The following is a 104,799-nucleotide window of genomic DNA, read 5'->3' on the forward strand; positions in this document are numbered from 1 at the left end:
AAGTGGTGTGTCACACTTACACGGGGGAATGGAGCTCCTGGTGGCGGGCATGGCAGGTATTAAGGCTGGGTGGCAAGGGCAACCTTGGCATATTCCAAAGTGGTTGGTTGTTAAGCTGTAGAAAGACAGACTTAAAGGGCTTCCATCCCAGCCAGCCTCTTCTGTGATGAAGGAGGAAAGACCCTCCAAGAGGGGAAGGCATTGCCCCAGCATGCCAGTGGCAGGGCAGGAAGCAGAACCAGGAGTCCTGGCCTTTGAGCCCCTGCTGCTGTGCCCATCCTCAACTGCTCCTGGTCTGGGGCCAGAAGTACCCTCAAGGACCACTTCAGGCTGGAATCACCCAACAGGAAAGCAGGTGGGGCCTCCCGGAGCCTGCACAGCCTCAAACCCTCATTGTGCAGGTGAGAAGACTGAGAACCAGAGAGAGGGGAGTCATTCCCCAAGCCTCTCAGAACGCCCAGCCAGCACCATTTCCAAACACCAGACCCATCCTCTTAGAAGCATAGCAAGACACGGAGTAGGGGGCTGCATCGAAGGCTGCTGGATGAAGCCATGAATGAAGGCCCCGGGCTAAGGGGAGATGCAATGAGTCGGATGCGCTGTCTCTATGTTGTATGCGCTAGTTCCCTGTGGCGATGATCAAATCAATATTAATGAATGTTTATTCAATTTACCATGTGTCAGGCACTGTGCTGACTTAACTGCATTGCCTCTAAATTTAATCCTTGCAATTAGCATATGAGGTGGCAACCAATCCTCCTACTTTACAGGGAAGGAGACTGAGACTTAGGGAGCCAGGTAACTGAACTAAGGAAGCCAGGAGAAAGGGTGAGTTCATGAGAGAACCTTGGAGATGGAGAGGGTTGGGGGGCTGAGCTAGGGCACGTCTAATTAGCAGAGTCAGTAGAAAAGCTGTCATTGCAGTAAGTCTGCCCAGCTCATGGGAGAGGATGGGAGAGCAGTCCAGGACTGAGAGGAAATCTTCTGATCTGTGCATGGGGTTTCAAGTGGGAAGGCCCCTTCATACCACCTCCTACCTTATTTGGGTCTCACAGGAACCTGGTTGGGTTCTTTTCCTTGTCTTACCATGAGGAGGAATGAGGCCAGGAAGGGGAGTGCCCAGGGTCACACTGGGAGCTGAAGCAGGTGTCCTCATGCCCCAGCCAAAGCTCCCCACTCTCCTGCGTCCCAGTTTCTGTGGTCTCATGGGAAAAGTCAGAGGCCAAGAGGCCATGTCTCCCGACTCCTGGCATTTCTGGTTGAATCACATTCCCCAAAAGATATGTTGGCGTCCTGACCTCAGTACCTGTGAAAGTGGCCTGGTTTGGAAACAGTCTTGCAGATGAAATCAAGTAAAAATGAGGTCATATTGGTTTGGGAGGGTAGGCTAATCCAATAGGACTGGTGTCCTCTATAAACAAAGGAGAGGCAAACACAAGGACAACAGCCTGTGAAGATACAACTCACAAGGAGAATGCCATGTGACATAACGGGGACAGAGATTAGCGTGATGCTCCTGCTCTCGAAGAAAGGTCAAGGTCCGATGGCCACCATCAGAAGCTAGGAAGAGGTAAGGATTCTACCCAGAATCTCAGAAGGAGCATGGCCCTGTGGACACCTTGATTTTGAATATCTAGTCTCCAGAACTGTGTGAGAATAAATTTTTGTTGCTTTAAGCCACCTCAGTTTGCGGTACTTTGTTATGAGAGCCTTGGCAAACTCTTGTACTTGGTGTCCAGTTTTTCCACCTAGTATTCAAAAGAACCCTCAGAAATAAGGAGGAGGGTCCCCAGGCCTTTTATGCACAAGCCAGAAGCAAGGCCAAGGCAGGATTCCAATGAAGAGGGAACATACTGATAGCTTGGTGCTTATAAATATCTTCTTATGTACCAGGCATTGTTCTTTGTGTTTTACATATATTACCATTTTGAATCCTCACAACAGTTATGCAAATAGAAGAGTTCTGTTGCCATCTCTGTGTTATAGATGAGGAAACACCCCCAGGGAGGTAAAGTGATGAGTCTAGATCACACAGCTGACGATCAGCAAAGCCTGGATCCAGATACAGGCAGTCTGTCTCTTTACCATGACACTGATTGGGGCAGAAGTGGAGGTGTGCATCATTCCTGCCAGACACAAATAGACAAGCAAAGTCCTGGGAGGAGGAGAGTCAAGGGCACTTTGCACAAAAGTATGTTTTCACTAGTTTCCTAAAGTAATGCACCCAGGGAGGGAGATCTGGTAAGGGTAAGAGCCTTCCATAAGGAAGACCAAGGCATGGGTCTGGCCAGTGTCAGTACCACATGGGAATTAAGGCTGTGGGCTCTGAAAAGAAGCCCACACGGCATCTTCAGTGTGCTTCTGGGTGACATGCTGCATTAGTCAGGATAGTTAGGCGGTGCTGTGTTAAATAAACAACCCGAAAGCCTTAATGGCTTGTTTCTTGCCTATGTTACCTATTCACCGCCGTTCTGCCAGGTGTTCACTTTCCTTGGTTTGGTCCTCACCTCAGGAACCTAGGCTGTGAGGCAACCACTTTCTGGAAAAGAGAGTATTGGAGGATCGTTTAATCAGCAATTAAATGTTCCATCCTCAAATAATGTACAATTCAGGACCAGAACTGGTCATGTGGCCCATCCAACCACAATACAACCAGGAGATGCCATCCTTCCTTGAGCCCGGAAGGCAAAAATCCAGAAATGTTTGGTGAACGGCACTAATGAGGGACACACAGCCAAGCTGCGTTAAAGGACTGGGAAGCACACGTGAAAACCTGGCTTCCTTTTCCCTCTCATTTTAGCTTTCAGATTCTTTCAAAGAGAAAGCCTCCGTTCAGCGCTAGTGTGTCACAGACACCTACCTGACACGTGTTAATGTCTCTCCTTTTCAACATTTGAGAGCAACTCTCAGGTTCAGATCTCTGGACTGCAACAGTATTTAGCTAGACTTTACTCACGTTATTTGCTTTTCTTAATATTTAATTAATTTATTTATTAATTTAAGCTGTGTCGAGTGCAGCACATGGGATCTTTAGTTGTGGCATGTGGACTCTTAGTTGCAGTATGTGGGATCTACTTACCTGACCAGGGATCTAACCCAGGCACCTTGCATTGGGTGTGCAGAGTCTTACCCACTGGACCACCAGGGAAATCCCTGCATATTATTCGATTTTCATTGCATTTATTTTTCTTTCTTTCTTTATTTTAATTTCTGGCCATGCCACAGAGCATGCAGAATCCTGGTTCCCTGACCAGGGATCGAAGCCATGCCCCTTGCAATGGAAGCATGGAGTTTTAGCCACTGGGGCCAGGGAAGGCCCTCATTGCATTTTTGACCTTTGCCTGAGATGGGTTTTTCATTAATAGTAGTAATAAGAAGTTTCCTTGGAGAAAAAAAGATTGATTTAAGTAAATAAAACAAGACCAGGAGAAAAAGAAAAAAAAATCCCAGAGGGAGCTTTAGAGTCAGAAGGCCTAGATTCAGATCCAGATTCCTCCACTTAATAATTCCTTGACATCAGGCATGTAATGGGATCCCTCTAAGGCTCAGTTTCCCCATCTGTAAAATGTCAGCAATAGGAGGCACCTCGTCACAGAGCTGTTGGGAAATGTTGGTCAAGCTCTTATCACAACGCGGCTTGTAATAAGTTCTCAACATGAACAATTATGATCCAACTGAGTGACCTCAGCTTCCCTGTCTCTAAAGTGGGTTCAGGGGAGTATCTACAGCAGGCTGTCATCCCTGGTGAGGACAGTCACATAGATGCCAGTGGGACTCAACTGGGTAGGCGAGTCTGGCAGCCCCCTCCCATCTTCTAGCCTGGGTCCTTCCTTGCAGGTGTTGTGCTGGGCCTCTGGCTGACAGCTGTGTTTTCTCTGCTCGGCAAAGGTCTTAACCATAAACAGCAGAAATTCAGTGACCTCCAGCCCCTGGAAAGCCTCATTCCAGGGGCCTGTGCGAGAAAAGACTCCTGTGTCTGGGGTAGGGGTGGTTCTGCATTCCTCAGGCCCAACCATTCGGGCAGATCTGCTCCAGGAATGCAGCTGCAGGGCCCAGGCGCCCCCCTCCCCCGCCAGAAATAGCCAGTGCTGGGCAGCTTTGCTGTGGTCTCCCTGGTCCAGGGAGGCCCCGGCTGGTACTGGGAGGGCTGAGGGTCACCGTATCCTGGACAGGACATGGGCTGTCCCCTGGGGAAAATGGTCAAGCCCTCCCAGCTGAGTTCTGATTCAGGCATTCGGGAGTCTTGCCCTGGAACCCTAGTCCACAGTCATCGAATTGAGTTTAGAAATAAAAGAACATGTTTTAACACAGTGTGAAAGGTCCTGCCACGCTGGCAACCTCATCCACATCCTCGCCCTTCCTGCCCCAGCAGACCTTCACTGGGTGCTGGGGCTCACCCTTGCCTTTGCCCTGGCAGAAGCACTCCCCTTCCTGCCTCTTAAGAAAGCTGGCCCTTCACAATTCAACCCTCTCATCTAGGTAAACGTCACCCCCTTAGAGGGGCCACCCCTGATTACTCCATCTAAGTGGCCTCCCTAAATCACCGTCAACCATATCTGTCACTTTCTTATTTGTTATATGTTTGCCTACTTATGATGTCAGTTTTTCCCATTAGAATGTAAGTTCCGTGATGGTGGAGACCACGCCTACTGTCAACATCTGCGTTTTCTTTGTTCAGCCAAGGTCTCAACCATGAACATCAGCAACAAGATGACTTCTATTCTCTGCAAAGCCCTGTTCTCAGCTCTGTAAGTGTTCAGTAAATATTGGCTAAGTGAATGGGTGAACGAGTAAAAGAAGAATGCCAGAAAACAGCCTGGATAATATTTACTCTCCTTTTAATAAGAGCATTCAGTTCTTCAGTGCTTTCTCTCTGCCCTGCACTGCGTTGAGTGCATTATATACAGTATTTCATTTAGTCCTGTTGCAGCTCTGTGAGGTGGGTACTGGTCTTCCCATTTCCAGAGGCCCAGAGAGGTTAAGGAACTTGCCTGGGTCACATGCGAATAAGAGGCAGAATTGCAGCCTCAGCTGCAAACCGGGTTTGTCTAACGGCAAATTCTGGGCTCTTAACATCCTCCATTCCCTCTGTACCGAGGTGGGGAGTGACCTGACCGAAGAGGAGTGGAGGGGGTGTCAGAGAATCTTCTCACTGCCTCCCACCTCATCTCCCAGCCTAGACCGTTGCCAGGCCCCTCCAGCCAGGCCCCTTCCCTGAGAGCACACAGGGTCAGTGTCTAGCTTCCGGGCAGCACCGAGGCAGCTGAGGTTTCTCTGAGTCATCCAAATCCCTGAGGGCCCCCCCAACAGGTCAGCTCCCAGGCCATCAGGCTGTGACCCAAGGCCACTCACCCGGCTGGCTCTCACACCCGGGCTAGCCAGAGGATGCGCGAGGCTCGCCCCGAGTTACAGGGCAGGGCCTGTGGCTGAGCTGCCGTGCGCTCAGCCCTGAAGAATGCTGCTGACTCACGCACAGCAGGCGGGCTGGCCGCTGTGACTCAGGGGCGGTACAGGCATGACTCCAAGAGGAGCAGGCAGGGGTCTCCAAGTGGAGTGCAGGCCAAGCCCCAGCCCCGGGAATGACATGCCACGAGGGCTGTTACCCCGATACCCTCCAGTTCCATGACCTCAGACAGCCCTAGCCTCAGTGGGCCTTGAACTTCCCTGTCTGCGCAAAAAGCAAAGCATGATCCATGACCCATGGTCATCTGCCATGAAGATAATAAAGTGCATGAGAGCCAGGTGATGTGGGGCCTTGAGTGTCAATGTGAGGAGGCTGGACAGGACTTGGCAGGGGCCAGAGCCCTGAGTTGGGAGCTGGGAGTCCTGGGTTCGTTGGCCCCTTCACACTAACTCATTGCATGACCTTGGTAAAATTACCTCCCCTCTCTGTCTCCCTCATCAAAGGCCCGCTTTTAGTGGGCAGAATAGATGGTCACTGACTTGAATTTGTCCATACGGTTCCCTCTGCTGAGCAACCCCTGGCTGCTGTGTCTGCCTCCTGATCATTCAATGGCCTGTTCAAATGCCACTTCATCAAAGGAGCCTTTCAGAAACTTCCACTAAAAAGTCATGGCTCACGGATATTAAAATGATGGGAAATGATGGCATGAATCTACATTTGATGACATTTTAAAAAGTCCAAAATAGATTAAGTGAAAAAAAAACAGGAGACAGAATAAAAAGCATTAAAGGCATTTTTATCTATATATGTGTGTTTACAGCTAGAAATGCATTTAAAAAAGATCTGGAGGATATCTATATCTATTTATCTATAGTATATATATAAAACGTTAACCATGATAATCTCTGAGTCATGACAGTTATGGTGATATTTATTTTTTCTTAATATTTTTCAAAGTTTTCTAAAGTATATGCGATGAGCATGTTACTTTTATAAACAGACTTTAAGCTTCTTTCCAATTCTCTTTTAGCTTTGATCTTTAAAGGTTCTTTTATTTATTAAACTAAAGTATCATTTTCTCAGAAGAGCACCCAGACTCCCACCTCTTTAGGAAGTGTCACTTCTCCAGACTGCAACTATGTGACAAGCAATGGGAGCTGCCCTCTTTCTGCAGGTCTAACCCTAGTCCCTGTTGATTGGCCAGGGTGGGCACGTGATTCCAAGCTAAGCCAATCAGAGCTCTTCTCTGGGACTTTTAAATTTCACTGTGGTAAAATTCACATAATCTACAATTATAAGAGTTAACAATTCAATTCAATGTTGTACAACCACCACCTCTATCTAGTCCCAAAACCCTTTATCACCTCCAAAGGAAACCCTAAACAATTACTTCTGATTTCCCCCTTCCAATTCCCCTAACAATCACTAATCTACATTCTGTCTATGGATTTACCTCTTCTAGATATTTCACATAGATGGAGTCATATAATATGTGAAGTTTTGTGTCTGGATTCTTTCACTTGGAATATTAGTTTTGAGGTTCATTCACGTTGTACCATGTATCAGAACTCCCTTCCTTTAACGTCTGAGTACTATTCCATTGTACATGTTTATTACAATTTGTTTATCCATTCATCCCTTGAAGGCTATTTGGGCTGTTTCCACTTTTTGGCTACTGTGAATAGTGCTGCTATGAACATTCGTGTACAAGTATATGTTTGTGTTCCTGTTTTTAGTTCTTTTGAGTATATAACTAGGAATGAAATTGCTAGGTCATATGGTGATTCTGTTTAACTTTTTGATTTCCACAGTGGCTGAACCATTTTACACTCCAATCCATGATATAGCCACAAAGTCTCCAGGATTTTTTAAAATTGACCCAAGAAAGAGCAGCTATGAGTCTCTTCCTGGTGAGTCTGGGGATGTGAAAATGACACCCACAGAAGGGAAAAGGTAGAAGATGGAAAGACTGCAAGTCATCCCCAAAGCTTCCTTCTGTCCCACCTCCATTCTCACGGTTACACAAGCCTTGCCTGCATTGGCAGGTTGGGTTTCTGTTCCCCCAAGTGTCCTGACGGATCCCCTCTTCTCAGTGCTGTGTTCAGAATCTTAATATCTCAAGCTGTGTTTGAGGGTGCCCCAGACCCAGCCCTCTACACGGGGAGCCAATGCATACCACCTGAACCCTGAAGCCAAACGGCTCAACCAAAGTCTCCTCCTGCTGCTCCCCAGGTCTTCAGCCAAGAGCCCAGACAGACTCTAAGGAAACATGACCCTGGCTGGTCCTATAATGAGAGTCAGTGAAGAAGCCTGGTGGTAAGGGCGGGTGGGAGGTGGATTAGAGGGGAGAAGAGGGCAGGGGTTCTCCTGAGGACACCGTGAAGCTGGGAAAACTGAAGGCAGGCTGGAGGCCAGACCGGGGATGGGAGGGTGCGGGGGGTGGTGGTAGGAGGAGGAAAAGGTGGAAAGAAAAACCCAGCAGAATTGCCAATGTTTAGATGGCCTTTCACAGAGTAATTGAGACAGTGCGTCCATGGCCAAACATGAAGGTAATGTTCCTTCAGGTTCTGAGGGCAATAACTCTGATTTTGTTTTCTGGGTGGGAAAAAGGGATGAAGAGTGATGGGGAAAGGTGGTTTTGGAGGTAGGATCCATGCCATTCTGAAGCCTTCATTCTCCAGAGTCTCAAATCTGTGATCTGGGAACAGAGCCCACCAGCTTGCTTTTCTAAATAGGATCTGGGGAACATGCACTGGCCCCAGGAAGAGGGCCTCTGGGATATGTCCTAGTTGTGGACAATGGGAGAATGTTCTGGATGGCTTGAGTGGTATAGTATTTAGGGGATGAGGGCAGGCCACAGGGACAATCTTAGGTAAAATTAGGAAATCACTTAGGTAATCTTAGGAAAATGACTTTGTCACCGTTTTCTATAGAGAAAATGAAAAGGTAATCACTCTTTCCTCTTTCATGGTTAGTTGCATTTTTCTTTCTTTCTTCTTCTTTTTTAATATTTACTTATTTGGCTGTATTGGGTCCTGGTTTCGTCATGTGGGATCTTTCATTGCTTTTTGTTTTCCACAGTTGCTGTGCTATTTTACATTCCCATTCATAATATAGCCAAAAGTCTACAAGACTTTTTAACTTGAACCAAGAAAGAGTGGCTCTGTAATTCTGGCTCAGTAATTGTGGCACATGGGCTTAGTTGCCCCTTGACCTGTGGGATCTTAATTCTCCACCAGGGATCAAACCTGCGTCTCCTGCAGTGGAAGGTGGATTCTTAACCACTGAATCACCGGGGAAGTCCCCCGCATTTTTCTTTTCAATTTCTGATAGTTGGAATGCATAAAACGCAGGACTTCACACAGGATGTCCTCACTGATTGTGGTACTGCTCCAGGTTGGTGGCCTAGAGACACAGGTCTTCTGGCCAACTCTATTCCATGTGTGTCTTAGTTCACGTGACACCTGGGCTGCCATCACAAAGCACCACAAACTGGGTGGCTTAAATGCCAGAAGTGTATTATTGCCTCCCATTTCCTGAGGCTGGAAGTCTGAATCAAGGTGTTGTCAGGTTTGAGCCTGCTGAGGGCCATGAAGGAGATTCTGCCCAGGCTTCTCTCTTGGCTCCTGCCACTCTGCTGACAATTTTCTGCGTTCATTGTCTTGCAGATGCTTCACTCCAATCTCTGCCTTCATCTTTACATGGGGTCTTCCCTTTGTGTCTCTGTATCCAACTTCCCCTTTGTATAAGAACACTGGTCATACTGGGGTAGGTCCCACCCTACTGACCTAATTTTAACTTGAGAACCCCTATAAAGACCCCTTTTCCAAATTAGGTGACATTCTGAGGTACTGGGGATTAGGACTTCAACATATCCTTTTGGAGGAACACCATTTGACTCATTGACAACAGGATAATCATCAGAAGGAAATAAAAGGTCCATCCACATCTCTGCAAATGGCACAATTTTGTTCCTTTTTATTCATGGCTGAGTAACATTCCATTGTATATATGTGCCACATCTTCATCCATTCCTCTGTTCATGGACTTTTAGGTTGCTTTCATGTCCTTGCTATTGTAAATAAGGCTGCAATAAACACTGGGGTGCATGTCTTTTAGAATTATGGTTTTCTCTGGGTGTATGCCACAGTGGGATTGCTGGGTCATATGGTAGTTCTATTTTTAGCTTTTTTTTTTTTAGTTTTCTAAATGTTGAGTTTTTTTGTTTTTTTATTGGAGGCTAATTATTTTACAATATTATATTGGTTGGTTTTGCCATACATTGACATGAATCCGCCCCGGGTGTACATGAGTTCCCCTTCCTGTACCCCCCCTCCCACCTCCCTCCTCCCCATATCCTCCCTCCAGGTCATCCCTGTGCACCAGTCCCAAGCATCCTGTATCATGTGTCGAACCTGGACTGGTGATTCATTTCACATATGATAATATACATGTTTCAATGCCATTCTCCCAGATCATCCCACCGTCACCCTCTCCTGCTGCTGCTGCTGCTGCTAAGTCACTTCAGTCGTGTCCGACTCTGTGTGACCCCATAGACGGAAGCCCACCAGGCTCCCCCGTCCCTGGGATTCTCCAGGCAAGAACAATGGAGTGGGTTGCCATTTCCTTCTCCAATGTGTGAAAGGGAAAAGTGAAAGTGAAGTCGCTCAGTCGTGTCCGACCCTTAGCGACCCCACGGACTGCAGCCTACCAGGCTCCTCCATCCATGGGATTTTCTAGGCAAGAGTACTACAGAGTCCCAAAGACTATTCTATACACCTGTGTCTCTTTGCTGTCTCCTATACAGGGTTATCATCTTTCTAAATTCCATATATATGTGTTAGTATACTGTATTGGTGTTTATAATAGCAAGGACATGGAAGCAACCTAGATGTCCATCTGCAGACGAATGGATAAGAAAGCTTTGGTACATTTACACAATGGAGTATTACTCAGCCATTAAAAAGAATACATTTGAATCAGTTCTAATGAGGTGGATGAAACTGGAGCCTATTATACAGAGTGAAGTAAGCAAGAAAGAAAAACACCAATACAGTGTATTTTTAGCTTTTTAAGGAACATCCATACTATTCTTCATATGAGAACTTATTGTATAGCACAGGGAACTCTACTCAGTGTTCTGTGGTGACCTAAATGGGAATGAAATCCAAAAAAAAAGAGGAAATATGTATACCTATTGCTAATTCACTTTGCTGTACAGCAGAAACTGACACAACCTTGTAAAACAACTATGCTCCAATAAAATTATTTTAAAAGGAAATAAAAGTTTATGGTACATTTCTAATTGCATGAACTGTATTACAAAGAATATTGCTGACAAGAAGTAATTTCCATTTTGTCTAAGTATCTCTGAGCACTAAATCCTCTGCTTACAATTGGCCAGGCAGGCCTGGTAATTGGAAGAATTTTCCACAGCCTAGTTTCTGGCCCTTTAGATTTCAAACTGTTTCTCTTCTCTAAGATATAGTTTCGTGTCCAGATGCTGGGGGACACGTTCACATCACTGTGTGAGGTCTGAGCCTGTACATCTGGATAGGTGAATGACCTCCATGGACAGAAAGAGGGTCCCAAAGACATTTCAATACCAACACAGCTGACTTAACTGTACATGGAACCTATACAGCCACTCGATGCAGACTAAATATTTCCCCAATTTACCCTCCCTTTAGCCAGACCCCAAAACACCATGGCCATCCTGACACGAGGAAAATATGACAGCGAGGAAGGAGGTCAGTGTGGAGTCAGTGATCTCAACCCATTGCAGTTAAAATGACTTGTGCAAATTTCACAGAAGCACATGACCATGTGAACACATGGCCAGGGCCCCTCCTGGGGATTAGGGAAGGGCTCATGCCAGCAAGGGATCCTGAAGCTTATGCTGTACTAGTTTTATGGTCCATCTGCTTCAGAACGGGCACTCTCTCAGCCTTAAAAAAATCCCACAAACATTCATTTGAGAAAAACTTATTCACCTACTATGTGCCAGACCCCATGTCAGACACAGATGAGCCAGAGACAGATAAAACAGTGCAAATTAAGCATCTAGACATGGAAGTCTCCCAGAGGGGCCCAGCCCTGGAGAGACTGGGTTTTCCCAGGCGTGAGTCATCAAATAAAGTAGAAAAACTAGCCTCAGCTTCGGCTGGAAAGTGGGGCCCTTCCCTTTGAAAAGTGTGGTGAAAACTCCTGGGAGAAGAGGCCTCCTTCCAGATTTATCCTACCAAGACAGTCTTGATGCTGGAGTACCTTTAACAATCAGAGTTCCAGCTCAAAAGGAGAGGTTGTCATTAAACCAAGAGCGTGGGAGTCAAATGCCCCCAACTCAGACCTCAGAGCCACACTACTCCCAGGAAACTGCCCCCTGCCTGGATGTCTGAACACAGGGGACTAGAACTTCAGCTTCTACATTCAACTTGAGGTCTGGCACAGAACCTTCCTGCTTTGAACCAGGATAAGCAGAAAGTCATGACTCCCTAAACCAGTCCTGCTGGTAACTGACTGGTCCCAGCTGCCTGCCTCAGCCCCTGCCCAGCTTCACCCAGGACCCTGGCCCTCTAAGTCATCTTGAATGGCACATACTTTAGGGCATCCCCCTCTCTGAGCCTCAGTCATATGTGAAGTGGGATGGCAATAGACTATTTACTACCAGAGGGCCAGGTAGTTTGTTCTGTCCACCCCTGTAGCCTCAGGCCAATTGAGTGAATGGCACACAGCTGGTGCTCAATAAGTGTTCAAGTGAATGAATGGGATGAAGAGATCCTTGACTTCTGTGTGGAGGAGCAGTAGCCGGTACTTGTTCAGATGCAAGTGACAGACATCAACGCAAACTGGCACCAGGAAGACCGTATGGGTTCACATCACTCACATCCAAGGGTGGTTCTAGCTTCAGGATTCATGTGCTCGGATGCTGTTATTATGGATCCATCTGCCTCCGCCTCTGCACTTTGCTTTCCTCTCTGTTAGGGTTAGCCCCAGGCAGGTCCAGGCTTACAGTCCAGAAGAAAAGAGACTATCTTCTTCTCAAAAATTCAAATAAAAATCTAAAAATCAAGTCTCGCTGGACTGGATCCCTTGTCCATCCCTGTGGCAGGGGGACATCTGATGCTCCAATTATCCAAGCCTGCCCCTGGAGTTTACCCACCAGTGGGGAAGAGTAGTTCTTCTTCTTTTTTTTAACCTTAAAATTTTTTGCGGGGGGAGGAGATGCTGTGTTGGGTCTCAGGTGCCACACACAGGATCTTCATTGTGGTGCAGGGGCTTCTTGCCAGTTGTGGCCCCGGGGCTTTAGAGCCCATGGGCTCTGTAGTTATGGCTCATGGGCTTAGTTGTCCCATGGCATGTCTTAGTTCCTCGATCAGAGATTGAACCTGAGTCCCCTGCTCTGGAAGAAAGATTCTTAACCACTGGACCACCAAGGAAGTCATCTTTTAAAAAAAATAAATAATTTTTTTTTTTTTTTTTGAGGATCAGTTGTGCAGAGGAAAATCTGGGTTCTGGCTCCAGGAGAGGGGAAAATGGCTCCAAGGCAGGCAGCGGGTGCCTCGACGGATGTCTGAACATTTGGGCAACTCTTTCCCTCTGAGACTCAGTCTTTTTGTGTGTTCTTCCTAGTGCTTTTGTGGGGTCCAAATGAGACCACAAAAATAATAATAGCTAACATTTATTGAAGCATCACTAGGCCCTGTGCTAAGTAAACCTTTTACATGTTTACTTTAATATTTACAACAATCCATTTTACTGATGGTTGAGAGCTGTTCCAAGGCTTGTACGCTGTCACAGAACTAGCTAGCAAGGGTGGGGTTGGGGTTTAAAGCAGTGCCCTCAAGCATGAAGCTATATATAAACTGTAAATAATTTTACAAGCATAAGGGATTATTAGTAATGGCCTGTACTGTTAATAATAGTAATTTTTTAAAAACCCTGAAAGGGAAATTCAAATAAATTCAAACAAATGTTTGTTTAGCACCTACTATGGGCTGATCACTCACCAGGGGCTCAGAAGGAGACACATAAATAACTGTGAAACAGGCAGGCTGTGATCTAATAAAGCCATGAACATGCCCCCGGGGAGTGTGGGGAGCAAGAGATTGACTCCACATGGGGAAGGGAGGGGTGTGGGGATCCAGAAAGTTCTCTTAGAAGAGGTGGGATTTGAAGCTGAGCTTTAAAGATGAAAGGACTTCAACAAAGGGAGGAAAGAGAAAATCAACTTTATAAGGGACCTGGAAGGATCTGAAGACCCAAAGCAAAGTTCCTGGATAAGAGTTAAGCATTTCTTTGCAAAATAACTTCACACCAGCAGGAGCTTCAAAAAGTGATTGACTAAGTAGAGCGCAGCAGTTGCCATGGGAACAGAGGCAAGCCTTGTCCCTGTCATTAGTGAGCATTCCTGCCTTCGAGCTGTCTAGCCGAGGCCAAGAGGCAGCGGGGGCTGTGCTGTGCTGTCCCCGAAAAGAAAAAGCCCAGCAAGATTGCTGCCCTGAGAGGCTGACTCTTGTTTCACAGGGAAGCAGAGCTGACAGGTGACATCTGGGTCTGAGAAGATAGACAGCCAGGGGAAGCCTGTGCCTTGAAGGGCTTTGGGACATCCTGAAGCTACTGGAGCTGGCAGTGGGGCCTCAAAGACAGGGGTTTGAGGGCAGGGAACGGGGTTTGAGGGCAGGGAACAGGCTTGGGAGCAGGCTTGCCAGGTGGTTCCCTTCTCCCTCGAGGCCTGAGGGGTGAAGTCCTTCAGGAGCCAGACCCACCTAGGATGCTGGTGTGAGGGAGCCTCCTAGAGTATGTATCTGTGACATTTCCAGGCCCATTCAGACCTCCCAGAGCCCTTGGGACCACCAGAGCGTTCCAGTACATTGGGAGAGATGGCATTTAATCACTCAAGTGCAAAGGAAAAAATGGTAGTAAAGACACTATAGATGGACCTGGTGTCTTTAACGGGAGGGAAAATGGACAGCAGTCATTAGATTTTAGACCTAGCTTTGAATCCTGGCACTGACACTACCCAGCTGTGTGACCCTGAGCAAAAGACTTGTGCTGTGCTGTGCTTAGTCACTCAGTCAAGTCCGGCTCTTTGTGACCCAAAGGAAGGTAGCCCTCCAGGCTCTTCCGTCCATGGGATTCTCCAGGCAAGAATACCAGAATGGGTTGCCATGCCCTCCTCCAGGGGCTCTTCCCAACCCAGGGATGGAACCCAGGTCTCCCGCATTGCAGGAGAATTCTGTACTGTCTGAGCCACTCTTTCTTTCCTTCTCAAGTTTCTCCATCTGTAAGGCGATGGTGATAATTTTACCTACACCATAGGACTGCATGGGAAGATCTCCTGGAGAAGGAAATGGCAACCCACTCCAGTATTCTTGCCTGGAAAACCCTATGGATGGTGGAATCTGGTAGGCTATAGTCCACGGGATGGCAAAGAGTCCAACACGATTGAGCGACGCGACTTCACTTCACTTAGGACTGCCTGAGAACTGTGAGATAATGGATGTAAAGTGTCAGGCATGGTACCAGGCACATAGCAGATGTTTAATAAATGCAAGCTATTATTATTATAACTTCTGAACTTCAAATTGGTAATCATTTAGGGTTTTCTCCCCCCAGACAGAGTCTCCTTATAAATTTGGGCTAAAAGCTAGTTTCTCCAAGTAGTGCAATAGATAATGACAACTGAAATATGGTGATCGTACTCATTTACCTTCCATGTATCCGGTGACTATGATGTAGGAGGAAATCAAAGTTCTTCCCCTGAGTGTTGGACTAAGGGGCTGGATTTTTTTTTTTTTTTTACTGCAGTTAGTGGGTAGCTATTGAATGTTTTGGAGGAGAGGAATGACTTGACTTAGAATGTGGATTTTTGTCCCTGAGGCTGTACACTTGTAGGAATAAACTCTAAATATAATGACAATAGAATCTAAATATAGTAACAATAATAACAATAGCCATCCATTCTCGAGAGCTTATTATACACCAGGCATTGTGCTAAGAGTTTCGCTTTCCTTGTCTGTTATAATCCTGACAGTAACCTTATGAGGTGCATACTATTATTATTTCCATTTTACACATAAGAAAATTGGGGTACTGAGAGGTTAACTCAGATAACTAAGTCACACAGCTCGCAAATGGCAGCACTGGGCTGGAACACAGGCAACCTGGCTCTGGCATCTTAACCTTTAACCCGAATGCTCTTGCCTTTCCTGAACCTGCAAGGAACGTGGAGCCCTGGGGTGGGAGGAGGTGGCGGCAGCGCTGGTGGGCAACCTGGCATCCTCTGTTTCAGGAACCCCCCAATTTGACTGGGTCTCAGTGGCCCCTACTCTCTACTGATTCTCTGAGACTTCACCTCTTTCTTGGAAAGTCCTAGCTGGTGTGTGCATATGTGTGTGCACACGCGCATATCTGTGTGTGTATGTGACAGAAAGAGAGAAACTTCAGCTGATCAGTGAGGACGGAAGCCTCTGGACATCAAAGTGGAAGAAACCCCAGATAGACAGATGGATGGATGGGCTGGAGGCAGACCTGGGACCCGTTAGACTAATTTCTCCCCAGGCTGGCAGATGCCATGGCGGGAACTTCTGAGAAGGCGGAGAACAAGTCCTTTCATATGGCCTCCCTCTGAGCTGGCCTCGAGGTGGGGCCGGGGTCAGGTGGGTGGAGGGTGGGGAGTGTGCGGAGAGGCAAGGCCACAGTTGGGCTGGGCAAACAGATTGGGCAGCGACTGTGAGCACAGAGCGCCCATTGTGTACCCAGAGCTCTGCTTTCAATAATCTGCTTGGAAGAATGTTTCATTGAGCGCCAGAGAAAGGAGCCATTGAAATGCCCTGGGCTGGGGCCCTGTGAAGGGTTAAAAGCAAGGGGCTTTGGGTGAGTGGGCTCTTGCCACTCCAGGCTCAGATGTCTAACACAGGATCCTGACAGGCAAGGGGCGCTCAGCGAGACCACCAGGAGGCCCTGGAAGCAGGGGTTGGGGGAATGTATCTCCCCCGGAAATGCTAAAGGGGGTGCCCTAGCATGAAGAAGGAAAGCACTTTTCCTCCCAGAACCATTTTGCCCCAATACAGTAACATCCAGCAAGAACCGGGCCTCAGCTGCCCCTCAGCTTGCCCACCGGGGAGACTGGCTCACATGGGCAGGCTAGTCTTTACCTGAACTCCTTACACACACACTTCACTGGGGCCCTGGCAATACATTTTCCTATGGTAGCCAGCTTGGCTTTCTTAGACACCTCTGACCTTACCATTAATCACTAATGAATTATAGTTAATGATGCACTAGTTGACAGCATAGGGGTTAAAGCAAGAACCAGTGGTCATTGAACAATGAAAACAAGGGCACCTATGGAATTTTCTCCTGTGGAGGTCTTCTCTCCTCAGTAGGAGGATATAGCCTATCAGAAACGGCTCCTGGAGTGGAATTCCGTGCTCCCACTGGCTTCTTGTCTGAGTGCCACGCACCCTCTCAAGCTGCAGAGGCTTATGGGGCTCGAAGTGCAGGGATCATAATGCTGGCATCTGAGAGCTGCGAGGATGAGGCGGGAGGTGGATGAGCTATACTGGCCCCTGGTTGCTGAGCCTGACCTCCAGCATCACAGCTGTGCAGCACCCTCATCACCATGGAACCACTACAGAAGGCGGTGCCTCCTGAGCCTGCAACTTCCGGGAGGATCCTCTACAAACTGAAGCTGAGCTTACACCATGAGCTTGTCATAGTAACCATTTTGGATGGGAAAAAATAGTTGCTGCCTTCCCTAGCTTTCTTGAAAAGAGGCTCCTGAACGGGATTGACACTCTGAGGACAACCCATCAGTACTTCTGTGCTCAGTTGTGATTTGGTGATGCCCTTGACTCTGTTTGGGTGGATGTGGCTCTTTGTTTCTGCATCAAATGGCTCCAAACTCTCAGGCTTGTGGAATTTATCAGGCTGATTTTATGTGTATTCCTTTATTTCTCTTTAATATTTTCACTATGAAGCTGTATTACTATGAAACAGGCAGGTGTCTCTTGCCACCTTCTTATGTATTCCCTCCGAGCTGCTCCCAATATACTTGGGCTGACAAGTGAAATCATTAGCCTTGTAAGAATTGTGTGTGAAGTAAGAGTCAGCGGGCTTGGAGTGAGGAAGGCCTGAGGAGCTCGTCACTAAGTTAAAGGATTGAACTCTGTGACATTTTTGTCTATCCAGAGGCCTTCTATGTTTTCTTTTAGATCCTTGATTTGGTCCAGCATAGACAAACAGTTCCAGAGGATGACAGCATGCATAATCTGTGCATAAGATCTTTGCCAAGGTCAATTAAATCAGAAGGAAATAATATCTGTACTAAGGTAATTTTAGTTCAAAGATGGCTAAACATAACATACACACCTACCCACATGCACACATCCCCCCTACAGTAATACACACACACACACCTACGCACATACACACACCCCTGCAGAAATGCGCACACACACACACACACCACGCACAGCAGTGAAAGACAGAGCCACAAAAAAAAGACTCACCTGTTTTTCACCTTTATATCTTGACATCATAAATTTTCTGGGGACAAAGAGTTAGAAGTATAACAATTTCAAATTGGAAAGAACTTCCAGAATCCTTCAGTTTTGCTCCCCATTTTACTCCAGGAATCTTTCCTATTACCTCCTGGACAGATGGGCACCTTCCCCCCCTGTTGGGTGGTTCCAATAATGAGGAGCTCAGAGCTTTTTGAAGTCTGATTTTATCAATGGAAATCTCCAACACAAGTAACACCACTACACCCCTGCCACATCTGATCTGCATTTCGTGTGCGGGTGTTAGGCTTCTGGTAGGGTTTTCATATAGCTGTCCTTTGGGGTTGATGGGGTAGGTGTGCTCCTATAGGAATGGGGGAGCAGATTTCCCCTGTGAATATTTCTGCTGTCAATCATCTTATCTTCTCAACTAGAAACTGCAAAAGCTGGTTTAGCTGGAGAGGGAACTTCTGTTTCTCTGAGCCTTACTTCTTGGGTCTGAACTTGAGACATCGTGGAGTTCTTGAGAGTCTACCTGGATGGGGGTAGGGCTGATGGACATTTTCCTAGGGAAGAGGGCAGGTAGGCGCATGGTAGAGAACACAAAGAGAAGAGTGAGCCACCTTTTGAAAGTGACACGACCCGGATTCACATTACTCTGTGTATTAAGCTCCCTCCTTGTCATCCCTGAGCCTTTAGAAATGTCTAGTTTCAACACTGCACCCTGACCCAGTTGTATAATGGCATTAAAGGAAGAGTTTGAGGGTCAGGATTTATTTCTCTAGAATATCAGAGGCAAGGATGGAACCCTCTGAAGCCACTGTGGGTTTCAGTGATTACTAAGGGACTCTTAAAAGAAATGTGAATATTGGGGAACAAGAGTCCACCCACTCCTCTTCACATGGTGATTCACCCATCACTGCCATCCTTTTATTAAGCAAGCTGCCAGATTTCCTACAAAAGTAATCCCTTAAATTGGCCTGAAATCTGTTTTCCAGTAACTTGCACCCACAGGACTCAGTCTATTCTCTCAGAAGCAGAGAGAACAATCATCAGAACCACTGACATTCATCGGGTGCTTACTGTGTGCGAGGCATTTACTAAGCACTGTGCTGTATTGTGTTTATATTATCATCCCATTTTACAGATGAAGAAATCGAGGCTGAGGGAGGCCAAGTAATTCACTCAAGGCCTAGCCCCAAATAAGTGTCAGGATTTGAACTCAAGCAGCGTGATATCAGAGTCCATGGTCTTGAACTCTCAGAAATTCTGCTTGCCTTGTCCCAATGGCAACCCCACAGAGATCCGCAGCCTGTGAGCTGGCCTCCCGCGATCTGTAACTTCAAGGTTGCATCCCCACCCCATCCCCGTTGCTGTTTTTCCTTGTGCCATTTCTCAGGGGGAACTTGGCCAGTTCAGAAACCAAGAACCCAGGTCTGGGACAGACAATGCAAAGAATGCAAAACCCAAGTCCATCTGACCTCCTGTGACCTGTCCCACTTTGACATCCTGGATAGCCTCAGGCTGAAGCCTCCGGAAGCACCATTTTAGCAGCATTCCCCTCAGGAGGCTGTATTTTTCCTGTCTGTCCTCAACATTTCTTCTGCCAGAACAACAGGCTCAGTTTTCCCTTCTGATAAATCTGGTCATCCTAAATATGGGGCTTTGAGCAAACAGGAGTGGCCAGCCCCACGCAGCCCTCATTTCGAAATGCAGATTCACTTTGGGCTGCTATTTTGGTGGTCTGGTTTCTTTCCCCACACACAGTGGTTTTAAAGAAAAGGGAAGGTATCACAGCAGAATATTGGCAGGGGAAAGATGCTGGGAGAGAAGACCCACCTGGGCAGTCTTTGTATGTCAAAGTTCCTAAAACACTGGCTCTTAGAGGAGCTCTGTGAAAAAGACGGTCCTGGGTTACATAAAATTGGGAAATACAGCTTTTGGAGATCAGCATATTAAAAGACTGAAGTTCCAGTAGTAAAATGAAAAAAAAACCCAAAAACCAAACACTAACTAGTTTTGTTTAATTCAGTTCTCCCACTAAAAAATACAGCCTCGTTAAAATTTGGAAAACAATGATGCAGAGCGGAAGTTGCAAACAGGCACCCGATGGCCTAAAATATTCCTGATACTTTTTTTTTTTTAACTGATGGGAGCCAGTCCTTGAAGAGCTGGAAGTAGCTTTAGACAGCAGTATGCAAATCTTTTCTTTCTCTTTTTTAAATAATTAATTAATTATTTCTGACTGTTCTAGGTATTTGTTGCTGTTCCCAGATTTTCTCTAGTTTCAGCGAGCGGGTGCTACTCTTCTTTGTGGTTCCTGGGCTTCTCATTGTGGAATCTTCTCTTCTTGCAGCTTGTGGGCTCTAGAGCACAGGCTCATTAGTTGTGGCACAAGGGCTTAGTTTTCCTACAGCATGTGGGATCTTAGTTCCTGAGCAAGGGATTGAACCCATGTCCCCTGCATTGGCAGGCAGGCTCCCAACCACTGGACCACCAGGGCAGTCCCTCCTGATAGGTTTGATTTGGCCTGTACAGTGCTTTGATTTGGCTTTAAATGCGTTACTAGCTCTTAACAATCGGAATATTTCTCATAACAATCTAGATTTTGGTGTTCTTGGAAAATCAGAAGATCTGGAAACACTGGTCCACATTCTTGCATAACGAAAGTCAGCTGGATTCAAGGCTGAGGTCCTTTGCCCCATGCGGCCCCTGCCTTCCTCTGGCAACAGAGCAGCCTCTCTGCTTGACTCATGTGTGATACTTGCCTGGCCCAGGAGTCCCCCAAGCTTGCCTTCCCTCGTACAGAGATTTTCTTGAGTGGGTTTGGCCTGGGTGACCCTCGAGGCCCATTTATCTGTTCATCCCAGCGATACCTGTACCAATGGAGCTTCTGGAGCCTGGGATAATGAGATGTATTCCTGTCCTCTGGATACTAGCGCTGCCAGTCTAGCTGTCAACTGAAGAATGAGAAGGGGGAGAGGTTGAGGAGAAGGTAAGCCTGCAAGGCCAGTACCTAGTTCCCCGATTTCCAGACCCTGGTAAGTGGCAAAGCCTTCCTTATTCTCCACTGCTACTTCAGACAGCCACTGTGAGCCGCGGGGAAGAAGCCACCAATTTGCTTGTGATTTAGATGAGTTTCTGGCCATGTCCAGGCCTCAGTGTCTCCAGTGGTGGAATGACCGGGTTGGAATTGAAAATGATGCGCATCTCTTCCAGGACTGGCGCTCGGATAAGCTGAGACTCCATGATCTAGGAATGTCTGATCAGGCCATTCCAGAGCTATTCCATCGAATTCCAAGCAGCCCCCCTCCCTCCTTTCCCCGGTCTGGGCCAGGGCGGAGGCTGGAGCCAGAGGGCCCAGCCGGCCTGGGCTTCCCGCCCGGGGGCGGAGCCGCCGCTGGACGCCCCGCCCCTCCACCTGGGGCTCGGCCCCGGCAGATGTTACAACTTTTTCTCATTCTCTCCCGCGGTGTCCCCCACAGACCCGCCCAACCCGTGCCGCCCTCCCCTTCTCCTCTGGGGTCCTGCCCACCTCCCTAAGGGGAGCCGACAGTTCTCCCGACTCCGGGCGGGGCGAGAGGCCGGGCCGGGGGCTGGAGGGTCGGGAGGAGGAGAAAGGGAAAGCAGAGGCGAGAGAAATTAGGAGGCGGGAGAAATCAAGGGCTAGAACGAAGAGGGGAGTCAGAGGATGGTCGAGAGCACTTTTTGGAAGCCGCCACACCGTGTCTCGGGCTGGCCTGGCTGAACTAGGGGAGAGGAACACGGGCGGCGCGGGGCGGCCGCTGGGGCGGCGGGAGGCTGCTGGTCGCGGGCCTGACCTCCTCAGAGCGCCCCGCTGCGGCCGCGCAGGTTCGGCCTCATTGTCCAGCCAGTCCGGGACCGGCCGCTGGGTCGCCCCCCAGGGACTCTGAGCGCTCTCGCAGCGCTCGGGCCAGCCGGCCGGCGGGCGTGCGGGCCGTGCGCCCTGGGCGCGCGAGGCGGTGAGGCCCTGGGAGCCCTGCGCGCCGGGACGCACGGGCCGGCATGGCGATGCACACCCTCACCGGCTTCTCTCTAGTCGGCCTGCTCGGCTTCGGCTACCTGTCCTGGGACTGGGCCAAGCCGAGCTTGGTGGCCGACGCGCCCGCGGAGGCCGGCGTGGAGCACCCCTCGGCTGCTCCACCACAGCCTCCCCACATCATATTCATCCTCACCGACGACCAGGGCTACCACGACGTGGGCTACCATGGCTCAGATATCGAAACCCCCACGCTGGACCGCCTGGCAGCCGAGGGTGTCAAGTTGGAGAATTATTATATCCAGCCCATCTGCACGCCTTCACGGAGCCAACTTCTCACCGGCAGGTAAGCATGACCCAAGCCACTGATGCTGGTCCAAGCCCCAAATAAACCCAGCTGTAGGTTTCACTTGTCCTGACATTAACACCACTGGGAGCTGGGAAGCATCGGCTCACAGCCAATTTTGGCTCCAGTTGACTGTGTGATCATTAGTAAAGACCTTTGCCCTTTCCGGACCTCTGTTTCCCTACCTGTACACTGAATGGGTTGGATCATCTCTGGGGATCTTCTCCCTCTGATGTTCTAGGACATTCAGACTCCACACCATGTGAAGGAGACATCTGATCATCTCTTTGTTAGAGGAACACGGAAGCCTCTGACACCTCGGTTTGAATGTTGCTTCTATTACTATTTGCATACCCTGAGGCCCTGAACAGGGTATGTAACTTCTCTAAGCCTCAGTTTTCTTGTCCATAAAATGGGGTGAAGAACAGTTTTTAATCTTGAAAAAGAGTGGTGAGGATGGAACCAGTTGCATATAGGCTGGTTGCTTATCAATAAATGGCAGCCTCTATGTTACTGGAAGGATTAGGGCCTCCAAATTGTTTAATGATGACATTGGGAGGAAGCCAAGGAATGGATAGGTGGAGGAGAAAGGCACACACAGGATGCCTGACCTGTGTAGCCTTAGGCTAGTTACTTCATTTCTCAAAGCCTCTGTTTTTTCATCTGCAAAATCCTCCCAAGTTGGCTGGGAGCCCCAAGGAGACGTGCTGCTTTCTCCATAAGGAGTTGTCCACAGGCAAGGTGGTAGGATTACAGGATTAATAGAGCAGGGAAACAGGAGGTGGGGGTGTGGAAGGCAAACTCTGGCCACTTAGGAGAAAATCCTTTGGCAAGGCTGAAGCTAATCCTCCTTGGATGGGGTCCAAGGCGTGCTTTCTCCCAAATTCCATCCAGAAGCCACTAGCGTGATCTCAGAAACCAGAGCCACAGTCTTCCTGTTTCCTGGATGGGAGAAACTGAGTCACAGAGTCAGGGAGGGCCAAACTCGGTGCCCGTGCCCAGCTTCGGAATGGGTAGGAGAGAAGGCTGAGAAGCCAGGTGCTTAGAGGGGCCCTGGAGCTGGGAATCAAATCGGTGCCTTTTCTTTCTTCAGTCTGGCACTTAGCATTTAGCTCGAGGAACTGAGAGAGAGAACCGGAAAGAGGAAGGGGCGCGAGTGTGTGAGTTGAGGGTGAGGGCCGACAGTTAAGACCAAATGTTAGCCGGCTTCCAGGAGAGGGGGAGGAATCTGCGTTCCCAAGAGCAGTGCACAAGTTAGCATTTCTCTCCGAGAGATGACTTTTGGTTTAAGCAGGGGAATGAGCAGCATGCAGGGCAGCGTTCCAGCCCTGCCACCTCCCCACCCCCCCATCTGCAGAGTTAGCTGAGCATGGCCGGGCAGTGTCTGCCCTCCGCCCCCTGCAGCTAGCTGGCTCCATCTGACTGATGCTGACTACTCTCATTAGTGTTTGTTAGTGCATCCAGTCGTGTTTGGTAAAGCTGGAGAGAGCCAGTTTCCCATGTTACTCACTTGCAGACAGACTAGTGACTCTTAGCTGGCCCACCCACTTTACCAAGCAGGGTTCTATGGTGTCCAGCCCCTGCGAAAAATAGGCCTGCTGCCACTTGGGGCCCTTGGGTACTTCTTGTATCAAATCTAATCGTTCATTAGCTTGACCCAGGGTCTGCAGAGGCCACATCAATGATAGGTTTTGAGTGTGAGTTACAGAGACCTGGGCTCAAAGCTCAGCGCTCCTGCTTGCCAGCTGTCTTGAACTTGGGCCTGTTACTGTACTCTTGGGAGCCTCAGTTTTATCATCAGTGAAATGGAGGTAATAACAGTCTTCACTGTAGGTTACTTAGGCAAAGTAAGTGAAATAGTGTGTGCAGCCTATAGTGTTAAAAATGGCAGTAGTAGTTAATGATAGCTAACAACCAAAACAGCTTTAAGATAAGGAAACCAAAACAAAAATGCACCCCAGTGTGTGGCTTAAAGGTATCAGGAATTTAGGTCATGACTGGCTTAACTTGGATGCCTGGGAGTGAGAAAAAGGTGTGGGGTTCTAATACACTTGTTAAGTTCCAGGCTTCTTACTTAGTCTGGGGCTTGTAAGCTTGAGTGAGGGTGACACTCTAAGCAGATAACATGGGCGCCTTGACCACAGAAGAAGAAATGGGATAGAAATGAATAAATGGGGAATGAAGAGTTCTGCTTACCCTTTGCTTCTGCCTCAGGGTGTTAGCCTGTGTGAGTGACCTGGATCTCAGGGCCACGTAAACTTGCAGGCAGGCACCTGAGAACTGGTCTCGTAACATTTAGGAGCTGGAAGGTTTTCACATGTGTCCCATTCCAACCAGCTCACTCCTCACATGAGCTAACTGGGGCCTCCATGGGGGGAAAGAAGTGGCAGCCTAATTTACCAGAAAAGGGTCTGTGTTTGGGGACTCTGATTGGCTTTATGTTCAAGTCCTGGCTCTGCTCCTGACCACCGAGTGAACTTAAGCGAAGTCTTTCCCTTCCTCTGAACCTTAATTTCTTTTTAAGTCGAGATGAATAAGCTAGAAAATGATTTGAGTCCCTTCTGGTTCTGAAATCCTTTGAGTGTCATTCTTCATTCATTCGTTTCATAAGTAGTTGAGTGTCCTTGAAACATCTCCGGAGAGCTAGGAATGCAAAGAGGAGTAAGGGGTGGTCTCATTAAATATCACTGGACCCAAGAACATGTATGTACACCAAGTAGAATCCTATGGTGAAGTTGGACCAGTGAAGGTTTGTACTAAATGCTGTAAGAACCCAGAAGCAAAAGTGGCTCATTCTTTGAGTGAGAAACTTTATAGTGGTGGTGACATTTGGGCTGGACTTTTAAGAGTGAATAGGAGTTTTCTTAGGAGAGTAGGACTTGCTCTAGACCCCATGACAAGTTAGTGGCTTAGAATGTAGGGACTCTGAAATCTGGAGTCAAACTGTTGGGGATACAAATCCCAATTCTAATGACTAATTGTGTGACTCACTGGTTAAATGGTTTAATTTACTGAGCCTCTGTTTTCTTATTTGGGAGATGGGAATAATAATAACGATAGGCACCCCTAGGTTAAAGTGAGGATTTAGTGAGATAATTCCTACAAAGGGCGTAGCACCGTAATACTGAGCATATTGAGCGCTTGGCATCAGCCTTTGTTACTGTTGTTGTCATGATTAGCCTGGGTTCAACTCTTAACTCCCCAACTTCCTAGCTGTGTGATACTGCTTGAGTGGCTTAACCACTCTGGGCTCTAACCTCCTCATCTGTAAGATGACAAATATTTGCTTCAGTTGATTTTGAGGATTCAGTGAGCTAATGCATTTGAAGTGCTGGGCACATTTGATAACACCTACTGTGCTTCCCTGGTAGCTCAGCTGGTAAAGAATCCTCCTGCAATGCAGGAGACCCTGGTTCAGTTCCTGGGTTGGGAAGATCCCCTGGAGAAGGGATAGGCTACCCATCCCAGTATTGTTGGGCTTCCCTGGTGGCTCAGTTGGTAAAGAATCCGCCTGCAATGTGAGAGACCTGGGTTCGATTCCTGGGTTGGGAAGATCCCCTGGAGGAGGGCATGGCAACCCATTCCGGTATTCTTGCCTGCAAATACCCATGGACAGAGGAGCCTGGCAGGCTACAGTCCATGGAGTTGCAAAGAGTCAGACATGACTGAGCGACTAAGCACAGCACTGGTTACTTTACTTTTCTTGCTGGTAGTGCTGGGACCTAAGCCCACCTCGGAGTGAGTGTTGGAGGTTGGGGAGCCAGAACAGTGGTTTCTGCCTCACTAGTGATTTCTGTGTCCTCCCCTCTTCCCGCCAGATACCAGATCCACACAGGACTTCAGCACTCCATCATCCGCCCTCGGCAGCCCAACTGCCTGCCCCTGGACCAGGTGACACTGCCCCAGAAGCTTCAGGAGTTGGGCTACTCTACCCATATGGTGGGCAAGTGGCACCTGGGCTTCTACAGGAAGGAGTGCCTGCCCACACGCCGGGGCTTTGACACCTTCCTGGGCTCGCTCACAGGCAACGTGGACTACTACACCTATGACAACTGCGATGGCCCGGGGGTGTGCGGCTTCGACCTGCACGAGGGTGAGAACGTGGCCTGGGGGCTCAGCGGCCAGTACTCCACGCTGCTCTACGCCCAGCGCGTCAGCCACATCCTAGCCAACCACAGCCCCCAGCGGCCCCTCTTCCTCTACGTGGCCTTCCAGGCGGTCCACACGCCTCTGCAGTCCCCGCGCGAGTACCTGTACCGCTACCGCACCATGGGCAATGTGGCGCGGAGGAAGTACGCGGCCATGGTGACCTGCATGGACGAGGCCGTGCGCAACATCACCTGGGCCCTCAAGCGCCATGGTTTCTACAACAACAGCGTCATCATCTTCTCCAGTGACAACGGCGGCCAGACCTTCTCGGGGGGCAGCAACTGGCCACTGCGGGGACGCAAGGGCACTTACTGGGAAGGGGGTGTGCGGGGCCTGGGCTTTGTCCACAGCCCCCTGCTCAAGAGAAAGCGACGGACAAGCCGGGCACTGGTGCACATCACTGACTGGTACCCGACCCTGGTGGCTCTGGCAGGGGGCACTGCCTCGGCGGCTGATGGGCTGGACGGTTATGATGTGTGGCCAGCCATCAGTGAGGGCCGGGCCTCACCACGGACAGAGATTCTGCACAACATTGACCCACTCTACAACCATGCCCGGCACGGCTCCCTGGAGGGTGGCTTCGGTATCTGGAATACCGCCGTGCAGGCCGCCATCCGCGTAGGTGAGTGGAAGCTGCTCACAGGAGACCCTGGCTATGGCGACTGGATTCCACCCCAGACGCTGGCCGCCTTCCCTGGCAGTTGGTGGAACCTGGAGCGGATGGCCAGTGCCCGCCAGGCCGTGTGGCTGTTCAACATCAGTGCTGACCCCTACGAACGGGAGGACCTCGCTGGGCAGCGGCCGGATGTGGTCCGAGCCCTGCTCACCCGGTTGGTGGACTATAACCGCACAGCTATCCCTGTGCGATACCCAGCTGAGAATCCCCGGGCCCATCCTGACTTTAATGGGGGTGCATGGGGACCTTGGGCCAGTGATGAGGAAGAAGATGAAGAGGAGGAGGAAGGCAGGGCTCAAAGCCAGTCCAGGGGGCGACGCAAGAAAAAATGCAAGATTTGCAAGCTGAGATCCTTTTTCCGTAAACTCAACACCAGACTGATGTCCCATCGGATCTGATGGGCGGGGCTGAGATACTTTCCCACACAAACTGGCCCTGTTCCTCACCAGGGAGGGGCTTCCAGTCAAGTCCTCCTCTTCAGGGAAATGGGGGCCATAGAGTCTCTCAGTTGAAGGGTGGGCAGCTTGGTTTGGAGCTTGGGGGAGAATAAACAAGACTGGGATGCCCGGGGTCCCAGTCCTGCCTCTCTGTTGACTTGCTCTGTGACCTTGGGTGACCTGCACGAGCTCTCTGAGCCTCATTTTCCTCATCTGGAGAATGAGCTCTAATGACTTTGTCGCTCTGTGGTGTGGATCTGGTGCCTGGGACCACGGTGAAGTTCCCACCACCTTTGTTACCACCTAGCTCACTTAAGGCCTTACTCTTGAACCCTGAACCTTTGTGGTACTTCCTGGGTGAGGAGCCACCCGGAGGCAGCTCCAGGCCTGGACCCGAGCTGAGGCATGATGATCTTAACCTCTGTCTGAAGCCATGCCCTGAGTACTGAGGTTGGAGGTACAGGGACCTGGGACCTTCCTGGATCCTCACGAGGCCTGGGCCAGTCCTGGGGACAGACTGGTGGTGGTGAGCTCCCCTTCCTGGGAGGGAAGGGGAGGACTGGGCCTGGCTGTTAGCTGCTGCAGGATCAAAAGTAGTGGAAACAACTGTGCAAAGAGCCCTGCGCCAACCATCAGAGAATCTGGGTTCTGCTCTGTTGGGCCCAGTTCCCTTTCCTGGGCCTTGAATTCCACACCTGCACAAGGGGATGCTAGCCCTGGCTCTGCCTACCTCACAGGCCTGCAGAGAACCGGCCGCAGTAATGGTTGTAGAGGAACCCGTGAACTTGATTAAAACACAGGAATGCAGAAGCAAGGGCTGCAGTGCTGTTGTGAGCTGGTGTGTGTGTGTGCGCTTGCGTCCTGGGCCAGGTGTGAGCTCACCATTGGTCCTGGGTATGATCCAGGGGACAGAACATGTGGGTTCTGGCCCAGTCTTGCCCCAGATCCTCTGTGTGGCCTCGGGCCCCCTCTGGACCTCACTGTCCCTGTGTACAGTGAATGAACTGAGAACCCTCCCCCTAGGTGTTCTGGGCACCACTGGGCATGCGTGTACGTTGGGGGACACAGGCTGGGCGGTGGGGAGGAGGGCGTGGGGGTTTCAGGGCTCGCTGGCTGGGTAGCGGCCTCTATCCGCACACTGCGTTCTGCATATCTCCCCTCAGCTTCCAGTCCGTGCAGCGTGTGTAGGCGAAAGCCCTGCTGTGAATTTTGAAAATAGTTATTTTTGTCTCTGGCAAAGGAGGCCTGTTAGGACTCGTCAGCATGTGGATGAGCGGGATGGGTTGGGTGGGGTGGGGTGGGGTGGGTGCGGTGCAGTGAGGGGGGTTCAAGACTTGGTGGCGGAGCGGCAGTCCTACTGCAGAGTGTGGCTGAGCCCAGGAGTGACGGTCTGGCTGGGGCTGCACAGTGGAGGTGACCTCCATGTTCTGGGCCCCTTCCCCCTAGCCCTGCTCTCGTTTCCCTATTCTGGCTTCCCTCAACCAGAACCCTTCTCTGTCTCCAGAATGTCAATACCTGGGTCGTGATGAGTCAGGGGCCACGACCAGCTGAGGCCTCCGGGTTCTGGCCACCCTTAGCATTTCTGCCTGCTCTGGAGGGGAACTCTGCGATCCCAGGTCCAGCATACCCCAGGGCTGGCTCATCTCTGGTCTGCCACTTACCTGAGATATCGCAGCTCTGCAGGACCCTTGTCTCAGTTGTGTGGGCTGGGCCCTTCCAGAGTGGTATGGAGCCAGGACTCCCCTGCTGCCCCAGACTCACACCAGCTGAGCAGAGGCCTCTTATGTGTGCTGAGTTGGCTCTGTCTGAGCAGCCCCGCCTCCAGCTTCAGCCAGCCCTACTTCTCTGCCTTTGGGGGCCACGAGTGCAGGACCATAAAAGTCCCATTTCTGCTTGTTCCTAGGCACCAAGGCATCCCCTCTGTGGCGCACTGGGCCCTAAACATGGAGAGCCCACCTGGGACGGTGGCTTGAGGCTGGTGCCCTCTCCTGCTGCCCTGAGAAGGAGGCCCGATCTTATCTTCAACCCAGCCTAGAGCTCATCAGCCTCAGTCTCCTGCCCGACCCAGAAACCAGCAAACAGGCCAGGAGCCCCACTCAGGTTCAGCCTGTGACCCTGACCATGGCCCAGCAGACACCAAGCCTACCTAACCAGGGTGCTGGTAGCTGACTGGGGCCTGGGACTGGTAGAGGGTCTCAGGATAAGGAGCAGCTCAGGGCTCAGAGCAATGTGATGAGAGGCTCAACCTGCTTGCCATGGCTTCTGCTCCGCTCAGCAAGGAGCATGTTGCCCAGTCCCCTTCCTCCCACTGCCTATGGCTCCTACCTTCCCCTGCAGCCAGGGCACCTGGGTCTGGACTCTGCATCAGGCCTCTGAATGGCATTCCCAGGCAGATGCTTGCAGCATCTATGGCGTGGAGGGGTAGAAGGGTGGGCAGAACAGAGGCAGCTCTGGCCCCTGGTCATAGATCTGGGGGGAGCGGGGCCCGGAGATGCCAGACAGTTCCCCTCTTTTCCCCTTGACTGGACCAAACAGCCAGAGATCTGCCAGCCAGATGGTTTACAGCCAGGGGTGGCCCTGTCCGAGCTGCACCCTGTCTGTGGCATCCTGGGCAGGGATGACCGGGCCCCTCGGAGAACCCCAACCTGGTTGGAGGAGCAGGGCTCTAGGCACATCCCCTGCTGGGCCTTGGCACCATGTCCTCCTTTCTGTTGGTGCCTATTGGGCACCTTGGGACCTAGGCAAGTAGCCCTGACTGTAGGAAAGAGACGGGCAGAGGAGGATAAGGGAAGGAGCACTGTGGTGGGAGTCAGGTATTTTAGATTGTCATCCTGACAGCCCCTGACTTCAGCGACTGCATGAGGGCGGCTTCCTCTCTGGGCCTTAGTCCCCTGTCCATAAGGGGATGGGGCTGACTCTGGGCCTGTCCAGCCCTAGTGGAGTCCTACAAACAGGGCAGGGGTGCTGAAGCCAAACAGATCCTCGACTAGTGGGTCTTGCCACATCTCTGCAAAGCAGGCGATGATTGTACCAATCTCACGGACATTTGTTGTGAGGTATAAAAATAGTGCAATATGTAAAGTGCTTAGCACAGGGCTTGGCTCTAAAGTGGAAAGAACTATTTTTCATGTCCTTGGAGTCAGTGAAGGAACATCTTGTCTTTACATTTCTCAGGAAGAAACGGAGGCCTCAGTGGGAAAGAACTGCCATAAGCACTCACCGCCAACGGCAGGACTTGAACTTGGGTCCTCAAGCCGCAGGTTGTGCCGTGCAAACCTGGGCCCAGTAGCTGTTGTCCTCTGTCTCTTGGTTCCCTGCTTCCCTCTCCCCTGCAAGGAGTGACACCTCTGTGGGACACCTCAAGGCACTTGGCCTGACCCCTGCATCCTCTCCCTTCTGAGTGTGAGGCTGGCATTACTCACTGCAGTTAACGAACCAGATCACTCTCCACCCAGACCCTCCGTAGGCTCATTGCTCTCTTGGCCCACTTTCCACTGATTCTGCCCCCATGCTTACTGCCCTTAATGGGACAGGCCTCATGGGGACCGTGTGGATGGCACGTTTTCTATGGTGCCTGCCCAGGCCCTGCAGGACCCTGAGGCACTCGGGCATGTGCATGTGAGCTTGTGTAGGGGCTCTGGAAGGTGGCACATGAGTCAGCTGTCACCCACTGCTGTGACCCAGGAATTTGGCCCTGCTCCCCGTTTGTCCCTCCCCAGGTCCATGGCATACAGCCTGTGTTCCTGTTCCCTGTCCTAGCATGTAGAAGCCAAGCTCAGCACCATCCAGAGCATCCACCTCTGGCCACCAGGCTGTGGCAAGCAGGCCTGCTCTTGTGTACTGCATTCAAGTTGCAGCTGGGGGGGCGCGCATGTGGGCTCTCCTGCCTGCCGCTTCCCTGGGGAATGGGGAGTCTGGCAGAAACAGTCCCCCTGATGCAATCAGAGTCTTGTGCGCTCAGCACCATGCAGGCAGGGCTGGCTCCTCGCTGTCCGCCACCACTGGGCACAGCTACCAGCCTCTCGGGCACGGGGGAAGCAGTGAATTAGCAGTCGTGCCTCCTTGGCAGGGTGGCAGTTACAGTCAGGATAGGGGTTGCCTGTCTGAGGCAGTGCCCACACCCCTGTGCGAGGCCTTTGAAAGTTCGGAGGGGTGTGTGTGTGTGTGTGTGTGTGTATAACAAGGAGTTGCCAAGAAGATCTTTTCCTCTTCTCCATTTTCTTCCTCCCTCTCCATCCTCTCCAGTCATCTCTGCAACATCAGGACCCTACAGCCTGGGTCCTGCCCATCCCCTAGGACTGTGTGCACAGGGTCTAGGCCAGCACGGGGAGGAAGAAGACGAATGAAACTGACAGAGAGGAATGGAGACAGAAACTTGGGAAAGGGATAGAAAGGAAAGGAAAGACAGGGATACCTGAGAAGGAAGGGCTCAAGGGGAGCAAGGAAGGAGTGAGGAGAGGGGAGAGGCTCAGGCCAGCTCCAAGCCAAGCTGGACTATCACCTCCTTTATTCAGAACATTATATCCCCATTAATACAACCTCGGGGCACAATTCCCTTTTGTCCTCTTTGTTCATTTCTAAAGCAGCGTTAAGTTAGTTAGTACCTGACATGCTGGGCCTGTTCTCCTGCCCCAGTCCTTTGTTCTGCAGGAATGCTGCAAACCAGGACAGGCAAGGTGATGTCCAAACCTGAGCTCAGCTCCAGTGGGAACTCAGAGAATGGCACCTGGGAGTGATGTGTCCTTCCATGATTCAGAGGGAGCAGTATGAAGAGGGAGTGACTTTTGAATTTCTTACTAAGAATCATTTCCCATCTTTTGAGCATTTACATCATGTCAGACACTGTGCTCATCTCATTTAATCCTTAGAACAGCCTTGGAGCTAGGGAATGTTAGCTCTGTTTTGCAGATTAAGAAATCAAGGCACAGAGAAGCTAGGATACTCATCCCCAGTCACACAGCCTGTAGGTCATGGAGTCACTCTAACCACTGCCCAATGCTGCCTCCTCTCCTCTGGGCAATGACTCAGGTGCCCTCAATGGTCGCTAAGCACGGTTCCAGTGCTTTCATGTGTGGAAGCAGTCTCCTCCTGGGGACAGGCTAGCAGGTCTGGGATACGGGGGTGGCGGTGCAGCCTTTCCTCAGCTCGCCTGCGATCGCCTCTAGCCTTTAGATGTATATTCTGTGCCCTGCCCGCTACCCACCAGCTGTGCAGCCCCTGTGCAAAGGCCTCTCTTCTCTGCCTCTGAATTGCAACGTTGGCGTCAAAGCGGGAAGCATATTGTGCACAGAAACAAAACTGAGTGGCTTTTCCTTTTTCTGAAGGTGGTAATGGTGCAATTAGTGGCTAAGCCATTTACCCCCTCCTCCTTGACTCTCCTCCCCTCCTTCCCTCTGCCTCCCTCCTGTTTCTCTCCTGGGAAGAAGTGGCTGCATCAGAGTCAATTCCATCATTCTCTCCCACTCCTGACTCGCCCAGGAAGAGGGACAGAACTGGAGAGTACCCAGATTTCCCCAGGGACCCTAGGGGACCTAAGGTTGTACAGTCAGGGATCTGCTGGGGTTGGGGATTACCAACAAGCAGATAATGTGTCTACTATGTGAGGTGACCAGTAAGGTGATCTGGAGATTCTGAAGGGCTGGGCTAGAAACCCAAGAGAGTTGGGATCCTGGATCCTTTTATTGTGTGGTCGTTGTCGGCGAGTGCTGGCATGGAGGGCTGCAAAGGGAGCTTGAATGGAGGAGGTGGGTGTGAGGGTCTGAGATTCTGACTTCAAGCTGCAGTGATGGGAGCAGTCGTTGTCTCACTTTAGATCTTCTTTTTGCCGCTAAACGGAGAAGGCAATGGCAAGCCACTCCAGAACTATTGCCTGGAAAATCCCATGGATGGAGGAGCCTGGTAGGCTGCAGTCCGCGGGTCGCTAGGGGTCGGACACGACTGAGCGATTTCACTTTCACTTTTCACTTTCACACATTGGAGAGGGAAATGGCAACCCACTCCAGTGTTCTTGCCTGGAGAATCCCAGGGATGGGGAAGCCTGGTGGGCTTCCATCTATGGGGTCACACAGAGTCGGACACGACTGAAGTGACATAGCAGCAGCAGCAGCAGAAACTGAAAAGAGGCCTCATGTTTACATGCTTCACAAAGGCCTCCGCAGCTCTCACCTACTCTGTCTTCACAGCCTTCCTTTCCAGAGGCAGCTAAGAGGAGCGAGAGGCTCAGAGAGGGGCTGTGACTTTCCCAGCATCACACAGTCAATATGTTAAGACTGGAATTGAACTCAGATCTTTAAATGCCAGTTCTTTTTCTTCTTAACCCCCAGGTCTTGGGGTGAGATCTTGGGGCCAGAGATGTGGTTACCGCCCTGAAGAATTGAAATTGGCAGGGAACGTGCCCACAAAATTTGGGAATGAGAATTTTAGGGCAGGTCCATGGCCACTCCCCTCCAAGCCAGGCCATGCTCCCCTCCCCACTGCTGCTTCCGCCTCTTTCACCTTGACGTGGAGCACAAGCAGAAACTGGGACATGAGCCCCAGGAGACCAGATCTCCATGGCCCCTCCGGGGGCCTGGGCTAAGAGCGTGGCTAAGGAAGAGACTTCAGGAGGGACAGCTGACTGTGTTAGCTGAGAGCGGCTGGGATGAATGGGCTGCCGGGGATGTTCCCTCCAGAACCCCAATAGCTCCTCTGCACTTCTGCCCCTAGCTAGAGTGCCAGCGTGATGGACAAGGTGGTAAAGAACAGAGAAAGAGAGAGCAAAATAAGAAAGACAGAGGCAGAGGCAAAACAAATTAGAAGGGAGCAGAGAGATAGTTACAGAGGCTACAGTGATCTACTGAGAGAGAGAGATCCCAATGAATTAGCCATCGTTTCCCTGTAAACCTTAGAACCTGGCAGTTGCCAGGGCAACGGGGCAATACCTGTCTCTCCAGAGGAGATGAAGTTGCCAGGGTAACTGCTTCCTGTCTTTTTTGGGGACCATCCGGAATGTGGCACCCACTGGCCGTTACCATGGTAACTGCCTTTTGCCCCACTTAATCCCATCCTGTCTGTTACAAGGGCCCCACAGTTAGAAGTGGGGGTGGCGGGAAGACTGAAGATCACTTGTGGACTAAGTTTGTTCTCCTCCCCTTCTGCCAGCCCCTCCGTAAGTCCATCACCTTGGGGGTGCTGGGTCCACCCACCCCCGGGCCCCCACAGGCCTGCAGTATTGTGTGTGGTGGGGCCAGAGTGTCCGGGAGCAGGTTTTGCAGTGGAAGGAAGGCAGGTGTTGGGGAGGCAGTTACCGGGGCAACGGGAACAGGGCGTTTCGGAGGTGGTTGCCATGGGGACCTGGATGCTGACGAAGGCTCGCGAGGCTGTGAGCAGCCACAGTGCTCTGCTCAGAAGCCCGGGGCTCGTCAGTCAAGCCGGTTCTCAGTTCGCACTTGGCAGCACGGGCAGGCGAGTGGCCCCTAGTTCTGGGGGCAGTTGCGTTCCGGCCCTGGTCCTGCAGCCCCGAGCCTCGCCTGCCCGCCCAGCGCCAGCATGGCCACCATCACCTGCACCCGCTTCACGGAAGAGTACCAGCTCTTCGAGGAACTGGGAAAGTGAGTCGCACCTCAGAGCGTCCTGGAGGGCTCAGGGGGCTCAGCGCCATGGGTGGGGGCGTGCATCCGCACAGCAACCCGTGCACATATGGGAAGGAAGGCTGAGTGTGCTTGGAGGTGCTTGCATGTGCAGAGCGCCTAGAGTTGGGCACAGGCATGTTTGCCAAGATGTGCCAAGGCTAGCTGCATGAGTGTGTGTGTAGAGAAGAAGGGTTGACAGTGCGTGGCAGTGTCTGCATGCAAACACAAACACATACACACACAACTGCACATGACCTGGGCACACACAGATGCTTAGAAATTCAGGATTTAAAAGGGTTCTTCCCAGTCAGCTGAGTCCAAGGCTGGGATCCCCTGTTGAGTTTTTTTCTTGAGGTGGCCATCTGGCCTCAACTTGGTTACTTCTGGTGACAGAGAGCTCATCATCTCCTGGGTAGTTCCTCCTGCCTTTAGGCACCTACAGCGGCTGTGCAGAGTGGTCGACTTCTCCTTATAAGCACAGCCCCTCCCCACCTTCCCCCTGCCCGCTCTGCCGAGGGTGAGAGCAATGGTACAGCAGGGGTTAATAACTGAGCCACTGTTGAGACTTCTTGGGTGTTGGGAGGAGGGGAGAGACAGTCACTGAGCTGTGGGAGGGGGGATTCTGCTAATGCAGAGGCTCATGATGTGAGGGTGCACCAGCTCTGGGCCCTTGGCAAAGTTGTCCAGCCTCAGAGCTCATTTCCTGCCTTTGATGCCTGGTGTGGAGAGAAAGCTGGGGGGAGGTGGGGCAGGGAGAGGAGAGCCCCTTGGGATAGCCCCATGGATTTTGGAGTGTCCGGGGAGCACTCCAGGTGCCGCCAGCTAGGTTTGTGAAGCATCTGGAGATAGAGCCACAGTAGGGGTACAGTTTGGAGGCAGAGTTTGCCCTGTGGGCACTGCAGCTCTGATGCCCTGGGTGGCCCCTGATATAGTAGCAGGAGTGCAGGGGAGAGGCACCCTGCAAGCAGGTATGTGCTGCTGTAAGGTCTGAATATGCACACGCAAGGGTGCATTCTGATGTGTGTTGCTGTGTAAGCACTGACTCTGTGGTACACTTGCGTGCACTGAAAAGGTGTGCAAGTGTTCTTGTGTATGTGCCCTGGGGGAAGGTACTGGTGTGTGCTTTATGTGGAAGTCCTGAAAATGCAAGTGTGCCCTGAAGGGGTGGATGGATGCAAGTGGCACAAGGAGGTCCGTTGGCTGATTTGCATGAGAACGAAGGTGCATACATGCGTCACTTGTGTACACATGTATGGCCGGTCAGAGCTGTGTGCACACCAGCTGTATGTAAATATGTGTCTGTGTAAGGACGCGCAGGTGGGGCTTGGGCTGGCTGGCGTCCCTGTGAGTCTGGGTATGGACATCTGTGTGGACTGGGGGCCATATCCATGGGAAGGTTTATGTGTGTGTGTCTGAGGCCTGGGCCCATGGACTCGGGTGGGAGTGTGGGTGCTGAAGGCATGCGCAAGCTCAGGCTGGTGTCTGCATGTGTGTGGGAGGTGGGCCCGTGACTGTGTACAAGTAGGCTGCCCGCATACACGCATGCACACACACACTTGCACACCAGGCTATCCTGACACCAACAGGCACACACCAGACCCTTGTACAGACACACACCCTGTGCAGACGTGTGCTCACTCCTGTCTTTCTGAGTATGTTTTGGTCCTGGGGGTGGGGTGTGGACAGCAGGAATGAAATGTTTAGGGCTGCTCTGGAGGACCCAGGCTGTCTGCCGCACTTGTGCAGGGACCCCCTCACAGCTGGATTCCGGCATCCACCGGAGCCAAGGATTCCCTGATGAGCTGGGTGCTGCCTTTCAGGGCGCCCCCAAGGCTCAGTTCTGGGAGGACGGCGTCATAGAGTGCAGTGAAATGGAGTGGAGACGTGACCCAGGCGCTTACAAACCTGCTCCCTTGCCCTCAGAGGGGATGGGCGCCATGGAGACTGGGTGGTCTGGGGGTGACTTGGCAGGGAGAGCCTGCTTGAGCCTTCTCGGCCCCACGGTCTGCCAGGGCTCTTGCAGGGATCAGGGCATGGGCAGAATTTCTGGCGACAGAGAGCCCTTTTGTGACCATGGCAGAAAGACTGAGGGTGGCAGGCATGGCCAGGCCTAATCTGATCAATTTCCTTCCACAATGACCAGTGCTGTTAACCTTTTCAAGGTCACGTATTCCTCCAGGAATCTGATGAAAGTCTATCTTCCCTAGAAAAATGCTTGAACTGACGAAATGGTGCGGGCAAGGTCAAGACTCGCCAGACGTCAGGAAGCCTAAGGATGGGGCCTGAGGATGCTTGTATTGGAAAAAAAGGAGATGAGGCGCTACCCCTCTGATGCCTGGGTTTAAAAGGCCAGGGTGCATCACTGGGGAGGCAGGGCTTTCCCGATTCACTCGAAGCTTCAATCCAAATGACCAGGTAGTGGCAGCACCCAGCACAGGGCACAAGGCCTGGTCCTTACCACCCATAGCGCTGTGACACTGGGCAGGCTATGGCACCTGTTTCCCACAGCCTGTAACCTGGAGACAAAGAGGCACTGCGAGGATGAAGTGAGATGGTTCTCATGAAGACACAGTGATGCTTGTGGCACCATGAGATCACCACTGCCCTCAAATGGGGGCTGGCACCTGCCAGGGCTTTGCTTTTTGACAGAAGTTTGCCCAGCTTGGCAGAAGGGGTTGACCAAGCCTTGCCCTTCACCCACCAGCCTGGCTGGGATGGGACAGCTCCTCTTCTGTCGGGATGAACAGTGCAGATGCCTACGGGAACCATCCTTCAAGGGGTGACCCAAGGTCCCAGCCAGCCAGGACCCTGCTGTTTCTACCTGTAAGCTGAGCTTCCATTTCCAGGAGCCCACTTCAGATCAGCAGCATGATGACTGCCAGAGGCAGCTAGGGTGGCCCTCCAAGGGGCCATGGGGGTCTTTGACCTCCTTTTGCAGGGCCCTGGCCTCCCAGCTGCAGAGAAGGACAGGAGGAGGACACAAGCCTCTTGAGGGATTCCTGGCGCCCTGCCCAGTGAGGCCTGGCTCCTGACTGCAGGCCTTCGAGGACCCCAGGGTAGGGCTGGCTGAGGATGTCAGAGGAGGGGCTCCTGCCCCTCCTAGGGGGCAGCCAGCTGAGGGGGTTGAGGGGTCGGGATCAGAATTAGTGCTCTGGGGCCTCTTGATGCTACTGGATGGAGTTCCCGCTGCAGCATACGATTCACATAAGCCAGGAACTTGATTCCAGTTTCCCTAGAGGGTTGGGGTGGGACTGTCTCTGGGGACCCAGAGACTAGCTCACTTCCTCCTCCCTTGACCCCTCCAGTCCTCCTTCCTCCCAAGGGAGAGGGAAACAGAAGCCCAGACCTTAGGAGCACAGAGGCTTGTTTGGAGGCAGAAGGCAGGTTGCAGCACCCCCAGCTCCAGGGTCAGAGTGGGCCTGGGTGCTAGGGCCAGAGTTCCATGCAGACCCAACCTTCTGGAAGATCAGGACCTGGGGTGGGTGGCGCAGCAGGGGGAGGAAGGGGTGAATTCCAGGAGATAGAGAAGGAGGATGCCTCCTCTAGCCCTTGACATTCTCTGGGCTTTGAATCCTAGTCCCAAGAGAGGTTAGTTAGGGAGTCAGAATTACCCTGCAGCCTGTGTAATCACTGGGCTGTACAGAGAGAGCCTGGGAAGGAGATTTTACTTGAGAGAGGGAGGGAGAAGGGAGGGAGGCTGGAGAGAACACAACCCAGTCTTTTCTCTCTAGAAACAGGGATCTGAAATTGACTCAAGGGTGGTGTTGGAGCTGGGGGAAGGGCTGCAGGGGCCAGCAAAATTGCCCGAGGGAGAGGGGAGAGCTGGCTCTGGAGCCCCCATGGTTTTGCATCATGAACAAGGCTCAGGCTGGGCTGATCAGTGCGGTACACTGGAGACGAGAGGCATCTCCCTGTTTCGGGATGGGGTGGAGCGGGGAAGCCCAGGGTCCTGGATGCTTAGGTTCCTTCACTCTTGGACACAAGCTCTGACACCTGCAGGATGCATTTCTCAATCCCACTCTCTTCCTGGAAGGGCTTTTAGGATCCTCGGTCTAATACTGGAGAAGAGAAAATACCTGTGCAATGAGGCACTACCCCCGGCAAAGACAGGACAGTGCTTTTATTTTGCTTCTGACAACCTGTCACCCTCACAGTGCTTTGGGGCCAGTGTGGCACTTCTCCACCCACTAGCTCATCTCTGAGAGAGGGAGAGGACTTACTCGCCCATCTTACAGATGAGCAGGCTGAGGCTTGAGAAGGTGAAATGACTTGGCTCAGGGACTGGCAGTACTCAGGCTTGCACGTAGGTCCCCAGCACTGCGCATACGGAGAGAAGACTAATAAGGGGAACCCCTTGTGGTGCCCTGCCTGGGGAACACTTCCAGGGAAGAAGGGTGTGCCCTTGAAGGTGAGGGAACTCTGACCTGTCACTTATTTTCCCATCATGATTCTGCCTCTAATTGACTGCGCCAGTTTCCTTGTCCTTGGTGTACCTCAGCTTTACCATCTGTGAATTGGGGATCAGAGCACTTCTGCAGAGGCTGGAAGGCACCGTTAGAGTTGCTACCCTCTTTAGCCTCTGTCTGTGAAAGGCACCTGTGGGAAATTTCAGGTTTCCCAAACACCAGAGCTGGGAGGACCATAGACATTGTCTCCTCACAGCATCAATGGTGGAGCCAATGCCCAGAGAGACACAGTTTGCCCAAGGCCTCAGGAAGAGCCTGTGGCAACGGTAGCCAGGGTAGGGGGCCAGGTGATGTTCAGGGGCCGGCAGCTAAGGATGGGAAGTTGGTGGGCAAGTGGGACAAGGGAAGGGGACAGCCTTCCCCCACTCTTCTTCCAGGCCACCAGAGCGGAAGGCACGCACATGTTCTGGTGCTTGCCGCAGCCCTCCGCCCCCACGCGGCCGCCCCCACACAGGCTGAGACACACTGACACTGCTGAGCCCTGCTCCCGCCTGCCCGCCTCCCCGCACAGGCACGCGGCGACTGCTGCCAGCATCCCTGCAGTCTGAGGCCCCGGCCCTACCAGAGGGTGAGGGCACAGCCTTGCAACGCAGTGCCTGCATCCTGTTGCTAGTGCACGCGAGCACACACACACACACACACACACTCGGGTGCATATGGATGTGTGTGTGCAGACACACTGGCTCCAACGGCATCAAGCGAGAGCCGTGCCTCCCAGGGCAGGGAGAGCAAGATGACGCCGGGTGGGCTTCTGGGTTGCCCCCTGCCGCCGCCATCTCTGTCTCACTCTCCCTTGCTCTCGCCCTCTTGCTCCTGCCTTCTTTCTCTCTCTGCCCTTCCCTGTCTTACTCCCCACATCTCTCTGGGCCCTGTTTTTCTCTCTCCTTCCCTCTTTCATGTGCTGGCCCCTTGGCCACAGTCCACCCCTCCTGCATACACGCTGATGTGTCACGGTCTCTTCCGAGCCTCTCTGCGGTGCGGTAGGAAGCTTCCCAGCCCAAGCCAACCTGGCGCAACCTCTGCCCCACCACCCGGCATGGCACAGGCTGCTGAGGCCCAGCCCGGCACTAGATCGAGGTCCCTGTAGGACTTGGCTGCCCACCAAGATGTCAGGTGGGACTGTGAGGCTGGTGGGACCTTCTCTGCTAGAAAACACTGACGGCCTTGATGTCTCAGCGTCACATAAAAGGAGGAACAAGTCTGTGACCCTTGCATCCACTCAACAAGTATTTCCTGAGCACAGACTCTGTTCCTGGCCCTGGGCTGAGCCCAGCAGGTACCATGTGCCAGACTTATGTCATCTCTGCCCATTTGGGGCTCACAGTCTAGTGGAAATCTGGTTTTAACTAAGTCACTTCAGATATTGTTATTTAAATGCAACTGGATAAAGGCTATGAGCACAAACATGGGGTTATAAGCTACAAAGAGACCTCAACTGGTTGGGGTGATGGAGAAATCAGGGAAGACTCCCCCGAGGCAGTGACATTGGGGAGTGAAAGCTGAGTAAGAGCTGGTCAGAGGGAAGAGGGTGGAAGAGTGTTTCTCAGAGTGGAAACAGCACAGGCAAAGTCTCTGAGGTGTGTATTTTGATGGCGCATGTCAGCTCCAGGGGGATTGGTGGTCTTACTCTTCTTAGGCACGCTCTGTTGCTTTCAACTTTTTTTTTTTTGGCGGCACCATGGGGCATGCAGGATTTTAGTTTTCTGAGCAGGGATTGAACCTGTGCTCCCTGAAGTGGAAGCATGGAGTCTTAGCCACTGGACCACCAAGGAAGTCCTTGCCTTCGATTTTTGGATACCTAGGGGCTATAAGGAATATTAAAAAACCTGTAGCATGTCTAGAAGGGGTGGGAGGTGGGCCGGGTGGCCAAGGTCTGGAAGCCAAATCAGGTGAGAGAGGGCCAAGAAGCTGGGGACTTTAGCAGGGAAAAGAGACCCCTCAGGGGTATGGTCTCTCCCCTTATCCCTACAGGGACATCTTGGGCCCCAGAGATGAGAAAAGACTGCTCTGTATGGCTCTGGAGGGCAGAGCAGGGCCACATGTCTAGAGTAACAGGGAGGTAGATTTCAGCTTAACCTAAAGACATTTCTCATTGTCAGAACTGACCCTCTAACCCCAGATGAACATGTTCCTTGGGAAATATTGAGCATGTGGGAGCCCTCTTCTCACTGCTGTGTCTTGTTTCCCTCCTTGCCTGCATCCCTGTCCTTGTCTGGTAAGATGCTCTGCTACAAGTACAAAGTGGGAGATGGTTTAGGGGTCAGAATAGCCTCAATTGCATACAAATATTGGAATGAAGAGTGTTCCCTTGTCTTAGGGATGGGGAAATAAGGTCCATAGAGGGTCAGGGGCTTGGCTGAGGTCACACAAGTTAGTGACACATGAGATCTGGGCCCTTCAGCCTCTTTCCATTTCAATTCTTGGCTTTTCACCCCTTGGAGCCTTTCTCTCTGAAAGTCTTTGGGGTATACATGTGATTGGAGCCAGGCCAGGAGGCTCCCTGAAGCTGGAAGAAAGCAGCCCCTCACCATTTTCCGCTATTTTGCCTGCTATGATCCTGTCACCAAGCTCTGTGGATATATATTTTTTAATTTTCCTTTTTGTAACCCGTTCAAGAAAACCTAGGCACAGCCCAAACAAGGAACATGTTGGAACTTCTGTTGGTTCAATGTTCTCTGCAGCAAACAGACTCTTCTGGTTCCCAGGCCTTCTGTGTCCCCAGCAAGACTTCTGCTGGGTTGGCGTGGGGCAGGCCTGGGAGTGAGGGACGGCTTGAAGACACGGTGTGCTTGCAGCATCTTTTGGAGTCTGGAAGTGGGCGGCAGCAGCTGGGGTGGAGAAGAGGAGGGATATGTGGTTTCAGGAAAAGGTCCTAGGATTTTCTGGCTCTCAAATGCTAGTTTGTGGCGTTTGGGGAAGAGCTGCTATGCTAAGCTGGGGAGAAGAGAGAGAAGACCAAGCAAAGGGGATCCTGAGCCCCCAGCCCCTGCCACCTCTGCTCTGTTTGCCATCTGGGGCCCTGCATAGCTGTGTTTGTTTGTTATTGAGAAAGGATACTATTGCTTCAAAAGAAAAAAAAGAGAAGGCTTACAAATGATCAACAGTTGATTTCACAGATGGATAAACTGAAGCCCCCACAAAGTGAAGGGATTTGCTTAAAGTATATAGAGGTGGGTGTTATGGAAACAGGGGCTTCCCAGGTGGCTCTAGCGGTAAAGAACCCACCCGCCAATGCAGGAGACATAAGAGAAATGGGTTCGACCCCTGGGTTGGGAAGATCCCCTGGAGGAGGGCATAGCAACCCACTCCAGGATTCTTGCCTGGAGAATCCCATGGACAGAGGAGCCTTTGCAGTCCATAGGGTCGCAAAGAGTCAGACATGACTGAAGTGACTTAACACAAACACACACACATTATGCAAACAGGATGTTCCTTTCATTTCTGAATAAATCTGATCCCAGCTTTTTAACTGTTTGAGGAATCTAGACACCCTCAGAGAATCTCACTTGAGCCACAGTTGCCCCTCAAACCACATACTCATTCTGACTCACAGGATGTTGCATATAATTTCCCACAAATCCCCCACCCTAATACCCATCTGTGGACCCCAAGTTAAGGGAGTCTGAGAGTTTAGGGTATTGGAAAGAGCAAAGGATGATGATTCAGGACTCCTGGGTTCAAGGTCTTGGCCTCAGTTTCTTTACCTGTAGAATGGGGAGACAGTAGACCTCAATGGCAAGATATTACTGCAGTGTCTGCTGCAGCCACTTGTGGCCCACACTCTGGCCCCTCAGCTGGGGCTGCTCCAGTGACCAACCCCAGCTCTGTGCCTTCCCCCAGACTTTCAAACCCCATCTGCTCTGGGTTCCATGCCCCCAGGCCTTGCTCTGTGCCAAGTGATCAGACCAGCTAACCTGGACTGTGAGTTACTGACCACCAAGAAGTATTACAAGTTAATCCTCTCACAGGTAACAGGTCTGTCTACCTTTGAGCAGAAATTTTCTGAAATTACCCCAGCTCATTTCAGAGAGGTAGAATGCTTAGGCATATTAACCTGGAGTGGTGAGATTTGGAGAGAGAAAACTGGACTTTGATTAAGAGGTGCTGATCACACAGTATTTCTAGTGAGTAGCTAGAAATTTGGGACTAGAATTCTGAAGAGAGGAATGGCTGTGTAGAAGCAGATTTCAATCTTGGTTGATGGTCAGTGGCTTTCATCATTTTGCGGGGTTGGGGTGGGCAGGGGTGATGGTGGTGGTCAGAGGATCCCTTGTGAAGCTAATTAAAACTATGCATCCACTGCACAGAACAATGCACAGACACAGAATAATTTAGTTAAAATTTTAGGGATGTTCATGAATGCCCAGAGCCTCCCCAGAGGCCTCAGCTTAATGGTCCTGGGTAGAAGGGATGGCAGGGGAAGAGGTAAGGATGGGTGGAGAGAGAACAAGGAATAGAGATGTTCAGAGGGGGATGGGAGGGTTGAAGAAGTGAAAGTAAGTTGGGGGGGGTTGCCAAGGAGAGTGTGGTGACCCAGAAATGAGAGGGAAGACGGGCCTCAAACTGGGTAGCCACTGGGGCCAAATGTCACCTGTCGTGGGGCAGGCTAGGCAGATCAGGCCCATTGGGGGTTGTGGGGGGGGGGCACTGGGTGGGCGGGCCTGGCACAACTTTTCTTCCAGGGAGCTGGGGGTGGGAACCAGATTGTGGTGGGCTCATGAAGCGTGGGAAGTGGGAAGAGGAGGCGGCGAATGTCGGACACTTGCTCTGGAAGTTTGGCAGCAGAGAAAGGAGGAGGAAGGAAGTGGCCAAGTCTTGTGGGTCGAGAGACAGGCTCCTGGTTTTTCAGCTTTCAAGTTTGGAGGAAAGATGGTTGTTTATTTTTCCAGAATGAGGGAGTCCTGGGTGTGTTTGAGGAAGCAGCCAGTGAAAGGAAGACCCTAGAGACCGACGAGACTCCTGATAGTCAGACCCCGGAGGAGTGCAGGACTGTGCCCTTGTAAGCAGCGTCCATCCACATCTGCTGATACCCATAGGCACGCCCTGGGCTCTGGAGTGAAGGTGGGGAAGTTGCCTTGAGGGCAATTTGGCGGTAACTGACCGTGGGTCTCAGGGACCTTTCCCATCCCTGTGTAGCACATACTTCTCCCAGATGGCCCAGGAGGAAGTGGGGCTGCAGCTCAGCGTGGCCATCTTTCAAGTGGAAGGATAAGCAAGCTGATAGCCAAGCTGAGTGAGGACCCCAGGTGTTTGGAATTACTGCGAGTCAGCATTTTGGGGTATTTTGGGCCAGAGAGGGTGATGAGCCTCCTGTGGGCAAGCAGCCAGCAACTCCCAGGACACCATGCCTGCCAGGCAGCCAGAAAAGCAATTTCCCAGTGTAAATCTTTCTTTTCACGGCCCATTAGCACGTTCCCACATTTTCAGCCACGATGGACCCACTATCAGCTTGCCCTCGCCCTTCCCGTCTGTCTGTTGAACCAGGTGCTGCCTCCCTGCCTGCTTACACCCAAGGGCAGGTTGCTGGGGCCTGGGGAAGCACCCCATCCCCTCACGATGGTCCCCACACACCTACTTCCCTGGCTTGCTTCTTTCCTGAGCTTGGCAAACAAGGTCCATTTTGCTTCTGATGATGCCAGCTGTTCTCATCACTTCGGAGATAATGATGCCTATAAAAGGCGTTGTTTCCTGAGCATTTACTACACTCCAAGGATTGGGCTAAACCCACTGCATACCTTAGTCTCATATTGAATCCTTGAAACAACTGCTCAGGGTGGGTACTAGTCTTTACCTACATTTTACAGGGGAGGAAAATAGTCTTACCGAGGTTAAATAAATTGCTAGTAAGCGGCTGGACCACAATTTGCACTCTGGTTGGTCTGGTTCAGGACAGCCAGTTCTTATCCACATAGAACTTCACGATCCAACCTGGTGGTCACTAGCCACTTATAATTATTGAAGTGAAATAAAATTAAAAATTCATTTCTTCAGTCCAACTAACCACATTTCAAGTGCTCTATAGCCATAGGAGGCTAGCGCCTGTCACGATGGACAATATTTCCATCATCATAGAAAGTTCTGTTGGACAGCTCTAGTATAGAATATTGAAGGTGGAGGGAATCCCCTGGTAGTCTAGTGGTTAGGACTGGGTGCTTTCATTGCTGTGGCCTGTGTTCAATCCCTGGTTGGGGAACTAAGGTCCTGTGAGCTGTGCTGTACAACCAAAAAAATAAAGAATATTGAAGGTGGAAAGGTCTCTATACTTCTTAGCCTCATGCCCACATGCCCATACCAATCCCCACGAAACCCATGAGGCCCACACTGGGGCAGACCCCTCCCCAAGACCTCCCAGCAGGGCTGAGATCTGAGCTTTTTTCCCTCCAGTGCCTGACTATCTCACACACACTCCTCCCGGCCCACATTCTGTGACCCTCTCCTAACATGTGTACATACCCAGGGTGACAGCATGTGTCACCACATACCTGAGGGCATTGACAAGCTGCTGACACACACGTGTGGGCAGACATGTGCCCCTGAACCTTTTGTACCCAGGATCCACCCGAGGACATCCCCCACCTGCCAGGGCCCTCCCGTGCAGGCTTCATCCCTTCCTCCCTGGACCTCTGGTCACTCTCTCCCACTCTGCCCTCCCCATCCTGGCCTCCTCCCCTTTGCGGCCCTGTCCTGTTTCCAGGCTTCTGCCCACCCACCCACTGGCCACCTGCTCAATTCAGGGCTGTGGGAGGAGTGGGCTGGCTCTTCCTTTTGCCAAAGCTGCTGGGCTGTGGCCACTTGCTCCCATAGGACGAGAATGCAGAAACATGCCTTTTTTTAAACAAAAGATTAAAAAGAGAGGAAGTCAGGGCTCTGAGCTTGCTGCCCACACTCTCATTTTTGCTACAGAGTCTCCTCTGCTCCCCCATCCCTGATCCCCAGCACCAGAACTGGCAGGGAGGAGGCTTTCCACTCGTGGATGAAGACCTGAGGCCTCATAGGTAGAAAACGCGCTCCCTGGCCCAGACCATTTCCTTGCCCCATTAAGTGATCAGTGTGCCCTGGCACTGTGCCCAGTATTTTGCGTGTGTTGCCTCACTTAATCTCCCCCAGAAGACCCAGGACAGAGGTATTATTATTGCCCCCATTTTATAGGAGGAAACAGAGTTGAAGTGCCAAGTTCAATATCAAACAACTGGGCGTCAGTCACGATCAGAGCACAGGGCTTTGTGAGCCCAGAGCCCCTGCTTTTGAGGGTCACACTGTCTTGCCTTTGGTGGAGTCAGGAGAGCAAGGACAGGCAACCTGGATTCTTGCCACAGCCTCGGGAGGAATATGCCTGCTCCTGTGAGGCTTCAGGTTCATGTTCTGAAAAATGCGGGATCGTAATTGCAAATTTGCAGGGTTGTTGTGAGGGCCAAGGAGCTTAGTGCTGAAGGTGCTTCGGAAGGGAGTATACCTTCTGGGTATGCGCGAGTCTGGTGTTCTCTGAATCGGTTTGGATAAACCCCTCGCTCTGCATGCCTGTGTGCTCAGTTGTGGCTGGCTCTTTGAAACCCAATGGAGTGCAGCCTGTCAGGCTTTTCTGTCAATGGGATTCATCGGGCAAGAATACTGGAGTGGGTTGCCATTTCCTCTTCCAGGGGATCTTCTCAACCCAGGGATCAAACCTACGTCTTTGGCATCTCCTGCTTTGGCAGGTGGATTCTTTGCCACAGAGCCACCTGGGTTAGAACCTGGGATTTACACAAAAGCTTGACACCGTGCTGTGAAGAGGGAGTTCAGCAAGCATGACTTCTCTTATCTTATAGACGTGGCTCTCGGGTCCCCAGTTCCTGGGATAGAGCCTAGGTTCGTGGAGCCTGTTAAGCCTCTGCACAGAGCCCCATGCATGTACTGGGTGCCGGTGAATGAGACAAACCCTCCTTTCCTGCCCCTCCTCTCCCCGGAATCCTCAGAATCTTCCCCAGAAGGGGCCATTTGAAACATGCTCTCTCCTCTGGGGCTTCTGAGAAACATGGCCTCCCGCTGGGCAGGAACCTGAGCATCCCAGTCTGAGTAGGGTGGGCACCTTCCTCGAGTACCTGTTCCTGTTTTTAACATCCCAGACTGAAGCCCTCTCCCTGTCCAAGTTCAGTCTCTCTCACTTAAATCTACCTCCAGCTCCTATAGTAATGTCGATGGAGGCCCTGTTGGTCCTTAGAAACTCTGTCTAGTGGATGGACGAGCAGCCGTGGTCCTGGGCTAGGCGGGGAGGTGTGGTGTGCTGTGTCATGGGAGGGTGCTTCTCAGGAAGGGAGACCCGCTGGGCTGCTCCCTCCACGTGGAGGACAGGCAGAGCCACCCAGCCGGACGGCGGTCCATAGCTGTGCCCATGGGTTCTGGCCTTCGCCAGCTTTCGTATGAGGTTATATTTCTTGGCCTCTAGCCCACCTCCCAGATCTTCCTTCCTCATCCTTCTCCACAGTTTCCCACCCATTCCCTTCATGCTGCTCAGACATGAAGCCAGTGACAGAACACCCTGGGGCCTGTGAGAACGGGCATCTCTGCCAGCCTGCAGGCTTCCTCAGTGCCTGCCAGTGTCCGCCCCTGCTCCCATCAGCTGCATCTGTGTAGCTGGGACCTGCCTATGTGCTTGGGAGAGGGGATCAAAGTTTGGAAGATATGGTGGGGCATGGCCATGTCAGGAACCTGGGTGTGCAGACCTGCAAGCAGTAGGCTCACTGGGTGGAAAAGCCAAACATCTGGGGCTGCAAATATCTGAGTTCAAAACACAGCACCGCCTGTGTGACCTTGAGCAATCTGCCCTGAGCTGTGGGGAATCTCGGAGTCTTGGGATCTGCCTCAGACTTAAGGAATCAGAATCTGCCTTTTAACAAGATGCCTGGGTAATTCATATACACATTAAAACTGGAGAAGGCTGCACAGGAGACTCGTTTCTTGCCATTAGCCTGTGATTAGGGCAGTAATAGACCATGGGCAGTGTCTGGCCCCTTAGGGGCCTCCTTTGTGATGTGAAGGGATTGTGCCAGATGATGTTTGTAGTAGAAGGTATAACATGGCACCTAGATGCCAGATCTAGCCCTCAAACTAGTTTTGTTTGGCAAAATATTACATTTAAATTTGTTTTGATTTATTTATTTTTAATTGGAGGATAGTTGCTTTACAGTATTGTGTTGGCTTCTGCCATCTATCAACATGAATCAGGCCACAGGTATACATATGTCCCCTCCATCTTGAACTTCCCACTCCATTCCACCCCTCTAGGTTGTCACAGAGCACTAGATTTGGAAATTTCCTGTGTGACACAGGGAGCTAAATCTTTTTGAATAAGATACCGGTATTTAATGGAGAAGGCAATGGCAACCCACTCCAGTACTCTTGCCTGGAAAATCCCATGGACGGAGGAGCCTGGTGGGCTGCAGTCCACAGTGTTGCTAGGAGTCAGACACGACTGAGCGACTTCACTTTCACTTTTCACTTTCATGCGTTGGAGAAGGAAATGGCAACCCACTCAAGTATTCTTGCCTGGAGAATCCCAGGGACAGGGGAGACTGGTGGGCTGCGGTCTATGAGGTCGCACAGAGTCGGACATGACTGAAGTGACTTAGCAGCAGCAGCAACCAGTATTTAAAATCTGGGAAATGTCACTAAAATATTAAGAATTCTAGTTTTTCTTGAAAAATCAAATAATGTGGAAAATGGGCCAAATTCTACGTGGCAACAATGCCTCCTATGAGCCATGAAACCCACAGCCCTTGCTTCAAGTTCTTCCAACCACAAATATTTTGAAGATAAAAACCCAGGAGCCTCTAAAAACACATGAAAAAAATGTTCAGCTTCACTCTTGATATAAGAATTCCAAATTAAATCTACTTTGAGTCACTATGCTCCACGTGTTACTAGTAAAGATATAAAAGTTTGATCACACGTTGTATTGACAAAGGCAGAGGGAAATGGTCCCCTCACATACTAGCGTGAAAGTTTGTACGTTTCTAAAATGGATCGTTTCTAGTTATCTTTCAGAAGTACCCAACAACACCTTTGTATTGTTTTGTCACTAAGTCATATCTGACTCTTTTTTAACACTATGGACTGTAGCCTGCCAGGCTCCTGTCCATGGGATTTCCCAGGCAAGAATACTGGAGTGTCTTGCCATTTCCTTCTCCAGGGGAAAACAACACCTACCCTTGACCAAATAATACCTGTTCTAGAAGTTTATTTGCAGACACTTGTATACATGAAAAGTGAAAGTGAAGTTGCTTAGTTGTGTCCAACTCTTTGCAACCCCATGGACTGTAGCCCACCACGCTCCTCCATCCAAGAGATTCTCCAGGCAGGAGTACTGGAGTGGGTTGCCATTTCCTTCTCCAGAGGATCTTCCCAACCCAGGGATCAAACCTGGGTCTCCTGCATTGTAGGCAGACGATTTACCATCTGAGCCACCGGGAAGTCATGGGAAATGTAATTCTAAGGCACATATATGAGGTTAGACATCACAAAACTATTTGTCATAGCTGCAGACTGGAGCTATAGACTGGGACTAACTTAATTGCCGGTCGATAGGGGACTGGCTAGGTAAATTATAGGACAGCCACATGATTAAATGAGAACTCTTTATGTGATAATATAGAAGGAGGATCTCTAAAAGAATTTCTGAAGAAGAAGAGGGTACAGAGCAGCATGCAGGGTCCAGTATTTGCATGGGGGAGGGGAAGGTATCTATGGAAAGATGCTCTGGTAACACTGGCCATCTCTGGGCAGGGGACCTTGGAGTCTGGGGTATAGGGATGGGAAGGAGTCACTTAACTATCCACACTTTTGTATCTTTTGAACTTTGAACCATGTCAATGTGTTAACTACACAAAGAATAAAAATCTGAAAACTTCCAGGGACCTGCTGCTGCTGTTGCTAAGTCACTTCAGTCGTGTCTGACTCTGTGCAACCCCATAGACGGCAGCCCACCAGGCTCCTCCGTCTCTGGGATTCTCCAGGCAAGAACACTGGTGTGGGTTCACTTTCCAGGGACCTAGATTCTGTGATTCTAACATTGCATGTCGACTTAATATGACTGGACAAAGCTCATCTCTCACGAGGCCAAGTTCCTAACGATTTACCAGCAGTGGTTCCCATGGGTCTCCAGGCCTGCTCTGTCCCTGAGGCGTGCCACTAGTGGCCCCTCCGAGCTCGAGCAGCCCTGCGGGAAGGCTCCCTCCGGCACAGAGCAGCTGCGTGAACTGTGGCGTCTCCTGGGAGCGCAGCCCTGGGCCCTCGCTCACCCCCTTTGCCTCCTCTGTCCTAGGGGAGCCTTCTCAGTGGTGCGCAGGTGTGTGAAGGTGCTGGCCGGCCAGGAATATGCTGCCAAGATTATCAACACAAAGAAGCTCTCGGCCAGAGGTAGGTGCCAGATCCACTCCTGGCCCGCCCTCCAGTGCTCTCCTCCCTTCAGCCCTCCCTCTATCCCTTGGGTTAGAACCAGGACCTGGGTCTCTCCTTCTGGGTGATGCTGCTGTCAGAGGTGGGGGCTCTTCTTCCTGTGGGCACTATGAGACTAGACTCCTCCATATTTCTTCCTTAGGGGGTCTAGACTGGATGCCATAGCCTCTCACAGGCCAGGCTCTCTGCCCCTCATCCACCCACCCAGGTAAAGACTAAGCTGCCAGGTAGGCCTTCTTTTCCCTGCTTTTCTGCCACTCACCTCCATTCTCACTGCCAGACCTCTGCACCTACCTTTCTCTCTGCCTAGATGCTCTTATCTGGCTCCTTAGGAGGCTGGCTCTCTGTCAGCCTTCAGGTCTCAGGTCAATGTCACAACCTTTGAGAGACTTCCCTGACCCCCAGACTGAGGGTGACCTCCCCATTTTATGGCTCTTGTTACTGTTTACTGTCTTTATGGCTTTCTCCCAGTGTGGAGTTATCCCATTTACTGGTTTGGTACCTTGTTTAATATTCATCTTCTTTTATGACCATAAGCACCAAGAAGGTGGGGATGGGTGTCATTCCCTGTATGTGCCCAGCACCTGGGACAGCACCTGACATATCTGGGTGCTCAGTGAGCATCCTATGAACACCGGGTGCGTTATGCCTCGACCGCACCAGTCCACCCTCTGGTTCCTAAATACTCCCTTGGACAGTGGCTTCCCAGCCTGGAATCCCCTGGAGAGCTTCAGACAGTCCTTATGCCTGGATCCCACACCCCAAGGTTGTAATTTAATTAGTCTGGGCTGTGACTTGGGTTTTTGGAAATGATCCCCTGGTAATTCTAATTTGGACGTGGTTCTAAACCCACAGCATCAGCATCATTAGGAGATTGTTAGGAATGCAAATTCATAATTCCAGATGTAAGGGATCAGACTGCATTTTGACAAGACACCGGTAATTTGTATGGACTTTAAACTTTGGAGTGCCTGCTCTGAAGCTATGTTCTTGTGCTTAGCATGTGGTTAGGGTGGTGATGGTGGTGACCACAGTTGGGAAAGACTGTCTTCAAAGATCTCCACTCTGAACAGTGGGTCTGAGCTGCCTTAGGGACCCCCAAGATGTGGGGGGCATTCTGGTGGGTGAGGCAGGCACAGGAGGGGGCTGTGCAACCATGGCTTGTGCAGTGTGAAAGGGGGTTGGCAGAGTGTCCAGGTGTTTGTCTGGCATAGAGGCAGCTGTCTGGGCCAGGGCCCAGCAGGTATGGGTTTCACAGAGGCCGGTATAGGATGTTCACAATGGCCCCCACGGGCCTCCCAGCAGGTTTTGTGTTGCACCGTGTGCTGCTTCCTTTCATGTCTCTGGCTCAGCATTGCTGGGAGCCTGGCACTTTCTAGTTACCAAACTCCCCCGTAGACAGATCAGCATCCTGCAGGGAAAAGAGGCTGGGGTGGCGGCGGTCCTCTGAAGACCGGGGCCTGCCGTGGCACACAGCCCGTGTGAATGCTCGTGTGGAAGGGTGAGCCCTGCGGAAGGTCCAGGGCCAGAGCCTGGGGCGGGAAGCCAGGGCAGGCAAGAAGGCCAGCAGGAGCACTGCCTCACACCCAGATGCCGGGGCTTGCCTGGCCATTGCTGTGGCTGTCTGGTGGCCTCTCTGTGCTTTATATCACAGTTGGTCAAGGAAGATGTCCCAATCTCTGAGATACATCAGGGGCAGGGCTAAGCCATGGCTTGGGGTGACAGGTTGGGTTGCCCTCCCCACCGCCGTCATAGTGAGGGAGAATTAGGAACCAGGGTCCTTGCTGAATGCGGGGAATCTTCGGCCCGTTCACCACAGTCAGAGCCACATTCACACATGCATGAGACAGAAAGAAACACGTGTCAGGGGATGGAAGGAGCATCACCTCTTTTCTGGAAGGTAACTAAGGGTTTGGGGGAGTGTAGACTCTGGTTTGTGCAGTAACTACCAAGCCCCCTCTCTGGTGATTTAAGAAAGCTCTGACCTCCTGGGAGGAAGGTGCCCAGGCCTAGGTGGGTGTGAGGGGCTGGGGGGAGGGTCTCAGAACCTTCCCAAAGAAGTCTGCCAACTGCGATGCTTTTCTCCCAGCGCGTGGGGAGGGGCAGAGCTTCCTTTAGCGGGTTTCTTTGTTCGTCTCTCCTGGGGCCTGTGGTAGGGAGTGTTTTAAATGCTGGATGTTCGGCAACACACTCCAAGCTTCTCCTGCTGGCACTCCTGGTTGACTCTGGCAGTTCCCAGCAGGGGGCCATGCCCCCCGGAGTGTCCTCCACCCCCCACCCCAGGAACTATGGCTTCCCCTTTCCCATGGGGCCAGCCTCTTTTATTGAGCGGCTCCCAAACCCAGGAGATGATTTTTGTGTGTATTTTTAAACTACTCTTTTTATATAAAATGCTCGTACTATAAACAATTCCAAGAAGCCATAAAGACATGAAATGAAAGGTAAAAATGTTTCCCTGTCCCAATCCCTGCCAAATCCCCCTGGGAGCCTTTTGAAAGCTACAGCTGCCCCAGTTCCACCCCTGAGAGTGGGGGATTCAATAGGTGAGGCCCCAGTTCCTGCCTTTAGAAAGTCCTGTCAGCAGTGACAACAGCCTGTAGATGCTCAGCGCTAACTCCCGCCAGGGGCTCTGGAAGCTTCCTAGCCACAGACTCACCAGGCAGACAAACAGAAAGAATTCATCAGCATTTTAGGGGATGCTGGGCACACGGACCTGGCTAGTGCTGCCAGAGGTGACTGGCCCCCGTCCAGCAACCTCCACAAGCCTCACTGTCCACCTGAGCACCAAGGGGTTACTTCCTCAGCTCCCTAATGACCAGTCCCAGGACACCAGGTGGGAAGCATGGTGAGCTCATTCAGCTGTCCCTGAGCTTCGGGATTATGCAAGGGAGCTTGCAAGGAGGCAGTGGGACACACCTTTCTTGTCTTTCTCATCTACTTCCCCACCCCTTCCCCCTTCTTGGTCCTCCAGATTATTTCTCCAACTGCCCAGGATCTGGAGGCTTTTTGAAGTCCTGTGGAGGGAGGAGATATTTCCTGTTCTGAGACTAGAGGTCTATTTTCTGCCCTGGCTCCTGTGCCTCTAGCCAGAACCCCACTGACCACATACCTGTTGGAGCCCACTCACTCTGCTGGCAGAGCCCTCAGGCTTCCCCAGGTTCTGCTCTGCCCTGTCATGCCCTGCTGGTCCTGTCCGGCCCCAGGAACCTCTCCGCAGAGTTTTCACCGACCCACTGCCTGCCTAGCTCTGGGCAGACCTTAACCCCAACACCCTGGAAGTCTGCCCCAGGGGAGGGAGGGAGAAAATTCACAAAGCATCTATCACAATGGGTATTGGGAGCAAGGCTTCCTGGTGCCCAAGCAGGAGGCTGCAGACTAGTTTCTCTCAGATCTCTCACCATCATGGGACTTCACTGAACTGGATGGATTGATTTCTCAATTATGAAAATGGGAGGCAATACAGTACAGTAATTATGAACACAGGTTGAAATCCCAGCTCTGCTACTTCTTGGGTATGGGAATTTGGACAAGCTGCTTATGACTCTGGGTCCTGGGAACATGGCAGAGACCAAAGGTCAAGGTCTTGAGGTCATCGCACCTGTTTCCTAGGGAGGGAGCCTGAAAAGAACATTAAACACACAAGTAAGCTGGGTATTTTAAAGTAGTGACAAGTGTTAACAAAGAAAATAAGACAGGGTAATGGCGGTGTGGTGGGGCTGGAGGAAAAGGCAGCTGGGGAAGCTAAGGAGGTGACATAGTGCTGGGACCTGCTTGAGGAGAAGGAGGAAGCCATGAGAAGACCCAGGAGAAGAGTATCTCAGGCAGAGGGCACAGCAGGTGCAAAGGCCCTGAGGTGGGAAAGGGTTTGCATGCCTGAGGCCACAAAGGAAGCTAGTGTCAGGGGAGATTCAAGGCCAAAATGAGGCAGAACTCAGCACCCTGCAGGGTCTTTCTGAATGTTTTTGAGGAGTTTGGATTGTATTCTAAGTACTTCGGGAAGCTGTTGGAAAGTTTGAAGGCAGGATCTCATTTTTATTTTAATAAGAAGTCCTTGGCTGCCCTCTTAACTATTGACTGGGGGGCTGGGGGGAGGCTTTAAGAGTGGTTCCTCAAAGTTCTGAGTTGTAACAAGGCTTGACCACATTGATGATTACCTTGATTTTGTCAAGAGACTGCTTAATGGAGCAAGGCCTCAGAGTCAAGAGGAACTCAGTCCCTATATTTCTTGAGGTTCCCTCCATATTAGACAATGAAAACACTTCAAACAGAGTTACAAAAATTATTGTATAAAGTATATGTTTATATTCAACAAATTAATGCTTTTAGCACTGAAGGTTGCAATGCAGTGTAATTGTACTAGGCACAAGATGATTACAAGATCTGTAAAACCAGTTCCTAGCATTTCCAGCAGTGATGTCTGGTAAGCAGTCACATGTTCAAAGCTGTGTGACCAGCGGTTTCTTCTTTCAATCCTGTTAGTGTAACTCTGCTCCCAGTTGACCTTACATGGAGAAAAACATCAGAATTCTGGATTTAGGTCCTTTGTCCCCTGAGTGTGTAGCCTGAGCCAGGAGTCCCCTTGCCCCCTGAGATAGGCCCCACTTTGAGCTGCCTGGCATTTGGTTCTGCTGGGGATGGGTGGGGTGGGCGGCAGGGTTTGGAGCTGGGGCGGGTTCAGTCATCCTCTGCTTACTGGGGACTCTTGGCCACCTCTGGATGGGGATTCCCCTCCTTTGCCTGGGAATCAGCCTTCCTTCCCCTCCACCTCCCTACCCTGAAGGATTTGGAAGGAGACAGAGAGGGAGGAGAAATGAGGATGCCCCCAGCTGGGCCAGCCATCCCCCTCTAGCCTGCAGCTGCCTTCAGCTGGGGAGTGGAGTTTACACTCTACGGAAAGAGGATTGGTCTTAATTGCTTTGCTGATGGAAAAGCCACATTTCAGTATTGATCTTGGTTTCTGCAGCCCTTGGAGGACAGCTGGTGATTCCGCTAATGGAGAGGGGAGGGGACAGGGGAGCTGGCAGCCTAGGGACAGGGCTAGGATTTTCTTCCTCCTCATCACCCTCCCTGGTGCCCACCTTCCCTGGAGGGGCCATTCAGAAAGCAGGGTACTAGTCCTGGCTCCACCTCTGAGTGTCTGTGTGAGTTCCCTGCTGTGGGCCTGAATTTTCCCACTCAGGAATAGGAGGCAGATGGAGATGAGTGTGATGAGTTAGGGTGTAGAGAAACAGGAGAGCATTGGGTTTTGAGTTTTATTTTTATTTATTTATTTATTTGCTGTGCCACGTGGCTTGCAGGATGTCAATTCCCCTACCAGGGGATGAAGCTGAGCCGTGGCAGTGAAAGCCTAGAATCCTAACCACTAGGCCACCAGGGAACTCCCCGACAGGCTTTACAGCTCACCTGTGGAGCTGACTGTTCTGTTCAGTTGCTTAGTCGTGTCCGACTCTTTGCGACCCCGTGGACTGTAGCCTACCAGGCTTCTCCGTCCATGGGATTCTCCAGGCAAGAATACTGGAGTGGGTTACCATTTCCTTCTCCAGGGGATCTTCCCGACCCAGGGATTGAACCCGGGTCTCCCGCATTGGAGGCTGACACTTTAACCTCTGAGCCACCAGGGAAGCTACCTGGATGCAAAGCGTGGCTCCACTGCTCACCGCAGTGTGACCTTGTATCAGATCCTTAACCTCTCTGAACCTCTGTTCCTCCTCTGTAAGGCCAGCACAGTGGTAGCACTATCCTCAGAGGATTACTGGGAGGGCTTGAGATGTATATAAAGTGCTCTGCATAATACCTGACGTGTAGTAGATATTCTGTATTTGTGACTGGCTCCTATTATACTGTTGGGTTTTTTTTAATTAAGGCATTAAATAGCCAATTGTGAGAAAAGCACCACAAAGGAAATTGAAAAATGCTTAAAACAGGGACAGTGATGCCCACAGCTGGGCTTGTCGGGAGGACTGAATGGGGTCACGGGTAAGATTGTGTTCAGCAGTCTCAGAGTCAGAGATCATGGGTGCAGATTCTGAACACGGCCTCTCTCCCAAGTGGGCAGGGAAATCTAGGGGATTTGGACAGGTCCCGGGAAGCAGGTGGGAGGTCTCTGGGTGAGCCCCCATGCTGCCATGGACGAGTTCTACTCTGCAGATTCTTTGGGGCTTTCTGTGTCCTCGGTGCTGACTTCTCTCACAGGAGGCATCTTCTGTAAATTATTACAACACTTCTCCTGCAGAGAATACCCACTCCCTTGAAAGATTTGTTTATTCAATCATTTGTTCTTTCATTTAGTTACTTCTGCTTTTTTACAGGTCTAGCTTTAGTCATCTTTTTATTTATGTATTTTAAAAAATGTATTTATTTATTTACTTTTGGCTGTGCTGGGTCTTCATCGCTGCGTGGGCTTTCTCTAGCTTCGGAGAGTGGGGGCTATTCTCTAATTGTGGTGTGAGGGCTTCTCATTGCAGTGGCTTCTCTTGTCGCAGAGCATGGGCTCTCGGGCGCTTGGGCTTCATTGGTTGTGGCTCCCAGGCTCCAGAGCACAGGCTCAAAAGTTGTGGCGCAGGGGTTTAGTTGTTCTGAGGCATGTGGGATCTTCCTGCTTCAGGGATCGAACCCGCGTCTCATGCATTGGCAGGCGAATTCTTTACCACTGAGCCACCAGGGAAGCCCATTCATTTATTTCTTGAGCACCTTCCATGGGCCAGGGATTTAGGTAGATGCCAGGGGTAGAACGGAGACCAAGTCCTTGCCCTCAAGGACAGCGACATCCCTGAGACAGAGTGGCATGTGCTGTCTAGGGGCCCTGGGAACGCAGAGGAGGAGCCCCCAGCAGCTGGCAGTCAGGGTGGGCTGCCAGAGAGAGTGACATCCAAGGATGGATAGGAGTGAATGATGGCCAGTGAAGAGCGGGTGGGAGGCTGAGAAGGAGCTTTCCAAGCTGAGAGAACCACGTGCGCGAAGGTCCCAGAGTGAGAGGGCTGGGCAGGGCGCTCCTGGAGAGCTGAGGTTCAGCAGTTCCACCGGAGGACGTGCGGTGGGAGGGGCGGGGCTGGGGATTGCAGTGGGAGCCTGATGTGGGTGTGGGGGTGTTCCAGGCTGCCTGGAGTCTGGCTCTGATACAGGCAGGAGATGCCCCTTTGTTGAGAACCCTGAAAACCGAGATGCAGCGCAGGGAAGGGACTTCTGCCTCACTGCAGCCTGGGTCTCGCTCTCTTCCGCTGCATCCCACTGCCTTCTCAGAGAACCCAGAGGCTCTGCCCAGGCGAGCTTGCCCAGGCCCTGGGAGGGAGAGGTCATTAGAGGCTGTGAGGAAGGAGAGATGGGGTGGGTGGAGGTGCCTCCCTCCCCTGGACTCATCTGGGCCTCTGTGTGTTTCAGACCACCAGAAGCTGGAGCGTGAAGCCCGCATCTGCCGCCTGCTGAAGCACCCCAACATCGGTGAGCGTGGGGGACGGGTGAGGGGTGTGGGTAGGGCCTGGCCCGGCTCCCCTGCCCGCCCTGGTGGGTGTTTGTTGAGGGAAGGGGGCAGCTGCTCTCTTCTTGGGGACGGCAGCAAATAGAGGTGGGAAAAGTGGTGTCTTGCATGGTTTCCATACTCTTCAGTGAGCAGCTTGCTTGGGGGGAAGGTGAAGAATGGGCCCTTCCTCCCAGCCCACGCTGCCGGCAGCCTCCTTCAGAAAAGCTGTTTCAGGAAAACTTCCGAAGCTCTGAGAGACGAAAATAGGCCAGGCTTAGCTTTGACCAGTGTAGCCCACTCCCCAAGCCCACCCCCATGCTGAGTCAGCCTGGTACCATGGCCCTTCCCACCTTCATGGACCTGCAGTGCCGGCCTCCCCAGGCCAGCCCCAAGGTGGCCCCTGCCCCAGAGTGGACTGAATGCAGGCTGCATGGAGTGGCTGAGCCCAGGGCAGGCAGGATGGCTCTGAAATAGCACCTGGCTGCCTGACCTCCCTTCCCCCATCCCTGCACAGCTGAGGGGCTGTATCACTGCGTGGCTGGGCTCTGAGTCATGATGGGGAGGGAGTGCAGATTCTAGATATAGTTCTGTCAGGGAATGGCTGTGTGACCTTGGGTAGGAGCACTACCCTCTCTGAGCTGCTTTCTCCCATCTTTGCAAGGAGAAGTTTGTCTGGACCAGCTGGGCATCTTGTTAAAAGGTAGATTCTAGTTGAGTGGGTCCGGATGGGGCCTGAGGGTCTGCATTCCCAACACACCGTGAATTGATGCCAAAGCTGCTGGCTCACCAGTCACACTTGAGCAGCAAGATCTGGGTGCTCTGTAAGGAACATTCCAACTCTGACAGACACCACGCCTTCTCCCTCAGGAGGGAAGCATCTCTCTGTGTCCAGGGCCCCAACAGTTAACTCCCCTGCAGAAGAGTAGCATCTCCATCTGCTATTTATACCCAGAAGGCACCTCCCCTTACCCGTGCCTGGGAAGAGGAGCAGAGCTGCACAGACAGCAGCTGGAGGCTTGGGGCTAGAGTCGGAGAAGGTGCAGCAAGGCGGCTGGTGGGGAGCCACCCTGGTTGGCCCCTGACCTGCGTATGACCATGGGCAGTTCCTGCCCAATCTGGGCCGGCCTCCAACTCCCCAGCTGTACAATGGAGGGAGTCGTGAATGGTTTTTGACTGTAAAATTCCATGGTTCTTAGAAAGCCCGTTCACCCTGGAGGAAGGAGATGGGGTGTGTGTGTGCACGTGTGCATGTGCCACTGCACAGTGGCAGTTGTCTCTGGTCAACACTCCCCCATCCTTCAGTCGCTCATTCCCAGCTCTAGTAGGGAGCAGTAAGTTATGGGCTCTGGGGCTGACAGACTAGAGTCAGATCCTGGGTTTGCTGCTTAATTGCTGTGTAACCCAGGACATGTTGCTTAACTGCTCTGAAGTTGAGTTTTCTCATCTGGAAAATGGGAATGATAGATACCTTGTAGGCTTATGATGATCAAACAAAGCATAGCAAAATGACAGGCCCCAGGGAAGGGCTCTGGATCATTTAGCTGCTCCATCTTTTCTCAATCTACACCCTCCAACAGAACAATCTTACCGAAAGACTTACCTTTTGCCTGAATCTTCGTGTGATTCTCATTCCTCTGAGCCATCAAGATTTTGAATCATTGGTTTGGGGCACTGTATATAATATGCTGGTTAAGAAAATGGAATTTTCAGTCAGACACACCTGGGTTCAAATCCAAATTCTACCTTTTATTTGGTATCTGAGCTTCGGCAGGCTATGAACTTCTCAGACTTAGTACCTTCCTCTGTGAAATAAGGATAATCATGGTACCCACTTTCTAGAACTGTTGTGAGGGTTACGTGAGGTATTTCAAGTAAAGCACTTAGCACAAGCCTGGCAGGCGGTCGAATCTCAGAAATGGCAGCCATCGTCTTCATTATCATCATCACTTGAGTTATGACTCCTTCATTCATTGACCTGATGTCAAGGCCATCAGAGACCCCACCATGTGGCAAGGCCTCTGCTAGTCTCTGAGGACGTGTGGAAGAAATGAGGGTGGGAGAGGAGTGGGGAAGCTGATGGACAGGGAAGTAGAGAGCAGAGCTGAGATCCAGAGCAAGAAGATGGTTAGAAGAACCTAAAGCCATTGTCAAGGCTGGAAGGGTCCTTGGAGGGTACCACTTTCTGAGCCTCCAAGCAACTCTGTTCAAAGTAGTTGTAATCTGTCCAAAAGAGTGCTGATCGGTCCAGATGTGGCTATAGAACCTGAGAAGTGGGTCTGTGCCCAAAGAAACTATTCAGCCTGCTTAGTGATCCCAGCCAAGCTCACTGCTCTCTGCCCGTGTGTGGCCACAGCCCAGCCCCAGAGACTAAGTCAGGGAGCTCGCTGGCTCAGCATAGGGGGAACAGGCTGCATCAAACACAAAGCATTTCCCTCCTCGACCTTGCCTCGGGGAGGACAGCACTCTGCTCTCTGTACCATTAGCCCCTGCTGATGAAGTGGACCCCCACCCCCACCTTAAAAGCCACCCAAGGAGCAGGAGGAGATAACCTGAGAGTTTAGCAGGTGCTTTGGGGTGGCCAAGGGAAGTGAGGTTAGTGATGAAGGTGGTGATGTCTTCATTTATTAAGTTCTTCCTAGTGCCAAGCACTGTGTTGAGCACCTTACAAGCATCTTTGAATTAACTCCTGACACCAGTCCAGTGTAGCGGTTTTGGCTCTGCCGCTAGGAAAGGAGGCTCAGAGAGGTTACGTAATTTGCCCAAAGTCACTCAGCTTCTAAGAGGTGGAGCCGGGAAGCAAAGTCAGAGAGTCCAACTCCAGAGTCCATGTTCTCAGTCCTTCTGTGGCCACCAGGAGTGTCTTGTTGGGGGGCAGTGGCCAGAGGAACAAGTATGATCCTTCAATTTCTGAGAAAGAAATGGTAACTGTTGGAAATAGGACAGAATGTCAGAAGTTCATGAACCCAGCTACACACATGAAAACTAGGTTACAGATTTGTTTGTTCTGTGACAGTGACAGCATAAGTCCATGAGCACAGACATGCCAGTCTCCCCACCAGGCAGTGGCACTGTCACATAGGCCATAGCCCTTGAATCCTTGCCTCTCTTGGGCTCTACGCTGAGTTTTTCCTCAGGGCAGCCTCCAACCACAGGAAGAGAGTTTTGTGCATGAAAACAGCCCTGAAATGAGGATTCCTGTCTCCTGTGCTCTGAGCCAAGATTTAGCCACCTCTTGGGGACTGAAGCCAACTCCAGGATCATCCCACAGGTGGGGGCTGGAATCCAGCCCATATTCCCCTGCTAAGAGGGCCAGCCTTCAAAATCAGCACAAAGGCACCATCGGAGCTAGAGGAAGCTCTGGAGACACCCTCTCCCATTCTGTCCATTTCCCCGAGCCCAGAGGACCTTCTCTAAAAGAGGCTGAGGCTTCTGGCCAAAGGGAACCCTAGTCTTCTTGGAGCTCCTCCCAAATGACTGTTGACCTGGTTCTAACAGCCCTTTCTTGAGATGGTTCTGGATGCAGCTTGGCTTCTCAGAGAGTCTCACAATCACAAAAAAAGGAGTTTAAACCTCAAACACCTGAGCAGAGTAGAGGGAAAGGAGTTTGCTCCTGAAGAATCGTTTTGGAGTAAAGGGTCTTTCACAAAACTTTTCCTTGGTACACTATTAAAGCAAGTTTATGGTAGATAAATAATAAGACAAATAATTTTAAAGTATCTCCTATAATCTCAGCATCTGGAGCTAACATTGATGATATATACTTCCATGTGGTATTTGATGTCTGTAGCTTCCTAAGTGGAGAAGGCAATGGCAAGCCACTCCAGTACTCTTGCCTAGAAAATCCCATGGACGGAGGATCCTGGTAGGCTGCAGTCCATGGGGTCGCTATGAGTCAGACATGACTGAGCGACTTCACTTTAACTTTTCACTTTCCACTTTCACACATTGGAGAAGGAAATGGCAACCCATTCCAGTGTTCTTGCCTGGAGAATCCCAGGGATGGGGGAGCCTGGTGGGCTTCCGTCTATGGGGTCACACAGAGTCGGACACGACTGAAGTGACTTAGCAGCAGCAGCAGCAGCTTCCTAAGTACATCTAAACGTATCAGGTCAGGTTTCCTAGAAGCAGAGCCTGAGGCAAGGATTCAGGTGTGTGTGGGAACATGAGGGCGTGCTCCCAGGGAAGACCTGTAAGGATAGCAAGAAGCAGGATGGAGGAAGGGGAAAGGAACCAAGCAGAGAAGTGGCTTCAGCTTAAGTCTATCTCTGACCTGATCCCAGGTGGAGGGTGCAGTGGGGAGGCCTCTGGAACATAAACCCTGTCCTGGAGCTGTCCCTCCTTTAAGGCAGACTGGCCCTTTGCATGGCCTCTGCCTCCCCACATTAGTTCATCATTGCCTGAAGGCTATAGGTAACCTTGTGGGCAAGATGGGCAGTTCTATCAGCAGCAGGCAGTTCTCCAGAGAAGGAGGGCACCTGTGCATGGTTAGCCAACCCCCCCAGCAGCTGCAGGATGACTGCACCATCTTCCTACAGAAGGTCTGAGCAGGGCACAAAAATAGGGCTTTCAGATTCTGCACACACAAAATATAAGATGCTCAGTTCAAAACACACATACATTTCAAAAATTTATTTTTGCTTTGAAGTGCATTTAAAAGTTGAAATAGATTGACGGATGAAGGGATGGATAGAAATATAGTAAGGTATATATAAGAAATGGAGTAGGAAATGACAGCCCACTCTAGTAACCTTGCTTAGGAAACCCCACGGACAGAGGACCCTGGCAGGCTACAGTCCATGGAGTCGCAATGAGTCAGACATGACTGAGAGACTGAGAATGCACACACATATGAGAAAACACTAATAATAGAATCTAGGTGGTATGTACATAGGTATTCACTTGACTGTATTTTGAAATTTTTTATTATAAAATGTTGATTAAAAATTAAAGCAGGATTAAATTATACATACTCAGGCTACTTAGTTTTTAGTTTTGCTTTAAAATAGTTTAAAACATCTTTCAGTCATTATTTATAAATATATACTATTTAAGATTTTAAAAAACATTTTATTTAAATTTGTATCCCTTCATCCTCCATCTCGGGTTCCCATCTGTGTAGGCACCCACTCTCCAAACTTTATGCGGAGAATACTTTGGCCACCTGATGTGAAGAGCTGACTCATTGGAAAAGATCCTGATGCTGGGAAAGATTGAGGGCAGGAGGAGAAGGGGACAACAGACGATGAGACAGTTGGATGGCATCACCAACTCGATGGACACGAGTTTGAGCAAACTCCGGGAGATAGTGAAGGACAGAGAAGCCTGGCATGTTGCAGTTCATGGGGTCACAAAGAGTTGGACACGACTGAGCAACTGAACAGCAACATGAGGGCCATATGCTTTAAGGGACTCAATATTGTATGTGGCAGAAATTCAGATGGCACTAGGGCTTACAGTGAAAAGTCTCACCCGCCCACAACTCCAGCTGTCCTAATTCCCTTCCCCAAGGCCACCTCAGTGCCCACATCGCTAGATCATTCCAGAGAGACTAATGCCATACCCAAGCTGAAACGCATCCTCCTTTTTAGGAAGGACTGTGCATACTGCTTTGCTCTTTTACCAAACAACAAAATTTAGATATGATTCCAAACTAGTGAATAAAGAACTGCCGCATTATTTTAACATTTTCCATTGTGTTATGTACCATAATTCTTTGAGCCCACCCTCCCCCCCTGCCCATGGACCTGTTTAGGTTGTGGTACAGGGAAGGACATGAACTTGACCTGGGAGAACTTGCTCTTGGTTGGCAGGGTACAGGCCCCCCTAGAGTCAGCCCCAGGCCTTGGGCTCTCCCTCCTTTTTTTTTGAAAGAAGCTTAGGGGGTAATTTTGGAAGCTCTGGGCTCCTGGAAGCTTTGCCTCTGTTCTTGGTAAATGAGGTATGAAAAGATGACAGTTTCTCAGCAGGCCAGAACTCTGGGATTGCTGTCATTCGCTCGTCCACCAGCTCTGTTATCTCCTCAGACCTGGAAGCAGAGGAGGGCTGTTAGCGCAGGGCCAGCACTGAGTCAACATGGATTATGTGCCTCATAGACTCCTCACAACAAGCGTGCAGTTCCAGGAGTTTCATTCTCATTGTCCAAGCAAGGAAAGTGAAGTCATGTCTGACTCTTTGTAACCCCATGGACTGTAACCTTCCAGGCTCCTCTGTCCATACAATTTTCCAGGCCAGAGTACTGGAGTGGGTTGCCATTTCCTTCTCCAGGGGATCTTTCCAACCCAGGGATTGAACCTGGGTCTCCTGCATTGCAGGCAGACGCTTTACCCTTTGAGCCACCAGGGAAGCCCTCCAAGTAAGGAAAGAGGCTCAGAAAGGTATAGCAACTTGGTCAAAGATGCACAGCTAGCAAGTGGCAGAGATTTGAGTCACAGGCTCTTTCCATGACCCTGGCCTGCCCAGCAGGGAAACTGAAGGTTGGAGAGGGAAGGGGACTAAACTCTGACCAAAGCTGGGGTCTTTTGTCTTTACTCCCAGGCTTCTTTGGGTGATGCCTGAGGTCAGTGAGGGCTTCCCTGGAGCTAAGATAGTAAAGAGTCCACCTGCTAATGCAGGAGAGGCGGGTTCAATCCCTGGCTTGGGAAGATCCTCTGGAGTAGGAAACGGCAACCCACTCCAGTGTTCTTGCCTGGAGAATCTCTTGGACGGAAGAACTTGGCGGGCTACAGTCCATGGGGTCGCAAAGAGTCAGATACGACCGAGTGACTAAACAACAACAAAGGTGAGCCTTTGTTCATGCTTTGTCAAAGCACCTGGTAACTGGCTTGAGCTCAGTGACTTTCAGAGAAATTGGAATGCTGGCCGTCTGAGGGGCAGGAGGGGTGAGTGGGGAGCCCTGCGTCCTGCGTAACCAGCTGCCTTGCCCTCCTGCAGTCCGGCTCCACGACAGCATCTCTGAGGAGGGACATCATTACCTGATCTTTGACCTGTAAGTCTGGCCTCACCCTGGGATGCCCACTGCGGATGGGGCAGCCCTGGCAGGGGTGACTTCACTGGGTCCCTTGGTTTGAAGTGTCCCTAGAGCCCCCAGATTGTGCTGAATTCGCTCTTCTGATAGAGTTTCCCAAAATGTGGTAGGCCTGCCACCCAAGCAGTGCAGGCTGGTTTTCCTGACACACCAACAAACACTTTTAACTTTCATCATCATATATTTAGTTTTGCTTCTATTTGTGGCCAGTGATGCTGGTTTTCCATTTCTAGTGGGGTTATGAAGTTTCCTTTCAGAATAAATTTAAAGTTTCTAAAGCCAGGCAATTGAATGAAAAGCAATCACGAACTTAGAGGCCTCAGTGGTTCATGGCCTCATCTGTAAAGGACAGCACTTGAGACAGTGGGGGAGGCTGTGCATGGCCGGGGTCCGGGGGTGGGCGGGGGGCAGTGGGGATATTGGAAATCTCTGTACCTTCGGCTCAATTTTGATGGGAACCTAGAGCTACTCTTTAAAAAAGTCTATTAAAAAAACAACAAAAAGCTCCAGCCCTTCGATTTCCAAGAGCCGGATGAATCATAGTGACATGTTCAGAGTGTCCCAACCCCAGTCCTGACCTCAGCCTGGCTCTGATGGAGGAGAAGGCCAAGGATGGAAGGGAGGGTGGCCTGGAAGTCAGGAAGGGGGTTATGTCAGGGGGCATCCCCGTGGCCTCTGGGGCCCCTCCCTTTGGGGCTGAGGTTATGCAGTCCCTGGGCCCCATCCTTAGCTTCCTGGAGACTCTTCCAAAAGACGCGGCACCTGGGGCCTCTGTGGGAGGGTGACTCTGTGCCTGTCTCCCCAGTGTCACCGGCGGGGAGCTGTTTGAAGACATCGTGGCCCGGGAGTATTACAGTGAGGCGGATGCCAGGTGAGTGAGAGGTGCAGCCTGACTGCAGCGCCTGGGCACAGGGCACGCCCTCCTGGGGCCTCCCGGGGGAGGCCCGCCCTCACCCCTCCCCCCCCCCGCCCCTTCCTCTCTCCCCAGTCACTGCATCCAGCAGATCCTGGAGGCCGTGCTGCACTGCCACCAGATGGGGGTGGTGCACCGGGACCTGAAGGTGAGTGATGCCCCCACCCCTCCCCCTCCCCACCAGAGCGGCCGGCTCACCAGGAGCCCAGCCCCTCCCTCAACCTGCAGAGCCAGTGTTATTATCACAGCCCCGTTAGCTTTCCTGAGTTGGGCTGCGTGGGAAAATTTCCCCCACTCTTCAGATGAGGAAACTGAGCCGTGGGGCAGAGCATCTGGACTCGGGACCCAGGTCTCCCGACTCCCAGCCTCAGGTGATTTGTCCCAGGCCAGGTGAGAGGTGGCTAGACTGCCGAGGCTGGCTCTGGTGGGGTCCAGATTCCAGTGGGGCCCCTTTCTAGCTGCACGGCCTCAGCTTCGTTATAGTGGGGGTTGCCATGACAACCTCGGCACAGGGTCAGTGAGGATGCCAAAGGAGCCAGCACAACGTCGAGGTGTTGTTAATCTTGCTTCTGGTCTCTGGAAGGTGGTGATGGGTAGAAAAGCAGGCTTTGAGGCCTTCCGAGTCCTGCCTCTTCCCGCTTGAAGAGATGAGCCGGACTAAGCAGATGCAGGTGTAGGCTTAGCACTGGCTGCACAGCCTGGCCCAGTCAGCACGACTTCATGGTGCTCCTCTGGGGGGCCTCACAGCATCAGTGACTGGTAGCTGCCTAACACCATCTCCATTTTGCAGAGAAGGAAAGGAAGGCCCAAAGAATCCAAGGGATTTTCCCGAGAACATGCAGTTCAGTTGTGCCTGAACTAGGGCTGAAGCCCTGGCCTCCTGAGCCCAGGCCCCTGCCCTCACTGGGCTGGGGCTAAAAAGCCACTGGCTGCACCTCCTGCTTCTGTAGCAGCCCCTTCTAGGCGACCCTGCTGGGTGTCCATCAACCGTCTGCTTTTTGACTTTCGGTGATTATGAGCTCACTTTTTATGGGGTAGCCTCTTGAACTGTTAGGAAATGTTCCTCCAGTCTTTCCCCATGGTGGGGGCTTCACCTGTGAACCCCAGTTCTACCCTTTGGGGCTATACGGAGGTCAAGCCTCCAGCTCAGAGCAGCCCTGAAGGCATGCGGGTGGCTTTGCAGTAGCTCCTGAGGCTTCTGCAGGCTATTCTTCATTCCCCCAGGATGGAATTTCCAAGCCTTTCTCATTCTGGCCCTCTCCCTGACCATCATCCTGTCAGCTCAGATCCCTCTCTAGGGTGCAGTGCTCTGACCAGAACCCCTGCTCACCCCTGATGGTCACGAGCCATCTGTGGCTCCGCACCTGAGCCCAGGTGAGCTCCCCGTGTCTCAGTCTAGACCCACAGGCAGAGAGGGTCTCTGGCCAGATTGCAGGGCAGCTCTCCCCAGGGGCCTGTTCCCATTATAACCACAGCCCCTGCCCGAGAGGAGGAACAGGGAGAGAGGCAGCACAAATTTAGGCCACTCTGGGTAGATTAATTAGTGGTGCATTCATCAAATCAGGGCAGAACAGCTACCAAGACCCAGGACATGCTGGGAACACAGTCCCCAGAGGACCAAAGAGGCCTTAACCAGGGGAAGATGGAGCTATACTTGTTTGCATCCTGCCTAGCTTTGGGCAGTGAAAGGTCAGATGTGGAACCCCTCCTAAGTTCTAGTAGGAAAGCGGGTCAGAGGAAACCAGCTGTCTGCAGAGACTGGGAGCCCACTCACCCCATCTACAAACAAAAAGTATGAGTACTGATGCCTGTCAAACACTTGTAGGACACTGGAAAGTGCTTTACAGGGATTTATTGCAATTAATCCACATGCCACCCCATGAAGTGGGCATTATTCCCACTTTTGGAGAAGAAACTGAGGCCAGAGAAGTGAAATGAATTTACCCAAGTTCGATAGCATAGAATGGCAGCACTGGGATCAGAAGCTAGGGCTTTCTAACTAGAAAGTCCCCACTCTCACTACCTCTCTGTCCTGAGAAGGATTTTCTGTCCTCGGACTCAACAGAAGATGGCAGCCTTCATGCCTCCATTGGACAGGTGGCACGTAGGAGGCCCTGCGGCAGTCAGCCTGGAGGGGCTCAGAGCACATCTCTAGCCAGACTGTGCCTCGGTCTGGGTCTATCATCAACAGCCGTGTGGCCTCAATCAAGTGACTTAACCTCTCTGAACCCCAATTTCCTTATTTTTATACACACTTCAGGGCCTGCTATGTGCTGCCCACTGTCTTAGGTGCTAGTGATACATTGGTGGACAGAAACTCGTACTGCGCAGAGGTGACAGATGATGAATAAGCACACAGACAGATGGGAAAACACTTAGAAATTGTGATGAGATCTATGAAGGCAACAAGCTGCTAAGACAGAAGATACCTAGGAACTCCTCCTTTAGATAGAGTAGTCATGGAGGGCTTCTTGAAGGAGGCAACATGGTGAAAGCTGGATGATGAGAAGGAGCCACACCTGTGAAGCTCAGAGGGAGAGCAAATCACGCAAGGGGAGCAGGAAGTACAAAGGCCCTGAGGTGGACGAGAGTGACTGTCTCTGAGGATGTAAGAAGGCCATTGAAGAAGCAGAGTGCTTACCCTAAAGGACTGTTGGGATGACAAATTGAATGATGTATGCAAAACCCTGAGCCCAGTGGCTGGCATATAGTAGAAGCACTGCCCCACTCCACCTCAGCCCCGGAACCAAACCCTGCTGGAAGCTGCAGGAGGGGTTGGCAGGCTGAAGAAGGGTCTTCTGTTTGCAGCAGATGGAGGGCTGCAGTGGGGTAGTCCCATCTCTGGGAAGTGCAGGGGTCCTGTGGTTGGGGCTGGAGGGAGGCAGGGGCAGGGAGCCTCTGGATTGCTCAGCTGCTCCTCCTGAAAACCCAGACCTCTGGAGGTGAGATTCTGAATCTGCTCACTGTCCCGACTTCTTCCTCTCCCGCGTTTCCTCTTCTCTCTGGTCCTGGGAAGCCGGAGAACCTGTTGCTGGCCTCCAAGCTCAAGGGCGCTGCGGTGAAGCTGGCGGACTTTGGCCTGGCCATAGAGGTAGAGGGCGAGCAGCAGGCATGGTTTGGTGAGTGGGGGCAGGGGTGTTGATGGCCAGCCTTGAGTTGACACATTGGCCTCTAGGAGCCTTTGCCCGAGCCGGGGCCGGTTGGAGGTGGCTGTTGCCCCAGCCAGGGCTCAGGGAGCAGAGGGCCTCTTACCCAGACTCTTTGCATCAGTGATTGTCGTCCATCCTAGCTCCCTGGGGTCCAGGCCTGGGACTTGGTTGTCATTAAAACAGTACATGACTTCTTCACACGCGCATCCAACACTGTCGGCTGGGGGCTTCCGTGAGTTCCCCAGGAGCCTGGGTGCTAGATGATCATCTTGATTTTACAGATGAGGAACAGAGGCTAAGAAACTAAGAATAGGTCAAAGGAAATTAACAGGGGTGGAGTCAGCTGACCCAGCATGCTCTTGAGATTTTGGCATAATTGAGTCCTTTCGGCTGTCGGTGAATCTTTTTAGTGAGCAGTATTGATCAGTGGTTAAGAGCTTGAGCTCTGGGTTCATATCCTAACTGTGATGTTTACAAGGTGTATGACTTTGAGTGAGTCATTTCACCTCTCTGAGACCTCATTTCCTCGTCTGTAAAATGGGGATAATAAAAGTATATTCCTTGGGACTGTGTGAAGTTTAAATGAGATCAGGCATAGAAAGTTCTCAGTCTTTCTTAGCGTACATACTCCTTAATAGGAACTATTCTCACAATAACTTACCAAAACATTTTGGGTGTCCATTGTTTTAAGTAGTTCTCCCAACAGTGCTGGGAGGTGTTTAGGATAGAAATCCCCAATCCCTTGTTTCACAGATGAGGAAACTGAGGCCCCAAGGGAAAGGGGACCTACTTAAGGGACTTAGGACAAAGCCAGTGTTAGGGATAGGTCTCCTGCCACCCCAGGACCAGATCCTGGATGGAGTGGGGAGTGGGTGAGGGTTCAGCTCAGCCTGGAGCTGACAGGCCAGGACCTTTCACCTCGAGGGCCACCAGCACTTGACTGGTAGAGGCCTCTGGGAGGGTTCTGCCAGAAATCTGTGACTCTGAGGCAGGGCCCTGGGGGAAGGACCCTGGGATGGACCAGTGACTCTGCCATGAGGCTCTCAAGGCAGGTGGTGACAGCATACTCTGTCCTTGTCCACCCTGGTCTAGAGGTGTTGCTGTCTTACCAGGTCCGGGCTTCCAGCCCTTGGCCGGCTCTGGGGGCAGGAGGTATTTTCCCCATCTCCAGGGCAGCCTTATCCCTCCTCCAGCAGGATCTTGCTCCCAGTTACTTACATGCCAACCTCTGTGTATGTGTCTGCCTGTCTGTGTGTCTGGGGAGCAGGGTTCGCAGGGACACCTGGATACCTTTCCCCAGAAGTGCTGCGGAAGGACCCGTACGGGAAGCCCGTGGACCTGTGGGCCTGCGGTGAGTCCATCTGAAGGCCCCTCCGTCCCCCTGGCTGCCTGCCCCATGGGGCCCTCTCTCGCCTTTCCCGTCACTCTCCTCCACATGCCTCCCCATCCCTCCTACTCCTGGGGCTCAAGGTTCTCCTGGTCCTCTCCCCAGGGGTCATCCTGTACATCCTGCTGGTGGGGTACCCCCCGTTCTGGGATGAGGACCAGCATCGCCTGTACCAGCAGATCAAAGCTGGCGCCTATGATGTGAGTTGTGCTCCTGTCTCCAGCCTCCTTGCAGCCCCTGGGCCCCGTCCAGTGAGAGTCAAGGCCCAATGAGGCCAGAGACCCGAGGATGCCTCCCTCCTGCCCTCCTGCCACTCTCTAGCTCTGGGGTGGGGGTGACCAGCAGGTGGAGCCTGAGGGCTGACTGGGGCCAGACGATGAACTGGCCATGCTAGTGACTGGAGCATCTAAGTGATGGAGATTTAGTTCATGGGGCCCCAGAAGGCAGAATCAGCACAAAAGTAGGGTGAGCTATAGAGGGGGCAGGCCCCAGAAGCCAGGTTATCTCTCCATAGTTATACACAAACAATTATATATTGTATGTATATAGATAGACAGTAATAATAGCTAACACATATATCAGTCTTCTAAATGCTTTCTATTATTATAATCTTTATACCAATCACGACAATTGACCAATCAATACTGTTATTACTGCTTTTTTACAGATAGGGAAGCTGAGGCCCAGAGAAGTTAAATAACTGGCCAGAACACATAGCTAAGAAATGGTAGAGCTGGGGTTTGAACCCAGGCAGTCTGGCTTTAGTGTCCATGCTTCTGCCTACCAAGTATACTGCTTTTCTGCGCAGCTGATATCTATTGAGCCATGTGCCGTGCATTTTATATCATATTTAATCCTTACAACATCTCTAGGGATAGCTTGAGGGGTCACATGTCCAAGGTGACTTGTCCAAGGTCACACAGCCCAGGAGGCAGAGCTGGGACTTGAACCCAACCTTTCGATTCTCAAGTCTGGGCTGTCACCAGTGACCTGCTGCTTTCCAGATAAGGCATGGCCTCAGAAGAGCAGAGGGAGGCCTCCTTTCCCCTGGCCATTGCTCTGATTTGTCCTGGGGTCAGGGGACCTTGCCCCAACTCCTCCTGGTTGTGGATGCCCGAATGGACGGGCAGTAGGACCCCTGCCTGCTCCCCTGCCAGTCAGGGGCTGGGGGATCGCAGGGGTGGCCTGGGGTAGGCTGGGCAAACTTGGCCCCTCTGCCCCTTCCAGTTCCCATCACCAGAATGGGACACCGTTACCCCAGAAGCCAAGGATCTGATCAATAAGATGCTGACCATCAACCCATCCAAACGCATCACAGCCGCTGAGGCCCTCAAGCACCCCTGGATCTCGGTGAGCCTTCCTCAGCAAAGCCCCTCCTGAGGATCCCTTCAGACCTCAGGATTCAGGCCCTTACAGAGTCCTGGACCTGCCTGCTGTCCCTCAGGCCCAGCATGGTGCTGAGGGGGCTTAGTCCAAGAGACCGACCTTGCTGTGGTTCTCAGGTGGAAAGTGGCAGTGGGAGGCACTCTGAGTTGGCACCGTGACTGGTGGGGGAGCTATTGACTTCAGATGTCTTGTGCCAGGATGTTTATACCATCCCCTAGAACAGAGAACTGTTCTTCACAAGATACCCACCACATCTACAGGATTTTCTGGGAGTGGGAGACCTCGGGTAGGCCTGCCTTCCACTCACAGACCTCTCCCCTGCTTCCTCCAGCACCGGTCCACCGTGGCCTCCTGCATGCACAGACAGGAGACCGTGGACTGCCTGAAGAAGTTCAATGCCAGGAGGAAACTGAAGGTAACAGCAGGTCCTCATCCCCCATGTCCCACAGACAAGTGAATAGGTTGGCCTGGGTCTGCACAGAGGCCAAGAGACCCGCTCACTAGTTCTTTCCTTCATTGAGTCAACAAGCGTTATTGACCACTGGCTGTCTGGGCTGGGCAGTGAGCGGTGGCGAGGACAGACAAGTGACCAGGACGTTACGGGGCAGTGGTGAGTGCTGTGACCGCCTGCCCTGAGGCTGTGGGGATCCATAAAGGGGCTAGAGAGGGGAACAGATCTGCATGGACTAGGGAAAGATCCCAGAAGCCTTTCTGGGCAAGTGGCATTTGATCTGAGATCCCAAAGGATAATCAGGTATTAACAGTGTAAAGTCAGATGGAGCAGGAGATGGACACGGAGAATAGCCTGTGCAGAAATCTGGAAGCATGAGCTTGACCCCTTAGGAGGACAGCAAGTGTTTCAGCGGGCAGGGAGAGGTTTCCAGGAATGATATGCGACCATGGTAGGGGTGAGAGACCCCAGCTGCCAACCGCTGGAAAAGAATGGCCAAGGGACTTGACAGGGGCTGCGCCCTGAGGAAGTTACAGTGTGCCCTACATGAGCCCCGAGCTGCTGGCCTCTCAGCAAGTCTGTGTGTTCTCAGTCCTAGACCTTGCCGGGGGCCCTGTGAGCAGGTAGGAAGGATGACTGAGGGACCCCCAGCTGGCTGGATCAGAAAAGCCATCAGCATGCTGAGTGACAGATGCTGAGGCCCTGGCTCCTGCAGAACTTCCTCACCAGCTGCCCCCGAGGCCTAGTGTGGTGGCTCAGGACAGGGACATGGGCCAAGGGGGTGGTGGTGAGCATGATGCCAGGGGAACTGAGTCTCACCCCCAACCCCCAGTGGGAGCTGTCATAGATGTAGTCTCAAAATGTCAGAATCAGGGAGTCTTAAAATCATGGACCGCCGGAATCAGAGAATCTGAATTGGCCATTGGTCTCCAGCCCCCTTATTGATAGAGGAGGGTTTTTCCTCATTAATCCTCCAAGGTTCTGAGCCCAGGAACTACAGAGAGGGGGATGATCCAGGACTAGAGTGAGGAGCTTTGTGTCCGGGCAGAAGGTGGAGACAGAGAGAGCCGAGGGGTGCAGAGCCTAGTGTCCTTGCCCCAGCAGGAAACTTCCTTGGCCTTTAGGAACCTCCACTGACAGGTGTCCCTGAGCACATCCACCAGCTCTGGCCAGGCCGGTGGGATCTATTAATATCTGCTCCTTGGATGGCCCTATCCCCTGAGCAGTGCCAGCTAAGGCCTAGCTCACCTCTGCCTCACCCTTCTCCCAGGAGGCGGGGATGGTCTCGGGGCTGTGGGGTGGGAGAAATGGAGGGCAAGGAGCTTCAGAGGTGTTTATGCCTGAATGGAGCCCCTTCCTCTCCTTCCCCACCCCCTCCCATCTCTGTCTCTCCTCTCCCCTCACCTCTGGCCTCCTCTCCCCCAAACTGCCTTCTCTTCTCTGTTGCAGGGAGCCATCCTCACCACTATGCTGGCCACCAGGAACTTCTCTGGTAGGTGGTGGGACCTCGGATTCATCCTCATATATATCCTGCAGGAGGTGGGGGCATTGTTGGATGGGGTATCTGGGTGTCCTCAGGCCAGAAGCCCTGGCTAGATGGGGGCTGTAGAGGGTTCAGTGACTAAGGGCTTAGCTCACCTGATACCACCTGCAGAAGTGGTAAAGGTCAAAGGTCATTAAGGTAAGGGCCCACAAGGAAGGGTTAGAAGTTAACCCTTACTTCCCCTACCTCACGGCAGTGCTGGGTTCTCAGGCTGGGCCAGCTGTGGGGAGGCTTCCCATATGTCAGGGTCCAGATGTGGGAGGGACTGAGCCAGGCCCAGGGAGAGTGGCATTCCTGTTCCCCACAGTTACCAACCAGTTCCCATGCTTTCACTCATGTGACCTTTGTGACAAGGCAATTGCCACCCCCGTTTTCTGAATGAGGAAGCAGAGGCTCAGGGAGGTCAACTCTGAGACACCCCAGGTCACGCTGCTAAAGGGAACTTTCAGGGCAGGTGTGACCAGTCCAGAGCACGTGCCCTTACCAGGCAGAGTCACCAAGGAGTCCAGGGTAAGAGCCTTTGGCCTCGGTCAAAGCCAGGCTGGTTAAGGCAGGGAAGGCCCAGTGACCTGTGGCATGTGGCCCCGAAGAGAGAAGGGGAAAGGATTAGCATCAGGGCTTAGCAAGAAGCTCCCCTTGGCATGTTGGAGAGTGCCGCGGCCAGCGCCCGCCAGAGGCTTCTCCCTGGGGAGGCCAGGATGGCTGACGGGGCAGCTGAGCAGATATAGCAAAGCTCACCCGAGGGGCCCTCTGGCTGGGGCTGGTGCCGGGGCCGGCCAGGGAGGGCTGCTGTGGACAGGTGGCCAGCCCCACCACGAGGGCTCGGCTCTGGGGAGCAGCAGGCCTGGCTTCTCTGAGAGGGCCCACCTGCCCATTTAACCAGCTGGGAGAATAAGACCCAGGCCCCGGAAGGCCCTGGAACTTCAGATTTGGGCTTTCCCCACCACACAGAGCTGCCTTCCCACGCGCTCCCCAGACAGGGATCCTGCAGTTCCTTAAACTGAAAGATGAGCCACCCAGGCAGTCAGAGTCTTTTTTTAACAACTGAAGGGCCCCTCAGGCACTCTAGTCCAGAGCTCACAAAATGGAGTGCATAAGTTATTCCCTCTCTCTCCATATGCTTGGGGGGCCAGTGGTGTTTTAAAAATTTTGCGGGGGAGGGGGGCGGTAGGCAAGAGTTTCCAGCATTTAAAAACCAGGAGATTTCATAGAAAATCTCCTGAAAATTAGAATATGTGGCCTCTGGGGACCCCCAGTCCTGTCATAGTGGGCTGGAGTGAGAGGGGGCCCCCTTGGAAGTGTGAGGGGCACGCCCTCCCCTTGCTTGCTGTGTATCCTAGCCCAGCCCACAGAGTACGTGGAAGATGGAACAGCTATTCCTCTCGGCTTTGGGATCCAGAGGTACCCCGCCCCCCAACTTGCTTTGCAAGGTGGAAACTTGGCAAGAGGGTAAAAATGCACAAGAGCCTGAGAGGGGTCATCGGTGGGAATGTGAGAATGACTGGCGGGCTGGACCAGCTGTGAGTCCCATCCTTCCAAACCTCTGGGGCGTCAGTGTTCAGTACCGCCCCTCCTCCCCAGCTTGCGCTCATCCGGTAAAGGATTTAGCACGGCTACTGTTTACTGAGCATCTACTGATTACATGTCAGGTGCTGTGTCTCATTTAACTTAAAGCCATTTGCTTGCGATCTGAAGCTGCCAGAAGGCAGGCTGCGCAGGGCTGGGCGTTCATGCCTTGTCCTGACTGGTGCCCTCTCCAAGGGCTCTGGCCAGCAGGTGAGAAGGAAGGAAATGGGAAATACCAGGTGAGGCCTTCTTGGGAGTTGTTGCTCTGCTTTTCCTGGCCACCAGGGAGATGGCCAGCCCCAGCGCAGAGCTTGAGAGTTTGAGGATGGGGAGGCCTCTTCAGGGAATGGGTGCTGTGGCTGGGGTGGGCACCAGAAGAGCAGGGAGTGGGGGGTGGCATCTGCTTCTTATCACCAGCAAAATGCAGCTCGCAGCTGTCCAGAGTGAGTAGGCAGGGCTGACACATGACCTCCGCAGCAGCATGGGGCTAAAATTAGAGCCGGCCTGGGCGGGGAGGGCGCGTCCAGCCCTGGGCTGGGGAGCCGGGCCTCCGGGTTGGCCGCCACCAGCACGAGTGGTGACCGGGATCTGGAGGGAATCCCCAGACTGAAAGTGCTCCCACGGTTTGGGGCACAGTGGGCACCTCCTCAACCCATGGAGCCAGAGGGCTACGCCTGACACTGCTGAGAACCGGGGGAGCCCAGGCCCATCCCTACGCGGTGGGCCACCGGCAGTCCCCGGGCTACCCTGCAAGGAAGAAGAGCAAGAGGAGGAGGTCTCCTCACGTAGCTGCTGCGGCTCCGTGTCCTCCGCGGCCCGTGGATGTTGCTCTTCCTTGCGCTGTGGGCCCTGGTGCCCTGCCTGGTGTTGATAACCCTCTACTTTTTCTCCTCTGCAGGCGGGAAGAGTGGAGGAAACAAGAAGAATGATGGTGTGAAGGTAAGCCCCAGCCAGCTCAGCAGGGCCTGCCTCTGGCTTGCAGGGCCCAGCTTCCAGGGCTGGGGTGAAAGCCAGGCTTGCCGACGGGGTTCTGGGCCGATGCGCTCACCTGTGCAGCCTGGGGTCCCCAGACCCAGAGACCTGGGCTTTGGTGCCCACCCTTCCACCGGCATGGATGGGGGCAGGTGGGGGAAGGGAGGGTTGAAAAAGGGTGGGAGAGGCAGGTGGCTTGGGGTTGGGGTGGGCATAAGGGTAAATTAAAGGAGATTTCTGTGATTCTGGAGGACTGGTGAGTGAGAGGGCACGAAGAAGGGACAGAGATGTCATGAGGGGTGACCTCCTCCTTCCCGTGTGGGCTGGCTGGAATGGGCCCCTGACCCAATGCATGCCCCAGTCCAACCTACAAAGCCTGCAGGGGATGGACGCCAGTCCTCTCGGCTTTGACATCCAGAGGTACCCACCCCCATCAAGGCTGCCGGTTCAGTGCTAAGAATCCCCCATCCCCCCACCCCACCCCACCGCACCCCCACCCCAGGTCTGCGCCGTCCCCACCCCTGATGCCCGAGCTGCTTCCCCCCACACCCTGCTGACCCATCCCTCCCTCCTCTCTCTTCTCCCTCTGCTCTCCGCGGCCTGGTCCCCTGCTCTCTGCAGCTCCCTCCTCCCCTGCCACTGGCTCGCCTTGTGGGTTCTCCTCTCTTGAGACCCTGCCTTTTTCTGGGCTCAGAGCCCTGCCTGGCCAAGGGCCCCAGGGCTGGTCTATGCCCAGAACACTGGAAGGTGTGGGATGCTGTCCAAACACAGCCACCCAGGTGGTCTGGTGGCTTCATGGCTTGGTTCATAGTGGCATGTAGAGTCTCACGCCCCTGGCTCTGATCTGCCAGGGGTTGCATGGAGGGGACTGGGCTGTTTGCCTGAAGCCAGGATGTGGGTCTTCTCTCTGCTCTTAGCCCTCTGAAGGCTTGAGTCTCCCCATAAGTACAGTGGGGAAGCGGGGCGATGTGAACTCCATGATTTCCAAGATTTCAGCTTTAAAAACAAACAAACAAAAAATAATTTTCTCTTCTCATCTTGGATGCTTGAGGAATATGAAACTATTTGGTTATCAGTCAAACCCCATGATTTTCAAATGGAACTCCTTGGAGCCCAAAGCTTCTTGGGAGGCACCTCTGGCAGCAGCTGGGGAGGGACTGAAAAGTGGGAGACTGAGCAGAGAGGGCCGGGGCTTTCTCACCTACTTCAGCCAGAACAGCTCCATGGACCAGCCATCACAGTGGTTGAGAGAGCCTGGGTGAGCTTATGGCCCATTATTTGAATCTCTTGAGTCTGTCTTTGTTTGTTCAAGCAACGGGTAGAAAGGGTCTCCCACCTCCCAGAGCTGATTGTGAGGATGTACTCAGATACTGTGTTTTGAGGACTTAGCACAGTCCTGGTGCGTGAGACCCACTCATGAGAAGCTAGTCAGTGGTGTTATCTTTTCTGCTTTATGTGTTGGACTTTTGGGTAAGATGTCTTCTGAAGTTTGCTCAAAAAAATATTTGGAAACCACAGATCTAAAGCCAGCCTAATTTAGAAAGTTGACACCCATCCATCACAGATGCTGTAATGGAATCCAGGATTGAGTTTTGGCTTACTTGCTGTTTGGGGTTACTCATGAGTCACCCCCTCCCCTCCCAATTTGAAAGGGTGATGGAGGGCTGTGCAGTGTGGGTGGGGGGCAGGCATGGACCAGCTGGGGCTCAATCTGGCCCTCGTGTGTAGACACTGGGGGTGCTGGGTGCTATGGGAAAAATCCTATTTGGGGGATATGAGGCAGAGGCCACAGGTGATGATGGGCTGAGGCCCATGCAGGAGGAGGAGGAGGAGGAGGGGCCCAGACAGGGCTGCCGAGCTCTGCTTGGTACTTGGGTATAACTCTGGCAAAGTCTTGGTCAGGGCCTCCCTCAGGCCAGGTTGTGGAATGGAGCTCTAGTCTGGCTCCTCTCCGGTTGTGGCCAGGAGGCGGAGGCTGTCTGAGGGCAAGGACATCCTATAGCATGGCAGGGCTCTGGCTGGTCACTGCAGGACCTTCCAGCGGGCACAGCTGAAGAGCATGCCTCTGCTCCCTGTAGTGCAGGACAGACTCTGGGTGACTCTTCAGGGTGGCCTGAGTGTGGAAGAAGAGACACACAAAGGTTGTTCCTGGCCCGACCCTTTCTCTGCAGCTCAGCCTCCTCCCCCTGCTTGGGATGAAGGAGGGGGAACATCTAGCAGGAAGATGAGAGTGACCCAAGGGGCTTGGCCCGGGATCTGGCTTACAAGATGTTGTTCTGGGAGGTCCATTCATGTTTTTACTCTGAGTGAAACCGGACCTCAAGTCAAGAAGCCAGGGTTTTGAGCCTGGGCCCCACTGTTCCCTCCCTTGGGGCTCTGGGTCATTAGTTCCGTCATCTGTGCAAAAGGAGAAGAGCAGTTTTCGGGGAACTGGTGAAGGTCTCCCACTGGGGCGGGGGCCTGGTGGAGTCACACCGTGATGCTCTCTGGTAACCAACACGTGCTCAGCCAAAGTGGGAAACATGCATTCCTCTTTCAACTCAGTTCCTAGAGACAATCTATTGATTCCACCCAGAGCTTAGTTGAAGAAGCACTGATTGGCTCCAATGCTGGAGGAAAAACTGGTTGGTTCAAGATACGACACAATACAGTATTTTATAGGCTTTTAAGGGCTTTTCAAGGCTAATTTTGACCATCGTCCGTTTCTACCATCCTTACCAACCTTAGAACCATCTTCTCCATATGGTTCTAAGAGACGTGACTCTACTTCCGGTGACAGCCCACCTTTGAAATGAAACTAACGTGCTGGTTGGTGTGGGGTTATTATTAGTATCATCATCATCTTTGTGATTCAGGAAAATTGAGTCTTTCCATTACCAAGAAGCAATGCCCCCTGTCCCAGCCACTACTAGGCCACTATGTCCATGAAGAGGGGCTGCTGCTCCCACCCCTCAACCCCACTCACTGCCCCGTTGGTGTCCCATCCGTGCGTCATGACCCCACCCCTCCATGTCCCATCCTGTCACTGTATGTCCGACTCTGATGCAGTCTCTGCTCTGTGTTCCCTCCTCGTGTCCCGCCTGGAATCTCCTGGCCCCTACGCCACTCTCCGGTTTCTGCTGACAGCCGAGCTGTGTGGGCCTGTCCCATCCAACACGCACTGTGCCTGGTCCGGCTCCAGCCAGGAGTGAAGCTGACACTAGGAGGAAAGGGGAGGGGAGGAGATGAGAGGGGAGGGGAGGAAGGACTGGCTGCTGGCTGCGGAAGTCACACCGCCTGGGCCAGCTGGGGCAGAGGCAGGGGCTGTGAGCACTAACGCTGGAAAAGCCTGGTGAGCCACCCTGGCCACCTCTGCAGAGGCCCTGGGTGGAGAGGAAAGGATCTCAGGCTGCTGGATCTTTGAGTCAGAAAGCCCAGAATTAGACCCGAGGACCCTCAGAGAATACCTAGTGCCTCCCCCTGCAAAGGCCTACCCGGAGCGCATCTCAAAGTCTCCCCGCTGATCCCCACACAGAGCAGCTCAGGGAGCAGCCTCCTGGCCTCTCAGATGTCAGTGCTTCCGGGATGAGCCATGAGGAGCCAACAGGTTGTGGGTACCTGAAGACCTGGATAGGACCCAGCCTCTTCACTGGCAGTGGCTTTCTGAGCCACCTTGAGCCCCAGCTTCCCACCTGTGCGATGCCAGTGTCAGTCTTGACCTGCAACCTCCTATGAGTGTGAGTCTTTAAGACTCCAAGCTTAGAACTGAAAGAGGGAGAAGATAAGTTACATGTTCCTCTTTCCTTCCCTTGATTCCCACAGGTCACATGACAAATCCCTGCAAAGTTAGAATAGGCTGAAGGGAGGACCCTCAGGACTTTTGAGGTCACTTAGGGGACTGGTTCCCACCCCTGTCTCTGCTTTGGAATCACCTAGGAATATCATTTAAAATAAATATGCCCAGGCTCTGATGCAGACCTAGTTATCAAACTCCTTGAGAGGGGGCCCGGTTATGTGTATTTTGGACAAGCTTCCTGAGTGACTGTGACACTCAACCAAATCAGGAGTGGGGTCCTTTCAGCAGAGACACAGGGGGAGCCTAGGAGGAGACATTGAGCCTCATCTCCAGACCTGAGCATCCTTTTGTCCCTCAAGAGCTTTGGATTCTGGAGGCCTTAGGCAACTAGTATCTGAGACCCAGTATTTGTTTCCACATCCCAGTTTGGTGTAAGGGGAGCCCTAGTCCAGAAGAGGCTTGGCCTGGAGCTTGATGGTTGGGTTGCTGAGACCCAGGCAGCTGTGCATAAGGCCCCAGAACTCCAGGCTGGAGAGGACTGTCCCTGCCGGCTCATCTGCTGCTGGTGGCCCTGACCTTGTCCCGACACTGTGGCTGGCAAGGGACCACAGAGAATGACCCTGAGGCCCATCCTCCTTCCAACCCTCCCCTGTTGTTCGTTCCTCTGCTCCCTGCCGTTTTCACGCTGTGTCTTTTCCTGTCCCATCTCTTCTCCTTGTTTTTCCAGAAAAGAAAGTCCAGTTCCAGCGTTCAGTTAATGGTGAGTGTCTGCCGTCTCCCGAACGCCGGTAAATCCTGGGCCTCGAACCCTCGCTCCTGCCTCCCTCCTGCAGGCTGCAATGGGACCCGGGGCGGGGAGAGGGGCTCAGGGCGTGCTTGGTGCGTGCGCCTCGTGTGACAACATGTGTGTTGTGTGTGCGTGTTGTTGGCGTGTTTCTGTTGACACCTCCAACTCCATGGCCCAGGCCAGCAGCCTGACAGTAGACCTGGAACTCCCTTGGAAGCAAAGGTTGATTTGAACCCCATCCCACATCCAGCCCGTGGCTTCTCGCTTCTCCCCACCCTGGCTCTGGAACACAGCTCAGGGCTTGGTTTATGCCAGTTGTGGCCGCTGGGGGGCTTGGTTTGGCCGAAGCCGTGGAGGCCCTTGTTGAGCTTCCGCGAGGCAACCCAGGGCCTGCCGGTGGCAGAGGAGCCACCAGCTCCTGCCTCTGTCTGGGGGTTCCTGTGGTGGCATGGCCCACGCCCCTCTTCTTCTGACTCCATTGCTGTCTCCCTCAGTCGTGTGGTTTTTCTCCCCCTGAAAAGCCCAGGCTCTCTCACACTGGGCCTCCCCGTCTCTCTCTTCCTCCCCTGCCAGTGTGTGTACTGCTTCCCCATCCTGTGGCCACCATGTGCCCCTCTGCCCTCCACACCCCCTCTCTGCTCCCTCCAGCAGACAGGGCTCAGGACAGCCCCCCTCACCACCACCCCCAGTCCTCCCAGAAAGGCCAGGGCTCTCCACGCATCCACCCCTTCCTTCTCACCCCGCTCCCCGCCACCAGCCGCCTGCTGAGTGGGGCCCGTCCCCTCCTTGGGCTCGAAAGGCTGACGGGATCTTTCAGTGCAGCACCTGGACGGCAGAGCTGATGAGGCTTACGGAAACGGGGCCGCAGCCTCGGGCAGCTGGGGCAGCCCCCAGCTGACCCCACCTCTTTCTGCTCAGCAAGTGGGCCTCACCACCTCCCGTATTCTCTTTGGCAGGAATCTTCAGAGAGCACCAATACCACCATTGAGGATGAAGACACCAAAGGTAGGAGGGGCCTTGCCGTCAGCATCAGGGCGCCCAGGGCTCCTGGTGGGCCCTCTTCACTGATAGTCTCCTGCCTGGAGGGGCCGCTTGGCCAACTTTGTGTCCTGATCCTCTACAGAAAGCCTTACCTCGCTCCCTGTAGGCTGGGTACATTGTGGGGCAGCATTTCCCCGTATGGCCTGGCTGGCCCACTAGTGGTACCTGGATGGACTTTTCTCACGGCAGCAGTTATCTGTTGATTTTAACATGTATTAAATGAATTCAGTGTGAAAAAATTGACATAGTCAAGTCATAAATGTAGTAGTATACATTTTCCTTTGGAAGTGTTTTTGAAATTTTTTAAAAAGACGAGTTGATTTTAAAAACTCGAAGTAAAGGAAGGGAAAGCAGAAATGTAGAAAACTCAACAAACTGGAATATGGGGAACACTGCCTAAGACCAACCCAAGGACGTCAATGGTGGTCCAGTGGTTAGGACTCTGCACTTCAAATGGAGGGGGCACAGGTTTGACCTCTGGTTGGGTCTGCATACCACTCGGCATGGCCAGAAAAAAAAAAAGACCAACCTAAAATGCAGGGGCATTGTAGCCAGTAACTAATAGTCTTCACCAGCACTCCAAAGGGGGAGCAAGACCCCAGATAAATGTGATTTGATAGTAAGAGAGGAAATAATAGGATGGCAGCAGGAATAATGGCTGTCTTTTATGGGGCACTTGCTGTGGGCTAGACATGTTTCAACTGCTTAATATTCACCTGAGCTTTACAACAAGCCTAGGAAGTAGGTACCGTGATTAACCCCATTCAACAGCCCAGAACCTGAGGCGTTGAGTAAATTTGCCCAGAGTCCTGGCGCTCATAAACCGTACATTTAGGACATGAACCCAGACAGTGCACCTCAGGGCCTGGCCTGTAACCTTGGCTGGGGAGGCCTTGCCGGGTAGAAAGTGTGCTTGGAGCTTAGAAGAGGGAGGGTGGAGTGCTGACCTCTGCACCAAGTCCTTGGATGAGTTAGTGATGTCCTGTTGCTCTGCCTGTACCTGTCCCTCCCAGGACAGGGAGACCCAGCAAGGCTGGGAGTTCTCACACTCGGGCATGTATCTGAGATGCCTGGGGAGTCTCTGAGATCTAGAAAAACAGCACCAACCTGGAGAGACAGTGGTGCCAGTTGAGATATTTTCAGGAGTTTAGACAACTTGCTTTTAAAAGAGTACAGTCTTGAGGAAAAGAGCATTTTCTTATGTAATACATGTTCTGCACCATTGCCATTCAGGCAGTTTTGACACACCAAACCCTGTGAGACTGCCTCCTGACTCTTCCAGGATGTTTGGAAGAGTAGTCGCACCCTGTGTGTATGCCTCTCTGGTCATTCCCAGCTGTGAGTGGGGTGGGGTGGGGGATGGTCACTCCATCACCATTGCCTGGTGCCAGAGCAAATCAAGCTTCTACCATGGCACTCGGGACAGCCTTCAAGATGCATTATCTTGAAGAATTCTTTGGGATCAGGCCAGCATTCTCAGCCCCTCGAGTATGATTTATAACCATATTCCTGGCCTTGCTCTTGTGGACTCTGATTCCATACATTTGTGGGGGGGCAATAGAGGGTGTTTCTGAGACATTCGCTGTATTTGAGGCTCCCTGTCCCAGTGGTAAGAGGTAGGTGCTGGGTGTTTTGAGGAAACTGGTTGTGGCCTCATAACCCTGGTCTCAGAGCAGACAGGGTCTGTGGAGGCAAACTAGCTCTGTAATTGTTCTCTGGAGTCTATTTGCTGGGTGACTTTAGGCAACTTACTGAACCTTTCTGAGCCTCTGTTTCCTTAACTATAAAGAAATGATGATAATAGTACCAAGTTCAGAGGACTGCTGTGCCGATGAAACAAGAGGCTGTGTCTAAAGTGCTTACAGGGTGCTTGGAATATGGTCACTGTTTAATAAATCTTAATTTCTTTTCTTTCAAACTGAGCTTATGGTTGAATGACTGGAAGCCATACAGCATTTTCCTGGAGCGTCAGTTTTACTCAAAGATTATTTTAAGATAAATATTTATATGTTAAACAGACAGAGAAATGTTTGAAATAGAATGTAAAGTTTGTATGCACTATTAATGTAATGTGCAATGTGCGATGTGACCAGTTAAAGATATTTTCCACCTGGAGTAACAGCTCTGGGTTGTATCCCCAAGGCATGACATTTACAATCATTATCCTCTGCTTTAGAGATATCAGGATGGGAACATTTGTGAAGTCTTGAATTTTAGTTCATTTATGTCCCTTTTAAAGAGAGGAGGAATAAGTTGCCCTGGTGGTCCAGTGGGTTAAGACTCTGCACTTCCACTGCAGGGGGCATAGGTTTGATCTCTGGTCGGAGAACTAAGATCTCAATGCCTATAGCATGGCCAAAAATAAATAAATAAAATAAAAAGAAGGAAGCTGAAGCCCAGAGAAGAGAAAGGGCATGTCAGTGTTATTAGTGGTAGGACTTGGAGTCCATTTCCTGCTTCAGTTTCCATACATGTAAAGGCCCATATCTGCTGGAAGAGATGCTGGCCCAACCAGGAGCTTCTCCTGCTGTTTGGCAGGAGAGAGGAGCCCTGCGCCTCCCCCAGGTTCTTCAGGCCTCAGAGAAAATTTCCAGAGAACCATTTTCTGGTGCTAATTTGTTAAGTCTTCTTACTAAGTGAGAATAGCAGCTGGGAGGGTGGATTCTGACCTAACATCAAAGTTAATTAGAAATGTCATCCTCCAGGGAACATTTCCCCCTGAGCAAAGAAGGGGACATGAATATTTCAGAGCCCCTCAGGCTGATACACAGGGCTGTCACCCTTCAAGCTGCATGGAGCTCTGCTAGGCTTCCTCCCCACTGCCCTCCTCCTCCTGGTCAGCTTCTTGAAAACTCCGTTTCTTTTCCAAAGAGCTACCTCCAAATCTGGGCAGAGACATTCTGGGAAATATTAGCCGGGAATGCTGATCTCATCTCAGCTGCTGTGTGCTGTGTGACCTTGAGAGAGTGTCTTAACCTCTCTGGGGCTTCAGCTTTCCCAGCTATGAGGGAACACTCTTGGTTGTCTGGGTGAATGCCTAGAAGATTAAAAATGCCAGAGTTGCTACTGAGCAGGTGCAGGATGAATCTTTCATAGAGCAGTGGATCTGCTGAGAGCATGGGAGGGGCTCAGAACAAGAGTGAATTTCTCCAAATCTAAGGAGCATCAGAGTCCCAGATCTTTGGTCCCAGAGAGTGAAGCAAGGGAGATTCCCTCATGCCAGGCTTTAACCACTGGCAAACTTGGTGTCCTACATGGGTGAAGGCAAAGTTAGGCACTGTCTCGGGCTGCGTTAATAGAGGTATAGTGTCCAGAATTGGGGAGCAGATAAAGAGTGCTACTCTAGGCCTGAGATTCTGTAGTATTCAAGCTACATCAAGGACTGTGTTCTCATACTCACAGAAGCATCTAATAGCTTAAGGACCCCAGAAGAGTAGATAGCCAGCTTGAGTGAGATCCTGCAAACCACATGCTGGAGGCTTTCAGCGCTGAGAAGAAAAGGCTGGTAGGTGGTAAGCATAAAGTCTGGGATATCAGGTGCACAGTGCAGAGCCCCAGAAACTAAGGGGCTTCTAGGGGAAGATTTTAACTTAAAAGAAGGACATGGGTGCAAATGGAAGACGCTCTCCAGCAGTGTGGTGGCCTCCCAGGCAGGCCGCAAGCCCCAAAGCTTCAACCAAAACTGAAGCATCACATATCAGGCTGCTGGGAAGCATCCCGGCCTGGCTAGAGGCTGTCCTCAGGGGGAACTTCCAATTCAGAGCTTTCCACTGAGGATAATCACAGCTCTCAGTTATGGAGCGCTGGGCACTGCTCTCAACTCTTTTACATAATGCATCATTATTTACATAAATGACTTGATATAAAGGGCTTGGAACAGTAGCTGGTTCTGAGTGAGGACCATATGTGTGTTAGTTATTTTCGTTGATATATTCTTAACTCAACCCTCGGAACCACCCTATGAGGTAAATACTATTAGTAGCTCCATTATACATATGGGAAACTGAGGCAGGGGGAAATAGCTTGCCCAAGGGCACATAGTTAGTGAGTAGTAGAGCTGAGGTCGAGCTCCAGAATCCATGCCCTTGACTACTTGGCTAGTCCTTCTGACACGTTGGGGAGAAGCAGCCCGCAGGAGACAGGGTGTTAAGCAGAAGCTCATGGAATGTCAAGTGGGAAGGGTACGTAAAGCCGGGCAAACAGGGCAAGGGGAGTGGCTCAGGTCCCAGGGCCTGCCAGGAGCCTGTGAATTTGCCCTGCATGATCACCGTGATTCCACGTGGGAGTGGCTGGAATGAGGTGTTTCCTGATAGAGGTGCGTTTCTCTCCATCCTCAGTCTCTAGCTTGACCAGGAGACTAGGTTGCTGGGCTCCAAGGGACAGAGGCCACTAGGCAACTTGGGCAGTTCCAGGGAACAAGGCAAAGACAGCAGCCCCAGACCCTGATTTGGTTTATCCACTCATTCATTCACGCTGCTGTCTCAGTGCCAGGCAAGACAGGGTCCCCCAGCAGAGCTCATGGTCTAAGACACTCATTCCCAGTCCTGGTGATTCTTAGAAGAGCCAGGAGATAAAGACTGTGTGGCTCACTGTGGTGGCTGACATTGGAGATGGTAACTTCCAAGATGGTTACATCTACTGAGCACTCACCATGTGCCAAGAGCTGTGCTGGGCATCGGGCCCTGCCCTGAGGGGCACGTGGTGGGGCGGAGACGGTGATGATGGCTTTGTTGCTGCGCAGACACCGGAGCAGACGATTTCACCTGTCGCCTCCAATATGGCTGGAGCTCATCTCTGAATGGGGAGTAAGCCGCATAGGAAGCTGTGCTGGGAGGCTTCAAGCTCCGAGGCTTGAGGACTGGCACGCTCCCTCACTCTGCAAGGAATGTCTGCAGAGCCAGGCCTGCTCCAGGGGCTAGTGAGCCTTTGCAGTGCTCATATTAAATATTTGAGTTGGGGAAGAGACAGCCCACGGGCCCAACGTGACAGGGAATGTGTTGGCGCTCCCAGGTTCTGAGAAAGGCCCTGCGCTGGAAGCCAGACTGCACACCAGGATGTTCTGTGTCCTTGGGCAGGCCGCATCTCTTACCAGGCTTCTGTTTCCCCAATAACTGGATAAGGAGGCTGAGTCTGTGGTCTCCAAGGTTCTTGCAGCTTGGGTGCTCTGTGATTCTGTGTCCTCTGGGCCTGAGGTGAGCTCCCCAGTGTGAGGTGGGACAGGGTGGCCCCTGCAGTTGGTAAGGAAAGGGGCAGGCTGGGTCAAGGGCTCTTACAGGATCAGTCTCCTCCCCATGCTCCCAGCCTGAGAGATGGGCAGTATGTCCACCCATCTCACCTGAGGCTGCTCTGGCCAGCTGGCTCACTGGCCAGGTTTGAGGCCAAGCTCGAGCCTGGGGAAGGGAAGGAGGACCCGGGAAACTGAGTGAGGCTTCTCGTAGGACAGCCCTGATGGGAGCCAGGACATTTGACTTCTGGTTCCTTCATTGCTAAGGCTTGGTCTCCCATGTATCAAATAGGAGGAAACTGACCTTGCCTCCCTGCACCCCCAGGCTGTGAGGAGCAGATGCAGCAGTGCCTGAGGGAGGATATGGGGAGCGCTACTTATGGTGTGTACCTACTATGCGCCAAGCTCTGGTCCAAGTGCCTCGGGCACATCATCTCATCCCATAGTCATAACAACTCTGGGATGAGGGCATTATCGTCTCCATATGATGGATGAGAAAACAACCTTGTGGCCCACGGCTGCACAGCTAATAAGGACCTAGGTTGGGATTCAGATGAAGGCTATCTGACAGTGAAGCCCAGGTTCTTTATACCACTTGTTCAGCGCTGAATGTGTAAGAGGTGATAGAATCCCCATTTTACAGATGGGAAAGCTAGGGCACAGAACATCACACACCGAATAAGAAAACTGATATCTAGTCCTCTACCAGAAAGACAGCAGCTGTTTGTGGTGTTTCAGTGGCAGACAGGGGAGGCCAGGTGTCAGTAACTGGGATTCATTATGCCTGGAAAGTTCTGGAAGGCTCAGTGCCTGATTCTTGTAGGTATGCAAGTGGAATAAAAACTCACCCAGACCCCGGGGATAAATAAGCCCTAACCCCTTCCTTAGTGGCCCCAGTTTGGACCACAGGGGAACCTCTGGTTTTTGGCTGCTGGTGGTGATCATCACAGGTAACCTTGCTTGGATTCAGGTGGCAAAACAAGGTGATGGAGAAGGTGCATTTTGGAGTCAAGACTTGGGTTCAAATCAGATCTAGAGCCAGAACCATGCTTGCTCTCTGGAAGCAGAGGCTGCCAGCTAAGGCTCTACCCTTTGTAGTCGGGGGGACTTTCACACCCACCCACCTTTCTGGGTCTCAGTTTCTTCTTCCACGAAACAGGAGTGATGACACCCAGGGACAGTGTGAGGACCACTGAGACGACGGGAGGCCCTCAGACGGGGGCTGGTGCGTGGTGAGGGCTCAGGACACGGTGGCTGGCGCCCCTCTCCATCACGATCACTGTTATTTCTGTGTCCCCTGCTGCCTTACAGTGCGGAAACAAGAAATCATAAAAGTGACAGAGCAGCTGATTGAAGCCATAAGCAATGGAGATTTTGAGTCCTACACGTGAGTTGGCTGGGTGCATCCTGCATGTCCTGCCTGAATCAGGGGGCGCTGATGGCTAACGTTGGGGGGTCCTTGTCTCTGACCCGCATTCACTCACAGCGCATGTGCCGTGAATCAGGCTGACCTCATTAAGTCTGGTGTGCCTGCAGACTTTATGCTTTCACTAAGCTTTTTGCTCACAGTACTTGTCTATATCTTGGTTCTGCTCCTCTTCCTGCTCCTATCTTGTTGTCTAGGAAGAATTCCAACAAAACTCTTTTCCTTCCCCAAGGAAAGACGGGGTGGCTTCCACTGCAACATGGGCCACCTCAGGAGATAAGCTGGGAAGGAGGGGAGGGAGGCAGGCCCTTCCTCAGTCCTACCATGTGGACCTGGGCTACACTGGCCTTCCTCTGACCTCAGATGGGCAGGAGCAGGCAGGAAACCAAACTTCAGTGAGCAGGTGGGGAGCAAAAGAACCACAAAAAGCAATTCTGAGCCATCCAGGGATAAGGCAGAGTGCACAAAAATAGCATGATGTGAAACAAGTGGTATGAGACATTCCCTACACACCTGGACCAGCCCTTGGAGACGCTACCAGTGTACAAAGACTGGGCTGGAGCGCCCCCTGGTGGCCATCTTCAGCCTTGCTGGTCTAGGCCAGGAGAGGACCTCAGTGGCCCCCAGACATTGGGCTGAGATCTCAACGTCTTGGCCAGGGCTGACAAGGCCCGGATCTCAAGGCCCCACCTACGCTTTTTGGTGGGCAAAAGCTGCCAAGTAAGGGCAGAACGACCCTTGCCTGTTGGGTGAAGTAGGAATGACCTGGGTGGGCTTTGCTCCTTGGGCAGCCTGATCCTGGTTACTGCTACATGCTCAGGAGTTGAAGTTTGTTTCTCAAAGGCTGGGAAGGCCAGGTGCATCCTGATCGTGGGAGGGTTTCAGAAGCTGTGGGTGAGAAAGCCCCAGCAATCTGCTGATTATCTCTGGAGAAACAAGGACCTTGGAAGGTGCAGGTGTGAGACGGAGGCCGCATGAACAAGTGAGTGTGCTGTACCTATGCACACGTAACGAGCACGTTTGTGACAGTGTGCGTAGGGGGTGTGCATGGGTGTGTGTGCATGGGTGCCCCTGAGGATTGCATAAAAATATGGAAATGCACTGTTGAACAGATTTTGCATCTGGCCCTGGAAAGCATTAAGTCAGCGATGAGAGAGCCAGAGAGTGGCTTTGAGGACATAGTTATAGGGAGGGAGGGAAGGAGAGGTGTCTCCTGTTGACCCCAAACCCCTCGAGTCTTCCACCTCTGCGATATCACTTCCTCTGTAGCCTAGGTTTTGACCCCTTGCTATGACCTCTGGGGCCTGTGGTGCTGAGTCTGACCCTGTGTCACCCTGGATAAGCCCCTTCGTCTCACCGAGCCAGTTTCCCTACATGTACAATGGAACTGGAGCAGATGGTTTCCGAGAACCTTCAGAGGCCCAGAGACTCCTGCAGAGGGGTTCCTTGGAGAGAGCGAGGTGGTGCTTAGTCTTCCAGATGGTCAGGGCTCAGAGCTCCGCCTTAAAAGACTCTGGATCTGGAAGGATCCTGCAAATCCCACATGATCTGAGAACAACCCCGCTGGCCAATCCGTCAGGAGAACCTGAGGTTCTGAGGGGAGAAGAGAGTTGTCTGGAGTCACACAAACGGAGCGGTTAGGGCAGAACAAGGGCAGGGCGCCCTGCACTCACCACAGCTCCAGCTCGCACGAGGCTGGGCCCTCCGCCATTGTCTTCAGTCCCTCCCCAGGTTGGGATCTTTGTTTGTCCTGGGGTACCTCCTGTCCCTGGCTTCACTGTCATTGTCACAGGGGTCCATGTTGTGTCATAGAAGATCTCAGAGACCTAAGATGGGGGAGACAGTTTTTTCCTTCCTCCATCTGGCTATTAGGGTCTCCCAGAAAGCAGACCTGAGTGGGAGCACTGAGCTAAAAATACACAGCAGAGGGCCTGCTCAGCCACGCCCCGGGCTCCTTCCTCCCAGGCATCTTCCTCATCTTACAGAAGAGGGGACTGTGGCTCCCAGAGGACGCTGCTGCCGACAATAGGACACCCTCGTCTAATATAGCAAAACACACCCCCTCCAGGGACACACCTGCTTGGTGAACAGAAGTCAGTTTAAAGTGAAGGAAAAGGTCCCCCTGCCCAAGGAAGACAGATTAGGAAAGCCCCCTCTGGACGGATCTGCTGCCTGAGGTGGGGGGTGTGATGTAATCTGCAGAGTTGTGTGCAGGTTGAGTTATCCCCACTGGCATCTTGGTACGGCCCTCCTGCTCAGAGACGTTAAACCATTGCTGGGGGGCAGGGGGGCATGGTGGTCTCATGACGTGTAAGTGGCAGAGCCGTGGTTTGGACCCAGGCTTCCCAGTTCCCAGTAGCACCTGCCAGTCAGCAGTGTCCACCCTGGACCTGTCCCAGCCCTGTCCCCTCCACAGCCTCATTGATCCTATGAGGTGGGTGCAGTCGCTTTTGATTTCACAGGCTCACCTTCCTGGGGTCCAGGCCCCTGGAATTAGAGGGGGCACCCGAGAGGCCACCCCAGCCCATCTTTCCTCTGACTTCCTCCCCCCAGGAAAATGTGTGACCCTGGGATGACGGCCTTCGAACCCGAGGCCCTGGGGAACCTGGTCGAGGGCCTGGACTTCCATCGATTCTATTTTGAAAACCGTGAGCAATCCCTTCCCTCTGGGCTGCCTGTTGTCTGCTCTATTCGGTGTCCTGCCAGATGGCACAGCAGGGTGACGGGCAGGGCCCCCGGGGCGGCTCAGGAGCCAGTGAGGAGGAAGGGCCTGTGTGGACAGGGCTTGGTACCACCTTGGTTCTCTCTCCTAACCCTGGTCCGTCCAACCGCTGTGGCTGCGGATGGGGACCTTGGATCAGTGTGACAAGCCCTCCCAGTGCTCGCCTGCCCATGACCCTGGAAGTGCCTGGGGAAGACCTTTATTCCCTTTCTACAGATAAGGGAGCCCCCCAGGGGCACACCCCCAAGTTACAGTCACCTGAACGCCTGCAGCCACCCCAGCTGCCCAGCTGGCTGCAAACTGGCATGTAGGTTGCTGTCATGCAGGTGCCCCAATGAGTGGGCATGGAAATGCGCTCTTGGGGGAGAAAAGGGGACCCAGCTCACACTGCTGTGCCCTGCCTGTTTGTCTAGGTCTCTGTCCGCGTGTCTGTCCTTCCCGGGCCTCTTCTTTGCAGGAGAGACCCTGGCAGCTTTGCAACCCGGGGCTGTCAGGGGGCTGAGGCTGGGCCTGACCGAGGGCGCTTTCTGCCTGTGTCTGTGTCTTGCCTTGGCCAGGGGTCAGACAGGGATAAACCAATGCACTTGCAGGTTAGACTCATGCGACTTAGGACCCGGAGAGAGGCCCTGAGAAGAGGCACAGCCAAGAGGGAAGGCACTGAGGCAACGCTCTGTGATTTCCTGTGCTTGTGGGTGCCCATTGAAACAGCATGGGTTCAGTGAGAAAGTTGGTCCCTTTCTAAATTCTCTTTCAATACATCTGGCTCTGCCAAGAGGAAAGGCTCAGTGTAATGTTAGTCTCTCTTAAATACCTACCGACTTTCTAACTCACCTCTTTATGAAAAAGAGAGCGGTCTCAGGCCCAGGAGCCTTGCAGGAAAGAGCATGGAGCTAGGATTATATAATTTGATTTCATTTTCACTGGGCTTATTAAAAGTGTACTCTGTAAGACTGGTTGTTCATTAATGATTGTTTTAGAAAGTCATCTTTTAAAATAAATGTACATACATTAATAAAGTGAATCGATTTAAGGAAATATTTTCATAAAGTAAGTATGTGCACATGCTGAGTCACTCAGTCGTGTCCAACTCCGCAACCCCATGGGCCGTAGCCCACCAGGCCCTCTGTCTATGGGATTCTCCAGGTAAGAACACTGGAGTGGGTTGCCATAAAGTAAGTATAGGTAGGTGGTAAAAATAAAGGTAGTACTTAAGCAACTGAAGTTGGCTCTAGTCCAACTCTTCATTGTACAGAGGGGAAACTGGGGTCCAGAGAGAGGAAGCGACTTGTCCAAAGGACCCAGAACGCTGGTGACAGAACCTGGTCCCAACTACCTCCAGTACCTCCTCCCTTCCCCGTGTTATCCCCTCACCTGGGCATCAGAGCTGGGCACTCCTCTCTGTCTGCACACAGACTAATGGACTCTTGCAGAGTACAAGGGCTTAAGAGCATCCCCAAAAAGCTGTGAAGAAGGAAAGAAGGAAGTTGCATTTTCTTTGACAAGTCAAACTCCGCTTTTCCAAGGCTAGCAACAGAGGCAGAGTGTGAGGAGAGGTGGCTGGACCCCACAGTCAGTCCTGCTCACCCTGGAGCTCTCTAGCTGATCACCAGGGGCACTGGTCTGTCCTCTGGGGGATGCTGGTTCCCCACAATGAACACCACAATCCCCACAGATCAGAGATCAGGCTGAGCTGGCTTTTAAGACTCAGGGATACAAAAGAGGGAGGAGACACAGAAGGCTGTGTAAGTCCTTGGCCCAAACTCTGGCAGTGAGCCCCATCATAACACTGGTTCCTTGGACTCTGGACTTGAACACCTGATCACATCAAAGGATGGAAAAGAGCAAGACACAGGGTAACTGCCTGCTTTTTCCTGCTGGAGGACCTGGCCCTTTCTCCCATGCTATCCATGAGGGTAGATGTTGGGAGCCTAGGATCCATTCAAGAGATGCCACATTAGGATGACCATTGCTTTACAAATGACTCTCAGGACCCCAGCCCTGGCAGACAGCAGTAAGTCCCAGTGCCCTCAACGGTGCTAAATTCTATCCCTTTGGGGATTGTTCTAGATTGTCCTAATTCAGTCCTACCTAGAAACTGACTTCTTTAGGTTCTACTGCATTTCTTTCAGAGACTGGCCCAGCTTTGGACAAGTCCAGTTGCTTCTCTGGACCTCAGTTTCCAGATCTGCTAAATGGATGCATTGAACTAAACAGTGTTGAGAGCCTCCAGCCCCAAATGCTGTTGAGGATGCTCACAGAGGCCTCCTTGCATTTTGTGGAAGGGCCAAGGGGTGACCTCTGATCTCTGAGGTCACTCCAAAGCTTAGAGTGCAAAAGCTCTTCACTCTTGCTTCAAAAGCCCAGAATTGTAAAAGCCTCCTAGTCTACATATCTAAGACTCAGTGATTTGGGGTCATTTATCCAAAACCTGGGTATAACGTGAGTATAATATTTAGGTGCAGATACTATTGGATGCTTTCTGAAGTTGTGAAAAAAAATTTTTTTTTTACATTTTTCAGGAAATCAGTGGCTCACAAACCTGGCTGGGCATCAGAATCAGAGAATAGGGGAGGGGAGGGAGCTTTTTTAATATGACAGATTCCTGAACTGGCATCTCCGAGGGCGAGGCTGGGCAATCTATATTTTGAATGAGGTCTCCTGTGGGATTTGGGTACATTTGGGCTACACTGAGGGAAGGTGTGAGGGTTCCACTGAAGCCCAAGATCCTGGTGACCCCTGTCCAGCCCCTCCCAAGGTGATTGTCTTCCTGTGTTTTGTTTTCTATCTTGCTAAGAAAAATTGAAAGTTCCTAGATCCAAGATGGTGATGATGATGATAGTAATAATTGCGGCTCACATATTACACAGAAAGGGCTGGTGTTGTCAGTTCTATCATGATTATAAGAGCTGTGCCTTTCCCCCTAACTCTGGAAAGCTCCAAGACCACATCCCAATGCCACCAGTACCATCCCTACAATTCCAAGATTCTACAGTTTTAATATTCTTCAAGTTTCCATAATTCTATACGTTGAGAAGAGAGGTGGCTAATGAGGTGCCCATAAGGCGTATCTGACTACACATGTTTCATGCAGTCTGCATGATGTTTTAAATTTGAAAGCAATAATTAAAACTGAGGCATGTGACATAGAAATCCAGATTTCTAGATTCTCTTGAAAAAGGAGGTGGGGCAACACGAGTCCCACGTACAGAGCAAACTCCAAGGAAGCTGCGCGCAGGGCACCTCCTTAGAAGCGACATGGTCCACTGTCCACCACTGCCTCCGCCACTGCCTACTGTCCCCCTCACCCAGAGACATGGGGTCCATAGCCGTCCAGCATCTCGTACCCAGTTCAACCCCCTTGCTTGTGTACTCTCCTGGCCTCTGCAGGGATCTGGGTTGAGACTCTGGTCTAAGCTCACCTGACACCACATTCACCTGTATGTCTGAGATACCGTGATTCTCAAATTATATTCCCCTGCGTTTGAAGAATTCGCCTTGTCTTGAAGGCCACTGTATCTCCGCTGGGGTCTGATCTAGTCATCTACAAGCTGGGCCCTGACTCCCAGGTAGCTGAGCCCTGTCACAGAGACCCGCTCCTCTGGAAATGAGGCAGGCAGAGGTGCTCTGCTGAGGCGGTTGCTGAGAAGTGGGGAAGGGAAGGAAGTGAGAGGGAGGCCCCCAGGTGCAACTCCTCCGCCCCTCCCGTCCCCGCCTACAGTGTGGTCGCGGAACAGCAAGCCCGTGCACACCACCATCCTGAACCCCCACATCCACCTGATGGGTGACGAGTCGGCCTGCATCGCCTACATCCGCATCACGCAGTACCTGGACGCCGGCGGCATCCCCCGCACGGCCCAGTCGGAAGAGACCCGCGTCTGGCACCGCAGGGATGGCAAATGGCAGATCGTCCACTTCCACAGATCCGGGGCGCCTTCCGTCCTGCCGCAGTAAGAGGCCCTCTTTCCGACAGTCTAAAAGAACAGGGTGGTGTCGGTCTGGAGGTGGTACATGCTGGCGGGCCCTGAGCCAAGGGTGGGAAGACCACTGGGAGGAGACGAGGCCTGTGGGTCCCAGCGGGAGGGGGGAGCCGCGGGTGAGACCCACAGGAGGCAACTTGAACTCCATCCAAGGAGGTGGGCATGGTGCCCTGAGAAGCACCCACGTTACCCACTGCATCAACCGTGTCTTGCAGCTGAAAGACCAGGCTGGAGGCGCTGTACCACAGAGATCCACTCTTCGTCCGTGGAATGTGGCTGCTGGTTCTCCCACTTGGATTTTGCTGGAATTCCCCCAATCACATCACCCCACCACCACCACTATCACCGTCACCTTCATGCCCGTGTCAAGAAAACCTGTCCGTTCGCAAAAGCCATCACTTCTTCAGAGCAAATGGCCACATCTCCCCGTCTCCACCTGTCCCTCTTGCTCTCTGTCCCCTGCCAGGGTGGGGCTTCCTCAGGCCCGGGTGCCCTGGGTGCTGGCCCCGAGGACCCCCCTCCCAGCTGTCATTGGCCTGGTCTTGCCTTGGCCAGAGGCCACGGTCCCAGCTGTGTGTTCACCCAGGGGCTGGGGAGGAGGGGCAGAGCCAGGAGGAATGTGGCATCCGCCAGAACCCCCTCCTTGATCTCCCCTCTCTTGGGGTCCTCGGGGAAGGGCAGAACACCCAGCCCCCTGCACCAACCTCCCCTGTGGGAGAGGGCAAAAGAGGAGCAAGATGCCAGGAGCCCGCTGCCTCAGACTGCCTTCCTAACTCTTCCCTTCCTGTCCTGCCCGCTTGTTCTCCAGCCGACCCTCCTCCCTCAGTGTGGGGGGCTCGATCCTCTCAGGGTGCCCCCACTTCTTCCCTTCTTCCTTCTGCTGATGTTTACTTCCAACACTAGCTGCCCATTCCACCCATCCATCAGACCTGGAGAATTCTAGCTTCATCATATCCAACGGAGAGAATCTGATTGCTTTTAGAGGGCAAAAGAAAACAACCTTTAGGTATCACTTCTACTTGGACCGCATGCCTTTTTATAGCCAAACTTCTGTGTGTTTCGTAAATGGATTTCGCGTTAATGGATATTTATGTAATAACTAGACCTCTCAAATTATTGTGAGAAGGTTTGGGTTGGAAAGGGAGGTGGGAAGAGGGGTGAGGGGTAGTTTTTTTTTTTTTTTCCTGTTCTAGGTCTTCTTTTTTTTTTGTCATCTCTGAGATGGACTTTGTCACTTGTGGGTTATCTGGGGCTGAGGTGGACTCAGCCTGATGGGGAAGGATCTCTGACATTTTGGTCCCCAGGTTCCCTTGGGACTGGAGAAGCATCAGGTGTTAGTGCTGATGAAGAAATAGCAAATCCGGGCAGAGAGAGTCGGGGAGGTTGTCAGGGTGGCGGTATCTGGACTTTATCTTGCTTGCCTCCCAAACTGAGGGCCTTTCTACCATGCTGCCCAGGATTCCATGGCACCTGTGCGCCACCCTCAGCGCCCCCCCATCCATCTCTGGGGGGTTCACGAGCATGTGTCTTCATGCGGGTCCAAAAAGAACACTGGGAGTTCTCCTCTTCACACCTCCTCCTGCGGCTGTGGTTTGCATCTCTCTTTTACCCTTCTCTTTCCCTCTTCCCTTGGGATTGACTCTGATGTGGAATGCCTTGGCACATCCACCTGGACCTACTGTCTGCACTGTTTTCTTTGCATGACTTTATATGCAGTAAGTATGTTGAAACAAAAAAAAAAAGAAGAAATAACACTCAGCAAAACCAATCTACATGTTTTGGACAAAAAAAGAAATAGAGGTTGTATTCTCAGTGTCCGACTTGGAATTATGTTGCTGCCTCTCTGTGCTTTTGGCCTCTGTGTGGCCGTGTTTTGCCAGCATGAGATACTGTCCTCTCTGGAGGATTTTAGGGGAGGATGAGCCACATCTCCAAAGATTTGGAGGAATCTCGGATCCCTCCAAACCTCTGGGGTATCCTGGGTGTTGAGTGGAGCAGGACTGATGGGATGTGACCCAGTACTTCCTGAGTTTTTCCTGATCACAAGCTGTCTGTTGGACCCATTCTCTTGCACTCTTGCCCCCGGGACAGGTGAGGCAGGCTGGGCAGGGGCTACAGGCCAGGAGAGTGGCTACCCAGCCCTCCTGGTCTCCAAACTGGTTGATCACTGGCCTCTCTCCTTGGCAGAGACACCGCTGCCAAGGCCCAGGGCAGGCACTTGGTCTGTCCCAGGTCCAGGGGCTTTCCAGTAAGGCCCAGTGATCCCAGTGTCCCAGCAGCAAAACTGCCTGCCTCCCTTGCGAGCTGCCATTTCCCACAGCTGTCCCCCGGCCAAAGGTGAGGAACTGCTGCCATTACCAAGGCAAAGTCTGGTCCTTTCTTCAGCCTCAGTTTCCCCCGCTGTTAAAAGGGTTAAATATTGCTGCCCAGCCTATGTTACAGAGCTGATGGGGGATCAGACAGAACACTGGGGTGAAGACTGAACACTGAATACACCCATGAGAATCGACAGGGTGAGTCACTGGCTGGAGCCCTGTCCTTTTCTGGGCCGGCCAGTCCCCCTTCTCTCCTCCAGCTGCCCCCCAGCCACCTCTTTGTGTCTGTCCTCTGCTCATCAGCGAGGACTGCGGGGGAAAGAGCCACATTTTGGGCTTATTAGGATTTCATTCCCAGCTCTGACCAGACTTGCCGTGTGACCTTGGGAAAGTCCTTTCCCTGCTCACCCCTCGGTTCCCCACCAGAGGGAGCTGAGCTGGAGGACACCAGCATCCTGCCTTTTGTCTGCTGACACGCCTCCTGTCCACTGTGCCCCTCTCTGGATGCCAGAGAAGTGGAGGCTGGTCCCTACCCCAAGTAGAGATGGCTCCACTGCGAAGGCCATGCCTGTGGGTGTGCAGCCAGCTGGTGTGGACCACAGGGCACAGCGTGATCCTGAGACAGCAGGCAGGGAGACTGGCAGACAAAGTGGCCCAGAGCCCAATACCACCAGACAGTCAAACATCCTGTAGATGCAAAAAAATCCAGACCTAAGACAAGTCCTAGGCTCCAGCATGCAAACACATTCACGGGAAAGCATTCTCCCGCGTGTGCACCCAACAAGCGCTGATCCTGACCCCTGGCCTCCTGTCTCCCTTCAAGGGGAGACCCTTTAGGGGATGTATTTGCCAGACTCCCCGTGCTGGTATCTTTGTTACTATTTGTTTGGGGGTTTGTTTCAGTTCTTCCTTTTTTAAAATATGTGGCTGTGAACTTGAATGACCACTGCTCAAACTTTCTGCTATTGTGGGGTTGGGGGGAAGAAGGGATGTCTGTTTTATTCTTGGTGTTTTCAGTGCAATAAATAGCTACCAACTTCTGTGCACTTGCTGTCTCTCTGTCTTGGTCAGGCAGAGCACTGGGGGAGTATGTCTGTTTCCTGTTCTAGTTCCTCCCGGTTGCAAAATAAAGACCCAGGTCTTTATTCTGATTGGAATAACTTGGTCACAAGCTCAAGGTTGAGCCAATCACTATGGGATTATGCCTGGACCTGTGTGTCCTAGCCTTAGAGCCAGGGCTGGGGCTGGGGTGCCCTTAACAAGAGCAATGAGTTGCCACCAATGGCCAACAGAAAGTCTCCCTTTGGGACCTGGGGCAAGGCTCTTCTGCTCCTTGGTTTCCTTGTACAGTGAAGAAATTGTTCCAGAAGTCCCTTCCTACCCAATATTTTTCCTCTGCCCAACCTCACAGACAAGGCCTCAGGCCCCAGAGGCCTCGAGATGGGGAGGGAGAGGAAGGGTCTCTTTACCCATAGACTGTATGTGAACCTAGAGTCTAGGGCAGAGGTCTCAGGGCTGGAGAAAGGAGTGGAGGAAAGGCTCCACTGGGGGAAGGGAGGCCACTAGCACATTAGAGGCTAGTTGGTTCCCTGACCCCAAGTTGGTCAGGCTGACGCAGGGTAGTGATGCGAGGTTTTGGCCCCCTCAGGCCATGACAGGGTGACCAACCATTCATTGCTGACATGAATTTTCAGTACAAAACCCAACAGTCTCACGCAAAACAGATGAGTTGCTCACTGTAAGTCATGCCTCCACCTAAGAGATGTAACTTGAGAAAAAAAAAAGCACAACGTGAGAGTTGCAAGGTAAGTTTTATTTGGCAGCAAAATGAAGACAATATCCAAGGAGACAACATTTCAGATAGCTCTGAGAAACTGCTCCAAAGTAGGGAGGAATTCAGAGGGGGAATTCAGTATATACGTGATTCTGGTAGAGGGGGAGTACATGAAATCAAGCACATATTTTTTGCAGAAGGTTTTGGATAGTCACGAGGAGCAGTTGTCACCACGAAGGATTTTGGTGCTTTTCTAGACAAGAGAAGATACAAGAATCGTGCTCATAAAATCAGCACCTAAAAATATCCAACAATCTGAAGACCTGTTCTGCCAGTTTTTCCCAGAGCACAGAGTTCCTAATTTCTGCTCTCCACCCTAAACTCCTTTCAAGGAGTATCAAAAATCAGCAGCTGCAGCAGCACATGATTTAATCCTTGTAGAGCTAGATCGCAAGTGCTGACGGCAAGTGCCAATTTGTATTTGATGAAGGCCTGATTCCACAGGGCCGGAAGCGGGGGTGGGGGTGGCTTCTAGAGCCTATGGTCCTCTCCAGACCATGCTCCGGGTGCCTGGGCTTCAGAATTCCTGCACCAGCTGCTTTCTGGGTCTATCCTGGCTGCTGGCATGTGAGATGGCCAGAGGGCATTTCTACAGGGCATATGCGAAGAGCTTGGCAGTAAGGCTGAAAAGGGCAAGGGGGTGTGAAGCAGAGGGATCCAGGCCCTTCATTTACACTCTTGTCTTGGAGCCTGGCATGTCAGCGCCAGGACGGCTTGGACCTGAGCCTTCAGGTGCCCCGGATCTCCCTCCTGGGCTGCAGGAAGGACTCGAAGACTTGAGCTGCCATTGCAGACACTCGCCGGCAGGTGGCAGCACAGGAGCAGATTACAGAAGGTCCAGAGTTGTGAGTCTACGAAGCTCTGGGAGCTCCCGGTAAACCTCGAGGGTATCCTTTACCTCAGGCAATGGCGACCCACTCCAGTACTCTTGCCTGGAAAATCCCATGGATGGAGGAGCCTGGTAGGCTACAGTCCATGGGGTCGCGAACAGTCGGACACGACTGAGCGACTTCACTTTCACTTTTCACTTTCATGCATTGGAAAAGGAAATGGCAACCCACTCCAGTGTTCTTGCCTGGAGAATCCCAGGGACGGGGGAGCCTGGTGGGCTGCCGTCCATGGGGTCGCACAGAGTCGGACACGACTGAAGCGACTTAGCAGCAGCAGCAGCATCCTTTACCTCACAGTGCCAACTCCACTTGAAGCGCTATTATTATCTACAAGAGCATGATCTTTTAGTGTTCACAGAGTGCTTTCACACCTCTTGCCCTAGTTGGAACAGTTCTATTTTGAAGATGAAGAAAACAAGACTCAGAGGCAAAGAGGCTTCTTGCAAGACAGAGAGTCAGGACTAGCGCAAGCAGAGATCCAGGCCCCTGGTCTGTGTTTCCCCTGGGATTCTCAGGAACCTCCCCCACCCCACCCCTTCTGTTTAACCGCTATCCACTCCAGCAGGTGCCTCATCTCTTATTTGTCTACATCTGTAGTCTCCACCTCCTCACTGCCCATTTATTCCAGAACTCACTGCAGAGGACTGGACTCCTTTTTATTCCTTGCTCAGTGCATAGGAACATCTCCGCTCCCTTGAGGACGCAGCTGCGGTACCTTCTCCGGGAAGCCCCACCTTCTTCCCAGCATGCACTGCGTTAGTCCTTCCACAGGCTCCACAGTCTCGTCTACCCACTCCCAGCGTGCACTGCGTTAGGTCCCTCCACAGTCTCGTCTACCCACTCCCAGCGTGCACTGCGTTAGGTCCCTCCACAGGCTCCTCTACCCACTCCCAGCGTGCACTGCGTTAGGTCCCTCCACAGGCTCCTCTACCCACTCCCAGCGTGCACTGCGTTAGGTCCCTCCACAGGCTCCTCTACCCACTCCCAGCGTGCACTGCGTTAGGTCCCTCCACAGGCTCCTCTACCCACTCCCAGCGTGCACTGCGTTAGGTCCCTCCACAGGCTCCTCTACCCACTCCCAGCGTGCACTGCGTTAGGTCCCTCCACAGGCTCTTCTACCCACTCCCAGCATGCACTGAGTTAGCTTCCTCCACAGGCTCCGCAACTGCCACTACCCACTCCCAGAGTGCACTGCGTTAGGTCCACATGAAGGCTCCGCAGGCCCCTCTACCTACCTCACCAGAGCTCACTGATTTGAAGTCACCTGAGCAAGTGTCCACAAAACCGTGAGCTCCTTGAAGGCAGTCAACACCTCGTCCATGTTCCCGATGCACGCAGCAGGTATCGTCATCCTCGCCGAGGGTAGACCCCTGACAAATGTGTGCTGCTAACATTGCCCACACCTGACTTCCTTTATATGTGCGCTCTCTCGACCCTCGGTTCACCTCCCTGTGGGGCACTACGATTCTCTGCATTCCGCAAATAAGGACACTGTGGTGCAGAAAGTGGAGACACTGGCCCAAAATGGCCCGAGGAGAGAAGGAGGTGAGATTCAGGATCGGAACCACTCCGAACACCTACTAGGGCATGCAGCAGCCGGACTGGGCTCCAGGAAGGACACAGAGATGAGCTAGCTTGTCTCCTGTCCCCAGGAATCTCTGACCCCATCCCAGAGAATGCGAACCGGCACTCAGCGCAGACTAGGGTGACGGCTGGACCTGGTAGCAAGGTTTCAAGAGCCAGAAGAAGAGGCAAGAGAGGGTGGCAGCGCCTGGGAGTTCTGGGAGGATTTGTATGGATGCTTAGCAAGTTAAGATGTAGGGGAAGTGTGCAGGTAAGAGCTGGGCTGAGAGCCCTGACCGGTGGGTCAGTTAGGGGTTAAAGGAGAAGGGGGCCAGAAGTGTCAGAAGGCTGCGAGTGCCCCTGAATCTACTGTGCTGCTTGCGTGCTAAGTTGCTCCAGTCGTGTCCGACTCTTTGCGACCCTATTGACTATAGTCTGCCAGGCTCCTCTGTCCATGGGATTCTCCAGGCAAGAATACTAGAGTGGGTTGCCATGCCCTCCTCCAGGGGTATCTTCCCCACCCAGGGATTGAACCCGCATCTCTTCTATCTCCTGCATTGGCAAATGAGTTCTTTATTACTAGCGCCACTTGGGAAGCCCCCTATGGTGCTGGGGCATGCCTTTCCAGAGCGTGGGTGGGTCTCCAGCAATGGAAAAGGCCTTGCCCAAACCAGTGCCATAGTAAATCTTTTAGAGAACATATCCCAGCCGGTGCTGGGAGTGTTTGCAGAGAGCAAGGTGGGGCAGGTCCAGTCCTGTGGGAATGCCCCCCCACTACGTCCTTCCTCCCTGGATGAGCCCCACCCTACCTTCTCCACCCGGGCCTGCCAAGGTCTCCATGGCCACTTCCCTCTGGGCAGCCGTCCCTTCCAGGGCCCTGGGCCACAGCAAGCAGGGAATGGAGTGGACCATAGCTTCCCTCAGGAAAAAGGGGTGGATTATCATCACTGCATGGCCTTGGGTGAGTTACTTTCCCTCTCTGGACCTCAGTTTCCTCATTATTACAACTATGCGGGTAAACCTGTGGCCCCCAAATATGGAAACTGGGCTGGCTGCTCAATCACCCAGGAAGTTTGCTAAAAATACAGATATTCTAGGCTCCACGCTCAGGGATTAGGACACATTAGGACTGGGCAGGGCTCCAGACCACTGTTTTTTTCGTAAGGACCTCGTTTGGGAATTCTATATCGAGCACCCCCCTTCCTTGATTCCCACAGTCATACTGGGATTCAGTTATTGGCAGGCCCCACCCCAGCCTTCCTGTTCCCCATCCTGCTCCCCTGACTCAGCTAGATCAATATTGACCATTGGCCCCTCCCCTGCCTCTGACTTCTGTCACCCCAACCCCTGAAACTCTCTGAGACCCCGACCCTGGGGCAGCAGAGTCAAGGTCAAAGCAAGGCTTTTGGCCCAGAGGACCTGTCCCACTCCCTGACCCCAACCCAACATCCCCCACCTCCAACTGGTTCGCAGGACATATCAGCTCACTGAAGAAACCATCAGGGCTCCTCCTCATGAAGTCCATCCTGCAAGTGAGGACAACCCCTGAATCTGGCTCCAAAGAGGTGGTGCTCCCCACATAGCTCTCCATGGCATGGTCACTGACAAAAGGCTGAATTGAGCAGGCAAGGGCACAGAGCTCTCTTCTGCCCACAGCTCTCCCTCCAGTCACCTCTGTGGGGCACAACGAGCTTCTTGTCCAACCCATTCATCTTACTGATGGGGCCACTGGCCTAGCCTCCAAGGAACTTACCGTGGAGCTGGAAGGTGCAAGCCCTGCGCCTCCATCTTGGCCCTTCTTTGGCTCCAAGCACAACACCCCCACTCTGTTTCTTTATCTGGACAGCAAGCTCGTGAGAACATCCCACCTGGAGAATGTCTACATGCCATGTTTTATGTGAAGCTCTAATCATTTTTTTAAGCTATGCATCAAGCAGCTATGTTGTCTCATTTAATTTCCTGTTATTCTCTCCATCTGAGTCTGAGGACACCTGGGTTCAGAGAAGGAAAGTCGATTCATCTGGTCACACAGTGAGCAATGGAGTCGCGATTGGACTCTGGCCAGCAGACGTCCGAGTCCTCTGGGCTGCTACCCACTTCAATACTCAAAGGGATACAACTCACAGATGTGCTGGACTTTAGTGGGAAAAGGCTTCCCTCACCCCCTGCCCACACCTCACAAATGAAAAGTAACCCTGGATGGGGGTGCTGGGAGGAGGCCTCCATGTGGCCAGAAGGGACCGGCTGCTGCTGTGTCCTAGGGGAGAAGGTCAGGCATCAGGAAGTCAGGTGGACATGGAGCAGGGGTGCAGACCATAGCTCAGCAGGCGGAAGGCTGCTCTGGATTCCCTTCCAGGGCAAGACCAGCGTCAGC

General features: G+C 52.2%; 2 protein-coding genes across 3 annotated transcripts; both read left to right on the plus strand.

The window, feature by feature from the left end:
• Window positions 1-21,367: 21,367 nt before the first annotated feature.
• On the plus strand, window positions 21,368-28,320 carry ARSI (arylsulfatase family member I). The gene is made up of 2 exons (XM_055431216.2): window positions 21,368-22,256; window positions 26,075-28,320. The coding sequence occupies exons 1-2, from the start codon at window positions 21,937-21,939 to the stop codon at window positions 27,477-27,479; spliced, it is 1,725 nt and encodes a 574-aa protein (XP_055287191.2). The 5' UTR covers window positions 21,368-21,936; the 3' UTR covers window positions 27,480-28,320.
• Window positions 28,321-35,045: 6,725 nt separating this feature from the next.
• On the plus strand, window positions 35,046-95,797 carry CAMK2A (calcium/calmodulin dependent protein kinase II alpha). 2 transcript variants are annotated; one of them, XM_088838561.1, is made up of 18 exons: window positions 35,046-35,107; window positions 50,891-50,985; window positions 58,402-58,461; window positions 65,411-65,465; window positions 66,310-66,375; window positions 66,493-66,565; window positions 69,434-69,536; window positions 70,834-70,917; window positions 71,059-71,153; window positions 72,181-72,303; window positions 72,671-72,754; window positions 74,240-74,282; window positions 76,798-76,838; window positions 81,374-81,406; window positions 82,390-82,438; window positions 89,010-89,085; window positions 91,678-91,772; window positions 95,565-95,797. In XM_088838561.1, the coding sequence occupies exons 1-18, from the start codon at window positions 35,046-35,048 to the stop codon at window positions 95,795-95,797; spliced, it is 1,470 nt and encodes a 489-aa protein (XP_088694687.1). The 2 variants fall into 2 exon arrangements, with proteins under 2 accessions (XP_088694687.1, XP_088694688.1); XM_088838562.1 differs by lacking the exon at window positions 81,374-81,406.
• Window positions 95,798-104,799: the final 9,002 nt, after the last annotated feature.

This window comes from Moschus berezovskii, chromosome 8 (genome assembly GCF_049115385.1).
Source record: "Moschus berezovskii isolate FMDL1 chromosome 8, NW_MosBer_1.0, whole genome shotgun sequence".
In the NCBI taxonomy this organism is placed as follows: Eukaryota; Metazoa; Chordata; class Mammalia; order Artiodactyla; family Moschidae; genus Moschus; species Moschus berezovskii.

What these genes read in the sequence shown, in the direction of transcription:
- ARSI (XM_055431216.2), top strand. Translation starts at nt 21,937, where the DNA reads ATGGCGATGCACACCCTCACCGGCTTCTCTCTAGTCGGCCTGCTCGGC. An exon ending in AGCCAACTTCTCACCGGCAG is followed by an intron (nt 22,257 to 26,074) that starts GTAAGCATGACC and finishes TCTTCCCGCCAG; the next exon opens with ATACCAGATCCACACAGGAC.
- CAMK2A (XM_088838561.1), top strand. Translation starts at nt 35,046, where the DNA reads ATGGCCACCATCACCTGCACCCGCTTCACGGAAGAGTACCAGCTCTTC. An exon ending in GCTGAAGCACCCCAACATCG is followed by an intron (nt 58,462 to 65,410) that starts GTGAGCGTGGGG and finishes GCCCTCCTGCAG; the next exon opens with TCCGGCTCCACGACAGCATC. An exon ending in GGAGATTTTGAGTCCTACAC is followed by an intron (nt 89,086 to 91,677) that starts GTGAGTTGGCTG and finishes TCCTCCCCCCAG; the next exon opens with GAAAATGTGTGACCCTGGGA.